General features: G+C 41.4%; 1 protein-coding gene across 1 annotated transcript; it reads left to right on the top strand.

Moving 5' to 3' along the window:
* The first annotated feature begins 26,602 nt into the window (after positions 1-26,602).
* Positions 26,603-121,900, top strand: LOC117366337 (integumentary mucin B.1-like). The gene is made up of 16 exons (XM_033957600.1): positions 26,603-26,608; positions 26,859-26,885; positions 56,673-56,690; positions 60,431-60,466; positions 62,479-62,505; positions 62,918-62,944; positions 78,117-78,149; positions 80,156-80,188; positions 82,160-82,192; positions 87,180-87,211; positions 87,299-87,458; positions 88,348-88,385; positions 98,385-98,495; positions 106,212-106,251; positions 116,873-117,008; positions 121,455-121,900. Exons 4-16 carry the CDS (start codon positions 60,460-60,462, stop codon positions 121,615-121,617), a joined length of 840 nt encoding a protein of 279 aa, XP_033813491.1. The 5' UTR covers positions 26,603-26,608; positions 26,859-26,885; positions 56,673-56,690; positions 60,431-60,459; the 3' UTR covers positions 121,618-121,900.
* Positions 121,901-131,440: the final 9,540 nt, after the last annotated feature.

The raw sequence follows: 131,440 nt of genomic DNA, 5'->3' as shown, positions 1-131,440 counted from the left end.
ATCTGCAGCACAAGGTAAATTATATTTACTTTTGACAGATTCTTTAAAAAGTTCCCAAATCTTGTATATGGTATTTCTTTTGATTCTAATCTGGTTTATTTCTCAATGTTTCTCATGGTCCTTTTCCTCTATGACCAATATCAAATAATTGATCTCTAGTTGCTGATTTGTTTTCAAATAAAGCCCATCCCCCCACTTTCCATAGTTGCATCTACCACTTTACAAATTCATCAGTTATTAAATCTTTAATCCCTGCTTCTTTAGAATCACCAGCTCCATCTGCAGCACAAGGTAAATTATATTTACTTTTGACAGATTCTTTAAAAAGTTCCCAAATCTTGTATATGGTATTTCTTTTGATTCTAATCTGGTTTATTTCTCAATGTTTCTCATGGTCCTTTTCCTCTATGACCAATATCAAATAATTGATCTCTAGTTGCTGATTTGTTTTCAAATAAAGCCCATCCCCCCACTTTCCATAGTTGCATCTACCACTTTACAAATTCATCAGTTATTAAATCTTTAATCCCTGCTTCTTTAGAATCACCAGCTCCATCTGCAGCACAAGGTAAATTATATTTACTTTTGACAGATTCTTTAAAAAGTTCCCAAATCTTGTATATGGTATTTCTTTTGATTCTAATCTGGTTTATTTCTCAATGTTTCTCATGGTCCTTTTCCTCTATGACCAATATCAAATAATTGATCTCTAGTTGCTGATTTGTTTTCAAATAAAGCCCATCCCCCCACTTTCCATAGTTGCATCTACCACTTTACAAATTCATCAGTTATTAAATCTTTAATCCCTGCTTCTTTAGAATCACCAGCTCCATCTGCAGCACAAGGTAAATTATATTTACTTTTGACAGATTCTTTAAAAAGTTCCCAAATCTTGTATATGGTATTTCTTTTGATTCTAATCTGGTTTATTTCTCAATGTTTCTCATGGTCCTTTTCCTCTATGACCAATATCAAATAATTGATCTCTAGTTGCTGATTTGTTTTCAAATAAAGCCCATCCCCCCACTTTCCATAGTTGCATCTACCACTTTACAAATTCATCAGTTATTAAATCTTTAATCCCTGCTTCTTTAGAATCACCAGCTCCATCTGCAGCACAAGGTAAATTATATTTACTTTTGACAGATTCTTTAAAAAGTTCCCAAATCTTGTATATGGTATTTCTTTTGATTCTAATCTGGTTTATTTCTCAATGTTTCTCATGGTCCTTTTCCTCTATGACCAATATCAAATAATTGATCTCTAGTTGCTGATTTGTTTTCAAATAAAGCCCATCCCCCCACTTTCCATAGTTGCATCTACCACTTTACAAATTCATCAGTTATTAAATCTTTAATCCCTGCTTCTTTAGAATCACCAGCTCCATCTGCAGCACAAGGTAAATTATATTTACTTTTGACAGATTCTTTAAAAAGTTCCCAAATCTTGTATATGGTATTTCTTTTGATTCTAATCTGGTTTATTTCTCAATGTTTCTCATGGTCCTTTTCCTCTATGACCAATATCAAATAATTGATCTCTAGTTGCTGATTTGTTTTCAAATAAAGCCCATCCCCCCACTTTCCATAGTTGCATCTACCACTTTACAAATTCATCAGTTATTAAATCTTTAATCCCTGCTTCTTTAGAATCACCAGCTCCATCTGCAGCACAAGGTAAATTATATTTACTTTTGACAGATTCTTTAAAAAGTTCCCAAATCTTGTATATGGTATTTCTTTTGATTCTAATCTGGTTTATTTCTCAATGTTTCTCATGGTCCTTTTCCTCTATGACCAATATCAAAGAATTGATCTCTAGTTGCTGATTTGTTTTCAAATAAAGCCCATCCCCCCACTTTCCATAGTTGCATCTACCACTTTACAAATTCATCAGTTATTAAATCTTTAATCCCTGCTTCTTTAGAATCACCAGCTCCATCTGCAGCACAAGGTAAATTATATTTACTTTTGACAGATTCTTTAAAAAGTTCCCAAATCTTGTATATGGTATTTCTTTTGATTCTAATCTGGTTTATTTCTCAATGTTTCTCATGGTCCTTTTCCTCTATGACCAATATCAAATAATTGATCTCTAGTTGCTGATTTGTTTTCAAATAAAGCCCATCCCCCCACTTTCCATAGTTGCATCTACCACTTTACAAATTCATCAGTTATTAAATCTTTAATCCCTGCTTCTTTAGAATCACCAGCTCCATCTGCAGCACAAGGTAAATTATATTTACTTTTGACAGATTCTTTAAAAAGTTCCCAAATCTTGTATATGGTATTTCTTTTGATTCTAATCTGGTTTATTTCTCAATGTTTCTCATGGTCCTTTTCCTCTATGACCAATATCAAATAATTGATCTCTAGTTGCTGATTTGTTTTCAAATAAAGCCCATCCCCCCACTTTCCATAGTTGCATCTACCACTTTACAAATTCATCAGTTATTAAATCTTTAATCCCTGCTTCTTTAGAATCACCAGCTCCATCTGCAGCACAAGGTAAATTATATTTACTTTTGACAGATTCTTTAAAAAGTTCCCAAATCTTGTATATGGTATTTCTTTTGATTCTAATCTGGTTTATTTCTCAATGTTTCTCATGGTCCTTTTCCTCTATGACCAATATCAAAGAATTGATCTCTAGTTGCTGATTTGTTTTCAAATAAAGCCCATCCCCCCACTTTCCATAGTTGCATCTACCACTTTACAAATTCATCAGTTATTAAATCTTTAATCCCTGCTTCTTTAGAATCACCAGCTCCATCTGCAGCACAAGGTAAATTATATTTACTTTTGACAGATTCTTTAAAAAGTTCCCAAATCTTGTATATGGTATTTCTTTTGATTCTAATCTGGTTTATTTCTCAATGTTTCTCATGGTCCTTTTCCTCTATGACCAATATCAAATAATTGATCTCTAGTTGCTGATTTGTTTTCAAATAAAGCCCATCCCCCCACTTTCCATAGTTGCATCTACCACTTTACAAATTCATCAGTTATTAAATCTTTAATCCCTGCTTCTTTAGAATCACCAGCTCCATCTGCAGCACAAGGTAAATTATATTTACTTTTGACAGATTCTTTAAAAAGTTCCCAAATCTTGTATATGGTATTTCTTTTGATTCTAATCTGGTTTATTTCTCAATGTTTCTCATGGTCCTTTTCCTCTATGACCAATATCAAATAATTGATCTCTAGTTGCTGATTTGTTTTCAAATAAAGCCCATCCCCCCACTTTCCATAGTTGCATCTACCACTTTACAAATTCATCAGTTATTAAATCTTTAATCCCTGCTTCTTTAGAATCACCAGCTCCATCTGCAGCACAAGGTAAATTATATTTACTTTTGACAGATTCTTTAAAAAGTTCCCAAATCTTGTATATGGTATTTCTTTTGATTCTAATCTGGTTTATTTCTCAATGTTTCTCATGGTCCTTTTCCTCTATGACCAATATCAAAGAATTGATCTCTAGTTGCTGATTTGTTTTCAAATAAAGCCCATCCCCCCACTTTCCATAGTTGCATCTACCACTTTACAAATTCATCAGTTATTAAATCTTTAATCCCTGCTTCTTTAGAATCACCAGCTCCATCTGCAGCACAAGGTAAATTATATTTACTTTTGACAGATTCTTTAAAAAGTTCCCAAATCTTGTATATGGTATTTCTTTTGATTCTAATCTGGTTTATTTCTCAATGTTTCTCATGGTCCTTTTCCTCTATGACCAATATCAAATAATTGATCTCTAGTTGCTGATTTGTTTTCAAATAAAGCCCATCCCCCCACTTTCCATAGTTGCATCTACCACTTTACAAATTCATCAGTTATTAAATCTTTAATCCCTGCTTCTTTAGAATCACCAGCTCCATCTGCAGCACAAGGTAAATTATATTTACTTTTGACAGATTCTTTAAAAAGTTCCCAAATCTTGTATATGGTATTTCTTTTGATTCTAATCTGGTTTATTTCTCAATGTTTCTCATGGTCCTTTTCCTCTATGACCAATATCAAAGAATTGATCTCTAGTTGCTGATTTGTTTTCAAATAAAGCCCATCCCCCCACTTTCCATAGTTGCATCTACCACTTTACAAATTCATCAGTTATTAAATCTTTAATCCCTGCTTCTTTAGAATCACCAGCTCCATCTGCAGCACAAGGTAAATTATATTTACTTTTGACAGATTCTTTAAAAAGTTCCCAAATCTTGTATATGGTATTTCTTTTGATTCTAATCTGGTTTATTTCTCAATGTTTCTCATGGTCCTTTTCCTCTATGACCAATATCAAAGAATTGATCTCTAGTTGCTGATTTGTTTTCAAATAAAGCCCATCCCCCCACTTTCCATAGTTGCATCTACCACTTTACAAATTCATCAGTTATTAAATCTTTAATCCCTGCTTCTTTAGAATCACCAGCTCCATCTGCAGCACAAGGTAAATTATATTTACTTTTGACAGATTCTTTAAAAAGTTCCCAAATCTTGTATATGGTATTTCTTTTGATTCTAATCTGGTTTATTTCTCAATGTTTCTCATGGTCCTTTTCCTCTATGACCAATATCAAATAATTGATCTCTAGTTGCTGATTTGTTTTCAAATAAAGCCCATCCCCCCACTTTCCATAGTTGCATCTACCACTTTACAAATTCATCAGTTATTAAATCTTTAATCCCTGCTTCTTTAGAATCACCAGCTCCATCTGCAGCACAAGGTAAATTATATTTACTTTTGACAGATTCTTTAAAAAGTTCCCAAATCTTGTATATGGTATTTCTTTTGATTCTAATCTGGTTTATTTCTCAATGTTTCTCATGGTCCTTTTCCTCTATGACCAATATCAAAGAATTGATCTCTAGTTGCTGATTTGTTTTCAAATAAAGCCCATCCCCCCACTTTCCATAGTTGCATCTACCACTTTACAAATTCATCAGTTATTAAATCTTTAATCCCTGCTTCTTTAGAATCACCAGCTCCATCTGCAGCACAAGGTAAATTATATTTACTTTTGACAGATTCTTTAAAAAGTTCCCAAATCTTGTATATGGTATTTCTTTTGATTCTAATCTGGTTTATTTCTCAATGTTTCTCATGGTCCTTTTCCTCTATGACCAATATCAAAGAATTGATCTCTAGTTGCTGATTTGTTTTCAAATAAAGCCCATCCCCCCACTTTCCATAGTTGCATCTACCACTTTACAAATTCATCAGTTATTAAATCTTTAATCCCTGCTTCTTTAGAATCACCAGCTCCATCTGCAGCACAAGGTAAATTATATTTACTTTTGACAGATTCTTTAAAAAGTTCCCAAATCTTGTATATGGTATTTCTTTTGATTCTAATCTGGTTTATTTCTCAATGTTTCTCATGGTCCTTTTCCTCTATGACCAATATCAAAGAATTGATCTCTAGTTGCTGATTTGTTTTCAAATAAAGCCCATCCCCCCACTTTCCATAGTTGCATCTACCACTTTACAAATTCATCAGTTATTAAATCTTTAATCCCTGCTTCTTTAGAATCACCAGCTCCATCTGCAGCACAAGGTAAATTATATTTACTTTTGACAGATTCTTTAAAAAGTTCCCAAATCTTGTATATGGTATTTCTTTTGATTCTAATCTGGTTTATTTCTCAATGTTTCTCATGGTCCTTTTCCTCTATGACCAATATCAAAGAATTGATCTCTAGTTGCTGATTTGTTTTCAAATAAAGCCCATCCCCCCACTTTCCATAGTTGCATCTACCACTTTACAAATTCATCAGTTATTAAATCTTTAATCCCTGCTTCTTTAGAATCACCAGCTCCATCTGCAGCACAAGGTAAATTATATTTACTTTTGACAGATTCTTTAAAAAGTTCCCAAATCTTGTATATGGTATTTCTTTTGATTCTAATCTGGTTTATTTCTCAATGTTTCTCATGGTCCTTTTCCTCTATGACCAATATCAAAGAATTGATCTCTAGTTGCTGATTTGTTTTCAAATAAAGCCCATCCCCCCACTTTCCATAGTTGCATCTACCACTTTACAAATTCATCAGTTATTAAATCTTTAATCCCTGCTTCTTTAGAATCACCAGCTCCATCTGCAGCACAAGGTAAATTATATTTACTTTTGACAGATTCTTTAAAAAGTTCCCAAATCTTGTATATGGTATTTCTTTTGATTCTAATCTGGTTTATTTCTCAATGTTTCTCATGGTCCTTTTCCTCTATGACCAATATCAAATAATTGATCTCTAGTTGCTGATTTGTTTTCAAATAAAGCCCATCCCCCCACTTTCCATAGTTGCATCTACCACTTTACAAATTCATCAGTTATTAAATCTTTAATCCCTGCTTCTTTAGAATCACCAGCTCCATCTGCAGCACAAGGTAAATTATATTTACTTTTGACAGATTCTTTAAAAAGTTCCCAAATCTTGTATATGGTATTTCTTTTGATTCTAATCTGGTTTATTTCTCAATGTTTCTCATGGTCCTTTTCCTCTATGACCAATATCAAATAATTGATCTCTAGTTGCTGATTTGTTTTCAAATAAAGCCCATCCCCCCACTTTCCATAGTTGCATCTACCACTTTACAAATTCATCAGTTATTAAATCTTTAATCCCTGCTTCTTTAGAATCACCAGCTCCATCTGCAGCACAAGGTAAATTATATTTACTTTTGACAGATTCTTTAAAAAGTTCCCAAATCTTGTATATGGTATTTCTTTTGATTCTAATCTGGTTTATTTCTCAATGTTTCTCATGGTCCTTTTCCTCTATGACCAATATCAAAGAATTGATCTCTAGTTGCTGATTTGTTTTCAAATAAAGCCCATCCCCCCACTTTCCATAGTTGCATCTACCACTTTACAAATTCATCAGTTATTAAATCTTTAATCCCTGCTTCTTTAGAATCACCAGCTCCATCTGCAGCACAAGGTAAATTATATTTACTTTTGACAGATTCTTTAAAAAGTTCCCAAATCTTGTATATGGTATTTCTTTTGATTCTAATCTGGTTTATTTCTCAATGTTTCTCATGGTCCTTTTCCTCTATGACCAATATCAAATAATTGATCTCTAGTTGCTGATTTGTTTTCAAATAAAGCCCATCCCCCCACTTTCCATAGTTGCATCTACCACTTTACAAATTCATCAGTTATTAAATCTTTAATCCCTGCTTCTTTAGAATCACCAGCTCCATCTGCAGCACAAGGTAAATTATATTTACTTTTGACAGATTCTTTAAAAAGTTCCCAAATCTTGTATATGGTATTTCTTTTGATTCTAATCTGGTTTATTTCTCAATGTTTCTCATGGTCCTTTTCCTCTATGACCAATATCAAATAATTGATCTCTAGTTGCTGATTTGTTTTCAAATAAAGCCCATCCCCCCACTTTCCATAGTTGCATCTACCACTTTACAAATTCATCAGTTATTAAATCTTTAATCCCTGCTTCTTTAGAATCACCAGCTCCATCTGCAGCACAAGGTAAATTATATTTACTTTTGACAGATTCTTTAAAAAGTTCCCAAATCTTGTATATGGTATTTCTTTTGATTCTAATCTGGTTTATTTCTCAATGTTTCTCATGGTCCTTTTCCTCTATGACCAATATCAAAGAATTGATCTCTAGTTGCTGATTTGTTTTCAAATAAAGCCCATCCCCCCACTTTCCATAGTTGCATCTACCACTTTACAAATTCATCAGTTATTAAATCTTTAATCCCTGCTTCTTTAGAATCACCAGCTCCATCTGCAGCACAAGGTAAATTATATTTACTTTTGACAGATTCTTTAAAAAGTTCCCAAATCTTGTATATGGTATTTCTTTTGATTCTAATCTGGTTTATTTCTCAATGTTTCTCATGGTCCTTTTCCTCTATGACCAATATCAAAGAATTGATCTCTAGTTGCTGATTTGTTTTCAAATAAAGCCCATCCCCCCACTTTCCATAGTTGCATCTACCACTTTACAAATTCATCAGTTATTAAATCTTTAATCCCTGCTTCTTTAGAATCACCAGCTCCATCTGCAGCACAAGGTAAATTATATTTACTTTTGACAGATTCTTTAAAAAGTTCCCAAATCTTGTATATGGTATTTCTTTTGATTCTAATCTGGTTTATTTCTCAATGTTTCTCATGGTCCTTTTCCTCTATGACCAATATCAAATAATTGATCTCTAGTTGCTGATTTGTTTTCAAATAAAGCCCATCCCCCCACTTTCCATAGTTGCATCTACCACTTTACAAATTCATCAGTTATTAAATCTTTAATCCCTGCTTCTTTAGAATCACCAGCTCCATCTGCAGCACAAGGTAAATTATATTTACTTTTGACAGATTCTTTAAAAAGTTCCCAAATCTTGTATATGGTATTTCTTTTGATTCTAATCTGGTTTATTTCTCAATGTTTCTCATGGTCCTTTTCCTCTATGACCAATATCAAAGAATTGATCTCTAGTTGCTGATTTGTTTTCAAATAAAGCCCATCCCCCCACTTTCCATAGTTGCATCTACCACTTTACAAATTCATCAGTTATTAAATCTTTAATCCCTGCTTCTTTAGAATCACCAGCTCCATCTGCAGCACAAGGTAAATTATATTTACTTTTGACAGATTCTTTAAAAAGTTCCCAAATCTTGTATATGGTATTTCTTTTGATTCTAATCTGGTTTATTTCTCAATGTTTCTCATGGTCCTTTTCCTCTATGACCAATATCAAATAATTGATCTCTAGTTGCTGATTTGTTTTCAAATAAAGCCCATCCCCCCACTTTCCATAGTTGCATCTACCACTTTACAAATTCATCAGTTATTAAATCTTTAATCCCTGCTTCTTTAGAATCACCAGCTCCATCTGCAGCACAAGGTAAATTATATTTACTTTTGACAGATTCTTTAAAAAGTTCCCAAATCTTGTATATGGTATTTCTTTTGATTCTAATCTGGTTTATTTCTCAATGTTTCTCATGGTCCTTTTCCTCTATGACCAATATCAAAGAATTGATCTCTAGTTGCTGATTTGTTTTCAAATAAAGCCCATCCCCCCACTTTCCATAGTTGCATCTACCACTTTACAAATTCATCAGTTATTAAATCTTTAATCCCTGCTTCTTTAGAATCACCAGCTCCATCTGCAGCACAAGGTAAATTATATTTACTTTTGACAGATTCTTTAAAAAGTTCCCAAATCTTGTATATGGTATTTCTTTTGATTCTAATCTGGTTTATTTCTCAATGTTTCTCATGGTCCTTTTCCTCTATGACCAATATCAAAGAATTGATCTCTAGTTGCTGATTTGTTTTCAAATAAAGCCCATCCCCCCACTTTCCATAGTTGCATCTACCACTTTACAAATTCATCAGTTATTAAATCTTTAATCCCTGCTTCTTTAGAATCACCAGCTCCATCTGCAGCACAAGGTAAATTATATTTACTTTTGACAGATTCTTTAAAAAGTTCCCAAATCTTGTATATGGTATTTCTTTTGATTCTAATCTGGTTTATTTCTCAATGTTTCTCATGGTCCTTTTCCTCTATGACCAATATCAAAGAATTGATCTCTAGTTGCTGATTTGTTTTCAAATAAAGCCCATCCCCCCACTTTCCATAGTTGCATCTACCACTTTACAAATTCATCAGTTATTAAATCTTTAATCCCTGCTTCTTTAGAATCACCAGCTCCATCTGCAGCACAAGGTAAATTATATTTACTTTTGACAGATTCTTTAAAAAGTTCCCAAATCTTGTATATGGTATTTCTTTTGATTCTAATCTGGTTTATTTCTCAATGTTTCTCATGGTCCTTTTCCTCTATGACCAATATCAAAGAATTGATCTCTAGTTGCTGATTTGTTTTCAAATAAAGCCCATCCCCCCACTTTCCATAGTTGCATCTACCACTTTACAAATTCATCAGTTATTAAATCTTTAATCCCTGCTTCTTTAGAATCACCAGCTCCATCTGCAGCACAAGGTAAATTATATTTACTTTTGACAGATTCTTTAAAAAGTTCCCAAATCTTGTATATGGTATTTCTTTTGATTCTAATCTGGTTTATTTCTCAATGTTTCTCATGGTCCTTTTCCTCTATGACCAATATCAAATAATTGATCTCTAGTTGCTGATTTGTTTTCAAATAAAGCCCATCCCCCCACTTTCCATAGTTGCATCTACCACTTTACAAATTCATCAGTTATTAAATCTTTAATCCCTGCTTCTTTAGAATCACCAGCTCCATCTGCAGCACAAGGTAAATTATATTTACTTTTGACAGATTCTTTAAAAAGTTCCCAAATCTTGTATATGGTATTTCTTTTGATTCTAATCTGGTTTATTTCTCAATGTTTCTCATGGTCCTTTTCCTCTATGACCAATATCAAATAATTGATCTCTAGTTGCTGATTTGTTTTCAAATAAAGCCCATCCCCCCACTTTCCATAGTTGCATCTACCACTTTACAAATTCATCAGTTATTAAATCTTTAATCCCTGCTTCTTTAGAATCACCAGCTCCATCTGCAGCACAAGGTAAATTATATTTACTTTTGACAGATTCTTTAAAAAGTTCCCAAATCTTGTATATGGTATTTCTTTTGATTCTAATCTGGTTTATTTCTCAATGTTTCTCATGGTCCTTTTCCTCTATGACCAATATCAAAGAATTGATCTCTAGTTGCTGATTTGTTTTCAAATAAAGCCCATCCCCCCACTTTCCATAGTTGCATCTACCACTTTACAAATTCATCAGTTATTAAATCTTTAATCCCTGCTTCTTTAGAATCACCAGCTCCATCTGCAGCACAAGGTAAATTATATTTACTTTTGACAGATTCTTTAAAAAGTTCCCAAATCTTGTATATGGTATTTCTTTTGATTCTAATCTGGTTTGTTTCTCAATGTTTCTCATGGTCCTTTTCCTCTATGACCAATATCAAAGAATTGATCTCTAGTTGCTGATTTGTTTTCAAATAAAGCCCATCCCCCCACTTTCCATAGTTGCATCTACCACTTTACAAATTCATCAGTTATTAAATCTTTAATCCCTGCTTCTTTAGAATCACCAGCTCCATCTGCAGCACAAGGTAAATTATATTTACTTTTGACAGATTCTTTAAAAAGTTCCCAAATCTTGTATATGGTATTTCTTTTGATTCTAATCTGGTTTATTTCTCAATGTTTCTCATGGTCCTTTTCCTCTATGACCAATATCAAATAATTGATCTCTAGTTGCTGATTTGTTTTCAAATAAAGCCCATCCCCCCACTTTCCATAGTTGCATCTACCACTTTACAAATTCATCAGTTATTAAATCTTTAATCCCTGCTTCTTTAGAATCACCAGCTCCATCTGCAGCACAAGGTAAATTATATTTACTTTTGACAGATTCTTTAAAAAGTTCCCAAATCTTGTATATGGTATTTCTTTTGATTCTAATCTGGTTTATTTCTCAATGTTTCTCATGGTCCTTTTCCTCTATGACCAATATCAAATAATTGATCTCTAGTTGCTGATTTGTTTTCAAATAAAGCCCATCCCCCCACTTTCCATAGTTGCATCTACCACTTTACAAATTCATCAGTTATTAAATCTTTAATCCCTGCTTCTTTAGAATCACCAGCTCCATCTGCAGCACAAGGTAAATTATATTTACTTTTGACAGATTCTTTAAAAAGTTCCCAAATCTTGTATATGGTATTTCTTTTGATTCTAATCTGGTTTATTTCTCAATGTTTCTCATGGTCCTTTTCCTCTATGACCAATATCAAATAATTGATCTCTAGTTGCTGATTTGTTTTCAAATAAAGCCCATCCCCCCACTTTCCATAGTTGCATCTACCACTTTACAAATTCATCAGTTATTAAATCTTTAATCCCTGCTTCTTTAGAATCACCAGCTCCATCTGCAGCACAAGGTAAATTATATTTACTTTTGACAGATTCTTTAAAAAGTTCCCAAATCTTGTATATGGTATTTCTTTTGATTCTAATCTGGTTTATTTCTCAATGTTTCTCATGGTCCTTTTCCTCTATGACCAATATCAAAGAATTGATCTCTAGTTGCTGATTTGTTTTCAAATAAAGCCCATCCCCCCACTTTCCATAGTTGCATCTACCACTTTACAAATTCATCAGTTATTAAATCTTTAATCCCTGCTTCTTTAGAATCACCAGCTCCATCTGCAGCACAAGGTAAATTATATTTACTTTTGACAGATTCTTTAAAAAGTTCCCAAATCTTGTATATGGTATTTCTTTTGATTCTAATCTGGTTTATTTCTCAATGTTTCTCATGGTCCTTTTCCTCTATGACCAATATCAAATAATTGATCTCTAGTTGCTGATTTGTTTTCAAATAAAGCCCATCCCCCCACTTTCCATAGTTGCATCTACCACTTTACAAATTCATCAGTTATTAAATCTTTAATCCCTGCTTCTTTAGAATCACCAGCTCCATCTGCAGCACAAGGTAAATTATATTTACTTTTGACAGATTCTTTAAAAAGTTCCCAAATCTTGTATATGGTATTTCTTTTGATTCTAATCTGGTTTATTTCTCAATGTTTCTCATGGTCCTTTTCCTCTATGACCAATATCAAATAATTGATCTCTAGTTGCTGATTTGTTTTCAAATAAAGCCCATCCCCCCACTTTCCATAGTTGCATCTACCACTTTACAAATTCATCAGTTATTAAATCTTTAATCCCTGCTTCTTTAGAATCACCAGCTCCATCTGCAGCACAAGGTAAATTATATTTACTTTTGACAGATTCTTTAAAAAGTTCCCAAATCTTGTATATGGTATTTCTTTTGATTCTAATCTGGTTTATTTCTCAATGTTTCTCATGGTCCTTTTCCTCTATGACCAATATCAAATAATTGATCTCTAGTTGCTGATTTGTTTTCAAATAAAGCCCATCCCCCCACTTTCCATAGTTGCATCTACCACTTTACAAATTCATCAGTTATTAAATCTTTAATCCCTGCTTCTTTAGAATCACCAGCTCCATCTGCAGCACAAGGTAAATTATATTTACTTTTGACAGATTCTTTAAAAAGTTCCCAAATCTTGTATATGGTATTTCTTTTGATTCTAATCTGGTTTATTTCTCAATGTTTCTCATGGTCCTTTTCCTCTATGACCAATATCAAATAATTGATCTCTAGTTGCTGATTTGTTTTCAAATAAAGCCCATCCCCCCACTTTCCATAGTTGCATCTACCACTTTACAAATTCATCAGTTATTAAATCTTTAATCCCTGCTTCTTTAGAAACACCAGCTCCATCTGCAGCACAAGGTAAATTATATTTACTTTTGACAGATTCTTTAAAAAGTTCCCAAATCTTGTATATGGTATTTCTTTTGATTCTAATCTGGTTTATTTCTCAATGTTTCTCATGGTCCTTTTCCTCTATGACCAATATCAAATAATTGATCTCTAGTTGCTGATTTGTTTTCAAATAAAGCCCATCCCCCCACTTTCCATAGTTGCATCTACCACTTTACAAATTCATCAGTTATTAAATCTTTAATCCCTGCTTCTTTAGAATCACCAGCTCCATCTGCAGCACAAGGTAAATTATATTTACTTTTGACAGATTCTTTAAAAAGTTCCCAAATCTTGTATATGGTATTTCTTTTGATTCTAATCTGGTTTATTTCTCAATGTTTCTCATGGTCCTTTTCCTCTATGACCAATATCAAATAATTGATCTCTAGTTGCTGATTTGTTTTCAAATAAAGCCCATCCCCCCACTTTCCATAGTTGCATCTACCACTTTACAAATTCATCAGTTATTAAATCTTTAATCCCTGCTTCTTTAGAATCACCAGCTCCATCTGCAGCACAAGGTAAATTATATTTACTTTTGACAGATTCTTTAAAAAGTTCCCAAATCTTGTATATGGTATTTCTTTTGATTCTAATCTGGTTTATTTCTCAATGTTTCTCATGGTCCTTTTCCTCTATGACCAATATCAAATAATTGATCTCTAGTTGCTGATTTGTTTTCAAATAAAGCCCATCCCCCCACTTTCCATAGTTGCATCTACCACTTTACAAATTCATCAGTTATTAAATCTTTAATCCCTGCTTCTTTAGAATCACCAGCTCCATCTGCAGCACAAGGTAAATTATATTTACTTTTGACAGATTCTTTAAAAAGTTCCCAAATCTTGTATATGGTATTTCTTTTGATTCTAATCTGGTTTATTTCTCAATGTTTCTCATGGTCCTTTTCCTCTATGACCAATATCAAATAATTGATCTCTAGTTGCTGATTTGTTTTCAAATAAAGCCCATCCCCCCACTTTCCATAGTTGCATCTACCACTTTACAAATTCATCAGTTATTAAATCTTTAATCCCTGCTTCTTTAGAATCACCAGCTCCATCTGCAGCACAAGGTAAATTATATTTACTTTTGACAGATTCTTTAAAAAGTTCCCAAATCTTGTATATGGTATTTCTTTTGATTCTAATCTGGTTTATTTCTCAATGTTTCTCATGGTCCTTTTCCTCTATGACCAATATCAAATAATTGATCTCTAGTTGCTGATTTGTTTTCAAATAAAGCCCATCCCCCCACTTTCCATAGTTGCATCTACCACTTTACAAATTCATCAGTTATTAAATCTTTAATCCCTGCTTCTTTAGAATCACCAGCTCCATCTGCAGCACAAGGTAAATTATATTTACTTTTGACAGATTCTTTAAAAAGTTCCCAAATCTTGTATATGGTATTTCTTTTGATTCTAATCTGGTTTATTTCTCAATGTTTCTCATGGTCCTTTTCCTCTATGACCAATATCAAATAATTGATCTCTAGTTGCTGATTTGTTTTCAAATAAAGCCCATCCCCCCACTTTCCATAGTTGCATCTACCACTTTACAAATTCATCAGTTATTAAATCTTTAATCCCTGCTTCTTTAGAATCACCAGCTCCATCTGCAGCACAAGGTAAATTATATTTACTTTTGACAGATTCTTTAAAAAGTTCCCAAATCTTGTATATGGTATTTCTTTTGATTCTAATCTGGTTTATTTCTCAATGTTTCTCATGGTCCTTTTCCTCTATGACCAATATCAAATAATTGATCTCTAGTTGCTGATTTGTTTTCAAATAAAGCCCATCCCCCCACTTTCCATAGTTGCATCTACCACTTTACAAATTCATCAGTTATTAAATCTTTAATCCCTGCTTCTTTAGAATCACCAGCTCCATCTGCAGCACAAGGTAAATTATATTTACTTTTGACAGATTCTTTAAAAAGTTCCCAAATCTTGTATATGGTATTTCTTTTGATTCTAATCTGGTTTATTTCTCAATGTTTCTCATGGTCCTTTTCCTCTATGACCAATATCAAATAATTGATCTCTAGTTGCTGATTTGTTTTCAAATAAAGCCCATCCCCCCACTTTCCATAGTTGCATCTACCACTTTACAAATTCATCAGTTATTAAATCTTTAATCCCTGCTTCTTTAGAATCACCAGCTCCATCTGCAGCACAAGGTAAATTATATTTACTTTTGACAGATTCTTTAAAAAGTTCCCAAATCTTGTATATGGTATTTCTTTTGATTCTAATCTGGTTTATTTCTCAATGTTTCTCATGGTCCTTTTCCTCTATGACCAATATCAAATAATTGATCTCTAGTTGCTGATTTGTTTTCAAATAAAGCCCATCCCCCCACTTTCCATAGTTGCATCTACCACTTTACAAATTCATCAGTTATTAAATCTTTAATCCCTGCTTCTTTAGAATCACCAGCTCCATCTGCAGCACAAGGTAAATTATATTTACTTTTGACAGATTCTTTAAAAAGTTCCCAAATCTTGTATATGGTATTTCTTTTGATTCTAATCTGGTTTATTTCTCAATGTTTCTCATGGTCCTTTTCCTCTATGACCAATATCAAATAATTGATCTCTAGTTGCTGATTTGTTTTCAAATAAAGCCCATCCCCCCACTTTCCATAGTTGCATCTACCACTTTACAAATTCATCAGTTATTAAATCTTTAATCCCTGCTTCTTTAGAATCACCAGCTCCATCTGCAGCACAAGGTAAATTATATTTACTTTTGACAGATTCTTTAAAAAGTTCCCAAATCTTGTATATGGTATTTCTTTTGATTCTAATCTGGTTTATTTCTCAATGTTTCTCATGGTCCTTTTCCTCTATGACCAATATCAAATAATTGATCTCTAGTTGCTGATTTGTTTTCAAATAAAGCCCATCCCCCCACTTTCCATAGTTGCATCTACCACTTTACAAATTCATCAGTTATTAAATCTTTAATCCCTGCTTCTTTAGAATCACCAGCTCCATCTGCAGCACAAGGTAAATTATATTTACTTTTGACAGATTCTTTAAAAAGTTCCCAAATCTTGTATATGGTATTTCTTTTGATTCTAATCTGGTTTATTTCTCAATGTTTCTCATGGTCCTTTTCCTCTATGACCAATATCAAATAATTGATCTCTAGTTGCTGATTTGTTTTCAAATAAAGCCCATCCCCCCACTTTCCATAGTTGCATCTACCACTTTACAAATTCATCAGTTATTAAATCTTTAATCCCTGCTTCTTTAGAATCACCAGCTCCATCTGCAGCACAAGGTAAATTATATTTACTTTTGACAGATTCTTTAAAAAGTTCCCAAATCTTGTATATGGTATTTCTTTTGATTCTAATCTGGTTTATTTCTCAATGTTTCTCATGGTCCTTTTCCTCTATGACCAATATCAAATAATTGATCTCTAGTTGCTGATTTGTTTTCAAATAAAGCCCATCCCCCCACTTTCCATAGTTGCATCTACCACTTTACAAATTCATCAGTTATTAAATCTTTAATCCCTGCTTCTTTAGAATCACCAGCTCCATCTGCAGCACAAGGTAAATTATATTTACTTTTGACAGATTCTTTAAAAAGTTCCCAAATCTTGTATATGGTATTTCTTTTGATTCTAATCTGGTTTATTTCTCAATGTTTCTCATGGTCCTTTTCCTCTATGACCAATATCAAATAATTGATCTCTAGTTGCTGATTTGTTTTCAAATAAAGCCCATCCCCCCACTTTCCATAGTTGCATCTACCACTTTACAAATTCATCAGTTATTAAATCTTTAATCCCTGCTTCTTTAGAATCACCAGCTCCATCTGCAGCACAAGGTAAATTATATTTACTTTTGACAGATTCTTTAAAAAGTTCCCAAATCTTGTATATGGTATTTCTTTTGATTCTAATCTGGTTTATTTCTCAATGTTTCTCATGGTCCTTTTCCTCTATGACCAATATCAAATAATTGATCTCTAGTTGCTGATTTGTTTTCAAATAAAGCCCATCCCCCCACTTTCCATAGTTGCATCTACCACTTTACAAATTCATCAGTTATTAAATCTTTAATCCCTGCTTCTTTAGAATCACCAGCTCCATCTGCAGCACAAGGTAAATTATATTTACTTTTGACAGATTCTTTAAAAAGTTCCCAAATCTTGTATATGGTATTTCTTTTGATTCTAATCTGGTTTATTTCTCAATGTTTCTCATGGTCCTTTTCCTCTATGACCAATATCAAATAATTGATCTCTAGTTGCTGATTTGTTTTCAAATAAAGCCCATCCCCCCACTTTCCATAGTTGCATCTACCACTTTACAAATTCATCAGTTATTAAATCTTTAATCCCTGCTTCTTTAGAATCACCAGCTCCATCTGCAGCACAAGGTAAATTATATTTACTTTTGACAGATTCTTTAAAAAGTTCCCAAATCTTGTATATGGTATTTCTTTTGATTCTAATCTGGTTTATTTCTCAATGTTTCTCATGGTCCTTTTCCTCTATGACCAATATCAAATAATTGATCTCTAGTTGCTGATTTGTTTTCAAATAAAGCCCATCCCCCCACTTTCCATAGTTGCATCTACCACTTTACAAATTCATCAGTTATTAAATCTTTAATCCCTGCTTCTTTAGAATCACCAGCTCCATCTGCAGCACAAGGTAAATTATATTTACTTTTGACAGATTCTTTAAAAAGTTCCCAAATCTTGTATATGGTATTTCTTTTGATTCTAATCTGGTTTATTTCTCAATATGTTTCTCATGGTCCTTTTCCTCTATGACCAATATCAAATAATTGATCTCTAGTTGCTGATTTGTTTTCAAATAAAGCCCATCCCCCCACTTTCCATAGTTGCATCTACCACTTTACAAATTCATCAGTTATTAAATCTTTAATCCCTGCTTCTTTAGAATCACCAGCTCCATCTGCAGCACAAGGTAAATTATATTTACTTTTGACAGATTCTTTAAAAAGTTCCCAAATCTTGTATATGGTATTTCTTTTGATTCTAATCTGGTTTATTTCTCAATGTTTCTCATGGTCCTTTTCCTCTATGACCAATATCAAATAATTGATCTCTAGTTGCTGATTTGTTTTCAAATAAAGCCCATCCCCCCACTTTCCATAGTTGCATCTACCACTTTACAAATTCATCAGTTATTAAATCTTTAATCCCTGCTTCTTTAGAATCACCAGCTCCATCTGCAGCACAAGGTAAATTATATTTACTTTTGACAGATTCTTTAAAAAGTTCCCAAATCTTGTATATGGTATTTCTTTTGATTCTAATCTGGTTTATTTCTCAATGTTTCTCATGGTCCTTTTCCTCTATGACCAATATCAAATAATTGATCTCTAGTTGCTGATTTGTTTTCAAATAAAGCCCATCCCCCCACTTTCCATAGTTGCATCTACCACTTTACAAATTCATCAGTTATTAAATCTTTAATCCCTGCTTCTTTAGAATCACCAGCTCCATCTGCAGCACAAGGTAAATTATATTTACTTTTGACAGATTCTTTAAAAAGTTCCCAAATCTTGTATATGGTATTTCTTTTGATTCTAATCTGGTTTATTTCTCAATGTTTCTCATGGTCCTTTTCCTCTATGACCAATATCAAATAATTGATCTCTAGTTGCTGATTTGTTTTCAAATAAAGCCCATCCCCCCACTTTCCATAGTTGCATCTACCACTTTACAAATTCATCAGTTATTAAATCTTTAATCCCTGCTTCTTTAGAATCACCAGCTCCATCTGCAGCACAAGGTAAATTATATTTACTTTTGACAGATTCTTTAAAAAGTTCCCAAATCTTGTATATGGTATTTCTTTTGATTCTAATCTGGTTTATTTCTCAATGTTTCTCATGGTCCTTTTCCTCTATGACCAATATCAAATAATTGATCTCTAGTTGCTGATTTGTTTTCAAATAAAGCCCATCCCCCCACTTTCCATAGTTGCATCTACCACTTTACAAATTCATCAGTTATTAAATCTTTAATCCCTGCTTCTTTAGAATCACCAGCTCCATCTGCAGCACAAGGTAAATTATATTTACTTTTGACAGATTCTTTAAAAAGTTCCCAAATCTTGTATATGGTATTTCTTTTGATTCTAATCTGGTTTATTTCTCAATGTTTCTCATGGTCCTTTTCCTCTATGACCAATATCAAATAATTGATCTCTAGTTGCTGATTTGTTTTCAAATAAAGCCCATCCCCCCACTTTCCATAGTTGCATCTACCACTTTACAAATTCATCAGTTATTAAATCTTTAATCCCTGCTTCTTTAGAATCACCAGCTCCATCTGCAGCACAAGGTAAATTATATTTACTTTTGACAGATTCTTTAAAAAGTTCCCAAATCTTGTATATGGTATTTCTTTTGATTCTAATCTGGTTTATTTCTCAATGTTTCTCATGGTCCTTTTCCTCTATGACCAATATCAAATAATTGATCTCTAGTTGCTGATTTGTTTTCAAATAAAGCCCATCCCCCCACTTTCCATAGTTGCATCTACCACTTTACAAATTCATCAGTTATTAAATCTTTAATCCCTGCTTCTTTAGAATCACCAGCTCCATCTGCAGCACAAGGTAAATTATATTTACTTTTGACAGATTCTTTAAAAAGTTCCCAAATCTTGTATATGGTATTTCTTTTGATTCTAATCTGGTTTATTTCTCAATGTTTCTCATGGTCCTTTTCCTCTATGACCAATATCAAATAATTGATCTCTAGTTGCTGATTTGTTTTCAAATAAAGCCCATCCCCCCACTTTCCATAGTTGCATCTACCACTTTACAAATTCATCAGTTATTAAATCTTTAATCCCTGCTTCTTTAGAATCACCAGCTCCATCTGCAGCACAAGGTAAATTATATTTACTTTTGACAGATTCTTTAAAAAGTTCCCAAATCTTGTATATGGTATTTCTTTTGATTCTAATCTGGTTTATTTCTCAATGTTTCTCATGGTCCTTTTCCTCTATGACCAATATCAAATAATTGATCTCTAGTTGCTGATTTGTTTTCAAATAAAGCCCATCCCCCCACTTTCCATAGTTGCATCTACCACTTTACAAATTCATCAGTTATTAAATCTTTAATCCCTGCTTCTTTAGAATCACCAGCTCCATCTGCAGCACAAGGTAAATTATATTTACTTTTGACAGATTCTTTAAAAAGTTCCCAAATCTTGTATATGGTATTTCTTTTGATTCTAATCTGGTTTGTTTCTCAATGTTTCTCATGGTCCTTTTCCTCTATGACCAATATCAAATAATTGATCTCTAGTTGCTGATTTGTTTTCAAATAAAGCCCATCCCCCCACTTTCCATAGTTGCATCTACCACTTTACAAATTCATCAGTTATTAAATCTTTAATCCCTGCTTCTTTAGAATCACCAGCTCCATCTGCAGCACAAGGTAAATTATATTTACTTTTGACAGATTCTTTAAAAAGTTCCCAAATCTTGTATATGGTATTTCTTTTGATTCTAATCTGGTTTATTTCTCAATGTTTCTCATGGTCCTTTTCCTCTATGACCAATATCAAATAATTGATCTCTAGTTGCTGATTTGTTTTCAAATAAAGCCCATCCCCCCACTTTCCATAGTTGCATCTACCACTTTACAAATTCATCAGTTATTAAATCTTTAATCCCTGCTTCTTTAGAAACACCAGCTCCATCTGCAGCACAAGGTAAATTATATTTACTTTTGACAGATTCTTTAAAAAGTTCCCAAATCTTGTATATGGTATTTCTTTTGATTCTAATCTGGTTTGTTTCTCAATGTTTCTCATGGTCCTTTTCCTCTATGACCAATATCAAATAATTGATCTCTAGTTGCTGATTTGTTTTCAAATAAAGCCCATCCCCCCACTTTCCATAGTTGCATCTACCACTTTACAAATTCATCAGTTATTAAATCTTTAATCCCTGCTTCTTTAGAATCACCAGCTCCATCTGCAGCACAAGGTAAATTATATTTACTTTTGACAGATTCTTTAAAAAGTTCCCAAATCTTGTATATGGTATTTCTTTTGATTCTAATCTGGTTTATTTCTCAATGTTTCTCATGGTCCTTTTCCTCTATGACCAATATCAAATAATTGATCTCTAGTTGCTGATTTGTTTTCAAATAAAGCCCATCCCCCCACTTTCCATAGTTGCATCTACCACTTTACAAATTCATCAGTTATTAAATCTTTAATCCCTGCTTCTTTAGAATCACCAGCTCCATCTGCAGCACAAGGTAAATTATATTTACTTTTGACAGATTCTTTAAAAAGTTCCCAAATCTTGTATATGGTATTTCTTTTGATTCTAATCTGGTTTGTTTCTCAATGTTTCTCATGGTCCTTTTCCTCTATGACCAATATCAAATAATTGATCTCTAGTTGCTGATTTGTTTTCAAATAAAGCCCATCCCCCCACTTTCCATAGTTGCATCTACCACTTTACAAATTCATCAGTTATTAAATCTTTAATCCCTGCTTCTTTAGAATCACCAGCTCCATCTGCAGCACAAGGTAAATTATATTTACTTTTGACAGATTCTTTAAAAAGTTCCCAAATCTTGTATATGGTATTTCTTTTGATTCTAATCTGGTTTGTTTCTCAATGTTTCTCATGGTCCTTTTCCTCTATGACCAATATCAAATAATTGATCTCTAGTTGCTGATTTGTTTTCAAATAAAGCCCATCCCCCCACTTTCCATAGTTGCATCTACCACTTTACAAATTCATCAGTTATTAAATCTTTAATCCCTGCTTCTTTAGAATCACCAGCTCCATCTGCAGCACAAGGTAAATTATATTTACTTTTGACAGATTCTTTAAAAAGTTCCCAAATCTTGTATATGGTATTTCTTTTGATTCTAATCTGGTTTATTTCTCAATGTTTCTCATGGTCCTTTTCCTCTATGACCAATATCAAATAATTGATCTCTAGTTGCTGATTTGTTTTCAAATAAAGCCCATCCCCCCACTTTCCATAGTTGCATCTACCACTTTACAAATTCATCAGTTATTAAATCTTTAATCCCTGCTTCTTTAGAATCACCAGCTCCATCTGCAGCACAAGGTAAATTATATTTACTTTTGACAGATTCTTTAAAAAGTTCCCAAATCTTGTATATGGTATTTCTTTTGATTCTAATCTGGTTTATTTCTCAATGTTTCTCATGGTCCTTTTCCTCTATGACCAATATCAAATAATTGATCTCTAGTTGCTGATTTGTTTTCAAATAAAGCCCATCCCCCCACTTTCCATAGTTGCATCTACCACTTTACAAATTCATCAGTTATTAAATCTTTAATCCCTGCTTCTTTAGAATCACCAGCTCCATCTGCAGCACAAGGTAAATTATATTTACTTTTGACAGATTCTTTAAAAAGTTCCCAAATCTTGTATATGGTATTTCTTTTGATTCTAATCTGGTTTATTTCTCAATGTTTCTCATGGTCCTTTTCCTCTATGACCAATATCAAATAATTGATCTCTAGTTGCTGATTTGTTTTCAAATAAAGCCCATCCCCCCACTTTCCATAGTTGCATCTACCACTTTACAAATTCATCAGTTATTAAATCTTTAATCCCTGCTTCTTTAGAATCACCAGCTCCATCTGCAGCACAAGGTAAATTATATTTACTTTTGACAGATTCTTTAAAAAGTTCCCAAATCTTGTATATGGTATTTCTTTTGATTCTAATCTGGTTTATTTCTCAATGTTTCTCATGGTCCTTTTCCTCTATGACCAATATCAAATAATTGATCTCTAGTTGCTGATTTGTTTTCAAATAAAGCCCATCCCCCCACTTTCCATAGTTGCATCTACCACTTTACAAATTCATCAGTTATTAAATCTTTAATCCCTGCTTCTTTAGAATCACCAGCTCCATCTGCAGCACAAGGTAAATTATATTTACTTTTGACAGATTCTTTAAAAAGTTCCCAAATCTTGTATATGGTATTTCTTTTGATTCTAATCTGGTTTATTTCTCAATGTTTCTCATGGTCCTTTTCCTCTATGACCAATATCAAATAATTGATCTCTAGTTGCTGATTTGTTTTCAAATAAAGCCCATCCCCCCACTTTCCATAGTTGCATCTACCACTTTACAAATTCATCAGTTATTAAATCTTTAATCCCTGCTTCTTTAGAATCACCAGCTCCATCTGCAGCACAAGGTAAATTATATTTACTTTTGACAGATTCTTTAAAAAGTTCCCAAATCTTGTATATGGTATTTCTTTTGATTCTAATCTGGTTTATTTCTCAATGTTTCTCATGGTCCTTTTCCTCTATGACCAATATCAAATAATTGATCTCTAGTTGCTGATTTGTTTTCAAATAAAGCCCATCCCCCCACTTTCCATAGTTGCATCTACCACTTTACAAATTCATCAGTTATTAAATCTTTAATCCCTGCTTCTTTAGAATCACCAGCTCCATCTGCAGCACAAGGTAAATTATATTTACTTTTGACAGATTCTTTAAAAAGTTCCCAAATCTTGTATATGGTATTTCTTTTGATTCTAATCTGGTTTATTTCTCAATGTTTCTCATGGTCCTTTTCCTCTATGACCAATATCAAATAATTGATCTCTAGTTGCTGATTTGTTTTCAAATAAAGCCCATCCCCCCACTTTCCATAGTTGCATCTACCACTTTACAAATTCATCAGTTATTAAATCTTTAATCCCTGCTTCTTTAGAATCACCAGCTCCATCTGCAGCACAAGGTAAATTATATTTACTTTTGACAGATTCTTTAAAAAGTTCCCAAATCTTGTATATGGTATTTCTTTTGATTCTAATCTGGTTTATTTCTCAATGTTTCTCATGGTCCTTTTCCTCTATGACCAATATCAAATAATTGATCTCTAGTTGCTGATTTGTTTTCAAATAAAGCCCATCCCCCCACTTTCCATAGTTGCATCTACCACTTTACAAATTCATCAGTTATTAAATCTTTAATCCCTGCTTCTTTAGAATCACCAGCTCCATCTGCAGCACAAGGTAAATTATATTTACTTTTGACAGATTCTTTAAAAAGTTCCCAAATCTTGTATATGGTATTTCTTTTGATTCTAATCTGGTTTATTTCTCAATGTTTCTCATGGTCCTTTTCCTCTATGACCAATATCAAATAATTGATCTCTAGTTGCTGATTTGTTTTCAAATAAAGCCCATCCCCCCACTTTCCATAGTTGCATCTACCACTTTACAAATTCATCAGTTATTAAATCTTTAATCCCTGCTTCTTTAGAATCACCAGCTCCATCTGCAGCACAAGGTAAATTATATTTACTTTTGACAGATTCTTTAAAAAGTTCCCAAATCTTGTATATGGTATTTCTTTTGATTCTAATCTGGTTTATTTCTCAATGTTTCTCATGGTCCTTTTCCTCTATGACCAATATCAAATAATTGATCTCTAGTTGCTGATTTGTTTTCAAATAAAGCCCATCCCCCCACTTTCCATAGTTGCATCTACCACTTTACAAATTCATCAGTTATTAAATCTTTAATCCCTGCTTCTTTAGAATCACCAGCTCCATCTGCAGCACAAGGTAAATTATATTTACTTTTGACAGATTCTTTAAAAAGTTCCCAAATCTTGTATATGGTATTTCTTTTGATTCTAATCTGGTTTATTTCTCAATGTTTCTCATGGTCCTTTTCCTCTATGACCAATATCAAATAATTGATCTCTAGTTGCTGATTTGTTTTCAAATAAAGCCCATCCCCCCACTTTCCATAGTTGCATCTACCACTTTACAAATTCATCAGTTATTAAATCTTTAATCCCTGCTTCTTTAGAATCACCAGCTCCATCTGCAGCACAAGGTAAATTATATTTACTTTTGACAGATTCTTTAAAAAGTTCCCAAATCTTGTATATGGTATTTCTTTTGATTCTAATCTGGTTTATTTCTCAATGTTTCTCATGGTCCTTTTCCTCTATGACCAATATCAAATAATTGATCTCTAGTTGCTGATTTGTTTTCAAATAAAGCCCATCCCCCCACTTTCCATAGTTGCATCTACCACTTTACAAATTCATCAGTTATTAAATCTTTAATCCCTGCTTCTTTAGAATCACCAGCTCCATCTGCAGCACAAGGTAAATTATATTTACTTTTGACAGATTCTTTAAAAAGTTCCCAAATCTTGTATATGGTATTTCTTTTGATTCTAATCTGGTTTATTTCTCAATGTTTCTCATGGTCCTTTTCCTCTATGACCAATATCAAATAATTGATCTCTAGTTGCTGATTTGTTTTCAAATAAAGCCCATCCCCCCACTTTCCATAGTTGCATCTACCACTTTACAAATTCATCAGTTATTAAATCTTTAATCCCTGCTTCTTTAGAATCACCAGCTCCATCTGCAGCACAAGGTAAATTATATTTACTTTTGACAGATTCTTTAAAAAGTTCCCAAATCTTGTATATGGTATTTCTTTTGATTCTAATCTGGTTTATTTCTCAATGTTTCTCATGGTCCTTTTCCTCTATGACCAATATCAAATAATTGATCTCTAGTTGCTGATTTGTTTTCAAATAAAGCCCATCCCCCCACTTTCCATAGTTGCATCTACCACTTTACAAATTCATCAGTTATTAAATCTTTAATCCCTGCTTCTTTAGAATCACCAGCTCCATCTGCAGCACAAGGTAAATTATATTTACTTTTGACAGATTCTTTAAAAAGTTCCCAAATCTTGTATATGGTATTTCTTTTGATTCTAATCTGGTTTATTTCTCAATGTTTCTCATGGTCCTTTTCCTCTATGACCAATATCAAATAATTGATCTCTAGTTGCTGATTTGTTTTCAAATAAAGCCCATCCCCCCACTTTCCATAGTTGCATCTACCACTTTACAAATTCATCAGTTATTAAATCTTTAATCCCTGCTTCTTTAGAATCACCAGCTCCATCTGCAGCACAAGGTAAATTATATTTACTTTTGACAGATTCTTTAAAAAGTTCCCAAATCTTGTATATGGTATTTCTTTTGATTCTAATCTGGTTTATTTCTCAATGTTTCTCATGGTCCTTTTCCTCTATGACCAATATCAAATAATTGATCTCTAGTTGCTGATTTGTTTTCAAATAAAGCCCATCCCCCCACTTTCCATAGTTGCATCTACCACTTTACAAATTCATCAGTTATTAAATCTTTAATCCCTGCTTCTTTAGAATCACCAGCTCCATCTGCAGCACAAGGTAAATTATATTTACTTTTGACAGATTCTTTAAAAAGTTCCCAAATCTTGTATATGGTATTTCTTTTGATTCTAATCTGGTTTATTTCTCAATGTTTCTCATGGTCCTTTTCCTCTATGACCAATATCAAATAATTGATCTCTAGTTGCTGATTTGTTTTCAAATAAAGCCCATCCCCCCACTTTCCATAGTTGCATCTACCACTTTACAAATTCATCAGTTATTAAATCTTTAATCCCTGCTTCTTTAGAATCACCAGCTCCATCTGCAGCACAAGGTAAATTATATTTACTTTTGACAGATTCTTTAAAAAGTTCCCAAATCTTGTATATGGTATTTCTTTTGATTCTAATCTGGTTTATTTCTCAATGTTTCTCATGGTCCTTTTCCTCTATGACCAATATCAAATAATTGATCTCTAGTTGCTGATTTGTTTTCAAATAAAGCCCATCCCCCCACTTTCCATAGTTGCATCTACCACTTTACAAATTCATCAGTTATTAAATCTTTAATCCCTGCTTCTTTAGAATCACCAGCTCCATCTGCAGCACAAGGTAAATTATATTTACTTTTGACAGATTCTTTAAAAAGTTCCCAAATCTTGTATATGGTATTTCTTTTGATTCTAATCTGGTTTATTTCTCAATGTTTCTCATGGTCCTTTTCCTCTATGACCAATATCAAATAATTGATCTCTAGTTGCTGATTTGTTTTCAAATAAAGCCCATCCCCCCACTTTCCATAGTTGCATCTACCACTTTACAAATTCATCAGTTATTAAATCTTTAATCCCTGCTTCTTTAGAATCACCAGCTCCATCTGCAGCACAAGGTAAATTATATTTACTTTTGACAGATTCTTTAAAAAGTTCCCAAATCTTGTATATGGTATTTCTTTTGATTCTAATCTGGTTTATTTCTCAATGTTTCTCATGGTCCTTTTCCTCTATGACCAATATCAAATAATTGATCTCTAGTTGCTGATTTGTTTTCAAATAAAGCCCATCCCCCCACTTTCCATAGTTGCATCTACCACTTTACAAATTCATCAGTTATTAAATCTTTAATCCCTGCTTCTTTAGAATCACCAGCTCCATCTGCAGCACAAGGTAAATTATATTTACTTTTGACAGATTCTTTAAAAAGTTCCCAAATCTTGTATATGGTATTTCTTTTGATTCTAATCTGGTTTATTTCTCAATGTTTCTCATGGTCCTTTTCCTCTATGACCAATATCAAATAATTGATCTCTAGTTGCTGATTTGTTTTCAAATAAAGCCCATCCCCCCACTTTCCATAGTTGCATCTACCACTTTACAAATTCATCAGTTATTAAATCTTTAATCCCTGCTTCTTTAGAATCACCAGCTCCATCTGCAGCACAAGGTAAATTATATTTACTTTTGACAGATTCTTTAAAAAGTTCCCAAATCTTGTATATGGTATTTCTTTTGATTCTAATCTGGTTTATTTCTCAATGTTTCTCATGGTCCTTTTCCTCTATGACCAATATCAAATAATTGATCTCTAGTTGCTGATTTGTTTTCAAATAAAGCCCATCCCCCCACTTTCCATAGTTGCATCTACCACTTTACAAATTCATCAGTTATTAAATCTTTAATCCCTGCTTCTTTAGAATCACCAGCTCCATCTGCAGCACAAGGTAAATTATATTTACTTTTGACAGATTCTTTAAAAAGTTCCCAAATCTTGTATATGGTATTTCTTTTGATTCTAATCTGGTTTATTTCTCAATGTTTCTCATGGTCCTTTTCCTCTATGACCAATATCAAATAATTGATCTCTAGTTGCTGATTTGTTTTCAAATAAAGCCCATCCCCCCACTTTCCATAGTTGCATCTACCACTTTACAAATTCATCAGTTATTAAATCTTTAATCCCTGCTTCTTTAGAATCACCAGCTCCATCTGCAGCACAAGGTAAATTATATTTACTTTTGACAGATTCTTTAAAAAGTTCCCAAATCTTGTATATGGTATTTCTTTTGATTCTAATCTGGTTTATTTCTCAATGTTTCTCATGGTCCTTTTCCTCTATGACCAATATCAAATAATTGATCTCTAGTTGCTGATTTGTTTTCAAATAAAGCCCATCCCCCCACTTTCCATAGTTGCATCTACCACTTTACAAATTCATCAGTTATTAAATCTTTAATCCCTGCTTCTTTAGAATCACCAGCTCCATCTGCAGCACAAGGTAAATTATATTTACTTTTGACAGATTCTTTAAAAAGTTCCCAAATCTTGTATATGGTATTTCTTTTGATTCTAATCTGGTTTATTTCTCAATGTTTCTCATGGTCCTTTTCCTCTATGACCAATATCAAATAATTGATCTCTAGTTGCTGATTTGTTTTCAAATAAAGCCCATCCCCCCACTTTCCATAGTTGCATCTACCACTTTACAAATTCATCAGTTATTAAATCTTTAATCCCTGCTTCTTTAGAATCACCAGCTCCATCTGCAGCACAAGGTAAATTATATTTACTTTTGACAGATTCTTTAAAAAGTTCCCAAATCTTGTATATGGTATTTCTTTTGATTCTAATCTGGTTTATTTCTCAATGTTTCTCATGGTCCTTTTCCTCTATGACCAATATCAAATAATTGATCTCTAGTTGCTGATTTGTTTTCAAATAAAGCCCATCCCCCCACTTTCCATAGTTGCATCTACCACTTTACAAATTCATCAGTTATTAAATCTTTAATCCCTGCTTCTTTAGAATCACCAGCTCCATCTGCAGCACAAGGTAAATTATATTTACTTTTGACAGATTCTTTAAAAAGTTCCCAAATCTTGTATATGGTATTTCTTTTGATTCTAATCTGGTTTGTTTCTCAATGTTTCTCATGGTCCTTTTCCTCTATGACCAATATCAAATAATTGATCTCTAGTTGCTGATTTGTTTTCAAATAAAGCCCATCCCCCCACTTTCCATAGTTGCATCTACCACTTTACAAATTCATCAGTTATTAAATCTTTAATCCCTGCTTCTTTAGAATCACCAGCTCCATCTGCAGCACAAGGTAAATTATATTTACTTTTGACAGATTCTTTAAAAAGTTCCCAAATCTTGTATATGGTATTTCTTTTGATTCTAATCTGGTTTATTTCTCAATGTTTCTCATGGTCCTTTTCCTCTATGACCAATATCAAATAATTGATCTCTAGTTGCTGATTTGTTTTCAAATAAAGCCCATCCCCCCACTTTCCATAGTTGCATCTACCACTTTACAAATTCATCAGTTATTAAATCTTTAATCTCTGCTTCTTTAGCAATAACAGCTCCAGCTACAGCACAAGTTAAATTATATTTACTTTTGACAGATTCTTTAAAATGTTCCCAAATCTTATATATGGTATTTCTTTTGATTCTAATCTGGTTTATTTCTCAATGTTTCTCATGGTCCTTTTCCTCTATGACCAATATCAAAGAATTGATCTCTAGTTGCTGATTTGTTTTCAAATAAAGCCCATCCCCCCACTTTCCATAGTTGCATCTACCACTTTACAAATTCATCAGTTATTAAATCTTTAATCCCTGCTTCTTTAGAATCACCAGCTCCATCTGCAGCACAAGGTAAATTATATTTACTTTTGACAGATTCTTTAAAAAGTTCCCAAATCTTGTATATGGTATTTCTTTTGATTCTAATCTGGTTTATTTCTCAATGTTTCTCATGGTCCTTTTCCTCTATGACCAATATCAAATAATTGATCTCTAGTTGCTGATTTGTTTTCAAATAAAGCCCATCCCCCCACTTTCCATAGTTGCATCTACCACTTTACAAATTCATCAGTTATTAAATCTTTAATCCCTGCTTCTTTAGAAACACCAGCTCCATCTGCAGCACAAGGTAAATTATATTTACTTTTGACAGATTCTTTAAAAAGTTCCCAAATCTTATATATGGTATTTCTTTTGCTTGTAAGTTGTTTTCTTATTGTGTATCCCGGTCCCAATACTCTATGTTCAAAGTCACAGATTTGATCTCTAGTTGCTGATTAATTTTCAACTAAAGCCCATCCCCACTTCCTATAGTTGCATCAACAACTTTACAAATTCATCAGTTGTTAAATCTTTAATCTCTTCTTCTTTAGCAACAACAGCTTCACCTTGAGTACAAAGTAAATGATAGATTCTTTATAAAGTTCCCAAATCTTTTAGATGTGTTTCTTTTGGTTGTAATTTGTTTTCTTATTGTGTATCCCGGTCCCAATACTCTATGTCCAAAGTCACAGAATAGATCTCTAGTTGCTGATTATTTTTCAACTAAAGCTCATAGAAACATAGAAACTTAGAATATGATGGCAGAAAAGGGCCAATGACCCAATAAGTCTGCCCACTCGAGAACACTCCCTCCAACTAGTCTTCCTGCTCTAGGACCTTTCTCCATTGTAGTATCTATCGATTGAGCATAACTCCGCAGTACTCCCACCTGTTTGTCCCATCAACTCTTGAAGTCGAGCACGTTACTGGCCTCAACCACCTGTTGGGGAAGATCATTCCATCGATCAATAACCCTTTCAGTGAAGAAGTATTTCCTGGTGTCACCATGAAATCTTCCTCCCTTAAGTTTTAGTGGATGCCCTCTTGTCGCCGTTGGACCCTTTAGAAAAAAGATTTCCTCCTCCACTTTAATGTGGCTCATAATATATTTAAATGTTTCTATCATGTCCCCCCTTTCCCTGCGTTCTTCAAGAGAATATAAGCGCAGTTTGATCAGACGTTCTTCATATGGGATGCCTTTAAGTTCTGAGACCATCGTAGTGGCCATTCTCTGTATCGACTCCACTCTCTTCACATCTTCTTGATAATGTGATCTCCAAAATTGGACACAGTACTCCAGGTGAGGTCTCACCATGGGTCTATTTAACGACAGTATTACTTCCGGCTTTCGGCTGATAAAGCTCCTTCTGATGCAACCCAGCATTTGTCTGGCCTTCGCTGAAGCTTTCTCCACCTGATTAGCAGCTTTCATATCGTCCCGGATGAGAACTCCCAAGTCCCTTTCTGCTGTAGTTCTTGATAAGTTTTCGCCGTTTAAGGTATATGTTTTGCGTGAATTTCCACTCCCAAAGTGCATCACTTTACATTCCTTGGTATTAAAGTTTAGTTGCCAAGTACTGGACGATTTTTCCAATACAAGCAGGTCTTGCTCCATAGTGTTGGGCCTGGTTGCACTATCAGGTTCTGAGGCCTGCCCACAACGTTAAATAGTTTATCATCATCGGCAAATAATGTAATTTTGCCTCGGAGTTCCTCAGTCAGATCCCCAACAAAGATATTGAATAGCATCGGGCCCAAGACTGAGCCCTTTGGCACTCTGCTGATTACTCTCGACGTTTTTGAGGAGATACCATTTACCACCACTCTTTGAAATCTTCCACTAAGCCAGTCTTGTACCCATGCTGTCAGTGTTTCTCCTAGTCCTAGCGAGTTCATCTTATTTAATAACCTTTGGTATGGAACACTATCGAAAGCCTTACTAAAGTCCAAATACACTATGTCCAGTGATTCACCGTCATCTAGTTTTTTTGTTATCCAATCAAAGAAGCTTATCAGATTAGATTGACAGGACCTTCCCATTGTAAAGCCATGCTGGTGGGGATCTCTTAATCTTTCTTCATCCATGAACGCGTCTAATCTGTTCTTAATCAATTTTTCCAAGAGTTTACTCACTACTGATGTGAGACTCACCGGTCTATAATTTTCATGCTCCGACCTACCTCCCTTTTTGTGGAGCGGGATAATGTTTGCAATTTTCCAGTCTAGGGGTACTTTTCCCTTGCTCAGGGAAAGATTGAAGAGCATGGCCAACGGCTCTGCCAGGACATCACTCAATTCTCGAAATACTCTAGGGTGTAGATTATCCGGGCCCATAGGTTTGTTCACGTTTATTTTTAATAGCTCATGGTAGACTTCACTTGCAGTAAATTCCATGTCCTGGAATGGGTCTTCCGAACCCCCCCATGTCTGTAGCTGAGGACCGGATCCTGGCGCTTCGCAGGTGAAGACCGAGCAGAAGTAGTTATTTAGTAATTCTGCTTTGTCTGCATCTGAGTCTCTAAAGTTACCGTCAGGTTTCTTCAGGTGCCCAATGCCGCGTGTGTTCTTCTTCCTATCGCTAATGTATTTGAAAAAGGATTTCTCCCCCTTCTTTACCTGCCTAGCTATGGTTTTCTTCCATCCGGAGTTTGGCCTCTCTGACTGTCGTTTTAACTTTTCTGGATTTTGCCATATAGGATTCTTTAGCTTCAAATTGCTGCGATTGTTTGTAGGTAACAAATGTTGTTTTTTTTGTTTTACTAGCTCTGATATCTCCGCGGTGAACCACTGTGGTTTGTTGTTCCTGCATTGTTTGCTCATGGTTTTTATGTATATGTTGGTTGCTTCCAGCAGTGTAGATTTCAGAATCGACCATAGGTCCTCTACGTTGTCTGTCGTGCTTTGATTTTGCAGCACGTTGTAGACATAGTCCCCCATGCCTTGAAAATTTGTTCCTTTGAAATTTAGTACCTTAGTGGACGTATTTGATCTAGAGTTTCCTTTCTTGAGATGGAAACACACCATGTTGTGATCGCTGAATGCCAAGGTGTCTCCCACCGATACCTCTGTGACACTGTCACCATTGGTGAGCAATAAGTCCAGGGTTGCCTGACCCCTGGTGGGTTCCAGTACCATCTGCTTTAGGCATGCTCCTCGCATGGAGGCTAGTATCCTCTTGCTGCCGCTGGTTGTAGCGGAAGGTTCATTCCAGTCCACATCGGGCATATTGAAATCTCCCACTAGCACTGTATCTCCCCGCAGTGTTATGGTCTCAATGTCATTCCATTGTCTGCTTGCTCCTTTTGTTTAGGCGGTCTGTATACAACACCAAGATACAGGCATTTGTTATTGCCCCTGGCCAGGTTCACCCAGAGGGACTTTCCCGTATACTTGATATCTGTGACTTTGATGTTTTCTTTAATGTATAGAGCTACCCCTCCTCCTGATTTGCCCTCTCTGTCTCGACGGAGTAGATTATAACCTGGTATGACCATATCCCATCCGTGGGACTCCGAGAACCAAGTTTCTGATATCGCCACTACATCAAGGTGTCACACCCACGCTCTCTGAGAACACCTTGAGCCGTCAGGTATTGACATGAAGCTTGCTACTGGTGTGGTCCCTTTAGAATTAGGGTCACCTTTCAAGTTGGTAGTCGCTGGCAAATGCCCCACTAAGCTTATTCTCCAAGGGTTTTGGAAAAAATCACACTTTGTCAGAATGGCCTTGGTGAAAACATAAGTTTTTATTCGGCCACCGGCCGTAGAATTATTGTGCCACTCCAGGTTTTCCTGGTAGCATGAATCATCATACAAAACAACTGAAAAAGTTCATTTCATTCCTGGTCACCAAGCAAGCAGCTCTGGACTTGATTGGTAAAACACATACAGTCCTTAATATGTCATGAGGCTAGGCAATGAAACAGTTAACACACATAACTTTCTCCTGTAGCTTTAACAGAAGAGGCATTCCTGTTCGTGACTGAGGAATATGTTGTGCTGTCCTGCAGTGCATTCACTCTCTCTAGCTGGGTTGAACTTTCTCCCTAGTCCCGAGCAGGCTTTTCCCTGAGAGGGTTAATTTCACTCTTCCTATGAGGCAGGCAGACTAATTGAATTAGTTAGTTGCTAATGCACTCTCCTTACAGCTGGGCACTTTCACGGAGTGTGGAAGTCAGGAAATTCAGTGCTTTAAAACTAGCCAGCATTACAGTCTGGCATTTGGTTCTGCTGTGCACATAACCTGCAGAGGAGATCACTGTATCCTTTCCACACTTCAGCAAAACAGCATGTGAAATTGCAGTACAGGATTATTTCCCTAGTAACTCCCACAGAGCAAGCAGAGAAATACAGCCAAAACAAAACCTCTGTTCACAGACCTTTCCCAGGATATTCAGTTTTCCATTTCTTCTGAACAGCTTTCCTGTATAGCCCCACTTTCTTCCAATACCATGGGCTCTGGGGAAAGGAATTCGGTGGCCAAATTACCAGCCTGTTCCTCAGTCATTTCCCAGTCAGTGCTGAGGAACTGCTCGGCCCCGTCCTGCCTTTGCTCTACTGCGAAGCCTCGTTCTTCTCCTCCTCCTTCCTCCTTTGCTCTCTAACGAGCCTGGCTTTAAGCTGAGGGAAAGAACCACTCCCCCTTGGCTTTGGATGGGGGAAGGGAATTCCTTCCTCAGCCCATGCCGTTTCTCTGAGGGGAAACTGCTTGTGAGCTTTCTGCCTTACAGGCAATGGACAATAGCAAGGCAGCTTCTTCCTGCCTGGCTTTGGGACTGCTTCAGGTAAGTCTAAGCCTTCCTGTTCTATTTCCATTTCATTGTCACTCACCAGGTAGTCAGCTAATTTATTGTCCTGGGCAATGACCTGGTCAGCCCTTCTGCACTGGGGTTTATATACTTTCCTTCCTTTCCCTGTGGCAAACCTTGGGAAAGATGTCCGTTTGTCACATTCCCCCACACTTAAAAGCTGACTATCCGGTTTAGATAGGGTACCCCCTGTGTTTTCTGGGATACGCGACAAAATGTCCACGTTTGTGTTTAGCTTCCCTGGCCGATATACCACCTTGAACTTATATGTCTGAAGGGCCAGATACCATCTTGTAAGTCTCGCGTTATTATTGCGCATAGTATTAAGCCACTTCAGAGCAGCATGATCGGTAACCAGCGTGAATGGCCTATCTTGCAGGTAATGCTCCAGTACCTGGACTGCCCATTTTACAGCCAGGCACTCCTGCTCTACTGTAGCATACCTTTTTTCATTCGGATGCAACTTCCTGCTAAGGAAGAGTACTGGGTGTTCCACCCCCTGGTGTTCCTGGCTCAGAACAGCCCCCAGCCCTGTACCTGATGCATCCATCTGCAGCACCAATGGTTGGGCGAAGTTGATGGCTCTCCACACCGGCCGTGTACATAGCTTATTCTTAAGTGCCTCAAAGGCCTGGCTGCTAGAGGTTCCCCAATACAAGATCTCAGGGCTTCCCTTCCTCAGCATGTCGGTAAGTGGCCCTGCCTGTGATGCAAAATGTGGAATAAAACGCCTATAGTATCCTATGAGTCCCAAAAAGGCTCTTAGCTGTTTTTGTTGTTGGGTTGTGGGTATATGCGGATACACTCTACTTTATCCACTATGGGTCTTATGTGCCCTCTTCCCACAATGTACCCCAAATACCGGACCTCCCGCTGGGCCACGAAGCACTTCTTCGGGTTTGCTGTCAACCCCGCCTCCCTTAAAGCCTTCAGTACTGCTGCCACATGCCCCAGATGTTGCTCCCATGTCGCTGAGTGGATTACGATGTCGTCAATATATGCGTCCGCGTAATCATAGTGATCCCGGAGCACTTCGCGGACTAAGCGCTGGCAATTCGTAGCTGCCCCATGAAGGCCAAAAGGCATCCACCTAAACTGAAACAACCCTCTTGGGGTGCTGAACGCCGTTTTGGGTCGCACGGAGTCTGTGAGCGGGATCTGCCAGTATCCCTTTGTTAAATCTAATGTTGTTAGGAATTGGGCTTGCCCCAGCCTATCTAGTAGCTTGTCTATCCTTGGCATAGGGAAGGCATCGAACTGGGACACCTCATTCAATTGCCTAAAATCAATGCAGAACCTTGGTGTACCGTCAGCCTTGGGGACTATCATGATAGGACTACACCAAGAACTCTGCGAAGGCTCTATTACTCCTAGGTCCAGCATTTCCTGGACCAGTTCCTGCACTGCTTTTTTCTTTTCTTCTGACAGCCTGTAGGGTCAGACCCGTACCACCTTACCCGGATTTGTTGTAATATCATGAGTCACTAAGTCTGTTGTCCCCGGTAGTGGTGAAAAGACATCCCCAAACTGCTCGATGAGTGCCTGCTGATACTTGCTGATACTGCCCTTGGGAAAGATCAGTCCCTTTGTTCACCTCCCCTTGTATCTCAAATTCTGTCACTTGGGGCCCTAAATCTTCCTCCGGTCCCCGCTGAGCCAGCAGAGCAATGCCATCCCTGTCCTTCCAGGGTTTAAGTAGATTAATGTGGTACGTCTGGATGCGGCCTTTATTATCCCTTACTCGATAATCCACATCCCCCACTTTATCCGTAATCCTAAATGGGCCCTTCCACTGAGCCAAGAACTTATGCGTATCTGTGGGAATTAGCACCAATACCTGGTCTCCCACCTTTAACTGACGTGACTTCGCCTTCCTATCGTAATAGGCCTTTTGCCGCTGTTGACTCCACTCCCACTTTTCCTTGGCCTGGCTAAGAGCTTGTTTCAAACCCTCCTTAAGTCGTGCCAGATAAGAGATGATGTTACTACCAGCTTCTTCTGGAAAATTCCATCCATCTCTAAGCATGTCCAACACTCCTCTCGGCGGGCGCCCAAACAACAGCTCGTAAGGGCTTACCCCTAGAGAGTCCTGTACTTTCTCCCGGGCTGCAAAGAGGGCGTAGGGCACTAGCAAATCCCAGTCTTTCGGCTCCTTTCCAACCCCTTTCTTCAACATCTGTTTGAGGGTCTGGTTAAACCGCTCTACCATCCCATTGGCCTGGGGGTGGTAAGCCGAGGTTTTGATGTGCCTCACTCAAAATCCTTCCCAGAACATCCTCATTCCTGCTGACAGGAAATTGCTCCCCTGATCCGTAAGGACCTCTCTGGGAAACCCCACCATGCAAAATAGTCCCAGCAGTTCTTTCATGATAGCGGTGGATGTGGCCTTCCTAATGGGAAAAGCCCAGGGGAACCGTGTAGCCACATCCATGACCACCAAGATGAAACTGTTCACCCTAGAGGTCTTTTCTAAGGGGCCTATTATATCCATCGCTATGCGCCGTAATGGTTCCTCAATGACTGGGATAGGTATGAGAGGTGCCCTCGCTGGTCTAGCCAAGGAGAGCTTCTGACAGGTCGGGCAGGACTGGCAGAACTTTATCACTTCCTGTCTACTCCCTGGCCAGAAGAATCGTCTGTCAACCTGATTAAAGGTGGCCTCAGCCCCCTTGTGTCCTGACAGAGGATGGACTAAGCTCCTGAATCCCCGGGGCACTACCAATTTCTGTTCTCTATTCCCTGTGTGGCTTCCCGGCACTTCCTTATACAGTAGCCCTTGTTTTATAACCCACCGGGTTTCACCCTCTTGTCTACCGGCTGCTCGCTGCCACTCCTCCCTCAATGTGGGGGTCGGCTTTCTGTTCCGCCTTAAAAGTCGGGAAGGTTTCCATGACTTCCCTAGGCAACCAGGGTACTCCCCTGGTGTTGCCAGTTCGTGCCATCGCCTGACCTCTCCTTTGCTGTTGCTTCCTCCTCTGGGCGCGTGTCCCCCGTACTCCCCTCCCTTGGGGTCTCTGGAAGACTTCCCCTGTGAAAGGAAAGATCCTCCCCAACTCTGGTTCAGGCTCCCTCTTAGGCGGCCCTTGAGAACGGGTGTTCACCAGACACCGTTTGTTCCCCATAGCTTCTGGGAACCCCTGCCAATCACGACCCAATATAATTTCAAAGGGAGCTTCGGGGACTATCGCTAGGGGGGTTCTATATACCTTATCGTTATACCTGATAAGGGTAGACCGCACCGGGTATTGCCTACTGTCCCCGTGGACACACCTAATTTTAACCCTGTTCGTATTTTCCCCCGCACTTTCTCTAGGAAACACCTCTTTCCACAATTGGCGGGCCATCATGGACTGGTTCGCACCTGAGTCCAACAATGCTTCCACTTCATGTCCCCCTATGGCCATCGTTAGGAAGTACCCCCCTTGGGTCCCTACTTCCTCTTTACAGGCACCCCAAGCCACTCTGGGGCTTCCTGTTTCTTTACATGCCCACTGCCAATGTCCTTTTCCCCCACACTTAAAGCATCGAACCTCATTGGATGTAGTTCCTTTCCTCTGAGGTGCAATACCCTGGGCTCTGGGCACTCTATTCCCGCTAGGTGATATATCCCCAGATGTGTGTGTTGGGGCGGGTGTGGGTGGGTATGTTCTGTACACAGGCCTTACAATATCCACCCTACTTTGGACATCTACATATGCCTCTACCACCTGCAAGGTTTGTGTCAGATCATTCCTGAATTTTCGGAGGCATTGTTTCTAGAAATTGTTCCATTACTATTTCCGCAAACAGTGCCCCGGGGTCTGCTAACATAGGTTGCAACCACCTCTCCGCCATCTTGGTTAGGCATTGAAGCACCACCTTAGGCCTCTCTTTCTCGTGCCACTGCATGCCACGGAAAGCCTGCCTGTAGTGTTCTCTCGTAAACCCCAAAAAATCCAGAATGTGTGTTTTAATGGCATGATAATTATTGGCTTGTCCCGGAGGTAAAGTTTGGAACGCAGCCAATGATTCTCCTGCCAGACATGGTAACAGCCTAACAGCCCATTGATCCACCGGCCACCCTGCCGCCGTGGCAATACGCTCAAACGAGCTCAGAAAATCATCCGGGGCGTCTTTTGCTGTAATTTTACTCAGGTTAAGCATGTTAAGAGAGTTTTGTCCTACCGTGGGTTGGGCAGGCAAGCCCCCCATTACCGGATTTGCCGCTGGACCAGTCACTGAAGCTTGCAACAGCTGTCCCATGATGTGTGACTGTGTTTCCATCACTTTTACAAAGTCCTTATGGTGACACTCCGCTGCCTCTTGGCTGGCTTGCCACAGTCCTTGGTTGGTCTCCAGGACTCTCTTGAGCTCCTCGTCTGGCGCTGCCGTTCAGCCGCCACTGCTGCCAACGCCGCCGTCTCCATCTTGGACCTGCGGAAACTGGGAAAGAAAGCACACTATCCAAGTGCGATACTTTCCGGTATACTGCACAGAGTGTAATATGTACGACTACCTCCCCTTGGGAAGGCGGGAGTACATATGCAGTCGGTGTCAGGAACTGGAAAGCCTGAGGATGGAGGTCGACAGATTGAGGGTCAGGGTCCAGGAACTGGAGGGACTGCGCAACACAGAGGAGACGAGCTGGTCAACCGAGGACACAGACGGAGCAGGCCCCATTGTGGACCAGGTGAGGGACCTCGAGAGATTCATCGAGGAAGCCTATAGGAGGAAGGTGGAGGAACAGGACCAGCAGCTGCACAGACGGATGTCGGCAGACGAGACCCAGGATCCACAAGGCGACACCGGGGAAGGACCTAGCGGAGGAACCACGCAAGAGGAGGAGACCGTGACTCACCGGGACCCCGAGGGAGAGACACCGCACTACACCGAGGACACGGACCTGAGACAGAGGAGGTTGCTGAGGAAAGGGAAGTCTGCTATTGTGGTGGGAGACTCGATCTTGAGAGAGGTTGACAGTCACGTAGCTGGAGGAAGGGAGGACCGGCTGGTGACTTGTCTCCCAGGGGCCAAGACACGAGACGTCACTGATAGGATTGAGAGGATCCTGGACGGAGCAGAGACAGAGGAGACTGCGGTGATAATCCACGTCGGAACGAATGATGTGAGCCGGAGGAACTTCAGCATGGCCACACTGACTGACCAGTTCAGGGTCCTGGGACGAAAGCTGAAGAGGAGTACCCGGAGGATAGCATTCTCAGAGATCCTGCCTGTACCGAGAGCAGATGCAAAGAGGCAGGCAGTCCTCCAGGCTGTGAATGCATGGTTGAGGAGATGGTGCCAGGAGGAGGGCTTCCACTTTGTGAGGAACTGGACGTCCTTCTGGGGAAAGAGTAAGCTCTACCGGCGGGACGGCCTGCACCTGAGCACAGCGGGAACTAGACTACTGGCAGCCAATGTGAGGAAGGAGATCGAGAGGGCTTTAAACTGAGGAGAGGGGGAAAGCCGACAGCTGATCTGATGTTGACGCTTCGGACAACAGTATCCAGAACAGATGCTGAACGGGCTGATTGCAAGGAGGAAGTAGAGAGACCGATGGATCTTATGATCAGACAGTGAGGGAAACATCAGGTAAAGGGAGCTTGCTGGGAGGAGACTAAGGGGCATGGAGACACAAGGGGACTGGGTGGCACGAGGGCGAAAGCTGAGGGCAATATAGGGGTGCCACAAGGCGAGGGGGATCAAACGGAGGCTCAAGGGATGATAGCCCAGGAGGGGGCCGGTAGGGCTAGAAAACCCAGAGGAAAAGCGGGGAAGTGGGGTGGCGGGAATGTGGGGAAACCGAAAGCTACGAGGGTAAGGGCTGAGGGCAAAGCAGAAGCACAGGGAACAGGAGAACTGCCCGAAGTTCAAGGGGAGGTGGCCCAGGTAAATACAGAGGTGGAGGAAAAACGACGGGACCTGCGGTGCTTGTACGCAAATGCAAGAAGCCTCATGGCCAAGATGGGTGAACTAGAGGTCGTGACCAAGGGGGAAGACCTGGATATAATTGGAATTACAGAAACATGGTGGACAGAGGAGAATCAATGGGATGTGGCGCTGCCGGGGTACAAGCTCTACAGGAGGGACAGGACCCACAAGAAGGGGGGAGGCATAGCACTATATATAAAGGACTCTATCTACTCGGTCGGGATGGATATGGCAAAGAAGGCAGAGGGGCTGGAATCGCTATGGGTCAAATTGCCGGGAAACAAGGGTGCAGGCATAAAACTGGGGCTGTACTATCGCCCACCTGGTACGCCGGAAGGAGTCGGACACGACTTGGAAGCTGAACTGAGACAAGAATGCAGGACTGGAAGTGTAACAGTGATGGGGGACTTCAACTACCCGGGGATTGACTGGAGTATGGGTCACTCCAACTGCACTAGGGAAACAGGATTTGTAGTAGCTGTGAGGGACTGCTTCATGGAGCAACTAGTCAGGGAACCAACACGAGGGAGTGCTACTCTTGACCTCATCCTAAACGGATTAGGGGGGCCTGCAAGAGGGGAAGAAGTGGGAGGACCACTAGGCAACAGTGACCACAACGCGATCAGATTCACATTAGAAAGGGGGACACCCACAGTAAGGAGGACCGCAACAACTGCGCTCAACTTCAGGAAAGGGAACTATGTTGCTATGAGGGAAATGGTGGGGAGGAAGCTCAGAAACATCCTTAGGATGGAGACTGTAGGAAGCGCCTGGACCCTATTCAGGGACACCCTGCAGGAAGCACAAAGAATGTACGTCCCCAGTTTCAGGAAAGGCGGCAAGAACAATCGGTCAAAGGACCCGGTTTGGATCTCAACAGAAGTAAAGAGGGCAATAAATGACAAAAAAGTATCCTTCCGGAGATGGAAAAAAGGACCCAACGGAGGAAAATCTCCAGGCGCACAGGAAATGCCAAAAGGAATGCCACCGAGAGGTTAGAAAAGCAAAAGGGAAATACGAAGAGGGGCTGGCCAGGGAGACGAAAAACTTCAAGGCATTCTTCAGTTACGTAAAGGGGAAGCGACCAGTGAGAGAGGAGGTGGGGCCGTTGGACGATGGGGATAGGAAGGGAGTGATTAAGGAGGATAAAGAGGTAGCTGAGAGGTTGAACACGTTCTTCTCGTCGGTTTTCACGAGAGAAGACACATCTAATATACCGGACTCAGAGGAGCTCATGAGTGGGGAACAGGCTGAAAAATTGGAACACATAGAGGTAAGTAAGGAGGATGTCCTCAAAGAGATAGACAGGTTAAAGTGCAGCAAATCGCCGGGCCCAGACGGGATCCACCCAAGGGTTCTAAAGGAACTAAGACAAGAAATAGCGGGCACAATCCAGCATGTTTGCAACCTATCCTTGAAAACTGGAGAGGTACCAGAGGACTGGAAATTGGCGAATGTCACACCTATCTTCAAGAAGGGATCGAGGGGTGACCCCGGGAACTACAGGCCGGTGAGCCTGACTTCAATTATAGGGAAGATGGTGGAAGCTATGATCAAGGACAGTATTTGCGAGCACATCGAGGGAAATGGCCTACTGAGAACAAGCCAGCATGGATTCTGTAAGGGAAGGTCATGCTTAACGAACCTTCTGTACTTCTTTGAGGGAATAAGCAGTCGGGTGGACAATGGGGAACCTATAGACATCATTTACCTCGATTTTCAAAAGGCTTTCGACAAGGTGCCACATGAAAGGCTGCTTAGGAAGCTGTGGAACCACGGGGTGGGAGGGGATGTGCACAGATGGATCGAGCACTGGTTGTCGGGTAGACTGCAGAGGGTCGGAGTAAAGGGACAATATTCTGACTGGCGGGGAGTCACGAGCGGTGTGCCACAGGGATCGGTGCTGGGGCCTTTACTCTTCAACATATTTATCAATGACCTGGAAAAGGAGGCAAAGTGTGAGGTTATAAAATTTGCAGACTAAACTGTGCGGCAGAGTTAGGTCCAGGGAGGAGTGCGAGGACCTACAAAGGGACCTGGACAAACTGGAAGACTGGGCAAACAAATGGCAAATGCTTTAACGTGGAAAAATGCAAGGTCATGCATATAGGGAAAAAGAACCCATTGTTCAACTACAAATTGGGGGGGGGGCATTGTTGGGAGACAGCAGTCTTGAGAGAGACTTGGGTGTGATGGTGGATGAATCACTGAAGCCATCTGCACAGTGCGCAGCAGCCTCGAAAAAAGCCAACAGGATGCTGGGCATCATAAAGAGGGGCATAACAACCAGGACACGGGAAGTCATCATGCCATTGTATCGAGCGATGGTGCGTCCACATCTGGAATACTGCGTTCAATATTGGTCGCCGTACCTCAAGAAGGACATGGCGGTACTTGAGAGAGTCCAAAGGAGAGCAACGAAACTGGTAAGAGGGCTGGAACACTGCCCATACGCTGAGAGGTTGGATAGGCTGGGGCTCTTCTCTCTGGAAAAAAGGAGGCTCAGGGGAGATATGATAGAGACCTTCAAGATCATGAGGGGCATAGAGAGGGTGGATAGGGACAGATTCTTCAGGCTGAAGAGGACAACAGGTACGAGGGGGCATTCGGAGAAACTGAAGGGAGATAAGTTCAAAACAAATGCAAGGAAGTTTTTTATCACGCAAAGGGTCGTGGACACTTGGAATGCGCTACCGGAGGAAGTGATCAGGCAGAGTACGTTACAGGGATTCAAACAGGGATTGGACGAATTCCTGAGGGATAAAGGGATCGTGGGATACTGAGGGAGGAGCTGGGATGTAACACAAGTATAGAAAGCTAACCAGGTAATAAGTATAGAAACCCAACCAGGTCATGCATGCGCAAGACCAGAGGGTTAGGACTTCGATGGGAAGATAGGACTTCAATGAGAAACCAAGGTGGCAAGGGAGCCCCTTCTGGTGATTCAGACAGGTCGTGACCTGTTTGGGCCGCCGCGGGAGCGGACTGCCGGGCAGGATGGACCTATGGTCTGACCCGGCGGAGGCACTGCTTATGTTCTTATGTTCTTAATTAACTTATCTTCCCAGTACCACCCTCGCCAGACCCTGCGTCTTATGCGCTTACCGCGGTACTGACGAGTCTACTCCTGCGTGTTCCTTAACAGGGTGCACCGCCCTTCTTCCAGAACCTCCTGGTTCCCTCTGGTTCCTCAGGAACTCCCGGCACCGTCTGTGTCCTGGCTCCTTTGCTGGAACACTGCTGTCGGTTGCCTGCCTGTGGAATCCTCCGCAGTTGAGTGCGCTCCTTCACCGGATCCAGACGCTGTCGTGCTGAAAAGGTTCTCCAGAATGGCATCCAGTTAATTAGATCACCACATTCACATTGTGCTTGTCAAAACACACTTTTCCTCCAGGAACTTAACACAAAATTCCTCCAGGAATTTGACCAAAAGTATACAAAAAAAAAAATTTTCCGGGGTGCGGTATCCTTCTCCCAACTTTGAAAGGGATTGTATCCCACTCTGATACCACTCTGTGACACCCACGCTCTCTGAGAACACCTTGAGCCGTCGGATAGTGATATGAAGCTTGCTACTGGCGTGGTCCCTTTAGAATTAGGGTCACCTTTCAAGTTGGTAGTCGCTGGCAAATGCCCCACTAAGCTTATTCTCCAAGGGTTTTGGAAAAAATCACACTTTGTCAGAATGGCCTTGGTGAAAACATAAACTTTTATTCGGCCACCGGCCGTAGAATTATTGTGCCACTCCAGGTTTTCCTGGTAGCATGAATCATCATACAAAACAACTGAAAAAGTTCATTTCATTCCTGGTCACCAAGCAAGCAGCTCTGGACTTGATTGGTAAAACACATACAGTCCTTAATATGTCATGAGGCTAGGCAATGAAACAGTTAACACACATAACTTTCTCCTGTAGCTTTAACAGAAGAGGCATTCCTGTTCGTGACTGAGGAATATGTTGTGCTGTCCTGCAGTGCATTCACTCTCTCTAGCTGGGTTGAACTTTCTCCCTAGTCCCGAGCAGGCTTTTCCCTGAGAGGGTTAATTTCACTCTTCCTATGAGGCAGGCAGACTAATTGAATTAGTTAGTTGCTATGGCACTATCCTTACAGCTGGGCACTTTCACGGAGTGTGGAAGTCAGGAAATTCTGTGCTTTAAAACTAGCCAGCATTACAGTCTGGCATTTGGTTCAGCTGTGCACATAACCTGCAGAGGAGATTACTGTATCCTTTCCACACTTCAGCAAAACAGCATGTGAAATTGCAGTACAGGATTATTTCCCTAGTAACTCCCACAGAGCAAGCAGAGAAATACAGCCAAAACAAAACCTCTGTTCACAGACCTTTCCCAGGATATTCAGTTTTCCATTTCTTCTGAACAGCTTTCCTGTATAGCCCCACTTTCTTCCAATACCATGGGCTCTGGGGAAAGGAATTCGGTGGCCAAATTACCAGCCTGTTCCTCAGTCATTTCCCAGTCAGTGCTGAGGAACTGCTCGGCCCCGTCCTGCCTTTGTTCTGCTGCCAAGCCTCGTTCTGCTCCTCCTCCTTCCTCCCTCTGCTCTCTAACAAGCCTGGCTTTAAGCTGAGGGAAAGAACCACTCCCCCTTGGCTTTGGATGGGGGAAGGGAATTCCTTCCTCAGCCCATGCCGTTTCTCTGAGGGGAAACTGCATGTGAGCTTTCTGCCTTACAGGCAATGGACAATAGCAAGGCAGCTTCTTCCTGCCTGGCTTTGGGACTGCTTCAGGTAAGTCTAAGCCTTCCTGTTCTATTTCCATTTCATTGTCACTCACCAGGTAGTCAGCTAATTTATTGTCCTGGGCACTGACCTGGTCAGCCCTTCTGCACTGGGGTTTATATACTTTCCTTCCTTTCCCTGTGGCAAAACCTTGGGAAAGACGTCCGTTTGTCACAAAGGTCAGCGTTTCTCATTTCTGTTTCCAGTTCTAGTATTTTGTTGCCTAAGCTATGGGCATTAGCTTACATGGCTGCCCATTCTTTCTTTTGTTGTGGAGTGTTTCTTGTAGAGATAGTTTGTCCCCTTCAGTCGTGCCTTTGTCACCCCTTCTGATGCCTAGGTCTCCTTCAGCGTCTAAGCGATTTCTCCCCCCTGACGTCCTGTCTATACGAGTTTTCCCCACTGGCTCCAAGAAGGAGACTCCGTCTTTTCCTTTGTCCCTCATTCCACCGACTTTATTGTCTAAGTGATTTCTCCCCCCTAATGTCCTGTCCATGCGAGTTTTCTGCACTGGCTCCAAGAAGGAGACTCCGTCTTTTCCTTTGTCCCTCATTCTACAGACTTTATTGCTTACCCCAGATACTAAGTCCTTGTCTTTCACTTTTCCTTCTTCCCTCCCTCCATCTCCTTTAGTATTGGCGGGGTTTCTTGCCTCCGAGTTACTTTCCCAGCTTGTGTGAGTGTGCGTCCCCTCCCTGGCTCACCTAGTTTAAAACTTTATGAAGTAGATGAGCCAGGCGTCGTCCCAGGACATTCTTCCCTCTTCTGGTCAGGTGTAGGCCATCAGGCCCCTGCAGACCTTGAAGTGCCCCTCCGTGGTACAGGAATCCAAAGTTCATCTCCCTGCACCAACCCCTTAGCCACTCGTTAGTCCTCTTGATCCGTTCCTCTCTGGCTCTCCCCTTGTCTCTCACTGGTAGGATGGAGGAAAAGACCACTTGCGCTTTCATTAGCTTCAGTTTTTCTCCTAGGGCTCTGAAGTCTTCCTGTATCTGCTCCGGGGAGTTCCTGGCCGTGTCATTTGTCCCAACGTGGATGAGGAGCAGTGGCGTACCTAGGGTATGTGGCACCCGGGGCCCATCATTTTTTGACACCCCCCCCCCCCCCTCATGTAAAATTTTTTTTTTTTTTTTTTTTTGCAATAACCATGAAATGGAATAAATGGTCAGAATAGAAACAGGCAGTGAAAATTTTCTTTTTTTTTTTTTTTTTTTTTCCAAAGTATTTTTATTGAGAATGGCAAAAGGTCCAGACAAGCAACCATGGTCTGTACAGAAACTTATACATTATCAAAAAGAACACAGAATGAGAGTAACAGCAACAACAAGCATGAACAAGCCTCTCCCAAGAGAAAATTGCCAATGAGAGGCATAGCAATACACAACAAAAGGCCAAAACTTGGGGCAAGCAAACAAATCCCACCCCAGAACCCACAAGAATAATAAGCCGGACTAGACCCTCAGCCATATTTTATAATGAAAAAAACCCCCACAAGCAACAACACCCAGACCGCTCACCAGACACACCAATCCGCACAACAAGCACCCAAGAAACACCCAGCCACCACCCAGACAAAACTACCAGACACACCTACCCCACCAGGCCCAGACCCAACCCCCCCTCCCCAGAGAGTGCAAGCGCAAAGTGGACCGTGAAAAGGGCAGCTGCAGAAGTGGAAAGCCCCAGATAAGTAGGTTAGCTAAAGAAAGCCCACAGATAGAAGAAATCAGGATAACAGAAGTTCCAACAAATGCTCCCACAGAAAATTTTCTTTTATTGAACCTCATTTATGTAACCATTATTCCAAACATAACATAACATAAATTATGTCTGAATTGTCATGACATCAGAAGTACATATGGAGTAGTTGCAGGTGATGCTTGGGACAGTTCTGATTATGTTAGTTTGGTTTTATGTGTTTTTTTAATAGAAGGGTTTTTATTTCTTTTTTTAAGGTTTTGTAGTTTGTGGTCGAGGTCAATAGGTTGTAGAGTTGGGGGTCAAGTGTTGCAGCTCGAATGGCTAGGAGGTTGTCGAACAGTTTTTTTTCTTTTGACGTTTTTGGTTGGAGGGTGTGTGAATGGTGCGTGAGTTCTCCTATGTCTGTTTGAAGTGGATTGAATTATTTAGCTGAAGAAATTAGTTACCCCCCCCCATTCCACACACATTAATTCTCTTCCATTTTTGTTCCCATTATAAAAAAACACTGATAAGTTCCCAGGAAAAAAATACATTAAAATAAGAAGTGAAAACAAAGGCCCCTACAGATGAGAACATAACATAAGAATAGCCTAACTGGGTCACACCAATGGTCCATCATGCCCAGTAGCCCATTCTCATGGTAGCCAATAGTGCTGCCCGATTCAGAGAAAAATATTTCATTCGATCCGATTCACCCTGTTGAATCGATTTTTCGATTAGATTCACTGTTAATGACACCGCTTTTTAAGTTTAAACAAAGTATAACAATAAATTTCACAACAACAATAAATTTCACAAAGTACTTAAAAAAAAAAAAATCACATTTTTCCATTAAAGCAGTTCTGGAGACATTTGCTTGAACAGTCTTTTTTCCCAGTCCATAAGCAAGCAATATGAAAAAGATTTCCTTAATTATCTACTCAAACATTTTTGCTATTTACTTTCATTGTACCTATACTATTATTCAGTAGAAAAAATGGACTTAACTGTGCAGGAAATGAATCTCCTCATACACCCACCATATAGTGCAAAAATGTGCAAAGGTCTGTTTTTTTCTTTCGATCACTACATAGCCTAATGCCACACAAGCAGCGCTGTTACAAACATATTCTGAAGGTCAATGCTAAGGTTGACAAAGTTTCCTTCCTTGGACCAGAAGGAGATACTGACAAACCACTGGAAGAGATTCTAAAACAACTACCCAGAAATAACACCCAAAGACCCACTCAGTGTGTGAACCAGTTGAGTGGAGTGGACTAACTGGGGGTGGAAATGGGCCCAGAGTTTGCTCAGCAGAATTTCCCAGACTACCTCTTCCTCTCAACACACTGACATGCTACCACCACCACCAACACTAGGAACACCTCACCGAGTATGCCAGCAATGCTTATAAACTTTATAAAACACATTATTATATTTTCTTATAAAGCATATATTTTAACTGAACTCAGCCTTGCCATTCACAAAAATAGAAAAGTTCCCATTTCAAGCTGTCTCATGTACACTTTTCAAATCTAACATATTGTAATCACAAAACAGAAAATAAAATTATTTTTTCTACCTTTTGTTCTCTGATCAATATTCAAATCTTGTTGGTCCCAGGCTCTTGTTGTCTTGCTTGCCAGGGTCTCCTTTCTCCGTGCTAACCATCCGTCTGCCATCTCTGTTCTCCCCTTCCGTTTCCCTTCCCTCTCCCGGAGATCTGGCATCTTTCCTTTTTTTTGTCTCCATCCACAGATTCACCTTTTCTCAACTCCCCACCACCCCAGGATCCACGATCTCTCCCTTTCTGTTCCCAACTATCCTCCTATCCAGTATCTCTATCCCCCCTCCACACCATCCCCTGTTTCCAAGTTCTCTCCCTTTCTGTTCCTTCCCTCCCTAAATCCCATTATGCACCATCTCTCTCCCACTCCTCTGTTTTTAGACCCATTATTTCTAACCCCCCAAGTCTGGCATATGCATGTATCTTTGAACCCCCCCTTCCCTCTCTCCCTCTGTGTACTTTTACACCAGGACCCCCCCTCCCCCGAAGGTCTGTCCCCCCTCCGAAGGGCTACACCCCACCCCTGAAGACCTGCACCCCCCGAAGGACTTTACCTCCCACCCGAAGGTCTGTCCCCCTCTGAAGGCCTAAACCCCACCCCTGAAGGACTGCACCCCCCCCCCGAAGGCCTGCACTCCCTTGAAGGTCTGCACCCCCCCGAAGGCCTGTCCCCCCCTTGAAGGCCTGTCCCACCCCCTTGTAGGCCTGTCCCCCCTTTAAGGCCTGCCTGCCTGCCTTTCCCCCCCTTGAAGGCCTGTCTCCCCCTTGAAGGCCTGCACCCCCCTTGAAGGCCTGCACCCCCCTTGAAGGCCTGCACCCCCCCTTGAAGGCCTGTCCCCCCCCTTGTAGGCCTGTCCCCCCCCCCTTGTAGGCCTGTCCCCCCCCTGAAGGCCTGCCTGCCTTTCCCCCCTTGAAGGCCTGCACCCCCCTTGAAGGCCTGCACCCCCCCTTGAAGGCCTGCACCCCCCCTTGAAGGCCTGTCCCCCCCCTTGTAGGCCTGTCCCCCCCCCTTGTAGGCCTGTCCCCCCCCCTTGTAGGCCTGTCCCCCCCTTGAAGGCCTGCCTGCCTTTCCCCCCTTGAAGGCCTGCACCCCCTTGAAGGTCTGCACCCCCCCAAAGGCCTACACCCCCCCCCGAAGGTCGGCCCCCCCCTGAAGGCCTGCCTGCCCCCCTTGAAGGCCTGCACCCCTTGAATGTCTGCACCCCCCCCCCCCCGAAGGCCTGTCCCCCCTTGAAGGCCTGCCTGCCTGCCTGTCACCCCCTCCCCCTTGAAAGCCTGCTTGCCTGCCCGCCCGCCCCACCCTGAAGGCCTGATGCCCCGACCCACCCCGAAGGACCGCTCGCCCCCCTGGCCTCCCCGCACCACCTATGAACAGCCGCAGCAGGATCGCGAAGTCAGCGTCGGGTACCAGCCCTAAGGGGGTGTTCCCGGCCTTGCCGTTCAGTCCCCCGCCACCCCCGAAGGACCGCTCGCCCCCCTGGCCTCCCCGCACCACCTATGAACAGCCGCAGCAGGATCGCGAAGTCAGCGTCAGCGATCCCTGCTGCTTCCTGCGCCACGGTCCCGCCCCTCCTCTGACGTCAGAGGAGGGGCGGGATCGCGTCGTAGGAAGCAGCGCAGGGATGCTGACGCTGACTTCGCGATCCTGCTGCGGCTGTTCATAGGTGGTGCGGGGAGGCCAGGGGGGCGAGCGGTCCTTCGGGGGTGGCGGGGGACTGAACGGCAAGGCCGGGAACACCCCCTTAGGGCTGGTACCCGGGGCGGCCCGCCCCCCCCCCCCCCCCCCCTAGGTACGCCACTGATGAGGAGCATTGGGTAGTGGTATTGGGGTTTGATTATTTTGCCTATGCAGGTATTCACATCCTGGATCTTGGCTCCTGGTAGACAGCAGACCTCTCTTGCTTGTAGATCAGGTCTACATACCGGTCCCTCAGTTCCCCGTAGCATAGAGTCACCAATGACGACTACTCTGCGCTTCTTGAGGGGGGTATTGTTTTGCAGTGGCGTACCTAGGGTATGTGGCACCTGGGGCCCATCATTTTTTGACACCCCCTCCACCCCCCTCCATATAAAAAATATTTTTTGTAATAACCATGAAACGGTATAAACGGTCAGAATAGAAATAGGGAGTGAAAATATTCTTTTATTGAACCTCATATATGTAACCATTATTCCAAACATAACATAACATAAATTATGTCTGAATTGTCATGACATCAGAAGTACGTATGGAGTAGTTGCAGGTGATGCTTGGGACAGTTCTGATTGTGTTAGTTCGGTTTTATGTGTTTTTTGAATAGAAGGGTTTTTATTTCTTTTTTGAAGGTTTTGTAGTTTGTGGTCAAGGTCAATAGGTTGTAGAGTTGGGGATCGAGTGTTAGGAGGTTGTCGAACAGTTTTTTTCTTTTGACGTTTTTGGTTGGAGGGTGTGTGAATGGTGTGCGAGTTCTCCTATATCTGGTTGAGGTGGATTTAATTATTTAGCTGAAGAAATTAGTTACCCCCCCCCCCATTCCACACACATTGATTCTCTTCCATTTTTGTTCCCATTATAAAAAAACACTGATAATTTCCCAGAAAAAAAATACATTAAAATAAGAAGTGAAACCAAAGGCCCCTACAGATGAGAACTTAACATAAGAATAGCCTAACTGGGTAAGACCAATGGACCATCATGTCCAGTAGCCCATTCTCATGGTAGCCAATCCAGGTCACTAGTACCTGGTCAAAACCCAAAGAGTAGCAACATTCCATGCTACCAATCCAGGGCAAGCAGACACTTCCCCATGTCTTAATAACAGACCATGGACTTTTCCTCCAGGAATTTGTCCAAATCTTTCTTAAAACCAGCTAAGCTATCTGCTTTTACCATAACTTCTGGCCACTTCATTTTTAAGCTTAGATCTTTCCTTCCAAACAGAGACCTTGCTAGATGTCAAATACAACACAAGGGAACTTCACACGGACTTAGCTGTGCAGGAAATGTGAATCTCCTCATACACCCACCTATAGTGCAAAAATGTGCAAAGGTCTGTTTTTTTTCTTTTGATCACTAGATAGCCTAATGCCACACAAGCAGCACTGTTACAAAAGGTCAATGCTAAGGTTAACAAAGTTTCCTTCCTTGGACCACAAGGAGATACTGACAAACCACTGGAAGAGATCCCAAAACAACTACCTAGGCACAATACCCAAAGACCCACTCAGTGTGTGAACTAGTTGAGTGGAGTGGACTAACTGGGGGGTGGAAATGGGCCCGGAGTTTGCTCAGGAGAATTTCCCAGACCACCTCTTCCTCTCAACACATTGACACACTGCCAGCACCACCACCACCACTAGGAACACCTCACTGGGTAGGCCAGCAATGCTTATAAACTTTATAAAACACATTATTATATTTTTTTATAAAGCACATATTTTAACTGAACTCTCTGACATCCTCAGCCTTTCCATTCACAAAAATAGAAAGAAGAAAAGTTCCCATTTCCTGCTGTCTCATGTCCCCGGCCTATACAATATTTTTCTTCTGCAGACCCTTCAAAAGTCTGACCAAATCCTCATTTCACTTGCATTATAAAGTACTGAGGATGCCATCTCTCCCCAATCCCAGGTCCTAAAGTCTGAGACAGTAGCGCAAACTGCCCGATTCAGGAAGAAAAATTTCGATTCAGCCTATTTAATTGGTTTTTCGATTCGATTTTCCTGCCCAGTTGGGTGATTTTTTCAAAAATCCTGGTGGGTTTTATAGCTTTTTCACCCCCTTTGGCTTCTCCTAACCACACTGGCGCTGTGGTATAAATAAAATAAAGAAACAAAAAGGACTTTTCCTCTCTCTGTTAAATCCTAGCTCATGTTTGCGGTCTAACACCAGCTCTGGCAGGATACACATTTCAAATCTGACATACTGTAATCACAAAACAGAAAATAAAATTAATTTTTCTACCTTTTGTTGTCTGGTTATTTTTCAAATCTTGTTGGTCCCAGGCTCTGGTTGTCTTCTGATAACTTGCTTGCCAGGGTCTCCTTCTTTCTTCATGCTAACCATCCTTCTGCATCTCTGTCCTCCCTTTCCATTTCCCTTCCCTCCCCAAGAAGTCTGGTATCTTTCCTTTTTTTCATCTCCCTCCACAGATCCACCTTTTCTTAACTACCCTTTCATCCGGCATCTCTCCCTCCTTCCCCAACACCCCAGGGCCCACCATCTCTCCCTTTCTTTTCCCAATTACCCTCCTATCCAGTATCTCTATCCCTCCTCCAAACCATCCTTTGTGTCCAATTTCTCTCCCTTTATGTTCCTTCCCTCCCTAAATCCCATGGTCCATCATCTCTCTCCCTCTCCTCTATTTTCAGACCCATTATTTCTTCCCCCCCAAAGTCTGGCATATGCACATCTCTTTGAACACCCCCTTCCCTCTGTGTACTTCTACACCAGGGTCCCCCCCCAAAGGCCTGTCCACCCGCTTGAAGGCCTGCACCCCCCCCCCCGAAGGCCTGCACCCCCTTGAAGACCTGTCCCCCCCCTTGAAGGCCTGTCCCACCCCCTTGTAGGCTTGTCCCCCCCTTAAAGGCCTGCCTGCCTGTCCCCCCCTTGAAGGCCTGCCTGCCTGTCCCCCCCTTGAAGGCCTGCCTGCCTGTCCCCCCCGAAAGCCTGTCTCCCCCCACGAAGGCATGCCCCCCCCTTTAAGGCCTGCACCCCCAGAAGGCCTGCACCCCCCCGAAGGCCTGCACCCCCTTAAAGGCCTGTCCCCCCCTTGAAGGCCTGTCCCACCCCCCTGTCCCCCCCTTAAAGGCCTGCCTGTCCCCCCCCTGAAAGCCTGTCTCCCCCCATGAAGGCTTGTCCCCCCCTTTAAGGCCTGCATCTCCCCCTGAAGGCTTGTCCCTCCCCTTGAAGGCCTGCACCCCCCCCCCCGAAGGCTGCACCCCTCAGAAGACCTGCACCCCTCCCCGAAGGCCTGGACCTCCTTGAAGGCCTGTCCCCCCCCTTGAAGGCCTGTCCCACCCCCTGTCCCCCCCTTAAAGGCCTGCCTGCCTGTCCCCCCTCCCCAAAAGCCTGTCTCCCCCCATGAAGGCTTGTCCCCCCCTTTAAGGCCTGCATCTCCCCCTGATGGCCTGCCTGCCCGCCCCACCCTGAAGGACCGCTCACCCCCCACCCCCCATCCAGACGTCTGGTTCTTCCCCTCTGGCCTCCCCGCACCATTTAGAGTAGAAGCAGCCTGCAGCAAGATCGCAATGTCAGCGATCTTGAGCTGCTTGTGCTGTCCTCCGCCGCGGACTCGCCCCCCTCCTCTGACATCAGTGGAGGGGGCAGGGCCGCGGCGGAGGACAGCATGAAGCAGCGCAAGATCGCTGACATCGCGATCTTGCTGCAGGCTGCTTCGGTACTGTTAATGGTGCGGGGAGGCCAGAGAAGAAGAACCAGACATTGGGGGGGGGGGGAGGGAACGGACGCCGGAGCACCCCCTCAGGGCTCGTACCCGGGGCGGACTTCCCCACCCCACCCCCCCCTTGGTACGCCACTGTTGTTTTGTTACTTCATGATTTGGGGATATCTGCTGGGTTTCCTAGATGTCTTCGTGAATGTTCTCTTGAGTTCTGCTGGCGGAACTTTCCTGTATGTCTTCCTGAATGTTTTCTTGAGTTCTGCTGGTGGGACTTTCCTGTAGGAGCTGATACCTGTTGCTCAGGGTAATTTGCGGAGTTGATGTAAGGTTGTTGTTGTGCTTGCTTGAAGATAATAAGTTGGACCGCCTTCTGTGTTTGCTTGCCGAAGTGATTTGTTGCCAGGTATCCTTGTCTCGAGACTCTTCTTCTTTACTTGCTGAAGTGACTAGTTGCCAGGTGTCCTCGTCTCTAGTCTCTTCTTGTATCCCTGCCGATGTTTCCAATGCTGTGGGCCTGACTTCTTGCCCTTGCTCAGAAACCTGGAATAGTTCTAGGAGGGCTCCATCGATGAAAGGCTCACTCTCTCGGATACTTCTTAGCCGCTGCACTTCTTCCCTCAGACTTGTCAGTTCTAGCAGGATGTCACCGGTGAGCTGTTGCTGGTCGTTCTCTTCCGTCTGCACAGAGACTGAAATCAGGTGGGGTTCAGCTTTGGTCTGTAAAGAGATCTCCGCTGTCCATCGGGGGTGGATTCTCCTCAGTTTGCACGGAGACTGTGGCCTTCATCTTGTTCTCTTCTGTAGCTGGGGGGTTGACAATAGAAGAGGTTATACTATTATTCCCAACAATAGAACCCCCCCCCCCCTTTTTATTTAGCAATAGGCTATACTTTATGAGTAATAGGTAACTTTTTTGTTTAGCAATAGGTTTTATAGTAAACAGTAGAAGAGGATATATTATTTTTCCTAACCAACAGATAACCCCCCTAAATAACAGATAACCCCCCCCCCCCTTTTTATTTTTAGCAATAGGCTATACTTTATGATTAATAGGTAACTTTTTGTTTAGCAATAGGTTTTATAATAAACAATAGAAGAGGTTATACTATTTTTCCTAAACAACAGATAACCCCTCCTTTATACTATTATTTCTAACAATACAATAGGTTATACTATAATTTCTAAACAACAGATAACCCCCCTACACACACACACACACACACATCCTTTTTTTTTTTTTTTGGCAATAGGCTATAGGTAATAGGTAGCAAAAGGCTATAGGTAATAGGTAACTTTATGTTAGCAATAGATAACAACAGATAATCCCCATACTTTTTTTTTTTTTTCGTTTAGCAATAGGCTATAGGTAATAGGTAACTTTATGTTAGCAATAGGTTTTATAATAATAATAAACAATACAATACAATGTCTCAGCTCGGTGTCGGTGGCTACGCAGAGCCTTTGTAGGTCTCCCTCTCTCCCTGGCAGTGTGGGCTGGCTCCCGCCACTGAAACTCACCGAAACTCGGTGAAACTTCCCCAACAAAAAGTCTCCTCTCCTGGCTGGGAAAGGGGAAGAGGTGGAGCGGTGCTCGTTTGAGCTGCGGGCAGGCCCGACAGTCTCCCTCTCTCCCCGGCGGAGTGGGCTGGCTCTCGCCGCTGAAACTCACCGAAACTCGGTGAATGAAACTTCCCCAACAAAAAGTCTCCTCTCCTGGCTGGGAAAGGGGAAGAGGTGGAGCGGTGCTCGTTTGAGCTGCGGGCAGGCCTGACGGTCTCCATTTCTCTCTGGTGGTGTAGGCTGGCTCCCGCCACTGAAACTCACCGAAACTCGGTGAAACTTTCCCAACAACAGCTGCTCTGTTTACGGATTTCCCTTTCCTGAAATCAGGTATCAAGTTCACCTGTGAGGCTAGTGCAGTCAGATTGCAGAGATCTTTATTTGCCTTATTTGTATAATGATTGGGGGGGGAAATACTATGTCTGACACACTTCCGAGCTTGTTGCATTTCTCAAAGTTATACTTTGTGCAGTCCCTGCTTTCTATTGTTGCATCAACCTCTTTACAACTACTTTACAAATTCATCAGTTCTTAAATCTTTAATCTCTGCTTTTTTAGCAATTCCAACTTCAGCTGCAACACAAGATAAATTATATTTACTTTTGACAGATTCTTTAAAAAGTTCCCAAATCTTGTCTATGGTATATCTTTTGATTCTAATCTTGTATATGGTATTTCTTTTGATTCTCATGGTCCTTTTCCTATATGACCAACATGACAGAATTGATCTCCAGTTGCTGATTTGTTTTCAACTAAAGCCCATCCCCCCACTTCCTATAGTTTCATCAACCACTTTACAAATTAATCAGTTGTTAAATATTTAATCTCTGCTTTTTTTGCAACAACAGATGTAACTGCAATAAAAGGTAAAACTTCAGATTCTTTATAAAGTTCCCAAATCTTGTATATGGTTTTACTTTTGTGAAGCACACCTAAGTGTTATTCTACTAATTCTTGTGTAACTTTCATAGCTTAGATCAGTGGTTCCCAACCCTGTCCTGGAGGAACACCAGGCCAATTGGGTTTTCAGGCTAGCCCTAATGAATATGCATGAAGCAAATTTGCATGCCTATCACTTCCATCATATGCAAATCTCTCTCATGCATATTCATTAGGGCTAGCCTGAAAACCCGATTGGCCTGGTGTTCCTCCAGGACAGGGTTGGGAATCACTGGCTTAGATCCACAAGGGAGGCATAGACAGGGAAGTGCATGGGCAGGACTTAGGCAGGGAGCCCACTTATGCAGATAGCGTAAAGCTGTGGTTCCCAACCCTGTCCTGGAGGACCCCCAGGCTAGTTGGGTTTTCAGGAAAGCCTTAATAAATTTGCATGAGCTAGATCTGCATATAATGGAGGTGTCAGGCATGGAAATGTGCTTCATGCATATTTATTAGGGCTATCCTGAAAACCTGACTGGCCTGGGAGTCCGTTGGGAACCACGGGCATACAGATTATTTGCAATTACACAGGCTTTTGCTGTATTAAGGTGCCTGCACTAATGCCAGCTCTAGGGCTGGTACAACAGTAGGCACTTAATGCTGTTATTCTGTAATGGAACCTAGGTACCTTAGGTGAAACAGAGGTGAAGTTGTGATGTACATGCTTATTTCATAAATTATATGAGTATGTGCATGTAGGGTAATTCTATAAGTGTACACATTTTTATAGGTGCATAGAGGGCACCCAATTGGCACATATTCTATATAGGAATGCAGGCAGCTACTTTCTTTGATAAAATACATGTGTAATCAGGTAGATCTATGCATATCTGCTTAAGCATGAGCACTTACACCAGCCATAGGGATAGCAAGTGTGCACTTAAGTAACATAGTAAATGATAGCAGACCTGAATGGTCCATTCAGTCTGTCCAATAGTTACACGCATTAAAAATTCATGTTTGAATTAAATTGACTATTTTTCTCTGATATTTCTGGGCCATAGACCTTAGAAGTCTGCCCAGTACTACTGTCCTTAGGTTCCAACTACTGGAGTTGTCATCAAAGCTTGTTCCAACCTATGCAAACCATTTCATCATTTGCGGGATTCAGACCGTGAAAGTCTGCCAGCGCCTTCCTCCTGTTAAAAATTGCTGGGGCTACCATAAAAGCACTCCTCGGCCCATCCTAAACTGAAATGCCATATAACAGGACACAGATCGTGCAAGTCTGCTCAGTGCTTACTTTGGTTCTTCAATTTATACCCCTCATTTTCTGATTAGAGATCCTTTGTGTTCATTCCACACTTTTTTTCCCTCCACCACCTCGGGAGGGCATTCCAGGCATCATACACATATAACTCTGGCTATGTGTATGCCCACTATGTAAGAAAAACAAACAAAACTGCAGACTGTGTATAAGATGCAGGCAAAAATTTATTTTACCAAAATTAAAATGCAAATAAGTAAAATAAAACCCTTTTACCAATCAAGGGACCCAACACGGTCCGTGTTTCGGACAAACCTTCGTCAGGGGTCCATGGTGAAAAAGGTTGGGACATACCATAAAAAATGAAGATAAGTAACAATGTGCCTGTATATTGTGTTCGCCAAGGATTACTGCAAAAAGTAAAGCGTCTCAAGGAAGCATAACATTAGCACCTGCAACTGAAAGCTAATCACCATCAATCAATAATCACACAACTCAGTTTTATTGGAATAAATATTTGGCCGCAGCTTTATTATCTATCTGAATATTATCTTCACTTACAATGCAATCTGTGTCCAAAAACCAACAAACCCCCAATGCATATTTCACACACCCCAAGGGAGCTATTCGGTGTCGAAACTAGCTCCAGTTAAGTCTTTAAATTTATAACATTCCCCCAAACATGACCCACGGTGACGCAAGGTCATGCTTCCCCTCCCCCCAAACATGATCCACGGTGACGCAAGGTCATGCTTCCCCTCGCAGCGGTATCGCATACGAGTGTCACATTTATTTATTTATTAACTGCTCATCTCCCAGATCCAACTGGGCCAAACCCCATTTTCCGCCCCACCCAAAGCTGCGACCACCTCCCCCCCAACCCCATAAGCTCCACCAAACCCACTCAAGTCGACATATAACATGTAAACCCCCCACCCCACCCCACAACACTGACACAAAACATAACATCAGCACAAATGGGAGGGAGGGAGGGATAATCTTTTCCTGAAGAAACTACTCTACTGTTCCCCTTTCCTCACAGAATTCACTCCAGAGTGCCACAACATCCAACCAATCACGTGACTGCTCCACCCCATCACCTTAGCAACCTCCCTAATCATTTTTCTTTCTTACAAGCTCTATCTATTAACCCTTTCTTATCTCCTCTTATAAAATTGTCAATCCTTATTCTACAGACCCTTGATAACACCTCATATATTCCCCTCACTATCTGTCCCCCCTCCCATTTTACCCACACCATCATTCAATAAATATTACCAGCCGGTGACATCAGCTCAGCTAATGTTATATCACACCAGATGAATCTGGTGTTCTTCTATATACAGGCACTTTGTTACTTATCTTCATTTTTTATGGTATGTCCCAACCTTTTTCACCATGGACCCCTGACGAAGGTTTGTCCGAAACATGGACCGTGTCGGGTCCCTTGATTGGTAAAAGGGTTTTATTTTACTTATTTGCATTTTAATTTTGGTACAATACATTTTTGCCTGCAGCTTGTACACAGTCTGCAGTTTTGTTTGTTTCTCCTGCTTGTTTTTTTCTGCAGACAAAGTTGGACTTTCTCCTTTGTTTTATTGCCCACTATGTAAGACACGTGCATATTTGTAGATTAGCACTTAAGTGTGTATTTGATACTTATACACATATATGTGAGTATTCTAAAACATTTACCCACATAAATGCTGGACCTCCTTTATAGAATTAACCTCATATAGTAAATGCAGACATTTACATCTGTCGCAGTACATTTCAAAATTTGTGCTCTCTTGCGGCTGAATCTGGGAGTGTATTTTATAAAGCCACACAGGTATCTATACTGTTGTAAATATATCACACAATATTCAAAGTGATTTAAATGGCCTAGAGGAGCTTCTGGCCATTTAAATCTTTTGTCCAGGGCTAACTACGAACATTTGATGGTACTTAAGCAGTTTGTACTGCTGAATATCCATGGCTAGCACCTAAGCTAAAACAGGCTAACTTGTAGGTGATCCGGGGCGTTGTTGACACTTATAGAGTTAAATCCGATATTTAGCCCTTAACCACATAAATTGAGCTACATAAAGGGCTCCTTTTACTAAGGTGTGCTAGCAGTTTTAGAGCATGCTTAGCGCATGCTACAATGCCACGCGCGCTAAACTCTAACGCCTCCATAGAGCTTGCGTTAGTATTTTTCATTTAGCGTGTGGTTTGCGCACGCTAAAAATGCTAGCGAACCTATGTGGTTCATTTTTGCAGTTAAGGGCTGTCTATTGCATTTGAATGTATAAATTTCAGCCAGCAACGTGCACACGGTACTGTCTGTGCCCAGACACGGCCTGGTACTAAATATCCAGGATTACTGCTGGCAGCAGACATAAAAACACTGCTGCCATCTGTATTCAAATATAGTCATTATTATATATAATGAAATATACAATTTTTTCTGTCTAATAGTGGTAAAGCCAATAATTGTTGATCGACCTATGTTAGGTAAGCCTTAATTCCTTTTTAACTCTTTGATACAAATATCGGGACCAACCCAATAGCTGAAAAATGAAACAATACACTATCATACTAGATTTGGGCTACAATGAAAGTGTCTTTTCTCCCTGTCATAAGGATATGAGTGAATTTTGGCAGCGCTCAAACAGCATCTGGACAGGCCTAACATTGCAGTTTTGATCTCAAGGCCTCTTCTGGGGCTTTAGATGCAGCAGTTGAGGCAAAGGGAATAGGCAGTGAGAGAAAGAGAGAAGAATGAGGGTGGAAGGAACACAGAACAGCAGAGAAGAAAATGGGGAAGAACCAGGACAGTGAGAAGTCTCTCTGAACTCTAAATAGTAAAGAGCCTACATGCTGAAGCTTTTGACACTAATGCAATTGTGAATGTTTGCTAAAGTGAGCAATAGTTTAACCCAGATTAGTTAATTGGGATGGGCTAAAAATATTTAAATGTTAGATGTGAAATTATATGAATCAATGCATTTAATATTACCTCAATATGCTTTAACAGTGTGGTTAAAGCAAAAGCTTAACTATAGCACCTAAGGTACAGTGGTAGCCGCTCGGTGCAGTTGTCAATCAACCCTTGAGCTGCCGTTTGTAGAATCCTGCTAGTACTTAGGCAACGGTAGGCACCTTGGAGTTAGGCGCCGGTATATTAGGTCAGGTTATACCAGGTGCCTAACTTCTATGCCTAATTTACTGGTGCCTAACTTGGACACCTCACGAAACCTAAGTCAACCACACCTATTCTCCGCCTCTAACAATGCCTACTTTTCAGGTAGGCTTCATTAGGTGTCTCCAATTAGACATTTGCTAGGCACCATGGAGAATTTTAATTTACATTTTAAAAAAATTATTCATTTCCTTTCAATGGCACGGTCAACTACCATGCCATTTAAGCCAATTGACTGAATTGAGCTTAGGCATGGGTTTTAGTTAGGCTTCGCTAGGCGGCCTCAATTAGTGTGCCTAGCGGCACCTAACTAAAGTCCCGTTTATAGAATCTGACCCTTAATGCCTACAAAATAGTTGTAGTTAAGAGATTACGTGCTGAGGGCCATGCGCTAATGGGAAGATTAACGCATGGCCATTATTACACAAATGTAATATGTGGGCATTTTATAGCCATGCTAAAATGGCTTCAGCATATGAGAAACTCACACACTCATCATAGGGCAGGCCACATTTTACTTAGCACATCTTTGTAAAAGGAGCCTCCAGTTCTGAATGTCATGCTTCACCCAGTAAGTAATTTTGTGTCCCTAACTTACCAAGCACACAAAATTTAGCTGCACAGAGCACACTTACATTTATCTGGTCAATATGTTTATTCGATAAAATATGCACCCAGTTCTGGTTGAGGTAAAAAGCTATCTTAAGTTAACCAGATAAAATTATCCCAATATCTTTAATTTCAATAGACCACTGAATATATGGATAAAATTGTGCATGTAACTTTATGTGGATAGGTTGCCCACATGTCAGTTTTGACCTCTGGGCTTGACTATAACACAACACCTAGGTGAAAAAAAAGAGCCTGTTTTATAAAGAGAACATTAAAACAGGCTCTCAAAACCAACACCAATAGCAGACAAAAGCCCATGTACAAATGTATGCCTACTCCATAAAAGGTATAAATTTGTGTACGAATGCTATGCATATACAAATGTATTTAATTTTTTTTAAAAATGCATGTTCATAACAATTCTGCCCAAAGTACACCCCAGAAATACCTAAATGCAGATGTGGGTATACATTTTCCATGTGTATATATATTACACGCATATAATTTTAAAAACTTGCCCCTTTGTGTTATCTTTGGACAAAATAATTACAAATTATAATTTGGGTACTACAGTAAAAACATTAGAATATCCGACTATATATTTTATCTGTAAACTAGAGTAGGACTATTTATATTGGTCAAGGAAGCACAATGTATGACACACCTGTAATAAAAACTGAATTATAAATTAGTCTTTTTTTCTTAACATTAGCCCTAACCACTTCTATGCCTACACTTGGTAAGAAAATAATGTTTTGTTTAACGTATTCTGATTTTGGAAGTAATTAATTTGTACATTATCTTCTCTTGCTTAACTTGTATACATCTGTGCAGAAATTCACATACACTTTTAGTTAAAATCAGTCTTGCTTTATTGAAAACAGTACTATCACATCATAAGTTAAACAAAAATGTATCATCTTTTGTCAAAGAACACCTTTCCCAAATCTTGTATATGGTATTTCTTTTGATTCTAATCTGGTTTATTTCTCAATGTTTCTCATGGTCCTTTTCCTCTATGACCAATATCAAAGAATTGATCTCTAGTTGCTGATTTGTTTTCAAATAAAGCCCATCCCCCACTTCCTATAGTTGCATCAACCACTTTACAAATTCATCAGTTGTTAAATCTTTAATCTCTGCTTCTTTAGAAACAACAGTTTCACCTGCAACACAAGGTAAATTATACTTACTTTTGACAGATTCTTTAAAAAGTTCCCAAATCTTTTATATTGTATTTCTTTTGCTTCTTATTTGGTTTGTTTTCTCATTGTTTGGGGGTGGAAAAAGTGCGTATTATGTGTCGAAAATTACGGTTGTTTGCCAGTACTCTTGCACTTTGCCTTTTCCCTATAGACCTATAAATATGTCTATCCTGAATCACTCAATATGATCACCATGTCAGTCTTCTTAGAAATGTATAAATAAAAGTCAGCAAAAAAATTGCAAGTTATACCAGTCTTATTGATCACTTTATTAGCATGTAAAAGTATCAGTGCACACAAGACAACAACCCCAAAGGATCAATTTTCAAAGGATAACTGGCCAGAAATGTTTCTTGGCTGACTTATTCACTTGTTTGTGGCTAACTTGTCAAATCCATCACAGCACATAATCAGATAGTGCCACTGAAAATGTCTAGTTATCGCCCAATACAAAACAAATATATGGGGGGTATTCTGGAGGCAGAGTTGGCACTTGACCGGCCAAGGAAACTATATAAATAGGGCTGCATAAAAATAAGTCATATCTTTATCCAGTTTGCCATAGCAGGTTAAGTACTTAATATCACACACATTTACACTCCCTCCCTCCTCCCTTTTACAAAGCCACACAGCAAAATCCCTGAAGCCCTTTAAATCTCTGTGGGCTTTGGGGCAGTTACCGCAGCAGCCCACATTATCAGGCTTTGTAAAAGAGAGGATCAACCCAAAAATCAATGGCAGAGTCTAGATATGGCCCAGCACTGAATCACTGAGGATAACACTGGCAGCGGTCAGCAAAATGCTGATAGCACTGTTGAATATTGAGCCAAAAGAGTCTAACTAATATACTATTTGATTTGAAAATAAAATTACAAATAATAAATTTTAAAAATATAACTGTATCTTTCAAGCATTATAACGCCCTTTTCAGACAGACATTTTTTGTCCAGCTGTGGGTTGCTGTAAAACTGCTGAACATTTAAATATCCAGCGCTGTATTCTATTAATCTTCACTTTTGAGAAGATGCATGACATCCAGTGTGTGTATTTCGATAAGTGTGCAATGCTTCTCCCAATGCATGGGACTGCCTCCAAAACTCCCCCTTTCTCGTGCGCTTGGGATTAGATTTGCACAGTTATTTTTGCTTGCTTCAACTTAGACATATTTGGCACTTAGCAGAAAGGTTCTGCTAATGGCAGCAAAACAGGTAACCTGGCCAGCTGCACAACATAGGCCCTCTTTTATTAAGGTGCACTAACCGATTAGCGTGCTAAACGCTAATGTGTGCATGTTAGTCTATGGACACGTTAGCGTTTGGCGCACGCTAATCGGTTAGCGCACCTTAGTAAAAGAGGGGGATAGTCTTTTGAAAATAGGGCTATGAAAATAACTACATAGAAGCCAAATTATATGATAAGTTGGGGAGACTGGATGGACCATTCGGGTCTTTATCTGCCATCATTTACTATGTTACTAGTAGATAATTTAAGATGTCCATTTTTAATCCTAGAGTAAGAACCAAAACAGTTAAAAACATTTTAATCTTTATTATCTTGTATGTAAAAATAATATAAATATTACTTAATTCAACCAAAGGTTCTTGAATTACCTTATCAAGATTCTTTCTTTGTTAAGATTCCTAATCTTGAAAATAATAATAATACCTATAAACCCAGGTATTTTGGGATGAAAAAATCTTAAAATATAAGAACTAGAGCTTAAAATAAGCAACTTTGCACTGACAAAATATCTTACAGGATAATTTCAGAAGTTCATATTAAGAAATCTGTGATTCAGAGGTCTAGGCATGGGTAAGCCTTACCCCCTTAAGCCTTACCTGGTAGTTTAGCAGATTTTCGGGGCAGGAGCGATTGTCCCACGCTCCTGCCCCTTGCAGATTGCTCACAGGAAATGGCTCGAGAGACTATAGGAGATCAAGGCAGCCATTTCCTGTGAGCTATCTGCATGGGGCAGGAGCATGAGAAGACCGCTCCTGCCATGAAAAGCCGCTAGACCACCATGTAAGGCTTAAGGGGGGGGAGTTCAGGGCTTACAATAGCCGGGGGAAGCGGGGATTAGGGGCAGAACCGGCACAAATATTATTCGCGGATTTTTTAATATTCACGGGCTGGCTCTGCCCCTAACCCCTGTGAATAAGGAGGGGAAAGTGTACTATAATGTCATTGATAGATTTAACATTTCTAAATGGAAAGTCGGTGACTAACTTGATCCATGTTTAAAACTGTAGCAGTTTTTTTTTTTTTTACTAGTTTACTAATTTGAATGGCACTTTCTATCTACAATAGCTTAGCCCTACCATTTTAAAACATCCCTGTATGACAATTGGCTGTACATTATAACATACTGAACCTAAGAAATGTGTGACAGGAAATCAGATGTTAGGAGTTTTCATTTTGCCTCTCATTGGTTTCTTTACCCAGAGGCCATTGCAGCCACTATCGTGCTTAATGTATATTTTCTGTAAACCGCTTAGAACCTAACGGATGTAGCGGTATATAAGAAATAAATTACATTACATTACATTACATTAACTTGTTTAAAAAGCACCCCCTTCCTCACCCCACTATCACTATGTCCCCCCTTATAATATATAATAGTCTGATCCCCTTTTGCTTGGATCCCATCACTTCTCTTTATCAAGATGATGTAGGCCAGTGTTTCTCAAACTTTCTTGAACCGGGGCACACTAAAGGTAGTGGCCATGGCTTGAGGCACACAAAAGTGCAAGGACATTACCGTGATGACATCACGCATATGCGTGACATCATCACGTCGATGTCTGCGCATGTGCAGAGGCCCTTCAGATGGGTCCTGAGATGCCAGTAGGAAGTGCCAGCAGGGAAGAGGGCTGGAGAGAAGGAGAGGCACTGGCGCCAGCTGACTGCCTACAGCAGTGTTTCTCAACTACTTATAATAATAATAACTTTATTCTTTTATATTGCCATCACCAGCAGTTCTAGGTGTTTTACATAAAAGAGAACCTGGACAATCAGTGAAAATACAATCGCATAATGAATACACTAATTACAATCTTAAAAAGACTCCTAATTTAGGTAATGAATTTGTCAAACAAATTGGTCTTAACTAATTTTTGAAAGGAACAGTAGTATGACAGGGTTTGATGGATACATTCACCTAATCAGGATTGCAGTTTACCTGCTTGAAACGCCAATGTCCTATCTAGAAAGGTCTTATATCAACAAGCTTTTACCTTGGGATAGGTAAATAAATGAGATATTCTAGTTTCCCTCAAAGGCCTGTATAATTCAAAGTGGGAGGAAAGATAAATTGGAGGAGGCAAAAAACTTCAAGCTGTTCTTCTGATATATTAAGGGGAAACGATCTGCGAAGGAAGCGATGGGACCGTTGGATGACAAAGGAATAAAGGGAGCACTAAAGGAGGACAAAGCAGTCGCCAACAGACTGAACACATTTTTTGCGTCTGTATTTGCTGAAGAGAATATACACAGCATACTGGAACCCATCAGGCTAAATGCTGGAAGCGAAAATGGGAAACTGACAGGGTTAATGGTCAGTCTAGAAGAGGTATGCAGGCACATTGATAGGCTTAAGAATGATAAATCCCTGGGACTGGATGGTATCCATCTGAGGGTCATCAAGGAACTGAAAGGGACTGTAGCTGAACTACTTCAGCTAATAGCCAATCTGTCAATCAAATCAGGAAAGATTCTGGAGGACTGGAAGGTGGTGAATGTTACGCCGATCTTCAAAAAAGGTTTGAGGGGAGACCCGGGAAACTACAGACTGGTGAGTCTGACATCGGTACCAGGAAAGATGGTAGAGGTGCTAATAAAGGACCGCATCATTGATCACCTTGACGGACACGGTCTGATGAGGACCAGCCAGCACGTTTCAGCAAAGGCAGATCTTGTTTGACAAACTTGCTGCACTTTTTCGAGAGAGTAAACAAGCAGATAGACAAGGGTGACCTGGTCGACATTGTATATCTGGATTTTCAGAAAGCGTTTGACAAGGATCTGCATGAACAACTACTTCGGAAAATTGTGAGCCATGGAATCGAGGGTGAAATACTCACATGGATTAAAAACTGGCTGGAGCATAAGAAACAGAGAGTGGCGGTAAATGGACAATACTCGGACTGGAAGAACATCACCAATGGGGTGCCACAGGGCTCGGTGCTTGGACCCGTGCTCTTCAACATCTTTATAAACAATCTGGACATAGGTAAGATGAGTGAGGTGATTAAATTTGTGGACAATTCAAAGTTATTCAGAGTAGTGAAGACACAGGGGGATTGTAAAGATCTGCAAAGTGACATAATCAGGCTCGAGGAATGGGCATCAACATGGCAGATGAGGTTCAACATAGATAAGTGTAAAGTGATGCATGTTGGTAACAAAAATCTCATGCACGAATACAGGATGTCCGGGGCGGTACTTGGAGAGACCTCCCAGGAAAGAGACTTGGGAGTTCTGATCGATAAGTTGATGAAGCCGTCCACGCAATGTGTGACGGCAGCAAAAAGGGCGAACAGAATGCTAGGAATGCTAAAGAAGGGGATCATGAACAGATTGGAGAAGGTTATCATGCTGCTGTACCGGGCCATGGTACGCCCTCACCTGGAGTACTGCATCCAGCACTGGTCGCCGTACATGAAGAAGGACACGGTAATGCTCGAAAGGGTCCAGAGAAGAGCGACTAAGATGGTTAAGGGGCTGGAGGAGTTGCCATATAGTGAATGATTAGAGAAACTGGGCCTGTTCTCCCTTGAGCAGAGGAGATTGAGAGGGACATAATCGAAACATTCAAGGTACTGAAGGGAATAGACTTAGTAGATAAGGACAGGGTAGGGAGAATGGGAGGGGACTCTCTAAAATTGGAAGGGGATAGATTCTGTACAAACATAAGGAAGTTCTTCTTCACCCAGAGAGTGGTAGAAAACTGGAATGCTCTTCCGGAGTCTGTCATAGGGGAAAACACCCTCCAGGGATTCAAGACAAAGTTAGACAAGTTCCTGCTAAACCAGAACGTATGCAGGTAGGGCTAGTGTCAGTTAGGGCACTGGTCTTTGATCAGAGGGCTGCCGCGTGAGCAGACTGCTGGGCACAATGGACTATTGGTCTGACCCAGTAGCGGGAATTCTTATGTTCTTATGTACAATCCCGATACTAATTTAAAGCAAGTGTAAGCAAATTTGAATAATACTCTTGCTTCAATAGGTAACCAATGTAATAGTCAATAGTACAAGCTTACATGGTCATTCTTTTTTAAGCCAAAGATCAAACGGACAGCTTTATTCTGCATTATCCTCAGTCTTCTTAAGATTTTCTTGTAAGATCCTAAGTAATCCAAAATGGACAAAATTAGTGACTGTACCAGTAATCTAAATGATGCTGGATCCAAATATTTTTTGATGGTCCGCTAATATCAACTGAGTACCCCAACCACAGACCTCCTTAAGCCCAAGCTCGGCCCCGGATCCCATCCCCTTTACTAATTGTAATGCAATTTTTTCCATTCATTTTTCATATACACAGCAGATATAAATTCTCAAAACTGACACATTTCAATCATTATATTGAAAATAAAATCATTTTACCTACCGGCGATCCTCTGCAGGCTGCTGTAATTAGCTTTAAAGGTAAAACCGGGAGGCCAAGGGTGAAACCGGAAGATGCTAGAGAGAAGGGGGAAACATGCAGGCCTTCAGTGAATCGGGCAGTGCTGGTGCTGTACCGCATAGGGAAGTCAGCTGGCAGGCACCTCTCTTCCTCCTCAGTGTACCACGACACACTTGGAATCTCAGGAGGCACAGTTTGAGATACACTGTTGTAGGCCAACACCATTTTGTTGTACAGCAGAGATTATGGATAAGGAGGCATGAGAGGGGGGACTAGAGAGAGACCAGAGTGTTTTTAAAACAATTTAAGTATGACATTGATGACTTGGGGGAGGGGACAGATATCGAAAAAGGATTTCATTTCAAAAGACAGCACATTCCTAGTTTGAGTGCAGAGAACAACTTTGCTAAGGCTCATAATAGTATACAAGCAGGCCTGATCCTTTCTACAGGATCTAAAGGAGCACAGACTCCATCTAATTTTATCTCTGGCAGTCTTTTTGAATTGTAACCTTAATAACTATCTCATAGCAAAGAAAAAGCTTTTAAAAAAAAAATTCTCTATCCTACACATAGGCAGCGTAATTTTTAAATCATTTCTGTGGATAAAGCCATATCTGCAGAAATGGTCTTTTAAAAAAATATTTGTCCTAAATATAAATAGAAGTCCCTATGTAGATTCACTGCTTACACATTTTTACACTCATTGTTCAGATGTTCTTGGGGATAGGATTGTGCACACAAAGTTTAAAATGTAATTCTGTGCAAATGTACTTCCCTTAGACAATTTTTCAAAGTGAAAGTACAAACACGCTTTCACACTGGAATTTAGTGCAAAGGCCAGGGGTTAAAAAGCCCCCTAAACTTTTTGGGATCAATGTTTAAAGGGATTTAACCAGGCAGAAATGGCTCCTGTTCAGTTAAATCACTTGTTCAGGGCTAATACTCAGCAGTACTTAATCGCTTAGTCCCACTGAATATCATCACAGGCTGCTAAATTCACAGTTAGTTATTTTGTGGGTGGTCTGTGGGTAGAGTTGGCATTTATATGTTAAGGGGAAAATTCTAGAAACGCCTATATTTAGGTGCCAGTAGGCGCCCTAATGGTGCCTAAGTTAAGTAACAAATGCCATTTAAAATAGCAAGAAATGGAACTGTTAAAGCACCTACCAGCACCTAAATAATATATGCTGCACTTATGTAGGCGCTTTAAGCCGCCAAATGCCACTATGGGTGTAACTAATGCAGGAAGTGGCGTCATGAGATCTTCCAAATATTAAAATGCGATGAGGAGACATGCGATAGAGAATGGCACGGTAACAAAATTCATCCCGTCCCCGCGGATAACTGCGGGAAATAATCCCATGTCATTTTCTAGTGTCTATTTCAACCTCAGTCCTTCTACACCAGCATTCTTCAAAGCAAAGCTTGTGGGTCAGTGGTTGTGGCCATTCATACTCTGATTCTTCTCTCTCTCTTTAAAGAATGACATGAAGATGGTTTCCCGCGGTTATCCGCGGGGACGGGAACGGTGATGAATTTTGTCACCGTGTCATTCTCTAACATGCGATTAACAATCAAATATCAAACTGATTGCTGTCCTAAAGAAGCTCTCCATAATTGAAGTAGAGCGAAACGGAGATCTTCCGTCGGGATGAAAGCCGGGCATAATACTTAACCCGAGCTAAGTAACATTCAGCAAACAGTAGTAGCACCATTGTGTGATTGAGTCATATTTTAAATGATAGTTCACAGTTAAATAAGATAAGATAATTTAAACTACAGCTCACAGAGAAAATAAGACAAACATCAATGATAGCCCAGTTATAAGTTGAACAACTACGATATGCTCTGGTTGTAGACTTTGGGCACTTGAGATAAATAGTCTTCGTCTCTGAGAGTGAGCAAGCTGTTCCTTTCTTTCTATAGTTGGCCTTTACTTAGGGTTTTGAGTATTTATACTATTTATTGAATTAGACGGTCATGACACCTATGACATAGGTATGATTCATGGCATAGATAGGTGCCAAAAATGTAGGCCTAGATAACCCTGGCCTACACAGCTGGCTCCTATCTTTCGCAGAGGCGCAATTCTCTATAGGGCGCCGTCGCATGATTGACATGTGATCAGCAGCCACTATTTAGGCGGCCACCGATATTGGCGCCTTATAAAGAATCCAAGCCTAAGTGCCAATATTCAACACTGAACCGCCTAAATTTTGCAGTCAAATCAGACTGCATAAAGTCAGCCCTATCTTTATACTGTGTTATACAATCTTTAATTTTGTCTCAACTGGAGTATTGCAATGTCACCTTTTTAGATTGCCCTAAATTTATAATTTGAAAAATCCCTACAAACGCTTCAGAATACAGCCATTAAATTAATCTTCAAATTGAAAAAAAGTGATAAGATTACACCTTATTTACATGAATTACACTGGCGTCCCATAGAAGGGAAAATACTTTATAAATTCTGTTGTATTCTATTTAAAATGCGGTTTGGAGAAACTCCTGATTATATGCCACATCTCATTAAATTTTCTAATAATCCATCTTTGAACCTAAAAAAACAATGACACTTTTCGTTATTCAGTCATTAGGAACATTATCTACAATAGGACTTTTAATTCCACATGGGCATATCAAGTAGCAAAACTGTGGAGAGCATTACCAACTAACATTAACTAGCAATCTAATTTTAAATGTTTCAAAAAAGACCTAAAGACCTATCTTTTTCAAGAATTTGTTATGAATTATTCCTAAATATTGTAATATTTGTTTTTAATTTGTATCACCATAATTACTCATGTAAACCACTGTGAACTTTATGGAGGTACTGGCGGTATACAAATAAAGATTGTATTGTATTGTTATATACTGAATATTGCACTTAAGTGCATAAGAGAAAACTAGCTGCATAAATCCACATATTCAGTGCCAGTGCCAGGATATAGTCCAGCACTGAATATCCAGAAATAATACCAGTGGTGGCTCATTGCCTCCAGCTGAATATCAACCACTTTCTCTCTCCACACAGCCAGTCTTAAAACTATCCCCCAAACACACTAGGCAAGAAAGAGACAATTACTTCTACATAACCGGACATGTCTTCTTTTTATACATCCTGACAGCACTTACAATAAAGTAAATATAAGCTGTCACATCATATCACTGGCATAAAAAAACTCCACTATATGTTCAGCATACTCTTCTCAAAATGAAAAAACAAACAAACAAAAAAAACCCGCCAGGAACACAAGCAGGAACTTATCTGAAAACGTCAAACTGATTCATCTTCATAGTAACATAGTAGATGACAGCAGATAAAGACCCGAATGGTCCATCCAGTATGCCCAACCTGATTCAATTTAAATTCTTTAATTTTTTTTTTTTTTCTTAGCTATTTCTGAGCAAGAATCCAAAGCTCTACCCGGTACTGTGCTTGGGTTCCAACAAGTGGCGTAGCAAGGGGGGTGAAGTCCGCCCCGGGTGCAGCCTTAGCGGGGGTGCACAGCCGGCCAGGTCCTGAAAATGGTCCATCGCCAAGGCAAAGTGAGTCGATCGCGGAGCCCATCCAGGGCTCCATGAGAGACTCACTTTGCCTTGGTGATCGACCATTTTCCGGACCTGGCCGGCTGTGCACCCCCCCCTAAGGCTGCCGTCGGAGAGTAAGTTCGGGCCAGCCAATCGCTGCCTGGCAGGGTGGAACTTCCTCTCTGTCGGCCCGATGCTGGGAAGCAGAGAGAGCTTGGGGCAGCCGCAGCGGCGGCTTTGGGGCCTGTTCCCCAATGGTGGCAGCAACGGCTTGGTGGAGGGCAGGGAGAAAGAAAGAAAGGGGTCAGGCAGGGAGACAGAAGGGAAACAGAAAAACAGAAAGGGAGCATGAAGAGAGAAAAAAGAAAGGGAGGCAGGGAGAAAGAAATGGCAGGGAGAGAGGAAGAAAAAGTTGAGGGAGGGAAGAGGTCTGGAGGAGAGGAAGCATACAGGCTGAAAGAAGGGAAGAAAGATTGGATGCACAGTCAGAAGAAGAAAGTGCAACCAGAGATTCATGAAATCACCAGACAAGGTAGGAAAAATGATTTTATTTTCAATTTAGTGATCAAAATGTGTCTGAATTTATATCTGCTGTCTATATTTTGCACTATGGCCCCCTTTTACTAAACCACAATAGCGGTTTTTAGCGCAGGGAGCCTATGAGTGTCCAGAGCAGCGCTGGACATTCAGCGCAGCTCCCTGCGCTAAAAACTGCTATTGTGGTTTAGTAAAAAAGGAGGGGCGTATTTGTCTATTTTTATATGGTTGTTACTGAGGTGACAGTGCATAGAGTCATCTGCCTTGACCTCTTTGAAAAAATCCCAGAATAGGAATAATAATTAACATTTTCTCAGTGTGCTTTGTGTTTTTTTTAAATTTTATTGTTGGTAGATCATTTTGACTTGGTCATTTTAAAAGTAGCTCACAAGCCCAAAAAGTATGGGCACCCCTGAGCTAGAGCGTAGAAGCTGCCGAAAAGGTCATCTCTGACAAAACCGGAAGTTGAATCAGAGATGACCTTTACGGCAGCCATATGCAACTACAATGCTCCGGCTGCTGTAAGAAGGCAGTTTAGACATTGCCAGCCACAGGCAGGGAGGTTTGTCGGACCGGGCCTGTTGTCCAGAGGTGGGGGGGGGGGGGCGTTGCAGATCTTGTTGCCAAAATCAGAAAGGTGAGGAAGGGAGAAAGATGGGCCTGTGGTGGATGGAGAGATTGAGAGAAGGGGACAGATGATGGAAGTGGGTAGAAAGGGGAGAGAGAAGAGGTCAGATGATGGAAGTGGGGAGAAGGGAGAGCAAATATTGAATGGAAGTGGAGAAAGAGAACACATACTGGATGGAAGGAGGAATAAAGTAAAGTAGAATTTCCTAACATTGCCTTTGAATCTACCATCCCTCAACCTCAAATTATGTCCTCTGGTTTTATCATTTTCCTTTCTCTGGAAAAGATTTTGTTCTACGTTAATACCCTTCAAGTATTTGAACGTCTGAATCATATCTCCCCTGTCCCTCCTTTGCTCTAGGGTATACATATTCGGGGCTTCCAGTCTCTCCTCATACATCTTCTGGCGCAAGCTTCCTATCATTTTCATCGCCCTCCTCTGGACCGCTTCAAGTCTTCTTATGTCCTTCGCCAGATACGGTCTCCAAAACTGAGCACAATACTCCAAGTGGGGCCTTACCAATGACCTGTACAGGGGCATCAACACCTTCTTCCTTCTACTGGCTACGCCTCTCTTTATACAGCCCAGCATCCTTCTGGCAACAGCCACTGCCTTGTCACACTGTTTTTTCGCCTTTAGATCTTCAGACACTATCACCCCAAGGTCCCTCTCCCCGTCCGTGCATATCAGATTCTCATCTCCCAGCATATACAGTTCCTTCCGATTATTAATCCCCAAATGCATTACTCTGCATTTCTTTGCATTGAATTTTAGTTGCCAGGCATTAGACCATTCCTCTAACTTTTGCAGATCCTTTTTCATATTTTCCACTCCCTCTTTGGTGTCTACTCTGTTACAAATCTTGGTATCATCTGCAAAAAGGTACACTTTTTCTTCTAACCCTTCAGCAATGTCACTCACAAACATATTGAATAGGATTGGCCCCAGCATCGAACCCTGAGGGACTCCACTACTCACCTTTCCTTCCTCCGAGTGACTTCCATTAACCACCACCCTCTGGCGTCTGTCCGACAGCTAGTTTCTAACCCAGTTCACCACTTTGGGTCCTAACTTCAGCTCTTCAAGTTTGTTCAACAGTCTCCTATGAGGAACTGTATCAAAGTCTTTGCTGAAATCTAAGTAAATTACATCTAGTATATGTCCTTGATCCAGCTCTCTGGTCACCCAATAAAAAAATTCAATCAGGTTCGTTTGGCACGATTTACCTTTTGTAAAGCCATGTTGCCTCGGTTCCTGTAACTCATTAGATTCAAGGAAGTACACTATCCTTTCTTTCAGCAACACTTCCATTATTTTTCCAACAACTGAAGTGAGGCTCACCGGCCTGTAGTTTCCCGCTTCATCCCTGTGACCACTTTTGTGAATAGGGACCACATCCGCTCTCCTCCAATCCCCAGGAACCACTCCCGTCTCCAGAGATTTGTTGAACAAGTCTTTAATAGGACTCGCCAGAACCTCTCTGAGCTCCCTTAGTATCCTGGGATGGATCCCGTCTGGTCCCATCGCTTTGTCCACCTTCAGTTTTTCAAGTTGCTCATAAACAATCTCCTCCGTGAACGGCGCAGAATCCACTCCATTTTCTCGTGTAACTTTGTCAGACAATCTCGGTCCTTCTCCAGGATTTTCTTATGTGAACACAGAACAGAAGTATTTGTTTAGCACATTTGCTTTTTCCTCATCACTCTCCACATATCGGTTCCCAGCATCTTTTAGTTTAGCAATTCCATTTTTCATCTTCCTCCTTTCACTAATATATCTGAAAAAAATTTTGTCTCCATTTTTTACATTTTTAGCCATTTGTTCTTCCGCCTGTGCTTTCGCTAGACGTATCTCTCTCTTGGCTTCTTTCAGTTTCACCCTGTAGTCCTTTTTGCACTCCTCTTCTTGTGTTTTTTTACATTTCACGAACGCTAACTCTTTCGCCTTTATTTTCTCCGCCACTAGTTTGGAGAACCATATCGGCTTCCTTTTTCTCTTGTTTTTATTGATTTTCTTCACATAAAGGTCCGTAGCCATTTTTTATCGCTCCTTTCAGCTTAGACCACTGTCTTTCCACTTCTCTTATGTCCTTCCATCCTAACAGCTCTTTCTTCAGGTACCCTCCCATTGCATTAAAGTCTGTACGTTTGAAATCTAAAACTTTAAGTATCGTGCGGCCGCACTCCACTTTAGCCGTTATATCAAACCGTTTGATTATCGCTACTTCCCAGGTGAGCACCCACTTGAACATTAGAGATACTCTCTCCATTTGTGAGGACCAGATCAAATATCGCTTTTTCCGTCGTAGGTTCCGTCACCATTTGTGTGAGCAGAGCCTCTTGAAAGGCATCCACAATCTCCTTACTTCTTTACGATTCCGCGGACGGAACATTCCAGTCCGCATCCAGCAGGTTGAAATCTCCCAACAGCAGAACCTCCTCTTTCCTTCCAAACTTTTGGATATCCACAATCAGATCCTTATCAATTTGCTGTGATTGAGTCGGAGGTCTGTTATTACCAGGAGAGAGTTATGATCCACCTGGGACTGGACCAGCTTTGTCTTGCAGTTTGCAATTCTCTGCTCACAACTATCCAGCCTGGTGTTAGATATTTGTATTTGATGGGTCAAGCTAGTCAGCTCTTCCTGAAGTGAGGCTAATTTATAGAAATTATCCTGTAGTTGTTGAGAGTTATCCTTCAACATCACTTGCAGGTTTTTCATTCCCTCCATCAGCTGTTCAAGAATCTCCATAAAAGCAGATGGTAAAAGCACTTTAGATGGAGTTACTGGGGTTGTTTTTGCTCTTTTGCTTTTCTCCTTAGTAGTAAATACAGAATCTAGAGTTAATTGTTTTCCTGAGGCCATCAGAAATCAAAATTTGTCAAACTGAAATGAATTAGTTAGTCATAACTCTTCAGTGTGAATGTCCAAGGGAGGAGCTCTGCACTTACACAGCCATCCTCATCGCCTCCAAGTTCCGGAATATTGTATTTTGTATTAAAATTTTTGGGTTGTGGAGTTTCCATTATTTGTTATGGGGAAATTTGCTTTGATATACACATGTTTTGGATTACAAGCATGTTTTTGGAACAAATTATGCTCTCAAACCAAGGTTTTACTGTACTTTATTGTAAGTTAAAACACATTTTGTGATGAAAATTAGAATTTTGTGTCTGTGTGAGGGAATCAGATGCTTTTAGGTGGGAGACAGATTGTGGAATCAGATGCCCCTGAGGGAGTTGGGCGAATTGCATGCCTTGGATGGAGCTGTGCAAAGGTTTATTTTACCTGAGAAGCTTCAGTAGGTTCCTGCACAGAAAAGAAACAATTATTAAAGTTTAATAACGAAAATACACAATAGAGAAAAGAGTAAAAAGAAGGAAACAAAGGGGACTTACCTGCAATACTCCTGAATGTTTATCTGTGAGAGAAAAGATACAGTTTCATTGTTATAGAATTAAGAGTTAAGTTAAATATAAAGGTATAAGAAATGTTATCCGCTATAATAAAACCTTAACGCGCATGTGCACTTTAATCTGCGTGTCTCCATGCTGCTATGATCCATGACTCCGTGATGCCGCATGCGCAGTAGGAGACTGCGACGGTTTCGTTCTCATGCGCATATATGGCAGTGGCTTCCCCTCTCCCACGCCCCAGCCAGCCTGCGCCTCGATGAATGGCAAATGTCCAGGCCTCTAGGGGTCAAGGCATCATTGCCAGGTGCACAGACAGCGTGTGGGAACATGATCGCGGCTCTTCGGCGTTGTGAAGAAGCCGGAGGTAAAAGGGAGGAGAGTTTGCCTGAGAGAAACAGGAGGGAGTTAAAAATTAGGGAGAAGGGCTATTGCTGGACAGGGGGAGCAGGAAAGGGATGCTGCTGGACAGGTGGGAAGTAAAGGAAGGGAGAAGGTCTACTGCTGGAAAGAGGGAGCAGGGAAGGGGTGCTACTGGACAGGGGGGAGAGACAGAGAGAAAGACAGACAGCAGGCAGGGAGAGAGACAGAAAGAAAGAAAGAAAGAAAGAAATGCCTAAGTCTACACATCTATTCTAGCACCTGTTAATGTAATGGGCTAAAAAACTAGTAAGCCAATATTTACCTGAATAATTTCTAGATTAAATTTTGTTTTATGCAATAAACTGTTAACTTATATCTGTTATTTAAAGTGTCGGTCTCTTTTCTTACTGGTATTTTGCTGGAGACTATATGAACCCTGAAATTCCTAAAACCTTGGTAGCAATTCGGTGGAAGTGAGCCTTGTCTTAGGGATTTCAAATCAGAATAAAAGACCATTGTGACATATTTTCTATTTCTGTATGCTAAAACAGGGCTGCACTGAAACTAAGGGGTGCTACACTTAGATGGTAACTCCAGCAATTAGGAAACAAAGCCAGTGCCAGGCAGACCTCTCTACTTGCTCCCATTGCTGGACTGATCCTTTTTATACAGCCTTCTCCTTTCTGCTACATTGATCAAATGCTGCTTATATAGCCTTTTCTTGTTTCCAACACTGATCCCATTCTACTTACACAGCTTCCTTCTTACTTCCATCATTATGTTTCACCTCCACATATGGGTTATGGATTTTTGAATACAGCCTGATACTGCTTTTCTCTCCTCTCTACTTTCTCACACCTCTGACTTCTCCCTCTTTACTGCTACTTCCACCACATTCTATGCAAAACCCTCTATCCCTGTCGCAGACCTCTCACTGCTGCTACTACATCCTCTTTCTCAACATACATTCCAGGGACCTGACATTGAATAAATAAAATAAGCTGAGGGTTTTCTATAATGGTATCTCTCTTCATTTTTTTTAAAGCATCAACTACAACGTTACCTACAAATACAACAGGTAAAATTAAATATGTTGTTGATATATTTTATGTTTTCTGTATTGTTTCATTTTAGTGAGCAACAATCATTTTTAAAATAATATACAGTAAAAACCTTGGATTGCAAGTAACTTGGTATGCAAGTGTTTTGCAAGACAAGCAAAATATTTTATTAAATTTTAACTTGATATACAAGCAAGGTCTTGCAATACAAGTACATACTGTATTTTGTATTAGTTTTTGGGTTGTGGGGAAATTTGCTTTGATATACGAGTGTTTTGGATTACAAGCATGTTTTTGGAACAAATTATGCTCTCAAACCAAGGTTTTACTGTACTTTATTGTAAGTTAAAACACATTTTGTGATGAAAATTAGAATTTTGTGTCTGTGTGAGGGAATCAGATGCTTTTAGGTGGGAGACAGATTGTGGAATCAGATGCCCCTGAGGGAGTTGGGCGAATTGCATGCCTTGGATGGAGCTGTGCAAAGGTTTATTTTACCTGAGAAGCTTCAGTAGGTTCCTGCACAGAAAAGAAACAATTATTAAAGTTTAATAACGAAAATACACAATAGAGAAAAGAGTAAAAAGAAGGAAACAAAGGGGACTTACCTGCAATACTCCTGAATGTTTATCTGTGAGAGAAAAGATACAGTTTCATTGTTATAGAATTAAGAGTTAAGTTAAATATAAAGGTATAAGAAATGTTATCCGCTATAATAAAACCTTAACGCGCATGTGCACTTTAATCTGCGTGTCTCCATGCTGCTATGATCCATGACTCCGTGATGCCGCATGCGCAGTAGGAGACTGCGACGGTTTCGTTCTCATGCGCATATATGGCAGTGGCTTCCCCTCTCCCACGCCCCAGCCAGCCTGCGCCTCGATGAATGGCAAATGTCCAGGCCTCTAGGGGTCAAGGCATCATTGCCAGGTGCACAGACAGCGTGTGGGAACATGATCGCGGCTCTTCGGCGTTGTGAAGAAGCCGGAGGTAAAAGGGAGGAGAGTTTGCCTGAGAGAAACAGGAGGGAGTTAAAAATTAGGGAGAAGGGCTATTGCTGGACAGGGGGAGCAGGAAAGGGATGCTGCTGGACAGGTGGGAAGTAAAGGAAGGGAGAAGGTCTACTGCTGGAAAGAGGGAGCAGGGAAGGGGTGCTACTGGACAGGGGGGAGAGACAGAGAGAAAGACAGACAGCAGGCAGGGAGAGAGACAGAAAGAAAGAAAGAAAGAAAGAAATGCCTAAGTCTACACATCTATTCTAGCACCTGTTAATGTAATGGGCTAAAAAACTAGTAAGCCAATATTTACCTGAATAATTTCTAGATTAAATTTTGTTTTATGCAATAAACTGTTAACTTATATCTGTTATTTAAAGTGTCGGTCTCTTTTCTTACTGGTATTTTGCTGGAGACTATATGAACCCTGAAATTCCTAAAACCTTGGTAGCAATTCGGTGGAAGTGAGCCTTGTCTTGGGGATTTCAAATCAGAATAAAAGACCATTGTGACATATTTTCTATGCTAAAACAGGGCTGTACTGAAACTAAGGGGTGCTACACTTAGATGGTAACTCCAGCAATTAGGAAACAAAGCCAGTGCCAGGCAGACCTCTCTATTTGCTCCCATTGCTGGACTGATTCTCTTTATACAGCCTTCTCCTTTCTGCTACATTGATCAAATGCTGCTTATATAGCCTTTTCTTGTTTCCAACACTGATCCCATTCTACTTACACAGCTTCCTTCTTACTTCCATCATTATGTTTCACCTCCACATATGGGTTATGGATTTTTGAATACAGCCTGATACTGCTTTTCTCTCCTCTCTACTTTCTCACACCTCTGACTTCTCCCTCTTTACTGCTACTTCCACCACATTCTATGCAAAACCCTGTATCCCTGTCGCAGACCTCTCACTGCTGCTACTACATCCTCTTTCTCAACATACATTCCAGGGACCTGACATTGAATAAATAAAATAAGCTGAGGGTTTTCTATAACGGTATCTCTCTTCATTTTTTTTAAAGCATCAACTACAACGTTACCTACAAATACAACAGGTAAAATTAAATATGTTGTTGATATATTTTATGTTTTCTGTATTGTTTCATTTTAGTGAGCAACAATCATTTTTAAAATAATATACAGTAAAACCTTGGATTGCAAGTAACTTGGTATGCAAGTGTTTTGCAAGACAAGCAAAATATTTTATTAAATTTTAACTTGATATACAAGCAAGGTCTTGCAATACAAGTACATACTGTATTTTGTATTAGTTTTTGGGTTGTGGGGAAATTTGCTTTGATATACGAGTGTTTTGGATTACAAGCATGTTTTTGGAACAAATTATGCTCTCAAACCAAGGTTTTACTGTACTTTATTGTAAGTTAAAACACATTTTGTGATGAAAATTAGAATTTTGTGTCTGTGTGAGGGAATCAGATGCTTTTAGGTGGGAGACAGATTGTGGAATCAGATGCCCCTGAGGGAGTTGGGCGAATTGCATGCCTTGGATGGAGCTGTGCAAAGGTTTATTTTACCTGAGAAGCTTCAGTAGGTTCCTGCACAGAAAAGAAACAATTATTAAAGTTTAATAACGAAAATACACAATAGAGAAAAGAGTAAAAAGAAGGAAACAAAGGGGACTTACCTGCAATACTCCTGAATGTTTATCTGTGAGAGAAAAGATACAGTTTCATTGTTATAGAATTAAGAGTTAAGTTAAATATAAAGGTATAAGAAATGTTATCCGCTATAATAAAACCTTAACGCGCATGTGCACTTTAATCTGCGTGTCTCCATGCTGCTATGATCCATGACTCCGTGATGCCGCATGCGCAGTAGGAGACTGCGACGGTTTCGTTCTCATGCGCATATATGGCAGTGGCTTCCCCTCTCCCACGCCCCAGCCAGCCTGCGCCTCGATGAATGGCAAATGTCCAGGCCTCTAGGGGTCAAGGCATCATTGCCAGGTGCACAGACAGTGTGTGGGAACATGATCGCGGCTCTTCGGCGTTGTGAAGAAGCCGGAGGTAAAAGGGAGGAGAGTTTGCCTGAGAGAAACAGGAGGGAGTTAAAAATTAGGGAGAAGGGCTATTGCTGGACAGGGGGAGCAGGAAAGGGATGCTGCTGGACAGGTGGGAAGTAAAGGAAGGGAGAAGGTCTACTGCTGGAAAGAGGGAGCAGGGAAGGGGTGCTACTGGACAGGGGGGAGAGACAGAGAGAAAGAAAGAAAGAAAGAAATGCCTAAGTCTACACATCTATTCTAGCACCTGTTAATGTAATGGGCTAAAAAACTAGTAAGCCAATATTTACCTGAATAATTTCTAGATTAAATTTTGTTTTATGCAATAAACTGTTAACTTATATCTGTTATTTAAAGTGTCGGTCTCTTTTCTTACTGGTATTTTGCTGGAGACTATATGAACCCTGAAATTCCTAAAACCTTGGTAGCAATTCGGTGGAAGTGAGCCTTGTCTTGGGGATTTCAAATCAGAATAAAAGACCATTGTGACATATTTTCTATGCTAAAACAGGGCTGTACTGAAACTAAGGGGTGCTACACTTAGATGGTAACTCCAGCAATTAGGAAACAAAGCCAGTGCCAGGCAGACCTCTCTACTTGCTCCCATTGCTGGACTGATCCTTTTTATACAGCCTTCTCCTTTCTGCTACATTGATCAAATGCTGCTTATATAGCCTTTTCCTTGTTTCCAACACTGATCCCATTCTACTTACACAGCTTCCTTCTTACTTCCATCATTATGTTTCACCTCCACATATGGGTTATGGATTTTTGAATACAGCCTGATACTGCTTTTCTCTCCTCTCTACTTTCTCACACCTCTGACTTCTCCCTCTTTACTGCTACTTCCACCACATTCTATGCAAAACCCTGTATCCCTGTCGCAGACCTCTCACTGCTGCTACTACATCCTCTTTCTCAACATACATTCCAGGGACCTGACATTGAATAAATAAAATAAGCTGAGGGTTTTCTATAACGGTATCTCTCTTCATTTTTTTTAAAGCATCAACTACAACGTTACCTACAAATACAACAGGTAAAATTAAATATGTTGTTGATATATTTTATGTTTTCTGTATTGTTTCATTTTAGTGAGCAACAATCATTTTTAAAATAATATACAGTAAAACCTTGGATTGCAAGTAACTTGGTATGCAAGTGTTTTGCAAGACAAGCAAAATATTTTATTAAATTTTAACTTGATATACAAGCAAGGTCTTGCAATACAAGTACATACTGTATTTTGTATTAGTTTTTGGGTTGTGGGGAAATTTGCTTTGATATACGAGTGTTTTGGATTACAAGCATGTTTTAGGAACAAATTATGCTTGCAAACCAAGGTTTTACTGTACTTTATTGTAGGTTAAAAACCCATTTTGTAATAAAAATTAGAATTTGGTGTATGTGTGAGGGAATCAGATGCTTTTGTGTCAGAGACAGATTGTTGAATCAGATACCCTTGAGGGGGATGAGGGAATTGCATGCCTTGGAGTGAGCCATGTAAAGGTTTAATTTACCTAAGAAGCTTCAGTAGGTTGCTGCACAGAAAAGAAACAATTATTAAAGTTTAATAATTAAAAGACACATTCGAGAAAAGAGTGAAGTAGACACAAAGGGCTCCTTTTACAAAGCCGTGCTAGCGGGTTTAACACGTGCGACTTTTTATCACATGCTAACCCCCGCGTTGGCTTAAAAACTACTGCCTGCTCAAGAGGAGGCGGTAGCTGTTAGCACAGCCGGTGGTTTAGCACGCAGTATTATTCATGTTAAACTGCTACCGCGCCTTCGTAAAAGGAGCCCTATATGAACCCTGAAGTTCCTAAAACCTTGGTAGCAATTCGGTGGAAGTGAGCCTGATCTTGGGGGATTTCAGATCAGAATAAAAGACCATTGTGACATATTTTCTATTTCAACAAAAAATCTAAATTTAAATGGTTATCTACTGATTAAATGCAAACACTAAGAACCATTAAGAAATCAAAAAGGACTGTAGACTGATGAACTAAATAGTTAATAAATATTTTAGTTAAGATTTTAGATGGAAGGTTAATTAATGATTTTTTATACATAGGGACAAGCCTCAGATTGTGGAGTAGATCTTCCCATTCTGGGACTTCTTCAAGAGAAAAGAAACCATCTATCTCTTACTCCTTTATAACATCACCGGCTTGAGCTATCCTACCTACCAAATTAATTACTGACTTCTAACTCTACTACTAATTTTAATTCAAATGGATACTTTTACAAAAATGCTAATTTTTTTTAAAATGCTAATTTTTGAATATTATTTCATTTGTATTAAATTCATTCTTATTTTTTCATTCTTATTAAATAGTCAAATATATCATAATGTAAAAATTATAAATATAATTTCCCTAAAGTTCACATGCCAGTTTGATCTATAAGAAATGAAATGATTTTCAAGAAATGAATTAAGTAATAAAGGTATAGAAGTACACAAAAAAAGCTCTTGAAAGCATCAGTGCACTTTATATTTACAATATACTGGCGTCAGAGGAGGGGCGGGACCGCGGCGGAGGAAACAGAGCCGAAGCAGCGCAAAGATCGCTGGCGTCGCGATCTTGCTGCAGGCTGCTTCCTCAGGTAAATTGTGTGGGGAGGCCGGTGGGGGGGAATCCAGACGCGAGACCTGGACGTCGGGGGCTGAACCAGACGCAGGGGGGGAACCGGACCGGGAGCACCCCCTCAGAGCTTGCACCCAGGATGGACCGCCCCTCCCCCCCCCCTCCTTGGTACGCCACTGGATGGGAGTATACCTTAAGGAGGAGTTAGTTGGATGGGAACAGCTGAACAAAGTAGAACATCAGTAGGTGAAACTGAAAGGAGCTATTCTGAAAGTGACAAAACTTTATGTTAGGAAAGTACAAAAAGATAAAAAGAAAAGAAGACCACTTTGGTTCTCAAATGTAGTAGTTGAAAAGGTAAGAGAAAAAAGGTTAGCTTTCATAAATAACAAGACTTCTCAGAAAGAGGAAGACAAGTAAAAATATGTGGAAAAGCTACGAGAAGCAGGAAAAGATGTCATAAAGGCAAAGATGCAGATAGAAGAAAAGATAGTCAATATGATAACATTGGGGGCCAAAACGTTTTTTTGATATGTAAGAAGAAGTGTCAAAATGGTATAGTGAGGCTCATGGATGAAAGGGACAAATATGCAGAAACTGATAAGGATAAGGCTGAACTGCTTAACAATTATTTCCATTCTGTATTCATGGATGAAGGTTCAGGGATAGGACCGCATAAAATAAATGTAAATGGGAATGAATGTGTGGTAGACCAGGAGAGATTCTCAGAAGACTGTGTATATGAGGAGCTAACTAAATTAAAAATAGAGTGATGGAGCCTGATGGGAATCATCTGAGGAACTCAGAGTGGTTCTGGCTATTCTGTCTCATTTTTTCAATGTTTCCTTAGAAGGGCAGATGTGGTCCCTCTGCACAAGAGCAGAAGTAAGAAGGAGGTTGTTAATTACAGGCTAGTTAGTTTGACCTCAGTAGTGAATAAACTAATGGAAATGCTTCTTAAGTAGAGGATAGTGAAATTTCTAGAACTGATGGATTGTAAGACCCGAGGCAGCATGGTTTTACGAGAGGCAGGTCTTGTCAGACAAATCTGATTGATTTCTCTAACTAGGTGACCAAACAGTTGGATATGAGAGGGGTGCTAGATGTTGTGTATTTGGACTTTAACAAAGCCTTTGACATGGTGCCACATAGGTGATTAATAAACTGAGTGCCTTTGGTATTGGCCCTAAAGTGACAAATTGGATTAAAAACTGGTTAAGTGTAGGAGAAAAAGGATAGTGGTAAATGGAGTTTGCTCAGAGAAAAAGATATTGTTGGTGGAGTGCTGCAGGGATCAGTCCTTGGGTCAGTTCTTTATAACATCTTTGTAAGTGATATTGCAGAAGGACTGTTTGACAAAGTTTGTCTTTTTGCAGATGATATGAAACTCTGTAATAGGGTAGACACCCCGAATAGATACGGTCCAGCTCTATAATAGGGTAGGATAACAAAAGGTAGGATCTGACAAAGGATAACGAATGGTCTAGTAATTGGCAACAAAGATTTAATGCAAAAAAATGCACAGTCAAACTTTTGAGCTGCAAAATTCCAGGAGAATGATATAGTATAGGAAGCAAAGTACTTCTGTGTAAGAAAGAAGAGCAGGACTTGGGGGTGATTGTGTCTGATGACCTCAGGGTGGCAAAACAGGCAGAAAAAGCAATGATAAAAGCCAGGAAGATGCTTAGGTGCATTAGAAGAGGAATGGGAGCATAAGAAGAGCTGTATAAGAGGTGCATATGAAGAGGACAGGGAGGTGATGATGCCCCATTTAGAATACTGTGTTCAGTTTTGAAGTCCACACCTTCAAAAAGATATAAATAGTAGAGAGTCGGTCCAGAGAGCTGCTACACAGTTGGTTAGTGGTCTTTATCATATATCATATAGGGATAGACTTAGAAACGTTAATACAGTTGTACCTTGGATTACGAGCATAATCCGTTCCAGGAGCATGCTCGTAATCCAAAATGCTCGTTTATCAAAGCGAGTTTCCCCATAGGAAATAATGGAAACTTGCTTTGATGCATTCCCCACCCCCCCGAGAACCAGCATTGCTCCCCTCGAAGGCCCCCCCTGCGATCCGGCACCCCCCCTGCCTCGAACCGGCACCCCCGCCACGATCTGACCCCCCTGACATGATTGGGCACCCCCCCGACACGATCTGACCCCCCCCGACACGATCGGGCACCCCCCCGATACGATCCAACATCCCCCCCGACACAATTGGGCACCCCCCCGCTGCTTCTTACCCTCATCTGGGAACTCTAGAAGATCGGACTCCTCGTCTGCTGGGCCTTGAGCATCTGAGCATGCTCAAGGCCTGCGAGTTCACGTTCACATTCTGAACGTGAACTCGCAGGCCTTGAGCATGCTCAGATGCTCAAGGCCCAGCAGATGAGGGCCAATCTTCAAGAGTGCCCAGATGAGGGTAAGAAGCGGCGGGGGGTGCCCAATTGTGTCGGGGGGGTGCCCAATCGTGTCGGGGGGGGGGGTTGGATCGTGGCGGGGGGTGCCCAATCGTGGTGGGGGGTGCCGGTTCGAGTCAGGGGGGGTGTCAGTTCGAGGCAGGGGGGGGCGGATTGCGGGGGGGGGGGTGCTCGTAAATCAAGCCATGCTCGTTTTCCGAGGCACCGATTTTACAAATGTTTTGCTCGTCTTGCAAAACACTCGCAAACCGGTGCACTCGTAAACCGAGGTACCACTATATATATATATATATATATATATATATATATTGCTCTGGAAGAAAGATGGGAGAGAGGGAATATGATAAAGAGGTTTAAATATCTCTGTGGCATTAATGTACAGGAGGTGAGTCTTTTTCAAATGAAGGAAAACTCCAGAAGTTAAAAGATAATAATCTCAGGCATAATCTAAAGAAATATTTCTTTACAGAATGGGCGGTAGATGCATAGAATAGTCTCCCAGTAGAGGTGGTGGAGACAGACTGTGTCTGAGTTCAAGAAAATGTGAGATAGGCATGTGGGATCTCTTGGAAGAGGAGATAGTGGATGCTGTAGAGGGGCAGACTGGATGGGCTATTTAGCCTTTATCTGTTTCTATGCTAATACCAGGGCTAAGTCACACTGAGTACTTGCAAGTCCTGGTATGGATCTTCCAATGGAGGGAAAAATATCTTCTGGGCGTAAGGTGTTTGGCTGAAAAGAATTCAACACTGTACAAGATATTTGGTTTTCCAAAATAAACATATCTCTTCAAAAGCAAAACCAGTTGAAATTGTTAACAGCTTTATTGTAGTTTTCAAAGCATGAAGGGTCTTTCTCATCCTTGCTGGCATATTCCCCTGGGACCTTCTCACTTCCCTTCTTTAGACTTTAGTCTCCCATTAGAGGAGTACTCCTGTATTTAAGAATGTTTCATTTACACCATTACCGCACTGTTGTGTACATTCATTTTTTTATCATTTTGTTTTAACAGATTGCTATGGACCATCGGGAGAATTAAAAGGGGTACTTACTCTTAACATTTTAACAAGCAATTATACGTTAGTGCATAACTGTTGGATCTGATCTTTGCATGCTCTCTTTTATCTTCAGCCTGGTGACACATGGGTTAAAAACAGCTGTTCAGAATGTACCTGCACCAATGCAAACAAGAAAACATGCACACCTGTTCAGTGTAATGGGACGCTGAATTGCCAGAGCACAGAAACAGCTGTCTACTACAAACCTGGAGGCAGCTGCTGTGGGCATTGCGGTAAATATAGAATTACATATCTGAAATGACTCTTAAGAACATAAAAGTAGCCTTACTGGGTCAGACCAATGGCCCATTAAGCCCAGTAGCCCATTCTCACAGGGCCAATCCAGGTCACTAGTAAATGGCCAAAACCCAAGGTATAGCAACATTCCAGCATCTCAAAGAATAGCAAGATTCTGGAACCCCAATGAGAGCAACATTCCAGAGCTGAGACTGTGATGTCATAATGCCTCATTCCACAGTGCCTCAGAGCCACCTTTATCAGTGATGTTACAATGGCTTGCTTGATTGTCCTCACATAAGAACATAAGAATAGCCTTACTGGGTCAGACCAATGGTCCATCAAGTCTAGTAGCCCATTCTCACGGTGACCAATCCAGGTCACTAGTACCTGGCCAAAACTCAAGGTAGCAATATTCCATGCTACCAATACAGGGCATGCAGTGGCTTCCCCCATGTCTTTCTTAATAACAAACTATGAACTTTTCCTCCAGGAACTTGTCCAAACCTTTCTTAAAGCCAGCTACGCTATCCACTCTTACTACATCCTCTGGCAATGCGTTCCAGAGCTTAACTATTCTCTGAGTGAAAAAAAAAAATTCCTCCTATTGGTTTTAAAAGTATTTCCCCGTAACTTCGAGTGTCCCCTAGTCTTGGTCATTTTTGATGGAGTGAAAAATCGATCCACTTGTACCCGTTCTACTCCACTCTTGTGATGTGAAACAGTTTGATTGTTGCCGTGTCATGTCCTGTCTCATTAATTTATGTGTTTCTTTTTCTCTGTAACTATTATCATTATCTATAATGAATGGTGTTTAAACCAGTACAACTGTTCAAAATTATGAGTATCACTGATTTAATTTTTTTTTTTTTTTTTACTATATAGAACCAAAGACGTGTTATTTTAACTACAGGACTTATCAGGTATGTTCTGCATCTGTCTTCTAATGTTTAATTCCAAAACAAGGGAAAATAGTAGTGGACAGAACTTGCGAAGCAGTACCAGAAGGTGGCCCCTATAGATAACTGTGATGTAGCCCCTATAGATAACTGTGATGCAGCTGACTCGTTTGATTCTCTGTTGCCTGTACTTTCTCACATTTACCAAAAAAGGCCTCAAAAGCTATACCAAAATGTAAATAAATACCAAATAATATGAAAATACAACTAATAAATGATTGGTATTATAAATGATATTGTCTTCAGTGAATGTCCCTGGGGATGATACTGCTAATATATATATAAACCTTGACGAACTATAAATGAAAAAATGAAAGGATGATAATCAATCAATCAAACGGATCAAAAGAAACAATCAGTACGGGCCGTACGCTCTCGTTTCAACCAGTGGCCCCGGGCAATGCTTATGCAGTGACATGCACTTAGAAATAAATCTAGATAAACCGTGCCCAGTACATCATATTTATTCTTTTGAAACGTATCAAAAATTAAATGAAAACATTCATCCCCAAGCGTGGACTTCTGAAGAAAATATCATAAAAAAGAATGTCTCCCTGAAACCTCAGATACAAAAACACCAAAAATGTGAAAAAAATAAAAAAATTTGTAATACAAATTGTACAAAGTGTTTTTGTATCTGAGGTTTCAGGGAGACATTCTTTTTTATGATATTTTCTTCAGAAGTCCACGCTTGGGGATGAATGTTTTCATTTAATTTTTGATACGTTTCAAAAGAATAAATATGATGTACTGGGCACGGTTTATCTAGATTTATTTCTAAGTGCATGTCACTGCATAAGCATTGCCCGGGGCCACTGGTTGAAACGAGAGCGTACGGCCCGTACTGATTGTTTCTTTTGATCCGTTTGATTGATTGATTATCATCCTTTCATTTTTTCATTTATAGTTCGTCAAGGTTTATATATATATTAGCAGTATCATCCCCAGGGACATTCACTGAAGACAATACCTTTCTCACATTTGCCATCCTCAAAATTCTGCAGAATCCAGTTTTCTAAAGCCAATCAGTCCTTCGTCGTACAGTTCCCTGACATTCTCCCCCTTTATTCTTTCTCCATTTATGTCTATACCACTCTTCACAGAGCATCAAATTTAACATTATTTCCTATGCTGATGATTTCACATAAATATCGTTACCTTCTGATACTCGATTTGTCAGTTTTCCTCCCTTTTATGTAAACATTCCCTTGACGTCATAACTAACAGTGCCTTTAGACCTGCTATTTCTGCACCACAGGTGCCTAAATACAAGCTACAGAATAGGCAATTTCCTATTAAAGGGTTCAGTAGGCTCTCTCCTTTTATACAGTGCGGTGTCACTGATTAGTGTGCACTGAATGTGAAGAAGCCCATGGGAACTGATTGCACCGCTTATCAGTAGTGGCAGTTTGTAAAAAGAGCCCAAAGTGTCTGCAGTGATTATAAAATTCTATCTACAAACATTGGTGCAGCAAGGGGAGGAGGTGGTTTGACCTGGGCGCCATCTTGGTGGGGGCAGCTGTACCCATCCTCTTCTCCACCCACCCACCCCCCGTCCACACGCATGCACCCCTTCCCTCGTACCTCTTTACTTTTCCTAGCTTAACTGTATCCATGATATCCTGTTTGTCTGTCTTGTCTGTTTGGATTGTAAGCTCTTTCAAGCAGGGACTGTCTTCTTTGTCACTCCGTACAGTGCTGCATACGTCTAGTAGCACTACAGAAATAATTAATAGTAGTAGTAGCTTGAGCAGCATCACGAACTTGATGTCCGGATCGGTGTTGGCTCTCTCTGACATCACTTCCGGATCCCATGCCTAGGAAGTGATGTCAGAAGGAAAAGACGACACAACACAGGCAGCAAGTTCGTGATGCAGCTCATGCCGGGAACATTAAAGAGGTACGGGTGAAGGGAAAGGGAGCGGGGGAGGAGCACCACCACCCCGGGCGCACCACTAACCCTCGCTATGCCACTGTCCACAAGAGACATTTAGAACATTAGCACTATGTTTCTGCATCATTAAGGGAGGAATTCATCAACAGGTATTAAGCGATTTAGCACGAGCTGTGTTAGCAAGCACTAACAATTAGCATATGCTAAATGCTAAGACACCCATAGAAATATAATGGGTGTCTTGGTGGTTATGCTAATGCAGTTAACGCGTGCTAAAATCATAGACCACAAAATGTAGAAATATAACATTTGGACTACAGGATATTAGAATAACTGGTGTTTACATTGGAACCTTCAAAAAAGATAAGAGGTCACCTAATGAGTGAGAGAACTGAATCTTTATAGTGTCTAGACCTGTGTCTGTCAAACTTTTTAGAACCGGGGCACACTAAAGGTAGTGGCCATGGCTCGAGGCACCCAGAAATGCGTGGATGTCATCGTGATGACATCATGCGCATGCATGACATCATCACGCTGACATCCATGCCCTCCAGACATGCCAGTAAGGCATGCCAGCAGGGAAGTCTAACAAATATCAACTGAGTACCCCCAACCACAGACCTCCCAAACTCCATCCTAGACCCACCCAAGCTCTTTCCCAGATCTCACTACCTTTCCAGCAGATATAAATTCTCAAAACTGACACATTTCAATCACTATATTAAAGATAAAATCATTTTCCCTACCTTTGTTGTCTGGTGACTTTATTTTTCTGTGCTTTTAACTATGTTTCCAGGGCCTTCTTATCCATTGATTGTTTTTCTCTCCATCTTCACTTTCTGCCTTGCATCCATCTTTGACATTAAATTAACATTCAATATTTCCATTTTTCTGCTTTCTTCTCAAAATCTACTTTTCCATGTCTTACCTTCCCTCCCTATTTCCATAGTCTGACACATAGGCAGTGGAACATTTTTTTGTTTGGGGGGCCTGAAAGCTCCATCTGACCCCGCCCAATCTCCGCCCCTCCCCTTTAATATTACTAATTGTAATACCATTTTTTTCCATTCATTTTTCATATATACTGTGGCGGGGGTAAACCCCGGCCATGCGCGCTTAGATCTAGTCCCCACAGAGTGCTAATGAGGTGTGTAGGTTTCCCAAATAAACAGTCTTTTCTTCCTTTTACACTTTCAAGATCAAAAAGTTTTATTTTCTTTGACAATTCTTTATACAGGGCAACTGGCTGCAAAATCTACTATCCGGGCTTTCAACTCAATCCATATGTCCAAGAGTACAGCCCACTTCACAAATCTCCCACAGTTCAGGATTTCTATTCTTTTCCATATCAAAAACAAACAGCAAACACTACATTCTCAGACTGCTACTATGATCCACAGTCAAATAAAGGGACACTCTCTTGTGCCTAGCTCCAAAGAGCTCTCTCACTATACTACCCTGACTCTCTCTAGCTGGGCCAGTAGGTGTGGGAACAAGCTCCACCCAAATACAGATAAATGGACCATGTACACCACCTGTATTCCCAATTTTTCATTATCTCTGGGAAGGGATAAACTTTGGCACTTGCAACAGCCTTAGTTTTAAACCTGGCTCCTTCTGCAATACTGCTGGGCTTTTCTCCCCCACTACACCAAAGCTCATTCAAATATATCTGTCCCCACACTCAAACAATCTGTTTTTCAAATCCCTTCAGTTACAGGAACCTTGCTTTACTTTTAACCAGGAAGGATTCTTATCTAAATAAGGTTTATTCATTCATACTTTCCACACACATTCCTTCCTCTGGTTCATAATCATACTCCATGGCATAGTCTATTATATCATTCTCAAACCCTTGTTCATTTACCTCCATAGGAATTACTTCTCTGCAATTTGGCTCCTTTCCCCCACTCTGCACAAGCTCTCGTTTCTCATAGCCAGCTTACACTTTTCCCCAGAAACCTCCCCCTCCCAAGTTAACCTGGCTTTGGAAAAATGATTCTTGCTTTGCCTGGGAGTTGCCGACGGCAGCCTTAAATGAGGCAGTGGTACTAGAAAGGAAACAGGGGTTTCAAACACTCTGGGTAGCCTTCACAGCTGTGCTGCCCTGCTTTTCAGTTTCCTTTGCTGCTCTGGCTCTTCCTGTTTCTGCCACTTCTCCCCCCAGCTCTCAGCTATAGAAGCTTTATTCTTCCCAGGCTCTAGCCCTGCTTGATACACATCAGCCCTGCTGACTCCACCCCTTTCTTTAACCCTGTGTATATCAGCTTGTAAAGCTGCAGGTTTAAAAGGAGTTTTTACTTCTGTAGTTTTGAATAAGGAATAATAGGGTTGATTAAAGGAATTCTGAGCTGCTGCTGCACTCTGACTCTCTGATGTGTGAGAGCTACCTGCTTGCCAGACCTTACAGTTTGCTTTCTGGTCCTAGGAAAAGGCATTGGTTTGCCAGGAATAGGATTGGCAGCAGAGTTTCTGAATGAGACAGGGTCCTGCCTGTCACAATACACACAATATAATCTTATTAACAACACATAATGGTTAACCACAAAATTAAACTACACAAAGCACACAGTATGCTTCTAAACATTTCCTTATTTCTATTTCTCATTTATAGATTATTATCAATACAGTTACAAGACTACTTGATTCTACAAAAAGCAATGAAAAAAATTTATTTCTACCTTTTGTCATTTCTGCTTTAATCATCTTCTCTTTGTTCTTCTTTCTATGCAAAATTTGTCCTCTCTCCCTTCCATGCAACATCTGCCATCTCTCTTTTCCCCTTCCACACAGCCTCTGCCCTCTCTTTCTACCCCATCTACTGTCCACTCTCTCTCTCTCCCCTTCCATTCACTGTCTTCCCTCTCTGCCCTTTCCATCCAGTGTCCGGCCTCTCTCTCTTCCATATGGCATCTTCCCTCTTTCTATGTCCCTTCAATAAACTGTATATCCTGTGCTCCTTCTCTCCTTTGTAAATGATTAATTTCAGCTTCACCCCCTCTCCATTTTTCAGTCTCCATCCCTTCTCTTATGCTCTGGCATCTCTCTCTTCTCCTTTCCTTCCTTCCTTCCTACTCCACCCCATGGTCTGGCATCTCTATTTCCTTCTCTCCCCCCATGCCCTGGCATCTCTCTCCTCTCCTATCTCTCTCTCCATACTGTGGCACCTCCTCTCCTTCCTTTCTCTCTGGTCTGGCATTTGTCTCCTTAGTTTCCCTTCCCTCACACATGCCCGGCATCTCTCTCCTCTCCTTCCTTTCTATCCCTCCCTCCTTAATTTCTTTTCCCTTGTCTGGCATCTGTCTCCTTTCCTACCCCCATGCCCTGGCATCCCTCCCTCCCACTCCATGATATGGTATCTCCTTTCCTTTCCCTCCCTCCTTGGCATCTCTCGTTCCTCTCCCTTCCCTGGTCTTACTTTTCCCTCTTTCCCTCTCTCTCTCCAATTGTGCGCAGCATCAGAATTTCTCTTCCTTATCCCTCTCTCCCCAATTGGGTGCAGCAGCAGCATTTCTGTTCCCTGGTCTTCCTTCTCCCTCTTTCCCTCTCTCTCCCCAATTGTGCGCAGCACCAGAATTTCTCTTCCTTATCCCTCTCTCCCCAATTGGGCGCAGCAGCAGCATTTCTCTTCCCTGGTCTTCCTTCTCCCTCTTTCCCTCTCTCTCCCCAATTGGGTTCAATAGCAGCATTTATCCCCCCCTCCCCTGGTCTTCCTTCTCCCTCTTCCCCTCTCTCTCCTCAAAAGGGTGCTGCAGTCTCACACAGCCCGGCAGCATTTCTCATACCCCCCCCCCATTCACAGCATTCTCCCTGCAGTCTCACACAGCTGTCAGCAGTGCAGCATTCACAACTCGCTGCTCCTGCTTGCTTCGGGCCTTCCTTGCTGCCGGGTCCCACCTACTTTTTGTTTCCGCGAAGGCAGGACCCGGCAGTGAGGAAGGCCCGAAGTAAGCAGGAGCAGCGAGTTGAAGCCTTCCTCCCTGCCTTATCTCCTGCCAATGCCACTGTAGCCAACAAGCAACTTCGCCCTTGCTCCGGGGCTCTAATTCTATGCTTGCCAACTAAGCTTCTCCTCCCTCCCCCTCTTGACATAACTTCCGGTTTTGTTGGAGAAGAGTCAGGAAGCCGACAATAGTAGCGTTAGAGCCCTGGAGCATGGGCAAAGTCACTTGCAGGCTATGGCGGGACATAGGGCAGCTACCATGCATACTCCCCCCTAATGCTGGGCAATTTGGGGAAAGGCCACAGCCCCTGTGGCCCCCCATTCCAAACACCTGTGGTCTGACATCTCTCTCCTTCCCTCCTTCCCCCCCTTGTGGTCCAAAATCTCTCTTCTTCCTTTCCCTTCTTCCCAGTTTGCATCTCTTTCCTCTCCTTCCCATAAGCTGGCATCTCTCTCTACTACTACTATTATTATTATTTCTATAGCACTACCAGACTCCCCTCCTTCCCCTCCATTTCCTGGTCTGATATCTCTCCCTTCCTTTAGTCATCTCTCCTCCCCCTCCCTCCAGTGTAACATTTCTCTTTGTATCCCCTGCAGTCCATCCCCCTTCCCTTCCTCCTTTCTGGCCTACCTCCCAGTCCAACATTTCTCCCTACTTTACACCAGTCCATTTTTTTTCTCTCTTCCTCCTGCATGCTTCTTCTCTGGTCCTCCTTCCCTCCCCCCAATCAACATCTCTCTCTCCCTCCATGAGTTCAGCTTTTCACTATCTTCCCTTTCCCCTTCCCCAGAGTATAACATTTCTCCTTCCCTTCTTTCTGTCTTCTCCATCCATCTCACCCTCTCCATGAGTCCAATACTTTCTGCCTCCTGAACACTTTATCTCTGTCTTTAACTCTTCTCTCGAGTGGCATCTCTAATTCCCACCCCCAATCCAACATGCTCTCTCCCCATGCACCATCTCACCCTCCCCTCCAGTGTGTAGCACCTTTCCTTTCCTTCCCTTTCTGCCAAAGTCCATCAGCACCTCTTCTCCCTTCTTTTTACCTACTCCCTGTCCAGCAGTACCCCTTCACTCCTCCCCCTGTCCAGCAGCACCCCTTCTTCCTTCCCTCCTCCACCCTGTCCAGCAGTACCACTTCTCCTTTCCCTCCTCCCCATCCAGCAGTACCACTTCTCCCTTCCATGCTCCCCATATTCAGCAGTACCCATTCTCCCTTCCTTCCCCAGCAATACCTCTCCTCTCTCTAGCCTAGGAGCAGCTGACTGTGCGCTTTTAACTTTGGCACACAGCTGCCGCTAGCAGTGGTTTAGCCACGGTTTAATCAGGCAGCCTCGGAGCCTTTGCAAGGCCGGCTCTCTTTGATGATGCAATGCAGGCCAGCCTAGCAAAGACCTTGAGGCTGCCTGATGAAACGGCAGCTGTGTGCCAAAGTTAAAAGCACACAGAGCTGCCACTGCTGGTCCGGTGGTGCGGAGAGAAGAAGGCAGGAGTCCCGGCAGATACACGACCATAAAACTCAGTCCCGGCATATGTGATGGTAGAATAAGTCAGCTGACACAAGCGCTAGAGCTTCTCTTCTTGCCCTGTGTGCTGTGGCACACTTAAAATCTCAGAAGGCACACTAGTGTGCCTTAGCACACAGTTTGCAATACACTGGTCTAGACACAAAAGCATACTATATGAATAAAAGTTGTGGCATGTATGAAAAACAAGATAATTGGAATGCTGATGGCTGGAAATAAGGATAAAAATGATTTAAAGTCATCATGAGTAATGGTGTTACAGATACAAACAAAGAAAGGGGGGGAACCAACAAAGTCTGCCGTCAGGAATACGAGGCAAACCAAAAACAAGGAAAACTGTAGACAGGCGTACAATGATGCAGGCAAAGTTTATTATGACAATGACATCACCTAAAGGCAAACGAACCAATGGACCCGACACGGTCCGTGTTTCGGAAAACTCACCTTGATCAGGGGTCCCAAATGAAGAAAGAACCAGTTAAAACCGCAAACAAGCGTTTGCCTGTTTAAAAGGAACCCCGGAAAGAGTCTGTGCATGTTTAGCAGCACACTATGTCGGGTCCATTGGTTCGTTTGCCTTTAGGTGATGTTTTTAACCGCATTTTATCCAGTCACAATAGACTTTGCCTGCATCATTGTACGCCCGTCTGCAGTTTTCCTTGTTTTTGGTGTTATGAATACCCCATGTTCAGGCCCCTTCTTACCTGAAAAGTCGGATGAGCCAAATGCTTGAATTTAAAAAAATGTGTTTTTATCCTTTGTTTTAACATTTTGGCAGAGATTCCATCCTGTGAACCTCTGTAAGAAGTTGTTCCCAAAGGGCAGGTGCCAACCAGCAAAAGGCACTCTCATGTGTTGAAACCCAGTGAGCTTGATTTGGTAAAGGAAGACCTACTCTATGATGAGTTAAATGAATACCAATAAATTAGAGAACTAAACCAAAACAATTGGTAAAAGACCCTTAACTCCCATTGAAGGGCATAGAGTGGGAGGAGCATATGCCTCATAGTTAATGTGTGGGCAGTTAATGCAACATAGTTAGTGTCATCTCTGCTGTGTTAGCAGTCAATGTGCAGTATCTGCTATTCATTTAACTCAACCAAAACAATTGGTAAAAGACCCTTAACTCCCAACAAGAATAACACCCGCAGTTTAAATTTAGCAAAAATTAAATTTTGCTAATAATAATAATGGGATTTCAGTAGGGGCTCAATCAACCCTTCGAATCATAATTAGCCCCGGGCAAGTGTTCATAGGTGACTAGCACCAGCCCTACGGTCTAAATAAACACGGCCCCGTACACCATCAGTTCCCCTATTTCAAGACAAATTTCTTGTGCAAATAAACATCCAGTGCAGGTGTGCATTCAAAGAAGGGGGAAAAGGGCCTGTTAGGTGCTTTAAATCCTCAAAAATCAATCAAAAATAATGATAATAGTATATGAAAAAACCAAAAGGGAAAGAAATCCAAAAAAAACATCACAAGCAGCTAAAGTGCAGTTCAACTTAGCTGAATCCTCTCAGGTACGGGGCAGAGTTTATTTAGGCCGTTGGTCTGGTGCTAGTCACCTATGAACACTTGCCCGGGGCTAATTATCATTCGAAGGGTTGATTGAGCCCCTACTGAAATCCCATTATTATTATTAGCATAATTTAATTTTTGCTAAATTTAAACTGCGGGTGTTATTCTTGTTGGGAGTTAAGGGTCTTTTACCAATTGTTTTGGTTGAGTTAAATGAATAGCAGATACTGCACATTGACTGCTAACACAGCAGAGATGACACTAACTATGTTGCATTAACTGCCCACACATTAACTATGAGGCATATGCTCCTCCCACTCTATGCACTTCAATGGCTGCTTCTACATTAGGTGGTTAAATGGAGGTTACTATGTGTTCTTAATGTGCAAAAAACAGCCCTAGTATCTTTCTAAATTCAATTTGCCAAATTTAGTTCTTGTTGGCACTGATTCTGGTAATGGCGCCGAACTTAGGTGGCAATAGGTGCCCTACAGTCACCTAACTTAATTGGTTTAATTGTCTTTAATTGGCGTGGTAATTGACTGTGTCGTTTAAAACCAATTAAAACATTGTTAAAAAAACGTAGGCGCCTGCGGGTGCCTACAAAAATGTCACCAGAATAATATCTGCTGAGGCGGCTAGCAGTTCCTAGGGTAAAAATAGGCATGGTTTTGGCTAGGAATGACCCTAGACGCCGTTAGGCACCTCTGTCGATGTGATTTACATCAAACATAGGCACTGATAATGTCTTCAAAACTCAGGCCTACTCTACCAGTACCTCTAATTTCTTATTATGTCCTTCCCTCATTTATTGAATTACCTGTAAACCGTGCCGAGCTCTATCTTTATGGAGATGATGCGGTATACAAACTTAAGGTTTAGTTCTGGAATCAGCAGCTAAGTGTGACTGACACATGAATGGTAAGGGGTGGGTTTTTTGGGGGGGTTTTTTGGCAGCTGCCAATATAGGTGCCATTTGTAGAATCTGGCCCTTTCAATCTAATGCCACAGTTTTGATCTTGGTTACCAAAATATCCTCTGACAAAAATGTTTAATTTTCATATCAACATTACAGCTTGGTGAGAAAATTTCTGATCCAGATAATAACTGCGTTACCTACACATGCACAGATGGAGGCTTAAAAGCAAAAGCTATAGCTTGCACAACCCGCCCTAACTGCCCACTGGTGAGTACATGTAAATTTGTTTTTTGTATGATCAGTTTATAATTATTTTTAATTATGTTACAGTAGACTCTCAGTTAACCAGCACCCATGGAGATTGATAGATGCCGGATAAATTTAGTTTCTGGTTGCTTGAGAGTTACTATTAAAAATAGGCCTAACTAATACTATACCCCATACTATGCCATACCATAAAATGTCTCCAGACAAACTTACCGGACATGTGGTAGGCAAAGTGTAGGCATACTCAGGTGTGGCATGTCAAGTTTAAATTTAGGGCTCCTTTCCACTAAGGTACACTAGCGTTTTTTAGCGCACGCTAAAGATTACTGCACGCTAACCACACACTAAATGAAATTATACTAACGCAAGCTCTTTGGAGGCATTAACATTTAGCATGTGCGGTATTGTAGCGTGCGCTAAAAACCGCTAGGCACCTTAGTAAGAGAGCCTCTTAAATTTCTGTCAGAAATTGATTTTTATTTTTCATTTTTTACTTTAAAGTATTACGGTATTTTTTTTTTTTTTTTTTAATCTCTGGTTGCTTGAGTTCTGGTTAACATAGAATCTACTGTACTTTGATATGTTCTACTTTACATTTTATTGGCGAAGGGTGCTCAAACAGTATAAGTTCAGGAAAGTAGTATGTGAGATGAGTAAATAAATAGAGCTTATCTAATACTGTAGTGTCACCTAATGGAAAGAATTGTAATTATGATAAGTTTTGAAACAAAAGGCAAAAGCATGTTTTTCACATTGTTTACACTTCACATATTTATTATCACTAGCTATGGCTGTGCCATGACATACAACTTCTAGCTTTGCAGGGATTTGCCATAGCTTTCTTAGATGGTACTACTATGACTTGGAAGAGTACCTACTAGAATGACACAGCATCATTTTGTATTTCTTGTATACATAGGCACATATTAAATGATGGCAGATAAAGACCCGAATGGTTTGATCCAGTCTGCCCAACCTTACCTTCTCTTTAAATTACTGATTTAATTTAATTTTCCTTTTTCTTAGCTCTTTCTGGGCCAGAACCCAAAGCTCTGCCTGGTACTGTGCTTAGGTTCCATCTACTGTAGTCTTCCGTCAAAGCTCACCCCAGCCCATCTAAACCATCGCAGCCGTCGAAGCCCTCCCAGCCCATCCTCAACCATATGGCCATATACGAACACAGACTGTGCAAGTCTGTCCAGTACTGGCCCTTAGTTCTTCAATATATACCATTATTTTCTGATTTGAGATCCTCTGTGTTCAATCCACGCTTTTTTGAACTGTCACTGTTTTCCTCTCCACCACCTACCTTGGGAGCGCATTCCAGGCATCCACCACCGTCTCCATAAAGAAGAATTTCTTTACATTGCTCTTGAGTCTACCACCCCTTAACCTCAAATTATGCCCTCTGGTTTTACCATTTTCCTTTTTCTGGAAAAGATTTTATTCTACGCTAATACCTTTCAAGCATTTGAACGTCTGAATCATATCTCCTCTCTCTCTCCTTTCCCCAAGGGTATACATATTCAGGGCTTCCAGTCTCTCCTCATACATCTTTTTGGCACAAACCTCCTACCATTTTCATCGCCTTCCTCTGGACCGCTTCAAGTCTTCTTATGTCCTTTGCCAGATATGGTCTCTAAAACTGAACACATACTCCAAGTGGGGCCTCACCAATTACCTGTACAGGGGCACTAACACCTTTTTTCTTCTACTGGTTAGGCCTCTCTTTATACAGCCCAGCATCCTTCTGGCAATAGCCACTGTCATGTCACACTGTTTCTTTGCCTTTAGATCTTCGTACACTATCAACCCAAGGTCCCTCTCCCCATATCAGCCTCTCACCAACCAGCATGGCTCCTTCTGATTACTAATCCCCAAATGCATTACCCTGCATTTCTTTGCATTGAATTTTAGTTGCCAGATATTAGAGCATCCCTCTAACTTTTCATGTTTTCCACTCCCTCCTGTGTGTCCACTCTGTTACAAATCTTGGTATGATCCGCAAAAAGGCAAACCTTTCTTCTAACACTTCAGCAATGTCACTCACAGACATTTCAAACTCACAAACAATGTCACTCAGAAACATATTAAATATGTAAAGGCACCCAAACAAGGAAATAGTTCTTAATTAAAATAATATTTTTTTATTTCAAAACCTTTAAAGGATTATGCATCTGATGAGGGGATAAATTCATTGACTGGTTACATTCAACCTCTTATGCATATGCATGAAACATATACATTAGCCACAAAATAAAACTGATTGTCATCAAATGCAATAGTTTTCTAACAAAATACTTTGTATGTTAGTGTTTCTTTCAGAAAGTGAATTTGTGCATGCTTAGGGTTACCAAATGGCTCCAGAACAAGGAGGATGGATTGAGATATCCAGGTTTTACTTCCATTGCTTTCAATAGAAGTAAATCTAGATGTCTTGATGTGTCCTACTCATTTCCATTACTGCAGTGGCGTACCTAGCATATGTGACACCCGGGGCCCATCATTTTTTGACACCCCCCCCCCCATCTATATGAAAAATATGATTTTTAGTAACAATCTACATATCGCACAACAAGAGTGTACCTAGGAAAAGGCAGCATCTTAAATACTGCAGTGAGCACTAGAACACCAACACATACATTGTAAAACTAAACAAGCCAGATCCTGAACAGTCAATTGATCCTGTACAATCGATGCTATCAGAAAGCCATGTCCCTTTCATACACACAGACAGATACACCCTCACCCAATATGGAATAATCACAAACTAAAAATAGAAATATGTAGACAAAAGGTAAACTGAACTGCCAAGAAACCAGACTCTGCATACAATGCAACACCACAAAAACAGTAATACATGTCCTCTAATACTGTGCAAAATATAAAGACAGTAGATGTAAATTTGAAAAAACTGATATAAAACAATCACCACTTTACAAATTAACAAATAAAAATAAAACAAATAATGAGAAATAAGAAAATACCATTTTTATTGGACTAATTCCCGTAAGCTCGGTCCTCATCCCACAAACTATCTGATTCCATCCACATAAGCCTTGAATTGTTTTATATTGAACTTATTATATTAACGTATAAAAAGAAACAATATTCTGTACAATTGTCAATTTATAAATCAGCGTCTTCTCCCCACTCTCTCTTCCCCATTTCCCTTCAGCGTCCTCAGCCCACTCTCTCTCCACTTTCCTTCAGTGCATGCACATAAAAACAAGCAAGTAATATTATATCATTTTCATTCTATTCATTCATAGAAATTAAAGTCTAAATAATGCCAGTCACATAACAAAACATGATTTTACAAAAATAATTCCCTGCACAGTCAAGCCTGCAAGGATTACTAGATGTCTTTCAGCAATTCCCCTCCCTCCCCTTTACCTTTGTGGCCAAGTCAAAATGATCTACCAACAATAAAATTTTAAAAACACAAAGCACTCTGTATTCAGAGAAAATGTTAATTATCATTTATATTCCGCGGGTTTTCAAAGAGGTCAAGGCAGATGACTTTATGTAATGTCACCTCAGTAACAACTATACAAAAATAGACAAATATACCCCCTCCCTTTTTACTAAACCGCAATAGCGTTTTTTTAGTGCAGGGAGCTGCGCTGAATGCCCCATGCTGCTTTCGACGCTCATAGGCTTCCCTGCGCTAAAAACTGCTATTGCATTTTAGTAAAAGGGGGTCCATAGTGCAAATATAGACAGCATATATAAATTCTCAAAACAGACACATTTTGATCACTAAATTTAAAATAAAATCATTTTTCCTACCTTTGTTTGGTAATTTCATCAGTCTCTGGTTGCACTTTATTCTTCTGACTGCATCCAATATTTCTTCCCTTCTTTCAGCCTCCTGTATGCTTCTTCTCCTCCAGACCTCATTCCCTCCCCCAACTTTTTCTTTGTTTCACCCTGCTTCTTTTCCCGCGCACAGACCAACTCTGGCTGCCTGAATGTCAATTCTAACGTCGGAGAGTACATTCGGGCCAGCCAGGTATCGATTGGCTGGCCCAGTAACGTCCTCTCTGACATCAGAATTGACATCGGACGGCTAGAGTTGGTCGGCTCACAGGGAAGAGAAGCAGGGAGGGAGAACTCGGCGCCGGCTTCTTTCTGATGATGGCAATGGCAGCCTTACCCCGGCGGCATCCTATTCCCCGGTGAGTGGCCAGCTGTGCACCCCCTTGGGCCGTGCACCTGGAGCAGACCTCCCCCCCCCTTGGTATGCCACTGCATTACTGTCAACAGAAATAAAACCTGGATGTTTTAATCTGTCCTCTTTTTTTCTGGAGCTATATGGTAACCCCATACTAGGATGCCTGGGTTTGAAGAACTTCTTAGCATAGACAAACTTAATCTCACATTTTATGAGATCCTTGGTCCTTGCACAAATTCCCAGGACAGTTTTAGCTACTTGATGGACTATAGGGTAGGTGCATAATGTAAAAGATGACAAGCACTTACCAATGCTGCCATCAGTGGAGATCTTTACTCACAATGGCAATAAAAGGACTGTTTACAGCATTGATCAACATTATTTTCTCCATTGTGTGTTATCTCTGTGCCTAACAAATTTCTTCCTAAATGTCAGGTGTACTCAATGGTGTAGTAAAAGGGGGGGATGGGGGATGGTCCACCCCAGGCGCTGTCTTGGTGGGGGCACTGGCACCTTTCTTCCTCCCCCCAAGCCACAATCGTACCCTCCCTTCCCTACCCCTGCAACTACTCTAGCCTGCTGCTCACCTCAGCCTGGTTTCCTCTGAAATCACTTCCAGGTTATAGGGGCCAGCAAGTGACGGCAAAGGGAAAGCCAGTGCGAGCAGCAGGCTTCAGACGTTGCTCCCGCTGGCAAAGATTTAAAGAGGTACATGGGTGGGAAGGGAGGGTGCAAGTGTGGCACGGAATGAGCGGTAGGGGATGGGGGGTTAGCAAAGAAGGAGTGGGGGAGCAGAGAGGAGGATACAAAGGTGGTGCCACCACCCTGGACGCCTCCTACCCTTGCTACACCAGTGGGTGTACTTGCTTTCCAAAAGCCTCCAAAAGTAAATGTTCACTCTTAAGGATAGGATTAATCCCCCAATCTAATGTCCTCACAAAACAAAGAAGAAAATGGAACTAGCATAGTAGCTTGCTTGGATTCCATATCCTGGGACCCAAAACGAAGATGCATTATACTTCCCCTTATTGGCTACAGTTGGGTCTTTCTATCAAAATCCTGTTATCACAAGACTGGGTTACATCAAAGGAATAAGATTATACTGCTCAAGACTCAAACCCTGCAGAGGAAATTATCACAGTGTCCAAGAAATAACACCTTAAATAACAGGCAACCTATCCTAAAATGCCTTATCGTGATTGCATATTAGCCTGATCTAACCTGTTAACTGCACATTATGGAGCAAATTCTCTAAATCAGTGTTCTTCAACCACCGGTCCATGGATCAGTGCTGGTCCACAGAAATTTCCTGCTGGTCCACAGGGCCAGCACGTGCATCAGGCCCAAAACAGTGTTCTTCAACTGCCGGTCCACGGTGCAATCAATGCGGCGTTATCTTCGAGCCAGCTCCCTCTTCCTAACTGATTCAGTGCACAAAGCCACGGGCAGTGGCTCCTACAGGCATCCTGCGCCTGAACCGGAAGCCTTCTCTCTGATGTTGCAACGTCAGAGGGAAGGCTTCCAGATGAGGCACAGGACATGCAAGGTGCAATTAGTACTATTATGGGGGCGGGGTCTGGGGGTGGAGATTGGGTAGAGATGGGCGGAGTCTGGCTTACGACTTAGTCCAGTGTTCTTTAACTACCGGTCCACAGAATAATTCTTTTATTTCTGCCGGTCCATAGGTGTAAAAAGGTTGAAAAACACTGCTCTAAATGATGCTGTTAGTTAGGCAGTGGTAGGCGTCCTATTGCTGCCTATCTTAATTGTGTTAATTGGTTCAATTGGCGCAGTAATTACTACTATTAATTATTTCTATAGTGCTACCAGACACACAGCAGAGTTCAGAGTCACAAAGAAGACAGTCTCTGCTTGATGGAGCTTACAATCTAAACAGACATGACAGAAAATTAGGGTGTCGTGGATACAGTTAAGGGGAACGGTTAACCTGCTGGCTAGGTTGGTGGGCAGTGGGAAGTAGGGTTATGGATTGAAGACTATATCAAAAAGGTGGGTTTTCAGTCTGCTTTTAAACAAGGGAAGGGGCGTGGTAGACAAACTCAGGTGATTTATTCCAGGCATAGGGGGCAGCTAGATGAAAGGAACAAAGTCTAGAATTGGCAGTGGAGGAGTACACCTAAGAGCAGCTAATCTGAGGAACGGAGTTCTCTAGGAGATGTATTAGGAGAGAGAAGAGAGGAGAGATATTGAGGAGCAGCAGAATGAACACACTTGTAGGTCAGCAATAGGAGCATGAACAGTATGAGAAGGCAGATAGGGCGACAGTGAAGTGATTTAAGGAGAGGTGTGACATGAGTGTAACGAGGTTAGTAGAAGATGAGTCATGCAGCAGAGTTTTGCACAGATTGCAATGGGGAGAGGCTGCACTGCAGGAGACCAATTAGAAGTAGATTGCAGTAATTAAGCGTGAGGTTACAAGAGTGTGGACAAGGGTCCGGGTAGTGTGCTCAGAAAGGAAAGGGTGAATCTTGGAGATGTTGTAGACAGAAGAGATAGGCCTTAGCAGTTTGTTGGAATTGTGAAGAAAATGAGTGATAGGAATCAAAGACGACTCCAAGATTGTGTCAATTAGAAACCAATTACAAGATTGTTAAGAAGAAAAAGAGGCGTCCACCAGTGATGTTAAATAGGATCAGGGACAGTGGGAAGCCTTGTGGGACTCCACAGTGCATGGTCCAGAAGGGAGAGCTCGTCATTGCAGAAGACTTGGTAAGAGCAACTTGTTAGAAAATCTTGGACCAATAGCATCCAGCCAAGAAAGAAGTATGTCATGGTCTACTAACTCAAAAGTGCTGCTTAGGTTGAATTGCAGAAAAAAGGCACTCTGTCCTCTGCTTAATAGTGAGGTTAGAACTGCCTGTGCTGAATAGTGAAAATAAAAAATCCAACGAATCTGCAGTAAAAGGTAAACAGCAAAAACAAGAAAAAAACTGCAGAATGGAATGTACAGGGTACAGGAATCTTTATTAAAAAGCATACAAAATTGTACCTTTTACATTCCATTCTGCAGTTTTTTTCCTTGTTTTTTTGTGCTGAATAGTGGCCAAAAACCTGACTGGGGTGCCAGGGGTGAGATCAGAAATGTGTGAATGAGGTTATTTCCTGTTGTTGAGAATTGGGATAGGGATATACTTTGCTGTGAGGGATCAAGGAAGATGTGGATTGATGCGATTTTTGCATCTTTATTTTTATTGGCATTAAGTATGTATCAAGGCAGGTGCACAAGCTCATATAGAAATGATTTCAAATGTGTATTCTCACTGTAAAATTTAGAATACATGTCTATTTTGAGGGATTGCCCAAACTGTACTCCATCACACTTCTGGGGATCTACACCGGCAAAATAGCAGCTTTTTAAATCACTATTTGCATGTGTAAATGTTGTTACTGTATTTCCATATATAGATGTTTCTGAAATATGATCCTAAACTAAAAAAGAGAAAATACACATAAAGGAGTAATTTATCATGATGAAAAAGCATGTTTGATTCATTCCTGATTATGTTTTTTTCATACAGGGTCTGAGACAATATGATTCTCTGGGTTGCTGCTACACATGTATGTATATTTTCTTTCATTCTATTTTTAGAATTCAAACATTGTTAACCAAAGGCAAGCAGCAAGCAATTGGGTTCATGTTACTTCTGATCTGCTTTCAAGTTTTTATTTATTTATTTAGATTTCTATCCCGTCCTCCTAACAGTTCAGAATGGGTTACAAAATGACATTCAGAGTGTAGGGAGAGGACATGAAGCTAAAGACAGGGACTACAGAGAACAAAAGAACTAAAAAAGGAAAGAGGATACCGATAGAAGCATACAAGGGGAAAATTTCCTAACTATATTTAATTATGTATTGGCAAAATAATATTACATGAAAATACCAAAGTTTGCTTTTTTATACTTCACCCTCACTTCACTGTGGAATTTATACTAGATTGACTAACTAGTTCCATTTCGTTTTTCTTCACAGGCTGGTCCCAGCCTGATATTATCCCTAATGCAAGCACATACTTATGGTCCTCTATTCCTTAGGAATCAGAGAACCACAAGCCCATGCAAGTAGATTTGGATTGATCTGTAATGAAAAATGAAACTAATTTGCAACCCCATCATACTGTATATCTTCAGATTTCCCATACTTTACTAAAGACATTTGTCGCATTGCTTCTCCACCATCATGGCCTCTAGCATTTGCAACTATAAAGAGTCTATTTAATGCATCTACCTGAGCCTTCAGTAAAATCAATAGATGGCAAGACATATTTAAATCAACTCTTAAAATAGGATTGAAAGCCTTTGAATAATAGCAAAGTAAAAAGTGATTAGGTTCTTACCTTGGTAATATCTTTTCTAATTGATAGGGAAAGTATGCTGAACCAAGGGTCTTGCTCTCGCTCCCACGAGTCCATTGCAGGAGATACTGATTACAGCACCTCCTCCTTCTCCCTGCTGCCCCCAGTCATTGAGTCTCAAAATCTGGCAACAGCCCTACAGGAGAGAACAGGAGAAGGAGAATGAGGAGAAGGCCCCTCCCCTCAGCAAGACTTTAATCTGCTCATATAAAAACACACAGCTTACACACATGCCATGGAGAGGCAAGGCACTGATAACAAACTTTATTAACAGTAAACCATATGAAAACTGTGAAACCCAGGGAAAAACCCTCAGGGATCTATATACATACAATATACAAAGTCTTTAAAATTACCATAACTGGCAGAAAGTTCAGAGAAGCAGCTTCAGGCAGTAGACAGTCCAGGCAGATGCACTGATATAGATGGGCAGGGGATTCAGCATACCATCCCTAACTACTGGAAAAGATATTAACAAGGTAAGAACCCTAAACTCTTTTTTTGTGCAATTAGAGATGATATGCTGAACCAAGGGATGCACCCAAGCAGTCCCCGAAACCCTGGGTGGGAGAGATAAGCCTACCCTCAAAAACTTAGACTCCAAGGAGGGGTATTCCTGAGCTGCTATGTTCACCCTATAAAATCTGGTGAAAGTGTGAAGGGACAACCAAGTTGCCACCCAACAAAATCTCATCTAGGTGGAATTGTCCTGGCATTCAGCCCAAGAAGAGACAATACCTCTTGTCAAATGCGCTTGAAGAATAAAAGGAGGCTACTTTCCATAGACAATGTAGGAGGACAAAATAGCTGACCTGATCCATCTTGAAATGGTAGCTTTGGAAGCTGGCCTCTCCTTCTTAGCTGGATTAGTCAAAATGAAGAGATGGCCTGAAATATGAAAGTAATTTGTAACCTCCAGGTAATGTAAGACAGTCCTCTGGACATCCAGCACCTTCAAGACTTTGTCCTTCTTAGAACCGGGAGGGCTCAAAAGCAGGAAGGTGAACTTCCTGGTTGATGTGGAATTCCAAAACCACCTTTGGCAAGAAAAAGAAGTTGATCCATAAAGAAATGCCTGCCTTTGTGATACGTAGGTAAGGGTCCCTATAAGGCAGGGATAATGATGATGACCTTAAACTTCCATTGTCTTATCATTTATTCTGCAACTTGTCTGTCGACTTATATGCATCATTGTGCAGAGTCTCCATAGTTTTTTTCCCTTTTAGAATTGTTGTGGCTTTGCAAGGAGATCAATCACCAGTTCTGTAGAACAAGGTAATGGCAAGACAGGTGTCCTTGTGTTACCTAAAACATACAGGAGCTGTAGACCGTTCTCCTTAGAGTTTTTCTCTTGGCTGATTTTCAGCTCCTTGCTGAGGTAATGGCATTAAAAAAAAACCCATATTAATAGTCCAGGTCCGTGAGGGTGGTGTCTTATAAGGGCTCGAACTGAGACCAACAAGAGCCCCTCCAGCATGATGTTCAGGTTCCAGGAAGGGATAGGGCTGGTGAACTGGAGGTCTAGTCTCAGAGCACCCTTAAAGAATCTGACGAGGAGAGGGAAAGTCTAGCACCTTGGGACCTGAAACAGGAAACTCAAGCCACTTGCACCTTCAGAGAAGAAACCGCCAGTCCCATATTTAGCCCTTCTTGCAGGAAGGACAGAACTGCCAATACAGAAGTCCTTGTCCGTGTTCAGCTGCTCCTTGTGGCATCAATATTGGAAGGCATCCCAGGCTTGGCATACACTGCAACGTGGCAGGCTTCTTGCTCTCAGAAGCATACACAACACCAGATTTGAATAGCCCTTCCGGTTCAAAGCCGAGGGTTCAAGAGTCATGCCATGAGACCGCATCTGGTAGGATGATAGGACCTTGAGACAGAAGTCCCCAGAAGCAGTCAGCCTCAGAAGCCTCAGAGGGGGAATCAATCTGAAGACAAAAATTCTGCAGCCAGATTGATTACATGAGCATCAAAATATGCTCCCATTACACCTTGTCTTCAACAACTGCACTGGCTGCCAGTGACATTTAGAGTACAATATGTGATGATCTGTCATCAATTTTATGATTCCAGAGTTTTTCCAAGAGCAAGATGACCATTTTATCAGCCCAAAAGATTGTTGCACTCTAAAATTCTGTTCTGTTAAAGGCCAAAGTTAATCCGAAATATGTTGAAACTAGAGCAATGTTGTGCTGGGGTGAAATTATGGAATTCGCAGTTAAGGAAATGTGCTCACAGAGGAACTTTCAGAAAACTCCTCAAAACACAATTGTTCGTCAATGCTTTTTTATAGGTTCTGACTTGTCCTGATCGAAGCGAAGACACTGTGAATTTAAATTCTAATGTTTTGTCTCTCTTTTGTATTGCTTTCAAGTATTATGTATGTGGATATATTGTAAACTGCCTAGGATTTAGACAGTATAGAAATTTTAAAAATAATAAATAATAAATCTGCATACCATGGGTGCCAGGGCCAGTCACAGCCACCAGGATGACATGTCCCTTATGCCTGGCCACTTGTCTCAGGACTCTTCCCACCACGGGCCAGGAAGGAAACACATACAGAAGCTTGTCCACTGGCCAAGGTTGCAACATGGTATCAATCCTGGCACTACCACACTCATACCTGCAACTGAAGAATCATATTGCTTTCTTGTTCCTCGCTGTCACCATGAGGTCAAACATAGGGATGCTCCAATGGTCAAAAATGGTCTGAAATGCTTCAGGCAAGAGAGACTATTCTCCTGGATCCAGACTCTATCTGCAGAGAAAGTCTGCCTGTACGTTTTGCACTCCGGCAACATGGACCACAAAGATGGCCAGAAGAGGAGCTTCCACCCACCAGAAGAGGATTTGCACCTTCTTCTGGAGCTCAGCAGTCCTGGTGCCTCCTTGCTTGTTATGTAAGCCACCACTGTGGTGTTATCTGAGAACACTCTGACTGCCTTGTTCGACAACTAGGGATGAAACCAGTTCAGTGCTAATTGGATGGCTTGGAGTTCCAGCCCGTTGATGAACAAATGGCGCAGTGTTGGAGACCACTGCCCCTGAACCGTGTAGTCTTTCCAGTGTGCCCCCCAGCCCTGTAGGCTGGCATCCGTTGTCAGTGCAGTCTAAGAATCGATCAGAGGAGGCATCCCCAAAGCCAACGACTGAGGACGCAGCCACCATGCCATGCTGTAATGGGCCTCTGTTATCCTGGGCAGTTGGAGGTGCAGGGGGGTCCTTCTGCAGAGACCAGCAAGAAAGAAGGGGGAGCATATGCACTCTCACCCAAGGAACCAGCTCTATCATAGCCACCATCGAGCCCAGAACCTGAAGATAATCCCAGGCCAACAGAGAACGTTGTGCCAGGAGAGCTCAGATTTGGTTCCAAAGTTTCAGTCTTTATGTCTCTGGAAGAAACACTCAGCCTCTCTCTGTGTCAAAATGGACACCTTATTTTTTTCCCCTTATTTTTGTTTTTAGATATTCATTCACTGTCTATCAAATTACCTAAGCGTTTTATACTCAGGTACTCAAGCATTTTTCCCTCTCTGTCCCGATGGGCTCACAATCTATCTATTTACCTGGGGCAATGGAGGATTGCGTGACTTTCCCAGGGTCACAAGGAGCAGTGTAGGATTTGAACCTACAACCTCAGGGTACTGAGGCTGTTGCTCTCACTCCTACACCACTCCAGGGATTAAACAGGCTGAAGTTGGGTCTTCTTTAGGATGACAATCTATCCCAGACTTTGAAGGGTCATCAAAATGGTCTGAACCACTCTCTCCACTTCCTCCCTCAAGGGGGCTCTAATGGACCAGTCATCCAACTAAGGGTGGACAAGCCAACCCAGCTTGTAGAGATGAGCCGCCACTACAACCATCACCTTGGTGAAGGTCCAGGGGACAGTCGCTAGCACGAAAGGGAGAGCTTTGAACTGAAACAGCTGTTCCTGGATATGAAAATGTAGAAAGCATCTGTGATCCGGGAATATAGGGATGTGGAGGTAAGCCTCCATCAAGTTGAGAGCTGCCAGGAACTCCTCTGGCTGCACTGACTGAAGGATCACCATATGAAAATGAAGCACCTTGAGAACTTCAATGACATACTTGAGGTCCAGGATTGGCCTCCAATCCTCTGAGCCTTTCTTGGGCAACGAAGTATATGGAGTATCTGCCAGAGCCTAAGTCTGCATCTGGCACCCATTTGATTGCCTGAATGTCAAGCAATCTCTGTAGGGTTGCCTGGACCTGGGTGACTCTCTTCAGTTGGCCTGCCAGTGAGTCCACGAACCAGACAGAGAGGGGACGGGCGAACTCCAACTTGTTGCTGTCCTTAATGACTTCCAGAACCCATTGGTCAGTTATGATAGCTTCCCATGCTTCCAGGAAGTCCTGCAACCTACATCCAATTCTTCATGGAGTAGCTGGAGACCTGGCATGATTATGACTTCTTGGGTTGCCCACCCGGACAGGAGGCGGAGCCCTGGGACTTCTTATTCCCAGAGAATCTCTGCTCTGGACTCTGAAAGTATCTCTGGGATGAGGATACAGAGAAAAAGTGTGAACAGCATGAGTCTCGAAAGGACACCCAAGCCTGACCTTTAGAAGTCCTAGGCCTGCTGTCCGGTTATGACTAGCCAAAAGGGACTAGCCATGAGGTCATCCAACCCCTGGCCAAACAGCATATTGTTCCTGAAAGGAAGCCTGCCAAGAGTGGCTTTGGACTTGGGATCTCTAGTCCAGTGTCTGATTTTCAGAAAGCTTATAACAAAGTTCTTCATGAGCAGCTCCTGAGAAAATTAAAGAGTTAAGGGATAGGTGACAAAGTTCAGTTGTGGATTAGAAATTGGTTATCGGATAGAAAACAGTGGGTAGGGTTAAATGGTAATTTTTCTTAATGGAGGAGAGTAAACAGTGGGACCAGTACTATTTAACTTAATTATAAATGATTTGGAAATTGGGACGAAGAGTGAGGTGATTAAATTTTGCAGATGACACTAAACAAAGTTGTTAAAACATATGCAGAATATTGTGTTCAAATCTAGTCTCCTTATCTCAAGAAAGATATAGCGGTACAAGAAAAGATTTTCAGAGAAGAGCGACCAAGATGTTAAAGGGGATGGAACTCCTTTCGTATGAGGAAAGACTAAAATGGTTAGGGCTTTTCAGCTTGGAAAAGAGACAGCTGAGGGGAGATATGATTGAAGTCTACAAAATCCTGAGTGGAATAGAACAGGTTCAAGTGGATTGATTTTTTACTTCGTCAAAAATTACAAAGACTAGGTAACACTCAATGAAGTTACAAGGAAATACTTTTAAAACCAATAGGAGGAAATATTTTTTCATTCAGAGAATAGTTAAGCTCTGGAACACATTGCCAGAGGTTGTGGTAAGAGCAGATAGAGTAGCTGGTTTTAAGAAAGTTTTGGACAATTTCTTGGAGGAAAAGCCCATAGTCTTATTGAGACAGACATGGGGGGAAGCCACTTCTTGCCCTGGATCGGTAGCATGGAATGTTGCTATGCTTTGGTACTAGTGACCGGGATTCATCACCGTGAGTATGGGCTACTAGGCTAGATGGACCACTGGTCTGACCCAGTAAGGCTATCCTTATGCTTTTATTCTTTGTGCAGATGCAGAATAAGCCAAGACCCTGCCCACTACCCTCAGCAGATCTTACAGCCACATAGTCCACTTTCACCGGCAACAGCTGGGAGGGAGGATCAGAAGGCGCACCTCCTTGGCTATGCAATTTAGAATGGCATGCTCAAGCCACAAAGGAGGCTGCCACAGTGGCCTTCATCCAGGGAAAAAGCCTCAAACTGCTTTTAAGTAACATGTCCAGTCTGTGTTCCTGTTGGTCCTTGAGCACCAAGCCCCCTTCTCTAGGAAGGGATATGCTCTTAGTCACCAGAGCCACCAGAGAGTCCACCTTAGGCATAGCAAACATCTGCTGGAACTCCTGGTCCACAGGGTATAACTTGGACATTGCCTTGGCCATCTTAAGGGACTCCCTCAGGGTTCTCCTAGTGCTCAGAAATGAGAACCTTCAGGTCAGGATGCCATAGGAAGACAGTAGGCTGAGAGCAGATCCTACTAAGCAGAGAACATTGGGTAGTAGGCTGAGGAGGATCAACCTTGAGCTCCTTTAGAGAATCAATGAGAAGATCCATCAGAGCAGCAGACTTAAACAGCCTGCAAACTCAAGGGTCCTTACCCTGTTCCACCTCACTGAGACCATGATCAATTTCACCCCCACCATATCATCTCTGACAAAAGCCTCACTCTGTGAAAGAGGATAAGTGTCCAGATCATCATTCTTAGTGACCCCATTTGAATAGCTGTCGGACTCCTGGGGAAGACGTGGGTCTCCTTAGAGATGCAGAATTACAGGAAAGTTGCACAGATGGTTGCTCTTTAGCTGACCCAGAAGTCACACCAGTACCACTGACATAGGCTTGCCAGAGCAAGTTCACAAGTCAGACATAAAGGCATAGAGGACCGAGAGAAGGAGGAATAGAGTGCTTTTTTTTTACCTTTGGGGCCATGAGCGCCCATACTAGACACTGGCGCCACACTACGGGACTCAGAAAGGGCAAAATCGTCCCCCAGGTGTCACAGTAGTCTCTTGGCAGCACTAATAAGGTGGTCAGAGGCTGAACCCAAGGATCCTGCCTCCCCAGTCTGCACGGCAGAACACGCGGCACAAGGATATTCTTCCGGGCCCAACTGGCACAAATTTCACACAAATTCACATTAATGGAGAATGAGAACTCCATCCTTGATGGTTAGAATAAAAAATGAGGCTTTTTGAAGAAGTTTGAGAAGTTAGAATTAAAACTGAGAAAAATCCAAGATGGTCACTGCCAGGATTTCCCGCTGAAAAAATGGCTGTAATTCCACTGGAAGACATAAAAAACCAATAATTTTAGGATTTCTAGGATGGGGGGGAACAAGGCTATAAGAAAATACAACCTTAAAAAAACACCAATTCAGAGCCTCCCCTGAACTGCCCTGTGGGCTGTGATAGCCCTACTCTAGACGCTGGGAAAAGTGCTGCAGCTCCTCTCAGGGTAGCTGAAAACAGGATATAAATCTCTTCCACCAGGAAAGCTGCCTCTTCTGACTCTTCAGCTGTCAATTGAGCTATAGCCAAACTGAATTTCAATCCCTGGAACCAGAATTCAAATGCCACAAAGAGGTAAGAGGAGCGTGCAGCTGACATCGTGTGCTTTCCAAAAAAACAGAATTGGCGCCCATACAGCCTGTGCTAGCACTTCTGATCAAGTCAAGGAGTGAGCAAACAGAAGGGGAAACCCCCCAAGATCCGCAGTTCAAGCAAGCAGACTGAGCAGGTGCCTGCAGGATCCACCTGTCAGCTGCAGACAGAAGTCTGCTCCTATCACATAGGCTAGGCAGTCACTAGAGTTGAACAGGAAAACAAAATCACCCCCCCCCCCCCGAATTGTAATAAATACTTGAATAACAACAAAGACCAAGCAGATCAAAGTTGCTCCTGCAGGCTCGCTTGCAGAAGAAATAACTGAATGGGGCCAGCAGAGAGCAGGGAGAAGGAGGAGATGTTGAAAACAGTAATCAGTATCTCCTGAATCGGACTCACGGAGCAAGACACTTTGTTCAGCATACTATCCCAATTGCACTGGAAAAACAATTACAATTAATTTATTAAGGAAGATAATATAGGGCCCAATATTAAAAAAAAAACAGAGCTCCTAAATGTACCATATATTAAACTATAAACCGATCTAAATCTAAACCGAGGTAACATTTTCCCCAAAAAAGGAGGAAAAAAGTTAACTCGAATATAACTGGGAGGTTAGCCCTGCTTTGCAACCCCGCCCTCCTTCCTTCCCTTCCTGACCAGCCTCCAAGCCCACTACCAGGCCTGCCTGAAGCTCTGGTGATCCAGCCAGAGAGCCAGGACAGGAGCAATCTTAACGCATCCTGTCCAGGCCAACTCTAAAACCACCTGCCTTCCGCCCCGCCTCCCTGACCCCTGTAGACCTTACCTTTAAAGCCCCAATGGTCTAGTGATGAAGCAGGGCAGGAGCAATCTTCCTACGCCCTGCCCTGTGAGAGCCACAATCAAAAATTCCTGCCACAAGTTCTTACTGCAGTCTCACGAGACCACAGGAAACTCGTGAGTCTGAAGCAGGAACTCACAGCAGGCATTTTTGATTGTGGATCTCATGCGGAAGGAGCATAGGAAGATCACTCTTACCCCACTTTACCTTTAGACCACCAGGGATTTAAAGGTAATATCTGTAGGGGTCAGGGTAGCCGGGGTGGTTTAGAGTTGGGCCGGGACAGGACATGGAAAGATCGCACCTGTCCTGGCTCATCTCTGGACCACTAGGGCTTCAGGCAGGCCAGAAGAGGCCTGCAATAGGTCTGGGCAGGGGCAGAGTGGGGGGTGCAGAGGACCAGAGGACATGAATATAGTCCGAGACCCCCCATTTTTAGGCCCAAAAAATCTCAGTTTATAGTTGAGTAACTACAGTATGCTCCTAAGTGCCCTATTTTCACTCAAGCTTAGGAGAATAGGGGTTTATTTTCAAATCATTTAGACACATAAAGTACCATATGGTACTTGTGTGCCTAAGTGCTTTGAAAAAATGAGCCCCTAAGTTTTCAGCTAAAAATTCATCTTAATTTAGGAGCTTAAAAGTTTGCTCATAAATTAAGCCTGCCATTTGTTTGTCTAGATTTATGAGCCAAATGCTGAAAAATCAGCATAAAGCTCCTAATTTCTTTTCCCCCACCCTAAATCTTCCTGTTACCACCCACTTTTTATGCATCTAAATTTAAAAATTTAGGGATCAGTATTCAATCCAGGCACCAGCACTGAATATCCGGATATGCATAGCCGGATAGCACTTGTCTAGTTAAATGCAATATTCAGCACTTAACTGGTTCAGTTAAACTGGATAATGATAGAACTGTTTTAAGCAGTCCTATTTATCCAGTTAACATATCTGGCTAAATGCTGAATACTGGCACTTAATCCGGTAAGTTCTGCCCCTGCCCCTGGGCCAGTCACGAAATAGCTGGTTTCAGCTTAGGCTCTAACTGGGTATATTCAGCAGCACTATTCGGTTAAATGCTGCTGAATATACCCAATTAGCCCTAGACAAGCAATTTAAACAGCCAGGAGCTAGCTCACCCCCATCCCTATCCTTCTAACATAACTCACCTGAAAGGGTCCAAGGGACAATGGGAGCAGGTATGATCCCCACTCACTCTCGCTTCAATGGTTACCTATATCAAAATGGCATCAGTGGTAGTGTTGTGGTACTACCATTAGGAGGTCAGATTACCAAATAAGGGTGTGTCATGGAGCAGTATTTGTTAAATACCTGTGATTATGAGAGTAGGAACAGGTAGCTGGAACTCACTTCCTTCCATATTCTCTAGAGCTTTTCCAGATGACGAACTGCTGAATAACCAGTGACAAATTGTCCAGAATATTAAACCACAAAATACTCGCTCTGCATCTCCTGATGGAAATTGAGCACTGAACTCCAGATTTGATCCTTACAGCATTGTTACAGCAGTGGCAATAGTAGAGTCATATGAATTACAAGACAAAAACATCTAGAGAATGGGAGAGGAGGGAGGAAAAAAGAGAGTAGGAAGACTGAAGCTGAAGAAATTGGAAGAACAGACAAGGAGTGGATGGTGAAGATATAGGAACTGTTGAAGAGAGTGGTTTAGCAGTCAAAAAAATGGAAGGATATATGTACAGTAAAAGCATATCTCTGTCAATATTCTATTTACATACATGCTTTCAAACCGGATATTTTTGTCTTAATAGGTAATCCATGTCAACTACAAAATGTGTCAATATTTATGAACTATTCTGTTATTGACAAGAATGTCAATAAAACAACATACTGCACGGGCTTCATTGTGATGCCAAGATGCATAGGTAGCTGCCCTGTAGCATATAGGTAAGTTATATACTTGAGGGATGCCTCACTTATTGCAATTTAATAATCTAATCCAGGGGTCTCCAAAGTTCGGCCTACAGGCCACATCCGGCTCACAATCCGGTCCACAAAAGAAAACCAAAACCCCACAGGGTATTGACAGATTTCAAATGCATTAATTAAGATTTTAAACACACAAAAACAGCTCCATCATTCACATTAATGGTTTTATTATAATTTGTGATGAAAATATGAGAATTTGCTGATAGAGTTCATCATTAATATATGATAATTTAATCTCACATACTCTGAAATTAGTGTATAAAAATTTCTGCTTTCAATAAAACTCATATATCTAGAGTTATTCATCTTTTTTCTTTTTTTTTTTTTTACTACGGCCCACTGAAAAGTGCTGAAGTCCCCAATCTGGCCATCATGGCAAAATGTTTGGAGACCCCTGATCTAAGCAACTAATTTTATCTTATGCATTATTGATATTTGATTTATATTTTTAAAAATAATAGGCAGGTGCAAGTGGACATCAAGGGAGGAGAGAGGGGGGATCAGAATAGGTGAGGGAACCAGCTTGAACTTATGTGGGTCCCAATCAATATTCAGCCGGGGCTTACATGTGTCTTATGCAGATCCAGACTGAATATTGGCTGGGACCCGCATAAGCTCCAGTGGCCTCTGTATGTCAAATTAGCCCTGGATATTCAAAGCCAGTGCCAAACATGGTCAGGCATTTAAAGGCTGATTCTGTAAGTGGCGCCTGCCGCATGTCACAGACAGGCACCGCTTACAGAATTGCGGCTAGCAAGGACCCCTAGGTGCCAGAAATGTAGGCCAGGGTTTTATGAGCCTACATTTCCAGCGCCTAAAATCCTTGCAGAATCGCAGCCAGTGACACGGAAGTCTTGCACCATACCTAAACATGCCTACTTTCTGGCTTTGATGTCACTAGGCACCGCTAGCCACCATGGACTCCTGAGGGCACCTAATTTTTTTTTTAATCCATTTTTAATTGGTTTTTGTAATAGCATGATCAATTATTGTGCCACTTAAAACCAATTAAAACACTTAGGCAACTGCTGGTGCTTAACTTTCAGCAGCTTATTTGAGAAACTAGCCCCTAATGTCTGGGGCTAATTCTGCCCAAGGCAGTCAGCATTAAAAAAAAAACGCTGACTGCCTGAATATTGACCAAATAGTAGTTTTAGGTGAGATAAAGACCACTTAGTCCCTTTTTTTACTAAGGTGCGCTAATCGATTAGCACGCACTAATCAATTTAGTGCACACTAAACGCTAACGCGTTACTCTATGGACGCGTTAGCGTTTATCACACGCTAATTCAATTAGTGTGCACTAATCGATTAGCGCACCTTAGTAAAAGAGGGGGTTAGTCTATTCATTGGTGATTTAGGGGTTGACAGATAACAATTTACCAGTAGAGTTAAGGAAGGAAGAATCATTTCGAAAATTTTAAGAGACATCTAAAAGCACATTTTTTTCAAATGGCTCTCCCGAATTGAATAATGGAATGGGGACTGCAATCTGACCTAATTTGTATTAATATAGAAACATAGAGTATGACGGCAGAAAAGGGCCGACGGCCCAACAAATCTGCCCACTCAAGAACCCTCCCAACTTCCTCCTTCCATCTTTTATGCATTCCTCTGGAGCGACCCCACCTGTCTGTCCTATCGTCCCTTGAAGTCATGTTGATTTGGATTTTTTTATTTTATATAATAGTTTTATTGGATATGTTTTAGAAATGTTAATTTCTTTGATGCTCTCAAGCTCTGCCAGTGACGGATCTGTGAAGTGTGCTGTGCCGGGAGTTGTATTAAGACCTCCACTAAAATAGGACTGTTTGCTATCAGGCTGCTTCAGAGACTTTTCTATCTCTTAAATTTGTTTTCTTTTATTTTTAATTTTTTATCTTATTTCATTATTTCTATTTTCTATCTCTTTGATTATCTCATTATTTCTATTTTCTGTCTCTTTGATCTTGGAAATGTATTATATGTTGTTATTACATATTTTTAGTTTATCAGGTGCTTTAGCTAGATTGTGAGTTTTTCTCAAATACCTACACTTCCCCCTCCCCATTCGCGGTTTCTGCACTCGCGATTTCATATAATTGCGATCTTTTTCTGGGGAGGGGGAAAATAAAAAAACCCATATTTTTTACCTCCCTACCACCTTCCCGGCCTTACCTGATGGTCTAGCGGGCTTTTGGGGCAGGAGCGATCTTCCTACGCTCCTGCCCCGTGCAGATCGCCATGAGGAAATGGCTGTAGGGAGTTACCGACGTAGTCCCGAGAGACTATAGGAACTCACAGCAGCCATTTCTTCATGGCGATCTGCACGGGGCAGGAGCGTAGGAAGATCGCTCCTGCCCCGAAAGCCCTCTAGACCACCAGGTAAGGCCGGGAAGGCGGCAGGGAGGTGGGGGTGGGTCAAAGCCGGATAATCACGTTTTTTTGCCATTCACGGTCCGGCTCTGTCCGTATCCCCCGCGAATAACAAGGGAGAAGTAAATTTCATTTTAGTTTGATACATTGTAAACCGCTTAGGTCAGTAAAATGCAGGAGCGGTATATCAAATCTTAAATAAACATAAACATAAACAACAGTGATCTAGAGCAGTGTTTCCCAAGTTTTTCCTGGAGTACCCCCTTGCCAGACAGGTTTTCAGGATGTCCACAATGACTACGCTTGAACTTGATTTGCATTTAATGGAGCAGTGTGTGCAAATCAAGTTCATGCATATTCATTGTGGACATAGGTGTCAGAAAGGGGGGGGGGCACAGAGGCCATGGCCTTCCCCCCAAATTGCCCGTCCTGTAGGTCAGGGGGTGCACAGGCTGACCGCTGACCGCCGCTGCTGCTCACCGCCATAACTGCAGAAAGAGAAGGGCCAGGCGTGTGCAGCAAATGCACACCGCAGACCCACCAGACTCCCCCCGACATCAATTCTGACATCGGAAGCCTCTCTCCAACATCAGAATTGACATCAGGGGAAGGCTTGTGGGCTGCATGCGCCTGGTTCTTCCCTTCCCTTCTTGGATTTTCTGCAGCAGCGGGCGGCAAGCGGCGGCAGACAGGGGAGAGGAAGAATCGGCGATGGGTAGGCCAGGCTTCAGCGCGGCAGGGAGGGAGGCAGATTGAATTCGGCGGCAGACCAGGGTGAAGGAAGAATTGGCGGCGGGTAAGCCAGGCTTCAGTGTGGGAGGGAGGCAGGCAGGATGGCTTTGGGAGAGAGTGTGGGACAAAGGCTAGATGGCAGTGAGGGGGATCATAGGAAGGAGGGAGGAAGGAGAGAGAAGCAGAGAAAGGTTGGGGGTTTGTAATCAGAAGAAAGACAGAGAGAGAGAGGCCTGGACCAAAGGGAAAGACAGGACGCAGATGATGGACTATCGGAGGTGCAGACAGAGGGGGAGACTCTGAGGAAAAACAGAGAGATGGAAGATCATAACAGAGAAGGGAGAGAGAGGGAGACCTGGAAAGGTGGTGGTAGGTACAAAGGGGAACTGACACTGGATCTGGGGAGGGCAAGAAGAGGGATAAGTGAGAGAGACCTGGACCAAAAGGGGAAGAGGCTGGAATGTGAAAAAAATGTTGGATGAGAAAGAAATAAATAAATATTGAATGCACAGTCAGAAGGAAGTGCAACCAGAGACTCATGAAATCACCAGACAACAAAGGTAGGAAAATGATTTTATTTTCAAATTAGTGATCAAAATGTGTAAGTTTTGAGAATTTATATCTGCTGTCTATATTTTGCACTATATTTGTCTATTTTTTTATAGTTGTTACTGAGGTGACGTTGCATATTTTAATATCATGTGCCTTGACATCTTTGAAAAAAACCAAAATATAAATGATAATTAACATTTTCTCTGCATACAGTGTGCTTTGTGTGTTTTTTTTTTAAATTTGTGGTTACCATTATGTATTAATAAGATTATATTGTATGTATATGAAAAATAGATGGAAGAAATTGCATTACAATTAGTAGTATTATTATGGGAATGGAGTCAGGGGCAGAATTTGGGTGGGTCTGGGGCGGAGCTTTTGGGCCTCCCCTTTCCCCCAACAAAAAAGCATTCCTCTGTCTATGATTGTGGATATACTGAAAACCTGACTGGCAAAGGGGTACTCCAGGACTGACTTGGGAAACACTGATCTAGATCTACTGTTTTTCCATATGGCTCTGGGTTTCAAAATGGTATCTGTGAGCCCTAGTAGTAGTACGGTGAGACTACCACTAGGGATCAAGCTGCCATTCTGTATTACTTCTGGTCAGTGACTCCCACAGTAAACTAAGATTTGTTAAAATTATAGATTTTGCTGCAGCTTTGGAATTTCCCCTCTTCATTGTTGCGAGTACCATATTCTTCTTATCATTGAATCATCAAAATCTAGTTTCTTTATTAATATTACTTATAATTTCCTTTTTAGCTACAACAGAACGAAACGTCAGTATAAGGCAACTTCAACTGGTTGTTTAATAGCCTCATCTGTAACCACAGTAGCAACTCTTTCAGCGAACAACAGTCTCACAAAGTTCTGTTCTTATACTTACCAGCGTAATACTGGCTGTACTTGTAATGGTTGTCCATAGAAGCACTATTTCTGGAAAGCTTTACAACATGCCACATTTTCAAATTACAAATAATGATTTTACAACTCATTTCTTTAACCTGTTAATTATACAATGCTAATTAAGTGTGTTATAGGTTAACACATATATAGACTTCAAATTGTAAACTTCTGAATGATTTGCAAATGAATCCATTTTAATTGTTTATCTTGTAAAGAATATTATCAATCTTAAGTAATGTATTTCTTGCTGTCTTGTATTTACCTATTATTAATCACTTAATAAAAAGAAATATATCTGCAAACTTGCTGTACAATGTTTCTTAAAATCTATTTTGCTTAAAATATTTGGGTAGAAAACCAACTCTACAATCTGAACAAATCGCAACTTCCGATGTGGCTAAGGGAGTAATTTTAAGCACAGCACAGAAGCGTGTGTGCATAAATGGCCTCTTTGAAACTAAACTAAATCTTAAGCTTATATGCCGCATCCTCTCTATAAAGATAGAGCTCGGCACGGTTTTCGGAATAAGTGGAAGGAGCCCAGATTCCGCAGCTGGGTAGGAAGGTTATTCCAAAGCTCAGTGATTGTGAAGAAAAGAGATTTCCCTATTTTTCCAGCGTAGATAACACCTTTTAACGAGGGAAAAGATAATTACTCAATCTATATGCAAGTAAAAGGTCCGCATCTACAAACAGCCATATAAACACTCGCAGGGAAGTTGGAAAGGATTCCATGAGTCATACTCTGCATGCTTTCCCTTCCTGTCTGTAATTTATAGCTACTCCGAGTAAAATTCAGCTATTCCAGTGGTGTGTAAAAGTCCTGCATCACATGGTGAAATTTGAGTATTTAGTCCAGTGTGTCGCAAAATGTTTAAGCTGCTAGCACACTAATCTCGGGGCTGCGGCTGGAGGCACCCGGAAATGCACGGACGCTGATGCGATGACATCACGCACATGTGTGACATCATCACATCTACATCTGCACATGTGCAGATGTCCTCCAGCCGCAGCTCTAAGCCTCCTGTTACCACTGGTGGGAGAGTGCTGCAGAAGGAGTGGTAAGGAGAAGGAGCAGAGGTGAAAGCGAGGAGGAGAGGAGCTGGCTGCCGGCGAGGAGGAGAGGTGCTGGCTGACTGATTACAGGATGTGCCTCTGGCCCTGAGAGGCACGTCCTGTAAGCAGTCAGCTTTTACCAGTGCCTCTTCTCCTCATTGGCATCTCGGACTAGGGGACACTCGATGAAGTTACAGGGAAATTCTTTCAAAACCAGTAGGGGGAAATATTTTTTCACTCAGAGAATAGTTAAGCTCTGAAACGCATTGCCAGAGGTTGTGATAAGTGCGGATAACATAACTGGTTTTAAGAAAGGTTTGGACAATTTCCTGGGGGAAAAGTGCATAGTCAGTTATTGAGAAAGATATGGGGGGAGCCACTACTTGCCCTGGATTGGTAGCATGCAATGTTGCTACTCTTTGGGTGACCTGGATTGACTTCGGTGAGAACGGGCTATTGGACTAGATAGACCATTGGTCTGACCCAGTAAGGCTATTGTTATGTTCTTATAACACCACTCAAAGCTCAAGCCTATCATTGCTTTAAGCTTTATGTGCCCAATCGTCATTGGTTCACTTCTTGATTTAGTATATAAATACATTATTCTAATTTATTGTAGTTGTTCTATTTAGCAAATATAGTATTTTCTTTAGTACAAATACTTAGCTTTAAATAATTGTGGTTTCACAGTTGGGGTTAGTGACAGCAGACATGTTTCGCCTAGAGTGCTTTCAAGGCCTTTCCCCTAAAACAGAGAAAACCACTAGTAAGCTTCATACTCAGATTGAATAGGCTTAACCTTCACCGATAGTATAACCCCACACACAATAATTTATATTCTTTACCTTTTAGTTGAACCACCATTTCTCATCAAACAGTATCTCAACTAAATCACCGATACCAGCTGACCCACCGTGTCATTGAAACACTGCAACTCAGCTGAGAATACAGCGAGCAATGGTGTTTTAAAGCCTAGAACTAACTGGCTCATTCATAATTTTAAATGACACAGTCGGGGACTATGGTTAGCATTATATTTGGTTCTACGAGTTCGGTCTGTCATCATGCCTAATTTTAGCATAATAGGTAAACCAACCCTAAGGGCTAAATTACAATTATAGTTATTAAATTTTCCTTTTAATAAAAAATTTTTTTGATGATAAGGTCTCAACCATTATCCCTCAATCCCACAGTCACCCTAAATAAGGGACAGCCAATCCAGTTCATTATTCAGACCATACGGTATAACCGTATTCAATCTATATATCCAGCTCTGTTCTTTATAATATAACTTCTATGTTCCCATCCTCATTCCCTACTTGTACCACATTTATAATTCTCCAGCATGTCTGATCTTTTGTATGTCCCTTTTCCGCCCAGTGTTGGACAATAGGAGCTTGCATATTTTCCATTCAGATATGAGATTTATGTTCTGTTAGTCTAACTTGTATAGGTCTCAAAGTAAGACCCACATATACTAATGCACATGGGCATACTATTACATTATCTTGAAACTGCAAGGGAACTCTCTTATTCAAGGTGATAACTATTAACAAACTCTTTCACTAATCACCTTGCTTCTTTATATAGAACATAATTAACTTAAATCAACAAGTAGCTGATGTTGTTTAGTGAACACTCAGACCCACAGCTAAGGTCCCAGTGAAAAAATCACGGAGCAGCTGTATGAGAGACCATAATAGTTGTTCACAGTCTCACCCACCATACAAAGACTAGATAACATGAAATCAAATCAAATGAAACAAAACATCAACTTAACTTTGAATGATGTGGGTAGTTAACACAACTGCTCCGGGCTCCTCCTTTATTCTCATTACTGCATGCACATGCACATACACTGCCGACCCCCCTCCCCCCCCCCCAACCTAGGTTTCACCCGCTGGCTTCTTCAGGAGAGGTGCTAGAAATACAAAATAACTGAAATCAACACTAGACACAACAGCTTACTCTACCTCCTCAATGTACTTTTAAACTCTTCAAATACACATTACACACATTCACTCTACGACTTACCGGCACAGACACTCCATACTGCACACAGACACACCTCTTTCTGAATCATCACTGTCGAATTCTGCATCATCACTACCCACGTCACAATGGGGAACTACAGTAGAAACCACTCAATTTCATTGTTTAACCCACAGGTGTCGAAGTCAGTCCTCGAGGGCCGCAATCCAGTCGGGTGTTCAGGATTTCCCCAATGAATAGGCATTGAAAGCAGTGCCTGCACACAGATCTCATGCCTATTCATTGGGGGAAATCCTGAAAACCCGACTGGATTGCGGCCCTCGAGGATCGGCTTTGACACCCCTGGTTTAACCCTACAGGGGCCAAGGTATGCCACTGGAAAATAAACTTCTGCTCCAAGTACAGCAGATATTGAGTAATATTTCCGGTTTCTTTATGGGCACGCGCTAATACAGTATACTATTACATTAACCATCCAGGCTGTAGTGGAGTTAGTATCTTGATAAGACGTTTATTCGTCTTTTCGTCTACCCATTCTTCCTCCTCAAGTGCATAAACACACCATTGACAACAGCCACACCTCAGGTGCTTTCCTGGCTCCTTCTTATTCCTAAGCTTACCTATCTTATAATGATTAAACATTTGTCCTATTGTTCTTCCTTTTGTAAATGCAAAGACTGGTAACTGAGGGTAACTATTATAGGGTAAATTCTATAAGAAGCGCCCAAAAGTTAGGCGCCTATATAGGCACTGTTCAGCGCGATTCAAGTAAAATTGGGTCTGTTTAGTGAATCACGCAGCGCGGCACCTATTTTGGAGGCGCCCATTGAATAGACCCGCTCTAGGCACACTTAAAAGTTAGGTGCCCAGCTGAGCGCTTAAGAGCAGTGATTCTATAAGAAGACACCTAACACATAGCCATGCCCACGCCTAACATGCACAGCGCCTATTTTTTTTGAAGTCCGCCCAAAACCTTTTGAAGCGCCTTGTTACAGAATCGTGTTTTTCTTGATAGGCGCCTATTGTTTCAATCAATGCTGGTAAAAAGCTTAATTGGGCTTGTTATTCTAATTTAGATTATACGCCTTTCTAGATGGGCGCCTCCGAATAGGTGCCTAACTTTAGGCACTGGTTTACAGAATTTGGGCCTATGTAACTGTAGAAGGTGCCAGTTTCTCTTTTATCAATGCTATTAGTTTATGGGTCACCTCGAGAAGGGGAGTACACACAGATCAGTTTATCCTTTTCTGTTATCTTTAATCATTCCTGCATAGTAATTATCTCTGGGCAAACCATGCCCTTAAGTAGGCCTGCCTAATTACTTTAATCAGGTATCCTCTGTGTAAAAATCAGGCATCCAAATCTTTGGCCACACACTTAAATTCTTGATCAGACAAGCAGAGTCTTCTTGCCCATAGGTATTGACTTTCTGGTAAATTAAACTTGAGCTTATAGGGGTGAAAACTCAAGAAGTGAAGCAAAGTATTGCATGCTACTGGTTTTCGATACAGTGCAGTTTGAAGAGATGATCCCACATGTTCAATCTCGATATCCAAAAACTCAATTTTAGATTTATCATACGCCATTGTAAACTCCAAATAGGGGTCTTGTTTATTAATTCACTCAACAAACTCATTCAATTCATTTCTGACCCCTTCCAAATTAAGAAAGTGTCATCTAAAAACCTTTTCCACAAAGCAATTTTTGCAAAATATGAAGATGCATAAACATGTAAAGATTCAAAGCATGCCACATAAAGTGTGGCTACTGAGAGGGCCATAGTCGCCCCCATTGCCCACTCCATGGATTTGCTGTAGGTCAAGCATCCTACATAGGTCATGGTATGGGGATATATGGCAGCAAGTGGTGTTGGTCGGCTTCACATTGTAGAGGATATGGTGAATGCAGTGAAGTACATTGAAATCTTGCAAAAAATGCATGTTGCCTTCAGCAGAGAACTTGTTTCCTGGTGACTACTTCTTTCAAGATGATAATGCACCATGTCATTGAGCAAAAACTGTATTTGAATGGATGAGAAAGAAGGGAATGAAGACAATTGATTGGCCTGCTCAGTCCAATTGAGAACCTGTGGCACAAGCTGTAACTGGAAATATATTAAAAAAAAAAAAAAAAAAAAAGCCAACAACAAAGCAAGAGCTGATTGTGTCATTGATTGAAGCTTAGAATAGGATTATCACCCACAAGCATCTGGTGAAGCTGGTCCACTCTATGCCCGAAAGGTGTTGGCTGGTCAATCAAATATTGAAAGCAGTAGACAGGACAAAATAACCCTCTTCAGGGCTAACTATAGAAATAAAAGTAAAACTAATAGTAATATAACAGAATCTGTTACTACAATTTAATATCATACAGCCTTATGAGCACAATGCATTATCATTGCCAATGTTCAACCAAATTTCTCTGGACTGAAAATTCATTTAAATTTATTTAAAGATACACTTTCATCAAATATACATGTACAGTAACTGAACATATGTGAGATCTGCAGTGACAGCATTGGAAAGTTTAAGCTGTCCAGATACACATCCAAAGCTAACCCATTACATTGTCCCCGAGAATACAGAGCTTCAAAGACATGGCAAAATTCCCGCGAGATCAGGCCATCCTCATGAAGGAGCTTTCCAGAACCCTCCCTGAGAGTCAACTTACATCTTGTACCCCTCCCCTGACATACCATACAGGCCAACAAACTTCCCTGCATGCTATCTTAACGATATAATTGATATTGGTAGTATAAAGCTGACTTTTTAGCTCTCTGGTGGAGAGGTTCATTAAATTCAGCTTGAATAGCCAAAAGGTTACTCTTCAATCCCTCTATATGCCTCCTGCCATAGGACCTACACAGTCTAACCATATGCTGTTCCAGCCGCAAAATCGCCCAATCGCATAATTTTCATTTGGTGCTAACATATGCTATTATATATCTCCTCAATACTGCTTTCGCTACGTCCCAATAAAGCATAGGGTCGGACCTATATTCCAAGTTATGTTGATAGTCAGCACACCTTTATTATAAAATCTGAAAGTTGGTGACCCCAAATAACTCTAATGGAAAACACCAAGGACGAAAGATTAGGTTCTTACCTCTGCTAATCTTCTTCTTGTAAATCCACACTTTATTCCGAGACCAGTGGGTTATTTCCCTCCACCCGCCAGGGTCTGTAGGAAGCCTCAAAACTTCAAAGTCTATTTACCCCTCCCTTACATACCTCCTCTCTGAGTATGCTCACCAGTCCGTCTGAAAGCAGCCAGGAACATCTGTAGAGTATAAGAAAAAACAAGAGCAGGGTACGGGGACACTCCCCGACAAATGCCAATTGGATACAATCTGAACGAGGAGAATCTATGAGATCCCCGTCAACATGGATTTACAAAGGGGAGGTCCTGCTAATCCAACCTAATCAGCTTCTTTGACTGGGTGACGGGAAAGCTGGATGTTGGGGAGTCCCTGGACATTGTATACTTGGACTTCAGCAAAGCATTTGATAGCGTACCACACCGCAGGTTGTTGAGCAAGATGAGTTCTATAGGATTGGAAGACATTGACAGCATGGGTTGGGGACTGGCTTGGAGGTAGGCTTCAGAGGGTGGTGGTGAACGGCACCCCCTCCGAAGTAAAATAACGCTATTCGCCGATGACGCAAAACTATGCAATGTAGTAGGCAAGAACACAACAGACAAAAGCACAGTGCCTGATGAAAACTCAATGCCCGACAGTATGGTGCACGACCTACTCCTATTGGAGCGCTGGTCCAGGACCTAGCAACTAAGTTTCAATGCCAAAAAATGTAAAGTCATGCACCTTGGCAGTCAAAATCCATGCAAGACTTACATAAGAACATAAGAATTTGCCTCCGCTGGGTCAGACCAGAGGTCCATTGTGCCCAGCAGTCTGCACCCACGGCGGCCCATCAGGTCCATGACCTGTCAGGTTATCTTGATTTAGCCCTATAGCCCCCTTGTTTTTATCTATACTCTTTCCATACTCTTATCTACCCCTATCTGTATCCCTCAATCCCCCTATCCTTCAGGAATCCATCCAATCCCTCTTTGAATCCCCATAGCGTACTCTGCCCAACCACTTCCTCTGGGAGCGCGTTCCATGTGTCCACAACCCTCTGTGTGAAGAAGAACCTCCTGGCATTGGTTCTAAACTTGTCCCCTTCCAGTTTCTCCGAGTGCCCTCTTGTGCTTGTGGTTCCCCGTAGTTTGAAGAATCTATCCTTATCTACCTTCTCCATGCCCTTCATGATCTTGAAAGTTTCTATCATGTCTCCCCTAAGCCTCCTCTTTTCCAGGGAGAAGAGCCCCAGCTTGTCCAACCTGTCAGCTTATGAACAGTCCTCCATACCATTTATCATTTTCGTAGCTCTTCTCTGGACCTTCTCAAGTATTGCTATGTCTTTCTTGAGGTACGGCAACCAATATTGGACGCAGTACTCTAGATGCGGGTGCACCCATTGCACGATACAGCAATGTTCCCCCCCATTTTGTAGCTGTACCTCGAGTTCCTTTTCCCTATATGCATGACCTTGCATTTTTCTATATTAAAGCACATTTGCCATTTGTTTGCCCACTCTTCCAGTTTGCTTAGGTCCCTTTGCACTCCTCTGTGTTCCTAACTCTGCTGCAGAGTTTGGTGTCATCAGCAAATTTTATACACTTCGCCCCGATTTCCAAGTCATTGTTAAATATATTGAACAGCAGTGGTCCCAGCACCGACCCCTGCGGAATACCGCTCGTGACCCTCTGCCAGTCGGAGTACTGGCCCTTCACTTCAACCCTTTGTTTTCTGCCGGCCAACCAGTGCCTGATCGATCTGTGTACATCCCCTCCCACCCCGTGGTTCGACAATTTCTTAAGTAGCCGCTCATGGGGCACCTTGTCAATGGCCTTTTGGAAGTCAAGATAAATGATATCTATTGATTCCCCTATGTCCATCTGGCTGTTTATCCCTTCAAAGAAGTGCAGTAGGTTTGTTTAGCACGATCTTCCCTTGCAGAAGATCATGCCAAACAAGATGTTGGCTCGGTTTCAGCTGTCCATTTCTTTCTATGTGTTCACAGATGCTATCCTTTATTAATGCTTCCATCATCTTGCCTAGAACCAAATTCAAGCTCACCGGTCACCCCTCGATCTCTTAATGGTGAGATCGAGGTGAGATCCTAGCGAGGACTGTAGCAGAACGAGACTTAGGGGTGATCATTAGTGAGGACATGAAGACTGCCAAGCAAGTGGAGAAAGCTTCATCTAAGGCTAGACAAGTCATAGGTTGTATACGTAGGAGTTTCGTCAGCCGTAAGCCCGAAGTCATTATGCCATTGTATAGATCCATGGTGAGACCCCATATGGAATACTGTGTACAATTCTGAAGGCTGCATTACCGCAAAGATGTGCTGAGACTTTAGTCAGTCCAGCGACTGGCCACCTGGATGGTCCTCGGGACTCAAGGATCTCCGTATGAGGAACAGCTGGATAAATTGCAGCTATACTCACTCGAAGAACGCAGAGAGAGGGCAGACATGATCGAGACGTTCAAATATCTCACGGGCCGTATCGAGGTGGAAGAGGATATCTTCTTTTTCAAAGGTCCCACGGCAACAAGAGGACATCCATGGAAAATCAGGGGCAGTGACACTTGGAAATACTTCTTCATCGAAAGGGTGGTTAATCGCTGGAATAGTCTTCCACTACAGGTAATTGAGGCCAGCAGCGTGTCTGATTTTAAGACAAAATGGGATCGTCAGTGGGATCTCTTCACAGAGAAAGGTAGGGGAGGGTTATTGGGGTGGGTAGACTAGATGGCCGTGGCCCTTATCTGCCGTCTGTTTCTATGTTTCTAGGGGCACGGTCAGAGATAACTGTCGGGCCAATGTGGGCCTCCAACATTTTAGTGTCATGATCCAGTAGAATATAATCTAATTGTGCTTGGGTCATATGAGCCCTGGAGAGATAGGTATAGTCATGAGCGGTAGGGTGTAACACCTTACAAACCTCCACTACTCCAGGGCTTCACCCCTTGACCCCATCCTCCTGAAATAGGGCAGGGTTTATATGACTTATCCATAGCTGGGTCTGCTATACAACTAAATCCCCCCCTTTTATGAGACGCGGGAGGCCCATCATACCCTGCAGTTTAGCAATCAGTGAGTGGAAAAAAGCCTTGTTATATATGTCGGGGGCTTATAAATTACAAATAAGATATGATATTCTATCCACCTGAACATGGGCTAAAATATATCTACCTTGGGGATCAATAATTGTGTGGTATTTTTCCCCATAGCTGGAGCCTCCATAATATCCCCTACCCACCATGTGCACAACTTTTTGTGTTCCTCCCCCATGAGATGTGTTTCCTGCAGATGACACCCCTCCACCCCATTCTATGTCATCATTTTAACCAACTATTCTATCTTTCATGAACTGCAAGAACTGCAAATACTTATACCAGGAGGGGGCTGTCCCAGCCCCCCACCCCCTTGGATGACCCTGGAACCCAATCCAGAAGACAACATAATCCATGCACACAGCCAACCACACCAAAATAAAGTATATGTATGGTACTTCCCCCCTCCTCTTATCTACAGCCTACCCCCTCTCAATACCTCCCACTACCCCAGATACCCATACCCCTCCCCTCCCCCTCCCTACCCCCTCAGCCCTTCCTCCACTATCGGATCTTCCTATCCAATGCCCACTCTCACAGAGTAATAATCACTGGGTTCCCCACAAGTAGTAACCTTAGGACCAACAAGGCATCAATCAAATCAGTC

Source organism: Geotrypetes seraphini, chromosome 9 (genome assembly GCF_902459505.1).
Source record: "Geotrypetes seraphini chromosome 9, aGeoSer1.1, whole genome shotgun sequence".
Taxonomy (NCBI): domain Eukaryota; kingdom Metazoa; phylum Chordata; class Amphibia; order Gymnophiona; family Dermophiidae; genus Geotrypetes; species Geotrypetes seraphini.
The sequence above is the reverse complement of the archived record's forward strand: the minus strand, read 5'-3'. Positions and strand labels throughout refer to the sequence as shown.

What these genes read in the sequence shown, in the direction of transcription:
- LOC117366337 (XM_033957600.1), top strand. An exon ending in GTTACCTACAAATACAACAG is followed by an intron (nt 80,189 to 82,159) that starts GTAAAATTAAAT and finishes TTTTTTTTAAAG; the next exon opens with CATCAACTACAACGTTACCT. An exon ending in TTAACTACAGGACTTATCAG is followed by an intron (nt 88,386 to 98,384) that starts GTATGTTCTGCA and finishes TCAACATTACAG; the next exon opens with CTTGGTGAGAAAATTTCTGA.